Source organism: Neltuma alba, unplaced genomic scaffold (genome assembly GCF_004799145.2).
Source record: "Neltuma alba isolate B1F8T4 unplaced genomic scaffold, ASM479914v2 tig00011783_pilon, whole genome shotgun sequence".
NCBI lineage: Eukaryota > Viridiplantae > Streptophyta > Magnoliopsida > Fabales > Fabaceae > Neltuma > Neltuma alba.
Genome location: NW_021636406.1, coordinates 270,970 through 410,039, shown reverse-complemented (window position 1 = coordinate 410,039; position 139,070 = coordinate 270,970). Strand labels below are relative to the sequence as shown.

The 139,070-nt window shown below is 34.2% G+C and overlaps 13 protein-coding genes and 2 pseudogenes across 23 annotated transcripts; 6 read left to right on the top strand and 9 right to left on the bottom strand.

The window, feature by feature from the left end:
• Positions 1-4,918: 4,918 nt before the first annotated feature.
• Positions 4,919-9,509, bottom strand: LOC114717945 (auxin efflux carrier component 4-like; annotated as a pseudogene).
• A 13,736-nt stretch (positions 9,510-23,245) lies between these two features.
• LOC114717944 (probable methionine--tRNA ligase) lies at positions 23,246-30,939 on the top strand. The gene is made up of 17 exons (XM_028903182.1): positions 23,246-23,567; positions 24,014-24,158; positions 24,588-24,741; positions 24,920-25,075; positions 26,068-26,298; positions 26,397-26,540; positions 26,989-27,079; positions 27,233-27,339; positions 27,468-27,582; positions 28,011-28,138; positions 28,260-28,325; positions 28,514-28,642; positions 28,748-28,891; positions 28,975-29,095; positions 29,613-29,848; positions 29,951-30,046; positions 30,381-30,939. The coding sequence occupies exons 1-17, from the start codon at positions 23,456-23,458 to the stop codon at positions 30,609-30,611; spliced, it is 2,406 nt and encodes an 801-aa protein (XP_028759015.1). The 5' UTR covers positions 23,246-23,455; the 3' UTR covers positions 30,612-30,939.
• A 1,272-nt stretch (positions 30,940-32,211) lies between these two features.
• Positions 32,212-34,284, bottom strand: LOC114717929 (serine carboxypeptidase-like 50). Its single transcript, XM_028903163.1, has one exon. It carries the CDS (start codon positions 34,146-34,148, stop codon positions 32,817-32,819), a length of 1,332 nt encoding a protein of 443 aa, XP_028758996.1. The 5' UTR covers positions 34,149-34,284; the 3' UTR covers positions 32,212-32,816.
• Positions 34,285-37,675: 3,391 nt separating this feature from the next.
• On the top strand, positions 37,676-39,569 carry LOC114717961 (serine carboxypeptidase-like 50). 2 transcript variants are annotated; one of them, XR_003737766.1, is made up of 2 exons: positions 37,676-39,232; positions 39,384-39,569. XR_003737766.1 is itself a non-coding variant. In XM_028903215.1 (1 exon), exon 1 carries the CDS (start codon positions 37,720-37,722, stop codon positions 39,070-39,072), a length of 1,353 nt encoding a protein of 450 aa, XP_028759048.1. In that variant the 5' UTR covers positions 37,676-37,719; the 3' UTR covers positions 39,073-39,287. The 2 variants fall into 2 exon arrangements, 1 of the variants encoding a protein (XP_028759048.1); XM_028903215.1 differs by lacking the exon at positions 39,384-39,569 and having other exon boundaries at positions 37,676-39,287.
• A 1,341-nt stretch (positions 39,570-40,910) lies between these two features.
• Positions 40,911-42,408, bottom strand: LOC114717940 (serine carboxypeptidase-like 50). The gene has a single exon (XM_028903177.1). The coding sequence runs from the start codon at positions 42,331-42,333 to the stop codon at positions 40,981-40,983; it is 1,353 nt and encodes a 450-aa protein (XP_028759010.1). The 5' UTR covers positions 42,334-42,408; the 3' UTR covers positions 40,911-40,980.
• A 6,178-nt stretch (positions 42,409-48,586) lies between these two features.
• LOC114717972 (patatin-like protein 1) lies at positions 48,587-51,107 on the top strand (annotated as a pseudogene).
• Positions 51,108-51,793: 686 nt separating this feature from the next.
• On the bottom strand, positions 51,794-56,016 carry LOC114717941 (nudix hydrolase 25-like). 2 transcript variants are annotated; one of them, XM_028903178.1, is made up of 6 exons: positions 55,819-56,016; positions 55,026-55,076; positions 54,482-54,574; positions 54,044-54,138; positions 52,506-52,645; positions 51,794-52,124 (listed from the first exon to the last, which is right to left on the bottom strand). In XM_028903178.1, exons 1-6 carry the CDS (start codon positions 55,882-55,884, stop codon positions 52,036-52,038), a joined length of 534 nt encoding a protein of 177 aa, XP_028759011.1. In that variant the 5' UTR covers positions 55,885-56,016; the 3' UTR covers positions 51,794-52,035. The 2 variants fall into 2 exon arrangements, with proteins under 2 accessions (XP_028759011.1, XP_028759012.1); XM_028903179.1 differs by having other exon boundaries at positions 52,534-52,645; positions 55,819-56,004.
• A 2,180-nt stretch (positions 56,017-58,196) lies between these two features.
• LOC114717939 (cytochrome P450 734A1-like) lies at positions 58,197-62,326 on the bottom strand. Its single transcript, XM_028903176.1, has 5 exons — positions 62,043-62,326; positions 61,277-61,846; positions 60,743-60,987; positions 59,410-59,773; positions 58,197-58,819 (listed from the first exon to the last, which is right to left on the bottom strand). The coding sequence occupies exons 2-5, from the start codon at positions 61,757-61,759 to the stop codon at positions 58,400-58,402; spliced, it is 1,512 nt and encodes a 503-aa protein (XP_028759009.1). The 5' UTR covers positions 61,760-61,846; positions 62,043-62,326; the 3' UTR covers positions 58,197-58,399.
• A 1,285-nt stretch (positions 62,327-63,611) lies between these two features.
• Positions 63,612-79,077, top strand: LOC114717930 (uncharacterized). 3 transcript variants are annotated; one of them, XM_028903164.1, is made up of 26 exons: positions 63,612-63,965; positions 64,907-65,019; positions 65,104-65,230; positions 65,665-65,763; positions 65,848-65,916; positions 66,059-66,193; positions 66,267-66,335; positions 67,513-67,568; positions 67,762-67,921; positions 68,992-69,156; positions 70,561-70,645; positions 70,889-71,122; positions 71,242-71,336; positions 71,449-71,491; positions 73,188-73,339; positions 74,153-74,263; positions 75,066-75,134; positions 75,256-75,399; positions 75,661-75,735; positions 75,821-75,997; positions 76,162-76,247; positions 76,525-76,579; positions 77,635-77,760; positions 77,882-77,995; positions 78,642-78,758; positions 78,876-79,077. In XM_028903164.1, exons 1-26 carry the CDS (start codon positions 63,849-63,851, stop codon positions 78,939-78,941), a joined length of 2,859 nt encoding a protein of 952 aa, XP_028758997.1. In that variant the 5' UTR covers positions 63,612-63,848; the 3' UTR covers positions 78,942-79,077. The 3 variants fall into 3 exon arrangements, with proteins under 3 accessions (XP_028758997.1, XP_028758998.1, XP_028758999.1); XM_028903165.1 differs by having other exon boundaries at positions 63,852-63,965; positions 64,935-65,019; XM_028903166.1 differs by having other exon boundaries at positions 63,886-63,965; positions 64,935-65,019; positions 66,272-66,335.
• A 287-nt stretch (positions 79,078-79,364) lies between these two features.
• On the bottom strand, positions 79,365-85,439 carry LOC114717931 (2-dehydro-3-deoxyphosphooctonate aldolase). 3 transcript variants are annotated; one of them, XM_028903168.1, is made up of 15 exons: positions 85,390-85,439; positions 85,181-85,245; positions 84,970-85,067; positions 84,560-84,656; positions 83,905-83,970; positions 82,861-82,920; positions 82,666-82,740; positions 82,498-82,582; positions 82,150-82,208; positions 81,725-81,769; positions 81,050-81,148; positions 80,740-80,787; positions 80,557-80,604; positions 79,841-79,900; positions 79,365-79,486 (listed from the first exon to the last, which is right to left on the bottom strand). In XM_028903168.1, exons 2-14 carry the CDS (start codon positions 85,214-85,216, stop codon positions 79,844-79,846), a joined length of 873 nt encoding a protein of 290 aa, XP_028759001.1. In that variant the 5' UTR covers positions 85,217-85,245; positions 85,390-85,439; the 3' UTR covers positions 79,365-79,486; positions 79,841-79,843. The 3 variants fall into 3 exon arrangements, with proteins under 3 accessions (XP_028759001.1, XP_028759000.1, XP_028759002.1); XM_028903167.1 differs by having other exon boundaries at positions 79,373-79,666; XM_028903169.1 differs by lacking the exons at positions 79,365-79,486; positions 79,841-79,900 and adding an exon at positions 80,059-80,473.
• Positions 85,440-87,207: 1,768 nt separating this feature from the next.
• Positions 87,208-93,057, bottom strand: LOC114717934 (SEC12-like protein 2). The gene is made up of 10 exons (XM_028903171.1): positions 92,689-93,057; positions 92,156-92,250; positions 91,789-91,939; positions 90,294-90,385; positions 90,029-90,128; positions 88,713-88,788; positions 88,512-88,632; positions 88,279-88,395; positions 88,122-88,189; positions 87,208-87,551 (listed from the first exon to the last, which is right to left on the bottom strand). The coding sequence occupies exons 1-10, from the start codon at positions 92,968-92,970 to the stop codon at positions 87,439-87,441; spliced, it is 1,215 nt and encodes a 404-aa protein (XP_028759004.1). The 5' UTR covers positions 92,971-93,057; the 3' UTR covers positions 87,208-87,438.
• Positions 93,058-99,368: 6,311 nt separating this feature from the next.
• LOC114717932 (mitochondrial import inner membrane translocase subunit TIM17-2) lies at positions 99,369-100,411 on the top strand. The gene has a single exon (XM_028903170.1). The coding sequence runs from the start codon at positions 99,492-99,494 to the stop codon at positions 100,167-100,169; it is 678 nt and encodes a 225-aa protein (XP_028759003.1). The 5' UTR covers positions 99,369-99,491; the 3' UTR covers positions 100,170-100,411.
• Positions 100,412-105,553: 5,142 nt separating this feature from the next.
• LOC114717927 (protein ESMERALDA 1) lies at positions 105,554-112,760 on the top strand. 5 transcript variants are annotated; one of them, XM_028903160.1, is made up of 11 exons: positions 105,996-106,077; positions 106,537-106,740; positions 107,489-107,558; positions 108,235-108,302; positions 108,430-108,518; positions 109,157-109,354; positions 109,976-110,180; positions 110,281-110,448; positions 110,688-110,855; positions 110,936-111,126; positions 112,401-112,760. In XM_028903160.1, exons 2-11 carry the CDS (start codon positions 106,669-106,671, stop codon positions 112,561-112,563), a joined length of 1,392 nt encoding a protein of 463 aa, XP_028758993.1. In that variant the 5' UTR covers positions 105,996-106,077; positions 106,537-106,668; the 3' UTR covers positions 112,564-112,760. The 5 variants fall into 5 exon arrangements, with proteins under 5 accessions (XP_028758992.1, XP_028758990.1, XP_028758991.1 ...); XM_028903159.1 differs by lacking the exon at positions 106,537-106,740 and having other exon boundaries at positions 105,554-106,077; positions 109,289-109,354; XM_028903157.1 differs by lacking the exon at positions 106,537-106,740 and having other exon boundaries at positions 105,554-106,077.
• Positions 112,761-118,534: 5,774 nt separating this feature from the next.
• LOC114717971 (WUSCHEL-related homeobox 6-like) lies at positions 118,535-120,818 on the bottom strand. Its single transcript, XM_028903222.1, has 4 exons — positions 120,698-120,818; positions 120,175-120,525; positions 119,849-119,925; positions 118,535-118,951 (listed from the first exon to the last, which is right to left on the bottom strand). Exons 1-4 carry the CDS (start codon positions 120,816-120,818, stop codon positions 118,535-118,537), a joined length of 966 nt encoding a protein of 321 aa, XP_028759055.1.
• A 1,319-nt stretch (positions 120,819-122,137) lies between these two features.
• LOC114717951 (uncharacterized) lies at positions 122,138-127,770 on the bottom strand. The gene is made up of 7 exons (XM_028903198.1): positions 127,578-127,770; positions 126,297-126,572; positions 126,121-126,176; positions 125,930-126,008; positions 125,697-125,835; positions 123,643-123,756; positions 122,138-122,613 (listed from the first exon to the last, which is right to left on the bottom strand). Exons 2-7 carry the CDS (start codon positions 126,470-126,472, stop codon positions 122,422-122,424), a joined length of 756 nt encoding a protein of 251 aa, XP_028759031.1. The 5' UTR covers positions 126,473-126,572; positions 127,578-127,770; the 3' UTR covers positions 122,138-122,421.
• Positions 127,771-139,070: the final 11,300 nt, after the last annotated feature.

Here is a 139,070-nt window from a genome sequence, read left to right as displayed (position 1 = left end):
CAACTCTATTTGCTCATTTGTTTCAAACCCTACCCAACAAATAAAGCTATCTCCTATGTTGCAACTCGCGATTTTAGGTAAGTTTGTCCATGGATACGTGCGTGCAGTAGACTAATTAGGTACTATAAACATGTTAAGTGCTCTACTCTTAAAGAAAAGACAGGTACCTAAGTTACACCTTATAATTTTAATTAGAAAGTTAGTTAAAGTTGTCTATAGACTTGAGAATAAATTAATTAATTACGAGGACTAAGTTGACATTTGAAATTTTCCAACAGGGGAGCATGGAGATTTTTCGAGTAGCTAAAGATGAGGCTAGTTTTAATTTCACAAAGGTTTGTGATGTTGTCGCCACACGGGTTTAGGTATATGTCCTATTCATGGGAAATACTTCATGTCATTCGCTCTTTATATATCATCTCTATATCCAGTGAAATCACATGCTTCCTCTAGCTGGTCCTGAATATAGGGTTAGTGATGTGGTTTATTCTGATTCGCTCTAAATGTAATATCAATTCATTTTGTTTTTTAAACTCGTAATTTAGGAGTATTTTGCAAACTATTCATATTGATTGCACGTGTTAAAAATTTTTTCTATTGAGGAGTAGTTTTAACACAAATTAATAAAGAGGATATTTAAAAAAAAATTAACCCATATTTTTAACAAATAACTAACTTAATTAACTTTTTTAATTTGTATTTAGCTCTTATATTGAGCATTAGAGCTATAGAGTATTATTTATAACAAAACTAAGATGGTGCAAATCAAATCCAAAAATTCACATGATATTGTTAATTACTCCTCGTCAATAATATTCATATTATTTAGCACATTTTTCTTAAGGGTTTTAGTGTGTTTTTAGACTAGCTATTTACAAACCTCAAATGTTTAAGAAAATGTGCACAATTAGGTTGATATTGAAATGTATATTTTATATAGTGCAAGCGACGCATCTTGGCTTTGCTCATCAATTAATTATATTGTTGTGTATCTTTCGATGAAGATTTCATCCAAGATTACGTCTTGATTAATACCATACACGTGGCAAACTGGCAATGATATATATATATATATATATATATATATAGTCCTTAGTATTAGGATGGTCAGACAAATATAGTGCCTTACATTCTTATATAATTCATTATAATTATTTTGCTTTATTATGATTATACTTACTAGCCAAGTTAGGTCATACTTTAGTAAAGTAATGGATGATGTATTTGTGAGATTTATATAGTAACTTCCCCTCATAATATGTGAACAAGTTTAGGTGATCATCTTAAAAATGAGCACCTAAAATCTATCCTATCTAGACCATTCAGATGAGATCTAAATAGTTCATATTTAATTTTTTTATTTTTTGAATAGTTATTTTAATGAGTATAGAATCTAAAATAAAAATAATCAACTATTAATTTTTTTAAAAATAGTTTTTATTACATAAAGTTAATTAATTAAAAAGATTAAATCTAAACCATTCAGATCAGATCTTAATGACCCAAAAGAGATGAGTTTTAAAGATGAGCACTTAAACTAGTCTCACAATATGTGTTAATTTTACGCCATTTGTTATCAATCATTTTATTTGATTTTTGATTGTTTAATCGTGTCTTTGAGTCCACTTAATTTCATGAATCCCGACAAGGATTCTTAAGCAAATATTATTTTTTGGGGGTTCGAGGGCTTACTTTCTTAGTTCCTTAGGACAAATTGGCCGACATAGTTTTCCTTAAATCAATTAAACTAGACTAGAAACTAATTGATCAGTCACAAAATTGATCCAATTCAATTCTTAAAGTAGTGGTTATTCTAGGGAATATAATATCAGCGTTTTCCCTCAAAGAAAGGATAAGATGCTTTATCTCTTTTCTTTGATGTCTTGGAAAAAAGCATATATAAGGCATATCTTTAGTTTCTGATTTGATTAAGTTCTAATTAACAAGTCATCAGGGAGTTGATGCATACATATATATATTTATATATATATATGACAATATTTAAATGATGGAATGAGTAAGATCTTGGAGTCATATTCTTGAATAAATAAATGGTTGAAATTGTAAATAAAGAAATCGTAGGATGCTTTTCTTAATTACGAGAATAAAAGATCGAACTAAATCACTTAGTCTTTATATATTCTATATGTTGAAAGAGCTGGTTGGTGGACAGTTTCTCCTAAGCGTATCTATGTTGACATCTTTAAACTTGTTGCTTCAATTCAAGGCTACGTACGTTGTACTCCTCCGCTTCTTAATGGAAGACCAAATTGGGGAGATGTTAGTCGATCTATTTTACATATTTTTCAATTTTTTTATTAAATTAATTCTATTAATATTTTTTTCAATAATGATCAAGTAGGAGAGGAAGTGAGAGAATTAAAAAATATGTATAGGGTATTTTAAAAAAAACTTATCATATTAAATAATTTAACTGATATCTTTAATCTACTTAAATTAATTAATTAGATCTTACATTAAGGATTAGAAGGGTACATAATTAACATTTATTGACTCTTCTCTCTTTCTTAATTTCATCATTTTATTGGCTCAATTCTTGGTTCCCAAATCTCAACATGGGCTGACAATCTCGGGTCCCTCCCCCGCCCCCCAAACTCATAATTCTATTAATTAGCTGTGCAGTCCCTATTATTATTTTTTAATTATGGACAATTTCTTAAGAAAATTAATGGGACACACACACAGCTGTGGCAAGCAAAAGAAAGTGTGGTTGCTCAAGAACATCACAACGTTGAAGTTGTTATTGCTAAGTTAGATGAAGTTAAATAATCTACGTACAACACTAATCAAATGCTGAAAAAAATTGTATATACTTCTGAATTACTATGATAAACAACAACTAATTGGAAAAATTGGGGAAATTCTCATTGAAAATTTTATTTATTGGTGTGGAGGACCTAAATCAGAGTATCGGTACTTTCTTTATATAAAAATTTACCTAAATCAGAGTATCGGTACTTTCTTTATATAATAATTTATCACATTCTTCTCACCAACAAAATTTTTAACTGGGGACTGTTTTTCAGTTTTCCTAAAATAATTATTGTTAAATAAGGATAGAGAAAATATAATATAAAAATATCAAATTTTATCAAGGATTTACACTGATATGGATCAAGCCAGATAGGAATATACCAGTTAAAGTGAGATAGATCGAGAAAACTGCGAATAATTGGTGGTAGAATTTTATTGTCCCCTATGATAATAATTCAAATCAGTCTAGACCCCTCATAAATCCTCCAATTAAAGTGAAGTACGTGTAGATCCAGAAAACTGAGCACTCTAAACCAAAAAAAAAAAAAAATCTTGAAAGAGGTTTAAAGCTTGGTTCAGATTTTGTTTTTTTCAATTGTTAAAAGATTAACGTGACACATTGTGAGCTTTTTGAATTAATCTAGATGCTCAATATTAAGAGAAGAACCGCTTCCGAGTCTGCTCAGCTAGACAACTATGAATTATGGGGAAAGAACTACCCTAATTAATCAAACTCAACAATCCTCAAATTGAAACCGATAGAACAAAAATCAAACACTAATAATGCAAAGGCCAATTTCATTTTCAAGAAGCAAAGGTTTATACGTAGGCAGTACGTTCAAGATAGTGGTGGAGTCAAATATGATGAACAAATTATTAAAAGCAATGGGGTTATAGTGGGGATGGACGGGCGTCTCCATCAGGGATCTTTAACTCATCAGTTGACACAAAAGTGAGAAGAAGAAAAAAGTACATTAAAATGGTCACTACCTCACTCGAAACACGCAATGTCTCTTCCTAAAGCATCACTTCTCATCACTCTCATGTGTTACTTTGGTGGTTCCATATAAATATATATATATATATATATATTCATTCATCTGTTTACGTCACAATATATAGGTATAAAACTGATATATAACTCATGCACATGTACGCATATATATGGATTGACACAGGCAGCCCCCAGGACACTCTCTCATGTGACTTGTCTCTGTCCTTTCTCAGAACATCCATCCATCCTTTACTTTTCTATCACTCCCCCAGCACCTTTCTTTTCAATCACCATTCTTTATATATTCATCTCATTATCTTCAATTTTTTCCTTGTCCATCATATATACACATATTTGTACTTTAATTACTCTTTTGGTTCTTAATATAAGACCTATTTAACTAATTTGATTAGATTAAGAAAGTTAGGAAGTTAGTTAATTATAAGAAAAGTGACACATTTTTCCTAAAACGCTATAATCATCTTTCTTAATATCTTATCTCTCTTTTCTACTTGATTATGATTGAGGGGTATCTATAAGGGTGATTTAGAGAAAATTGATAAATATGAGAAATTGGTCTTATATTTAGGACCAAAATCAACTCAAGAATTGAGTCCTATATTAAGGATCAGAGGAGTATGTTCTATTCGTCCATTTTAAATAGTACTACTATATTGAACCCAAGTTTACCATCCATATCTCATAAAGATGTGTATTCAAGTCATGCTGATGATCATCACTAAAATTTTAGTTATTGTTCTATTGTGTTGGATTTAAAACTTAACCGTCCATATTAAATTTGAACAGTTAGAATTTAATGAGTATCACGTACATTAGTTTTGGTGCTCATTGCAGTGTGATACTAAACGTCTCTCTTAAAAAAAAAAATTTCCTTTGTAAGTTTTTTTTTATAGTTGCGTTATTAATTTATTCTATTAGGTGAAAGATGATGGAAAAAAAGGTTTCTTTTAAGATATTGAGTATAAAATAAACATAATTTTCATTAGGCCTTGCTACATAGATATAGGTTGGAAATCGAATTTCTAACAATTTACATCAACCAGAGTTGCTACAAAATCTACTACTTACTAATTTAATTTGGAATTACTAATTACGAGTAATTATATGGACGATTGGTGGCGCACACAATTTATTATAAACTATGATTTTTCGTCACAAAATCTCTCAAGAATGTGAAAATGTTACGTTATCAAAAGCAAGAAAGAAGACAAACGCAAATAATTGCAGAATTCCCGGACAATCAACGACAAATACCAATAACAATAATAAAATCAAAAGCTAACCAAACAAAATATATTTTCTCCCTTCTCTGCAAAATGAAGCATCCTTCAAGAACTTCAATTCCAATTCCCTTGTCTCCAGCAGCATCATAACCCAATTCTCAAACCTTCTTTCTTTGTCACTTCACCTTAATATATCAGACCCTCCATATATATTATATATATATATTTTACAGTTCAGATTCAACCTTCTTCCCTGTTTTCCTCTGTTTGTCCCCCTTGTGCTGGACTTTGGTCCCTTCCATCTTCAGCATCGTCTTGAAATTTAGATCGACTATACGCCGTCAATAGGGGCAAATGATAGCTTTCGAATTTCGCACCTACCAGACAAAATCTTCCTTCTTTCCCAAAAATCTTGCAATATTCGGATCTCCATGATTCAAATACCTGCACTATTTTTCAGCATTCAATCCGATTTCTTCTCATCTATCTCCATGCAAGCATTAGCATGCTACCTTTTTCAGTGAACCAACCAAACATTCTCAAGTAGATCCAAATTTATTAAAATTAAATAGATCAAAGTTAATCGTCAACAAAAATATACATTAAGCATGTCAGATTCAGGAAGTCAGTTCTCTTTGAAAAATTTGTATCCGACATACTTGTATATCTCTTGGTGATTAATTTGATCTATTTATTTTTTTCTGTAAACTTGATACACCTAAAAATTTTACGGGAAGTTATGGTGATGAAGATTGCGAGAGCGACCATTAATTTGAGCAGCGTCTACAAGCCCAGAAGAATGTAGTAGACCAGAGTAATTGGCAGTGCTATTAGCATTCCAAATATAACCCTGCACATTGATTTTAGGATTATTTAAAAACAAAGTCAATTAATGGAGTGAAATTAAAAATAAAAATGTTGATAATATATAAGAAGATTGGATTCCTTACGCTGTGCTGAGAATGGCTGGATGGACGTTGTACTCTTTGGCAAACACAAAGGGAACAATACCTTGTGGAAGTGCAGCCTATATATATTTTCCACCATTAAATTAAACATCCGTGAATCATCATTATATATTCATTTAATGCTGAGAGAATAAAAATTATTAAAGGCAAGTTAACTATAAAAAGGGTTTCAAGCATCTAACTCTTTTTTTACAGCAAACATTAAATCCTAAACCGAAAACGTTTATTGTAAAATTTTGTCCCAACTGAGAAAGAAGTAAATCAATGATAATTAATTAATTACCTGAACAATAGCTACACGGAGGAGATCACCACGGAGGCCGATGGCGATGGAGGCCGCTGCCATTACTGCCGGGCCAGTGAGGAAGCGGATAGCCATGGCAAAGGCAGCAACGGAGTTCCCACATGCAATGATTTTTGGTTGAAGAGCCATGAACAGACCTATACATGACTCAAACCCATTAAACAAATTCACAGCATATTATATATATTTTCAGAAAAAAGAAATAGAGATTCAAATTATTGCTTTACTTTAGGAGCGATGTGTGAACAAAATATCATTCTGTTAAGAAATTTCACAGAAGGGGACCAAGGACTTTTATTATTTTGCATCGCTTTCATATCTTTAATTGTAGGGAACACTGAAAATGAAATAATCTGGATTGTGGTGTGAGGCAAGGCAACAGGGAATGAAAACGAAAATGAAGGAAGGACCGGAGGAATATACTTGGGGGAAGGGGACGTTGAATAATTTGCTTAAAATTTGGGGTAGAAAAGGGAAAGTGACCAAACCGATGTCGTTTAATGCAGAAAAGGAAGTGAAAATGTCGTTTATTACGGACAGATATCAAGTTGGCGAAACGGCAGCCACTCACCCAAACTGAACATAGCCATTCCAAGACCGGCATCCGACAGGATTGAGATTGACTTCTCTATTATTTTCGGCATCTCCACATGCCACCTGCTTTTCACGATTCATCGTCACCATCAATCCAATATTACTATTGGTTTCATATCTCTAAACTTCATTCAAATTCCTATTTAATCTTAATCAGTTCATCCACCATTAACATCATGTCTGATTTAATTAAGGCCGGTTCACGGTTTAAATTCAGGTAGACTTTTTTTTTTTTTTTGAAAAAATGTATTCAGTTCTTTACCCAAAAAAAGAATAATACATAAGCGGCATTTATGGGCAAACAGATTATGTGGTGCTGAATTAAAAAGATTCGCATACTACTGTTCCTGCTTTTTTTTTTTAAATTAAAAAAACTTACCAGGAGTAGCTGGAAAAGTTTTCTTTTTTTATTGTTAAAAGAACATATGAATATGACTTGCGAATTATTCTTTTGAGGTGAACAAAAATAATTTTCTAAATGATTGGTGTTCAAACCTATATATTATTGTTTTAGTAAAATTAATGTGATTATTAATTCCATCAATAAATAATTTAATTTCTTTTTTGGGGAGTTTTGATGGATGAATGGAGTAAATTACCTGAAGGCAACGAGGGACCAGATCACGCCAAGGAGGCTGGAGTAAGTGTTGGGGTTGCGGATAAGCTTCCGCCACACCATGATCAGTATGAGACGCGTGATCACACTCGCCGGCGGCATTTGTTTTCCGATGCCGGCTCCATCGCTCCGCCGCCATTCGGTTGCAGCTCCGCTGTTGAACCCGATCCCAGCTTGTTCAGTCCGGTTGGAACCCTCTTTCTCTTCTTCCCTGCTGCTGCTGCTGCTGCTTCTGCTTCTTCTCCTCCCTTCCCCACTAACTTCAACTCTTCCCCTCCAAACTCTGCATCTGGAATATCTTCAATTGAACCAATAATAATAAGCACAATTAGCGAATCTCGCGACCATAAATTTTGGCGACTTAAATGTATATATGTATGAATCTGCTCAATACTCTGTACCCAGCAATCTGCTGCGTATTTAGTACCTTTGTTTAATTCCCCATTTTGATGAGGGTGACGTTCATCAGCCACCAGCATCCGAATTTCTTTGGCCCCCTGATCGGAGCGTCCAGATTGATCCTCGGAGCCACCGCCAAACACTTGCAGCCCGGCACCGCTCCCGCCGCGTTCTGAGACGGGGGAAGCGCTTGAGCTCCACACAAACATGTGAAGCTCTTTAGCATCATGACTTGATTTGGCACTGTTCGGAGCAGGAGCTTGATTTTGTTGTTTGAGACTTCTGGAGCTTAAGTTGGATGATGAGAATTCTGGATTTGGAGCTGGGTACGAAGATGGCTGTTGTACAGGATAAAATCCCATCCGAGGACAGTTCGTGGCCTGAGCTGCCATTGGAACTGTGCAGTTTTCTTCAAAGTTCGATGGTCTCGATGGTTGAACAGAGTGTAGCTCTGTCGAGCCATTAAAGTTTGAATGTCTTGGTCCCGTCGGGTGCCCCATCATTGAGTAGAAATCTGCGTGATTGAAATTGGACCCTCTCGGCGTCGGATTCCGCGAAGAGCTCAGGCTGTAAATCTCAGCACCGGTGAGGTTCGACGGTCGGGGAGTCATCATGAACGACCTCCTCGACGCGTTGGACTTTCTCACCGTCACGTGAAGCTTCCCGTCGTCTCCGAGTGCTGCGTCAGTCTCGAGGAAGTCACGGCCGTCGAGCGAGACCACATCAGAGTCGACCTTGAAGGACACGATGGACGCCGCAGTCTCCGGGAACTGCTCCATGATCAGCAGCTTGGCGCCGCGATACTCAAAGAGAAACAGCAAGAGCGTGTACCAGATGATGCACTGCAATACCACCACCTGAATCATGAGGCTGCCGGAGTAATCTCCGTACATGGCGATCAGTAGTGGAATCCCCATCACAAGAGTGTTGGGCAATGTGGATAGCGAGAAAATAGTGATCATCCAATCGAGACTTCCGGTCTTGGTGAAGTTTGTCCAGATACCTAGCGCGACCAGCATGATGACCTTCTGAAGTGTATCGGCGGCGATGAAGCGCATATTCATCTCGTACGGATTGTTGATTGAGATGAAATGGAATGAGAGAAGAGGGACCGCAAAGACCGCCACGAACCGGTTGATGCCGGAGCACTGGTCCGGCGAGAATATCTTCCACCATCGGACGGAGCCGTAGGCTAGAATCATGGCCACATACAGGGGCACCATGGCCGAAAGAACAGTGTACAGATCTTTCCAAGTAATCATTTTCCTAATTTACACAGTAACAACGCTAAAAATCGAAAAGTTATTCAACAAAGGAGATAGGTATACATATATGTGTGAGAGTATTAAGCTCTGGTTGAGGCTCAGGTCTGATGGCGGTGAGGGAGTGGCATGAGAGATAAAATAGGAAAGAGAAGCGAGGGTAAAATCGGAAGAAATAGAAATGAAACCGTTACATAACTAACTGAAGAAGGAGACTCTCTCACACATACACAAACACTTGTGCCTAGCTAGACTCCACTGCTGTGTTTCTTCTCCTGGTATTGGAAAGGAAGGGCTTTAGTGAGAGAAGGTGAGGGGTTAAGAGAGAGAAGAGAGTGGAATTTACGAAGTTGTAACTTTTGAAGAGTATATATAGGCCACATGCTTGAGTGAACATAGTAGTGGTTATATCCCTTTTTTTTTTAATTTTAGATTAAACTAAATTTGATTTACCCTTGCAAATAAAAAAATTTGCTTCGTTTTACTAGAAAAAATATATTTGTTTCCTTCTAAATTTAAAAACAAATTTCAGGAATTACTATTAAAGTAAAATATTCTAACCACCCTTCTGTTTTGTCCTAATTATACGGACATTTCTTTTATTTTAATAACATACATTTTAGTTTAAACCATTAACCCTTAAGAAATATTCTGAAAAGATTTTTTACGTATATTTTTTAATTAAAAAATATTAGAATAAAGCTTGTTTCCTACTTTACCCCTCATTATATTAAATATGTAGTTTATCTTTTAATATTAATGTTTATTAATAATCTATTTAATATTTTACTAAATTTAATAAATTAAGACATAACTTTATAATTTTATTGAAAATGCATATATACAATTACAAAACATTTTTTACTAATATATATTTAAAAAAATTACATCACGAGTAAGTTTAAATAAATAAACAAGATCTATTGTAAAATAAAAATTTGCATTTATAAAATTAATAAAATTTATAATATGGTAATCAATTCAGTAGTATAACAAAAAATATTAAAATATTTATTAAAATTATTTTTTAATTTCAAATAAAGATGTATAATATGTTATTAAATGATAATTATTAAGTAATATTTGTATTAAGAAGGGGTAATTTAGTCAAAATAATGGATCAATCATATGATTTAACGGTCAACTAAGGAATAGGTAGATGGGAGTTGAATCTCAAAACTAAAAAAGAGGTTTGTACAATATATATTTTGATTTTAAGCGAAGTTCGTATAAGTTTCTAAAATAAAAGGGAGGTCTTTGTAACTTAGGTTAAAGAGAGGGGAGTTGATGTATTTTACTCTTACTATTATTATGTATATAGATGGATGGAGCATTGATAAATATATTAATTGATGATTGGACCATCAAAAATTACTTTTTGGTAATAATATTAACACCTTTATCAACTGAATTTTTTTGAACAGTAACTGAATATTCAAAAGCACGATTTTGTGCACACCAATATTACACTATTTTTTGCCAAAATAAATATTACATCGTATAATTAATATAAGAACTAGTTTGGCGAGTAGTGGATTTAGCCTAAACTATAAAATCTCAATTCCCTGTATCTATCAAATTTCTTTTTTCTTAAATTATTCATGTTGGTTGTTAGGAGTCCCAACTAAAAAGCAGTTCTAATGCATATGATTAAATATGATACTTCTCCGGTCATAAATATAAGACTACAAAATGGGTCTTATATTTATGACCGGAGTAGTAGTTTATAAAAGTTAACATACATTTATTACAATTAATCAACATAACTAATTTTTTAATCATTCTAATTTAATCATCTAGCTCGACCGGAGGTATCAAACTTTAAGCAAGTTGAAATATATCATGTAAGTCAAGATAAAACTTCTATCACATACTTACTTTATGTATCATAAAATCATTTGTAAAACCATGATTTTCATCCAAACACCCCAACAATCAAACCAACAAGTATTTGTTTCAGACAAACAAACAATAAATACAAGTGGCACCAAAGTGCTATTTGTAATTATACTACCTCTCATACTTAATATAAAAGTTACTTAACTAATTTGAGTATATTAAAAAAATTAGTTAATTTAATTATTTGTAATAAATTATATGAGTAGATTTTCCTAGCTAAAATATCATTTTTAATCATAACTATTATTGGATGACAACCCCATGGGAATACTTTAAAAAATAACTTACAAATTTGGTAAACAAATTAAAATAAATTGAGGTATTATATTTAAGCTCAAATTAATCTCTAACTAGTTCTTATATCAGTACCCGAGTGTAGAGCATAGTAACTTATTTTGAGTGATTGGCGATGGAATGAACTGCGCATTTACACCGAAGCTAGAGTTTTACAAAAAAAAAAAAAAAAAAAAAAGAAAATAAAAGAGTTAGAGTATTGGAGCTAGAACGGCTAAAGATACAAGGGAGGACGGGGCCTGGGGGGACCGCGAATAACCACGTGGCACGGAGGTGATTAAGGGCACCCCAAGGATTGGGCTCTGATCAGACGGAACTAAACACGGAATTAAAGGTTCAAATGGGGCCATGTGGCTGGATTGGGTTTTTTGTTTTCCCCTCTCTGTACACTTTTTTTTTATTTTATTCTATAGAATGTACTCTTTTGATATGCTTATATAGTTATATGTGTATGTATATCTAAATTATATATAAAAAAAAACCTACTCCTCAGTTTTCACTCACCCACAAATTTATATTCGCTCATATAATCACCAACGTGTGTGTATTAATCAACGTTGTTGGTTGAGTGGCAAGAGTTTTTTTTTTTTTAAATATGGACGAAGAGATTTAATTATTTTGCACGGTCTTGAGTTTCAACTTTAAAACTCACACTAAAAATATTATTTTATTAAAATTTCGTACACCTCAAATCTCAAATAATCCGTAGTACTACTTCGGTCCTTAATATAAGATCCTGTTTGACTTTTATTTTAGTCCTAAATATAAGACCCCAATCCACTTTGTCTTTCATATTTATATTTTTTTATAAAATAGTCTTTCTAACAATAGTAATTTACCAATACACTTGATTAGTAAGGATATTTTAGGAAAGATAACACCTATTTAAGACAAATAACTAACTCAACTTATTTCTTAATCTTCTCAAATTAGTCAACTAGCTCTTATAATTAGGACCGGAAGTAGTAATTAAGAGTAGATAGTAAATGGTTTGTCAATTATCATAATATATCATACATGAGACAGCTCCTATAATATCCATATTTAATTTGAGGAAATGTGGATTTAGTATTTTTGACAAAATTTAAAGATAAGTCACATTTAGTTTAGTCAAACGCTAGCCTCTAGGATCAAATGTTCAAAATACTCTTAATTTATTAATCGTTACATAGCATTATTACAAACATTCCACCGTATCTGTTTTGTTTTTTTTTTTTTTTTTTAAAAGATGTGTACTATTGGATTTAAATATATTATCATGCAATTCAAACTTGCTTTCGAATTTTATCTTCTTCACGCTTATTAATATCGATTATGTGACTAATAATCATATGATCTCGTATTAGGTAACTGGATGATGGATTAAGAGGTGAAACTTCATCCCATAGTTAGGAATTTAATCATGAACAACTAGACATTAGTGTTTGTAATGCTTTAGAATCATAACTCAAAACATCTGATTAGCTGCTTGATATAATTATGAATTGATATAAAATTACAATTAGGCATAGCATATAATAAATCACAATTTTAATTTAATTTAATATTCACTCATTTTTAGTGTTTAAGGTGGAAAGGGGAAGTGGCCCAACTTTTGGAGGTTCCATTTCTTCAAAATAACATGTCCTAATTTCACTGTTGCTCAAACAATATGGCTGCCTACCAAACAAAAACAATTTTTTTTTGGGAGTAATTTCACCTTCCAATTTAGTTTCTCCCAGCCTGCCCATTGAAACCCTAATTTAGAGCTAGCTTGCCTTTCTCCCATTGAGGCGACACAGTACATGTAACAAGTAAAAGTATAAATGCGCATGTGTGTTTTTCATCCAAAGAACACGATGCAAAAGCCATGGATAATACGAAAAAGATTCTGAAGAACAACACAATCTCAGACAAGTGTATATTGTACATCAATTGTTCATGCGTAATCTATTATTATTAAATAAAAAAGCACATGAATTTAGTGGATGATGTGTGAGATACCATCCATATGTATGGTTAGGTCGAGTATAAGTAGCTCAATTTCTTCTAAATAACGTTAGGAGTTCTATTTCAACACAATAGTGCTTGTACTACTAGCAAGACAGTGAATTAGTGGTTGAGTTTGAAATTCAATCACACAAAAAGTTGTCATTAAGTGATTAAGTGACCGAGATTTTGTCACTAAATTTATTGTTTTTTTTTTACTACACATACCAAATACAACCTCCGATTCTTAATACGAGACCTAGTTGACTAACTTGTGTAGATTAAAGAAGTTTGATAAATTAGTTATTTGTAATAATTAAGTGTTGTCTTCCCTAAAGTACCTTAGCCAATTAATCATGTATTAGTTAAAACTATCAATTGATTGAATATTTAACATTGTGCAATTACTGCAATGACTACTTTTAAAAATAGATAAATACAAGAGGCAAAGTATATTAGAGTCTTATGTTTAGGACCAAGTTGAAAGTCAAACTTTCTCTTATATTAAAGATCAGAGGTAGTACTTATTATAAAAATATACTACCTCCGGTCTTTAATTTAAAAGTTAGTTTCACATTCAATTTGATTCTAAACATGAGATCCTAATCTACTTTGGCTCTCATTTAACCATTTTTTCTAAAATAGTCCTTATAATAGTTGCACATATAAAATGTTTCATCAAATGATAATTCTAATTATTACACATGATTAGCAAGGGTATTCTAGAAAAGATAATACCTATTTATTATAAATAACTAACTTACAACTAGCTCTTATATTAAAGACTGGAGGTAATATATACATATATGATATTTGAGTTTATTATTGAGTTGGGAGTTATTGTCAGTCTTGATTTTTCTTCTGTCATCCATTTCACTGATTAGTGATGAAATAAGTAGCTTTACAATTATCTGAGTCAAACATGTGGTGTCAATGATAGACAATGAATTACGGCAGAAGATTGAAATCTTGATGACAACTTTAGACTAAAATCTCAAAAGGATACTTATATAATGGTTCCAAAACCATTGAAAGAACAATGGAATAATATAAATGATTAATAAAAAGTAATTAACCTGAAATATCATGAAGACAAGAGATTGTTCAACGCAAGTCACATTCATATTTCACATAAACAGACCCACCATAACTGTGCCTAAAAGGTGTCGCAGTAGTGGTTTCGTATAAGCAAATCCTTACTATCTATATACATACTGTTCCGACACTTTTATTTTTCTTCTCTTTTGAATTTGTATCTTTGACCAACTGCTTCTATGTTGAAAAACACAATGCCTTATTAATTAAATTATATATTATTATGAGCTTAATTAAGAAGCCTGTTTATTTATGAAATTGTCTATATGATATGATGTGACTTGACTGTATCTTGAAACTTCAGTCAGAAAGCTTAGATTTTTTATGTTGATTTTTTGTCAGGAGTTAATATTTGCATTACAAATTGATACGCAGCTGTGTCACACAAATATATAGAACCCATCCCTTTTTTAAAACAGGAAAAAAAAAAGTATTTTAGAGGATCATTCTCCAACCAAAGAAAAGAGAATAATTGCTAGAAAAAGGAAAAACATATATATGTGAGTTATATATATGAGTTATTAATTAGTAGATATTTATACATTTAGTCGTATTCATATCAAAGAAAAAGAAGAGTAACTTTTGAAACTGAAGCAGATCCATCCTGTGAGATTTATGCTGCAATATTAATAAAAATAGTATTAAATTGAATCCGAATTAAAGCAAAAGAACCTTTGATTGGAACATTGGTTAGAATAACATTTGTCAAAGACCTAGCTACCTATCCTTTAAAAAGTTACTTAAGTAGACCTAATAAATTAATTTAAAAGAGACCTAACCATCATACACAAGTCATTCCTTCAGAGAATTAAGACTGCACAAAGTCAAATTCCTCCACTAAATCGAGAATAATTGAATAACATCTATCACTAACAGGTGTATTCATTAGATCAGTTATATTGTACTCCCTCCAGTCCAAGACTCCATCCAACATTATTTATAAGATGCTAATTTTTGAATTGGTTTAATACAAGTACTTTTTATAAAATTCAGTTTGGAATTGACTGAATATTAAATACATTTTTATCAATTTTATCCTGATTAGCCATGTTCTTTCTGATTACTGTCTTTTTTCCCATATATTGGAAAAAAACATTTTTTACGTATTTATTATGTTAACTAATTTTAACATATTTTTTAATTTATGCAATTTGGTTATGGAGATCTCATAAAAAGGACCGACGGGAGCATTAAAATTATTAATTGGGGGTGAGATTTGATTATAAATATAGTTTAATATATTTATTTTTTATATTTGTCATTTTTTCAAACTAATTTATCCAACTTTATAAAATAATATATAATCTAATACTATAATTAAACAATTTATCTTATTTTCTCAATCTATACCTGTAGTTAAATATACATATATTAAGGATCAAAGGAGTATTACTTAAATTTCAAACAGATTAATAAATTTTATACATTCCAATTATTATTAAAGAGTAGTGTGTCCGAAAATGGTCCCCTTGGAATAAAAGGACGGGGAAAAGCAGTTCAGGAAAGTAGAATAAACAAATTATATTGCATGAAAGACTGTTAACTAATAAATTGACCTTGATGATAAAGATAAAAATACAAAAAGGTCGCTGCTGATACGGATTATTTAATAACTTTTTGTCACCCGAATTTATATTTTAATTGTCGGTAACAATAGCATATCTATCAAAATGAATGGGAATGCATTAGAAAATGGCGAGAATAAATGTTTGTTATCTTCTTTTTTTAAGTTAAATTTTATATGTTAAAAGAATATTAAAAATTATCCGAATTTTAAATTACTGCAGATTCCATTTTTCTATCATATAGAGATGGAGGACTAAAAATGGCAAAAAACAAAAAAAAACAGATGGAGAAATACTAAAAAGCATCAAAACTCTCCTATATGTAAAGGATAAATCAACAGCATTAATTCGCTAGATAAACTTGCCTTCATTCGCGGTCAAAGACAAACATTACGCAGCAAAATCAAAAACATACCCAAAAAAAAAAAAACAATTCCTTAAAAGAGAGACATTATGCAGGAAGCTAAAATTATAACATGACTGATACATTATTTAGTGTCTGTCTCTTTCATTAATTAACCCAAAGTCATATATATGCAATTAACATGAAGTGGTTAGGTCGTCATCAATTGCAGAGATGCCAATACTCTCTCATGGTCTCAGGAGAAAACACAACCCGTTCATATAAAAACAAAGACGCAGACAAAATTTACTTAAATGGTAAATTAATTAGTACCACACATTGTATTGCACAGATATATATACATGTATAGATTCTCGTTTGAACAGTAGATTGAAAAAAGTGGCAAAACCCTCTTGGTAGTTTGAATGTTTTTAGAAGTACTTGTGTGTGTGAATACAAATGGGGTGGACATATATTACTGTTTATGCAAGTTTGAAGAATAAGGAATCATTTAGAAAGAAGGAGTTAGGATTATTATTAAGAGGGTCAAAGAAGGGGTTGGCAGACCGATCAGAGAGACATGTGAGTGAGGGATCCAGAAAAAGCAAATTATGAAAAGGTCTTCTCATTCACACACACACACAAATAATATAATGGTCCCCTGTACGTGGTTGATCAATGAGACCAGTAGTGCTTCAAAGTGCTATTACCTTTTATCTCTTCCTTTCCCCCTTTTCTCTTTTCTTTCTCTCTTTCTCCAAGTAACCAAAGTACTTCCATATAATACAACATGTGAGTCAAAATTTGTGAGACTTCTGTGTGTTGTCCCTCCCATCAATCCACCGTCCTCCATAAATGAACCGCCCATCGCATAAATTCCCAAATAGTGCAGGTCTGATTTACAATTCTAAACCTAAACCTCCCCACACTAATCCACAATTGCATATATTCTAACAAACATGGGCATAAAACCAATAAGCGTTGATCATAATGGAATAAATTATGACTTTTTAAGCACGTGATTTTCGGTTCGTGTATGTCTGAATAGAGAAAATATCTTTAGAAAAGTTACTTTAAAGATTCAATCGGAAAATACTCGAATTTGACCGCGGTAGTATTGGACAATATATATTGATGCTCCCTTGTTTTGTGTGTGTGTGTGTGTGTGTGTGTGTCTCAGACTCGCATGCACATGTGTGGGCGTCCGTGTGTAGGTGTTCAATTATATGTATGGCTTTGATGATGATGACTATATCTAACCAAATATAGGAACTTTTATTAATGTATTGTCAAGGAATGAGATTCATTCTGGGAAGTTGGTGCTAAAACGAATATATAATGGGCATTTGATTATTCAGTCCTTCCTAGCTAGATTCTTTCGTAAGTCATATTATCCTCAATATTACTTACTCATAAAAAAAAAAACCATCACGTATATATGTTATAAATTTTGGATACGAATGAGATCAAAAGATGGATTATAAGCACTTGAATAATTGAAGCATAAATCAGATCTATGTAAGGCTTATCACTGAAGGTCTGTTTACGTATGTTAGGTAAGAAATTAGGGTTTTCCTGGTAAATAGAAGTACTGACGATGAAAATTATGCAGGATACGGATCTATATCTGTCATTGATGTTATTAATTATCTTTGCAAACAGATATGCATGTGAAGAGAAGCTTTTGCAATGATAAATAGATATTGTGAGATTTTTCTTTCTTGTTTCTCATGAATAATGATTCAAAGCGTGGAAGGCTGGCTGTTCCTTCTGATAAGATCATTGATGTATTATTTAAAGTCACAAAAGAAAGAAAAAAAAGATTTTGCTTTTCAATGATTTGCAGTGTATATGCAGGAACTGGAAATAAAGACCCTTGAGTTATTGAGGAACTATATAGAAAGGAACACTCGCATGCCAACCCATTAACTCCTGCCTTTTCCCAATATAATAGTACAGTGGTAAAATAAAAAAGCCTTCTTCTTTGCTTCTTTTAATCTCTTTTTGAGATCAGAAATGAACTTCTGACTTTATGGATTCAGTACTATATGATCGAGTGCTTTTTTGCAGATTGAATTATTCAATGATCTATAGGATCCTAGCTAAACACATTGGAGGAGTCGCAGTGATAGATCCAAGGAGAGGGCGTGGGTCAATAAGTTATATATACAAGCCGGCATGGTAGGGCTTTTGAGTTATAATATACAGGACATTCAATTTGGTTCTAAATATAAGCTCTCATTGCACTTTGTCTCTCATATTTATTTATTTTTTTAAAAATAATCTTTGCAGTGGTCGCACATATTAAATATTTCATCAAAAAGTAGTTCTAGTTAATATACATAACTAGCAAGGATATTAAAAAAAAAAATAACACCTATTTATTATAACTAACTAACTTAAGGACCGGAGGTAGCATATCATCTATATAACTTTATGAACAGTGGCAATTGCAATGAAGTTATCATTTAGTGTTTACAATTATATTGTTGTGGGAATTGATTGTGAGTTTTTGATCTATTTGGCATTCAATAATGAATTCCCAGGTTATAGACATGTAAGTGAATTGGAGTTTTTTTATTTCAATCAAACTATATGCGTGATTTAATTTTAATTTTGAAGGGAAAATAAAATAAAAAGTTCAAATTCTGAAAATATATCTACATATATACAGGGGAATCAGTTGAACATAATATTGATTAATGATATTTCTTTTGATATTTCTTTAGGTCTAGAAAGATTTCACATAGCCCTACGAGATACTACCTCCTGTCCTACTTTTAAGATCCTGTTTGTAGTATATAAACGGGATCTTATAATTAAGGCCGGAGGTAGTGTTTGTGTATAAACCTTGATGATGAATTGTAATTCGAATGTTTTGGGAGTTGCAAACAAAGATCACATGGCTGTCTCTCAGTATTTTTTGGATCGACACACCAACATTCATTGGCCCAATTTTCAAAATCCTCACTTATATATTTATTATGTACAATGCACGTTATAATTCATTAATTAAACATTTGCCGAAAGTTGCTCTTCTAAAGGGATGCTGCGCAACTCAAAGCACCAATAATGTATTTTCATAGGATATATATGTACGTGGTTTTCATTTTAAAAGGGGTGGTTAGATTTTCCTTTTGGTTAGCTCTATTACGTTATTTATGGGATCAATACATTTATGTCCAATTTTATTTTTGATTCCTATAATTTTAAAATATTGATTTTGATCCGTATTTTTATAATTTTTAAAGTCCAGGTATTATTCCTATACTTTTAATGACTTTTGATTGAAACTCAGAATAATTTCTTCTAAAATTGATTTGAAATTACGAACATCAAAATTAATATTGGATCGAACTGTAAAGATCAACAATGATATTAGTCTTTTGTGTAATTTAGTCAAAAGAAATTTTAAAATAATTTTTTTAAAAATAGTCATTAACAATGCGTGTGTGTGCAAATTGAGCACATATATTTGCGCGTGCAACCAATTCGCCTCTCAATCATGTAGGGGCTAGACTAAGTTCCCTCCCGGCATCATAATTATAAATTATAAATTATAAATAACAGAACAAAGTCAGTTGAGTTGTGAGAATAATGTGAACTTTCACTCAAATATTTGGCTTGATTTTTATTTTTTCTTTTTTTTTCCCCTAAAAAACAAAAAGATACCTGCAGGATTAATAGGTAAGACTTATCAGTTTAGTTGATATGGGTCAACTTTTTTGCTTCAGCATAGGTATCTTTTTATTGAAGGCAATCTATTTGAGGCACCGTTGGGCACTAAATGCGGACATATCTCCCAACGAGAATTCAAATAGTGATTTATCATATTGTGAGGGACTAACCCCTTCCGTTAGACCTAATCCCTGTTAGTGATATGGGTTAACTTGTTTAGTCAAGTGATTAAACAAAATTTGTCCTAATTGATATATATATATATATATATATATATATATATATTGGAGTATTGGACGCTTTTCAACTGTCAAAGTGGGTCAAGCAGATCCATTTGGATGTAAGTGGGCTAAAATTTTATGAACTTTATCCACCAATGATGGGTCAGTAGGTTAACAGGCCCAAAAATGAGTGCCGAGACCCATGTGTTAAATGGAAAGTTTTCTTTTTTGACCCGAGTGTTAAATGGAAATTTACAAGTCCAGTGCTTTATTTATTGTTTTTTTTTTATGATAACACAGATCTAATATAGTCCATCCAATTTTCTGATTAGGCTTTAGCCTTCTTTTGTACCCAAAAAAAAAAAATCCATCCAACAATGCCATAATTAAATATGAATTGTGTATGAGATGTTAAAATGAATATGAATATCTTTCTCAATAGTCGAATTGAATCCTTGTAGAAAGTTCATATCATTGTTAAACTAGATATGTTTCAATATCATAAAATAGGGACACAGTAGCTATGAAAATGAATTGTTTATTAGGATTATAGAGGATTTATTATCATTATTTTTACGTTAATAATATAATACTATATTTATAGGCCCAAAAAGGGGTATTATTAGATTATTTCCTGTTACAATAGAAAAACATTATCTTAGTTTTAATATGTATCTCATATATCTCCAATATAGTAGTAATATATTGTGAGATCTCTATTAGTAGATAAAAACTAGAGTTGGCAAAAAAAAGAATAAAAATTAATATATATGCAGATATATAAAATACGTATACGTTAATTTTTAAATCCAGTAACTACTTCTTTTGAATAATAGATTTAAATTAAATAAAGTAGTTACCCGTTGCCAAAAAAAAAAAAAGAGGTTATCCAATTGGTTCTGGGAGCTCTAGAAGCACAAAGGAATTCAAATATATGTAAATATCTGGCCCCAAAAAAAAAAAAGGATTTTGAAACACACAACGAACCTCAAAACATTGGATAATAAACAAGATATGGAATAATCAAAGGATTTATTACCATTATTTTTTGGCAACGGGTAACTACTTTATTTAATTTTAATCTGTTATTCAAGAGAAGTAATTACTGGATTTAAAAATTAACGTATACGTATTTTATATATCTGCATATATATTAATTTTTATTCTTTTTTTTGCCAACTCTAACTTTTGTCTACAGGAAATAATCTAATAATGTCCCATTTTGGGCCTATAAATATATTTCGTGGTTTTAACGGTTTTTTTTGTTTTGGTAATAGTGGTTTCAATGGTTTTTGGTCCAAGAACAAAAAATATTTTGTGGTCATCTTGTTTCGGGTCAAAATTCATGTTGAATTAACTAAACAAAAAAAAAAACAAAAAATACTGCTTACATCCATACAAAATTAATAAAATATTACAATTTTCCAGACATGGAGGGAAATATTGACTAACCGATGGCAAATAAATAAAAAAATTGACTACCATTGAGTAAAATCACGCCGTAAATCCTAATTACCACAATCAATTAACGTATAAGCATACTAGAATTATATAAAATTAAGATGGGTGATTAATGTTAATTTACTATTTATTGATGCGATTACAGATGCCTTTTTTTACAAAGCAACTTCAATACTGGGAATTCGCATGAAAATAACTTTTTTAAATGATAAAAAAATTAAAAATAAATCTTTTTTTTTTTTGGGAAAATCAACAATCTTGTATAATAATGAAATTTATTATACTTCTATTAAATATGTTGATGATACTGACGTGTTGATCGATTATTTTTTGCTTTTTAACTATGTATTATTTTGAGGGTGAGAAAACTCTGTATGATTTTAGAAAAAATTAAAGTGAATTTTGCTACTTACAAGCGGCACAATTTGAGGCAGCTTATTTAATAATATAAATATATACCCGTGTATATAATATTTTAGGTTTAAGATGCACCCAACACCTTTAGGTATTTTTTTAAGTATACTTAGTGTTCTAAAATTATTTTCGATATAATTTTGTCCGTGAAATATTTAAAATAGTGCACCTACATCCAATGCTAACAGATCTGTTTTATTTGATCGTTAATTGATGAATCAGCTCTAATTTGACCAAAATAACACAACTGATATGGCCATTAAGAGGTGACATGTATTTCTTGCAGGCAATTCTTTTATTTTGTTAAATATTATCTCTGAAATATCCAGAATAGTTTTAATTTTGTTTCGTAAAACTTGTTCACCTTGAATATGCCGAGAGAGAATTTATCGAAAAGGGAAAATAAAGAAATGGCAGAGGCAAACCTTAGTTAAGGTTTCTTCTTTGGCTGACCAAGTTCATTGTGCTCTGAAGGTTGTTGCGGTGCTCAAAGAGATAGATTGAGGCAAGAGTCGATTTCTACTTTCTACGTTCGCTCTTTGCCTCCTTCTCGCTAAATTGAAAGTGGGCATTAGTATTAAAAGGGTTTTTTAAAGTAGAATTTGAGGCAGCTTATTTAATACAACCTTCGATCTTCATTATAAGAACCAGTTAACTAATTTGAGGAAATTAAGAAAGTAAGCTGAGTTAGTTATTTATCCTAAATAGATATTGTTTTTCCTAAAATATCCTTGCTAATCAAGTGTATTGATTAGAACTATCATTTTTAGAAGGGTTACTTTGAAAAAAAAATATAAATATGAAAGACAAAGTGGATTGAGGTTTTATATTTAAAATTAAAATAAAAGTCAAAGTCTTATATTAATAAGCGGAAGTAGTAATATAAATATATAGCCACGTATATAATATTTGTTCTAAACAAGTGTTTCTTTTTCTTTTTTTTTAAATAAAGTCAACAATTTATGTTTCTATTTTATACTTATTTCTGTCGAATCTATCTATGGCGTGGATAGCAAGCACTTGAGGGAACTTACCGCCGGCACGCGCGGTTCGATTGTGGGCTTCGGGGTGTTCCATTAGGGCAGAGTTCTTCAGCTGCCCCAGCGACTGCTATAAATCTTGTGAGGTATCCTTCAAACTTCGATTAAAGTCAGTTCCTTTTGAGTTTTGCTTCTGTCTACTGAAACTTAAATCTCAGTTTGATCAGAACCATTTAACCCACCAATCCTTTTATCTAATCATCGTGTGGCAATACATATAAGCTTACTATAACCCTCTCTGAGTATTTCAGCCGACGACGCTGTGGGATAATCTGACCTGACCCGTCTTATCTGCGAGTAAAGCTTTGAACGGGAAGCCTCATGGACAATCCGGAAACGCGGAAGCTTCCTATTCCGGGCAAGCGCAACATCCTCATTACCAGTGCCTTGCCTTACGTCAACAATGTTCCTCATCTGGGCAATATCATTGGATGTCAGTAGTCTATCTTATGCCTCGTCGCATAAAAAAACGTATTTTTATGATGAATTTTACCTGCTATTTTGTGTTCCATTGAGTTTGCACCAATTTCATGTTTTGGGGCGTGATGGCATCTGTGTTTCTTAAGAATCTCTCTTGATTAGATGCATGGCATTTCTTGTATGTCGAAGCTTTCTGTTAAGGGGCTATTTTTGCCTGATGTTACTGAAAATAATAAGAACCTGACAATTGCTGTCGCAAATAGATTGCTCCATTTTCCTACTGCTATTGAAAATGGAAGATATAGCATGTATATTTTCCATATAATTGAAGATATCGTTAGGTTTTAATTACTTTTCCTGATAATCTGCCTCTATTTATTTTGTGATAAAAAATTTATTTGGTCTTTCACTTGTGTTCATGCTGGAAATGAGCATAAATATTAATTTGATTTTGACCAGCCGTGTTGAGTGCGGATGTCTTTGCTCGATATTGTCGAATTCGGGGTTACAATGCCATTTACATCTGTGGGACTGATGAGTATGGAACAGCAACAGAGACTAAAGCCATGGAAGAGAAATGCTCCCCTAAAGAGATTTGTGACAAGTAATTATTTGCTTTGAAGTTATTTTATATTTATTTCCAGAATTCAACCTAAGTTCCTATTATTCCTATTACGTTTGGTTTCTGTGAGCTGGTCCCCTGGAGTTGTTATTGGTGGGGTTTACAAATTAGCCGAGTCAAGTGTTTAGTATTAGCTGTGAAGGTTTACTGGCCCTCAATTAATCTAGTCAATGACTCAAAGGAGCATTGCAAATATATACTTGAGTCTATCTAGATTATATTTTGCTAATAGCTTTGTTAATTTCAGATGATTCTGTTTGGAATCTGGTAAAGAACTAAGCTTTTTCGTTCCATCTGTTTGGTCTTTCTTTGAAGGCATCTTATGGTCATGGAGCATTTTATAGTTGCAGAGAATTCAGTAATAGCTTGAGCAAAATTTCAATGTTTTTTCATCTCTTTTCCTATTTTTAGATATCATGCTATTCATAAGGAGGTCTACGATTGGTTCAATATAAGTTTTGATGAATTTGGAAGGACATCAGCGCCCCAGCAAACTGAAGTTTGCCAAGCAATCTTTAAGAGGCTGTGGGATAATAACTGGCTCTCAGAGAACACAATGCAGCAGGTATTGAATTTTCTTTTATGGTAGCGTATCATGTGCATCTTATCATTTGATTTCTTGTCATTTGTAAGTTCTTTTCTCTTCTTGTCTGGTTCAAGATTCAAGTGTTATTTCCTGATGTAAAGATTTGAATAATGAGATGAGACTAGTTGCTTTACTTTATATGTCTTTCTTTTTGCAGCTTTATTGTGACACATGCCAAAGATTCTTAGCTGACCGGCTTGTGGAAGGTACTTGCCCAACTCCAGGATGTGAGTATGATTCTGCACGAGGTGATCAGTGTGAGAAGTGTGGGAAGCTTTTGAATCCAACTGAGTTGAAAAGCCCCAGGTGCAAGGTAGAACACCCCCCCCTTTTGTGGAGCACTTGTTCTCCATTAGGCTTTGATTTCATTTGACATTATATAATCTTTCTATTGCCTTTCTAACAGACTCCTGACTATCTTACCTTTGTGCCACTATCTGGATGCGACCAGTTGACCGTTCTACAAGAACCAATTGATTGGGCTGATTTTTTAAAGTGCTTGGTTGCATTCTGAAAGCAACTAATCAACTAATCCCCGTGACCAGAGAGTCATGCCCCTCCTTTTGAATCGACCAGTCGACTGAGTGTGGTGTCTAGTTGATTGGGTGGTACAATGTCTTTTGATAGCTATTTATAAATGGCTCTGTTAAGCTTGTCATTTTCTCCATCGGCTCCAATTTGTTTGGGATTCTTAATAGGCATCCTGGAATTCTGAAAGAGAAGGGAAAACAATAAATGATCTTGTATATTCATTTGTGCAGGCCCAAATCTCTGTCACCTCCTATTATTGTTATACTGTAAAATCTGGTCTTTGAGAGAGTTTTTGCTTGTGTGTCCTTATTCCTTCTCTAGGGAGAGAGTGAAATCTCAGGGATCGGGGTTCTCTTAGTAGATAGAGTAAAAGCTCAAGGAAAGGGGTGCCTTGCAGTGATAGCGGAAAAATCTCAAGAGTGAGCTTGGAGATTGGATGTAGGCTTAGAATGGAGTCGAATCTAGATGGGCTTCTTGTGTTTGATCTGTCTTACTCTCTGCTATTTATTTTCACTCTTATTTACATATTGCTGCCAATTCATTGATCTGTGCTGCATCTTTATTGATAGTCTTGCTAGGATTTAGTTTAATTTTTCATTGCAAAAATACAAGATTATTTACAGAACTGCATTCATATTTTGGTTATTTGGCATTTCTCCCAGAGTCTTGGTACATCCAATTCACCCTCCTCTTTGTCCCTCTGTCATTCTCAACAAAATCAAAACAACATTTGGGTTAGATTTTTACATAGTTTTGCTTGGATGTTGTTGCCAGGTTTGTCAAACTGCTCCGCACATTCGTGATACAAACCACTTGTTTCTTGAACTTCCTCTGTTGAAGGATAAATTGGAAAAATACATAAATGAGATGTCAGTGGTGGGGTTGTGGAGCCAGAATGCTGTCCAGACAACACATTCATGGCTTAGAGAAGGATTGAAGCCACGATGTATAACCAGAGACCTGAAGTGGGGAGTTCCAGTTCCCCATGAGAAATACAGTGACAAGGTCTTTTTTGTTCATCTTTTGGGTCATTTACCGGGTTTTAAAGCTTGCTTTGATTATACTTGATCTTTGACTCATTTTTTGATAATACATTTTTTCAGGTTTTCTATGTATGGTTTGATGCACCAATTGGATATGTCTCAATCACTTCATGTTACACGTCTGATTGGGAGAAATGGTGGAAGAACCCAGAGAATGTGGAGCTGTATCAGTTTATGGGTAAAGACAATGTGCCATTTCACACTGTAAGTGGTTTTTTTTATTTTTAAATTTTTTTATTTTTTGGGGTGGGTCAGAATCTAAGTAGTTTATTATTATTTTTTTAAATATTTAATTGAAGGTTTTTTCCCCTGCTATCAAGTGCTCTTTTTGTTTGCTAGGGGTTATATCTACGATGTATTCTGGAAGTGCATCTGTACGACTTTTTAGCATCTAGGCATAGCAGCTATTTTCTTGACGGAGTTTTGGGGACAATTAAGATTCACATGGATATGGAAACATGACATAATATGAAGTGTCTATATGTAATTTAAAGTGAAACGTTGCATCTAATACGGGCGCCCAGCCTGTGTTAGACACTAAAGATCTATGTTTGAGCTGCCTTTTCTTCCCAGGTGGATTTATAATTGATGTACTAAATTTGAGCATAATTTGGGAAAATAGTTGTAACGTGTAATAAATCTTGTTCTTCAGGTGATGTTCCCCTCTACTCTGCTTGGAACTGGTGAAAATTGGACTCTAATGAAGACTATTAGTGTTACTGAATACTTGAATTACGAAGCAGGTAAGCAGTCTGCCTTATGATAGCTTTTTCATTTAGTAGTTCAAGATGATGGATAACGATGAGTGGCTGAACGTCTTTAAAAGTGTTTATCATTCTGAGTCTTGTGATTTGATCCGTTTTGACAAACCGAATTCTCATTTTGACATTTTCCAGGGAAGTTTTCTAAAAGCAAAGGCATAGGTGTGTTTGGTAATGATGCTAAAGATACTAACATTCCAGCTGAAGTTTGGAGGTATTACTTGCTAACCAATAGGCCTGAGGTAATTCTATACTTGAAGCATACTATATTTGAAGTGTCCATCTTGAGAAACAAAAATTCTGTTATTCCTTCTCTCAATATTCTTGTCTGTACTATTCTAATCACATTGAATGTGATTATGCAAATCAGGTATCAGATACGTTATTTACGTGGTCTGATTTGCAAGCAAAACTAAACAGTGAGTTGCTGAGCAATCTGGGCAACTTCATCAACCGAGTTTTGAGTTTCGTTGCTAAGCCTCCAGGTTGGTTGAATTATTGGATCATTGGTCTTTGATATGTCAACTGATTAGCCCCTTTGATTGTTCGAAGTAAAATGCATGAAGACTATATATTTTGGAACAACTATCTAACATATGTCCTGATCACAGTAATGAGGAACTAGGAGGTTGTTTTATTGCTTTCATCATTTATCATTTCTGAAATATAGTTCTTCCCATTTTTCCATTGTTAAATAAGTAAAGGTTTTGTAATTTTTTATATTGTTTTAAACTGTGCTAATAATAACTTTTTGGAACTTTGTATTCTAGTAATGAAATTATTAGTCCATTCAATTGCATTATTATTGATACTTTCCTGTCTCTCCAGTCATTGTGTTTTTGGTTGGAGCAATGAATGTTTTGCTTTGTCCTTTTGGCCTTTCTGGTAATATTGAGTTCTTTGTCTTGTCTAGGTCAAGGATATGGTTCCGTTATCCCCAGCATTCCTGCTGATTTAAGGGCTGACTCCCATGAACCAACAAAAAAATTGGCCGATAAAGTTGCTGCTTATGTGGAGCAATATATAGAAGCAATGGAGAAGGTTGGTTATGCTCTTTTTGGTTGGTCATTATAATGTATAACTACCATCTCCATGTGTCAGATTCCTTTTTAATCCAATTTTTATTGTATTTTGATGACATCTCTTTTCAAAATCTACGAAGGTTAAACTAAAGCAAGGGTTGAAACTTGCGATGAGCATATCCGGTGAGGGTAATGGGTACTTGCAGGTAAATCTGGAATGTTATCCCCCTCCCTCCCTTCGTGCTTTTTTTATTATTGGTTTTTGTTGGACATCTAACCATTTTGAAATGTTATATTTCTTCATCCTTCTGCTTCTGTGGTTGTGCCTGCTTATTCTTGGTCGTTTGATTGATACCAGACCATCCTGTGACTTGTTTTCAAATAAATTTTGCAGGAAACTGAATTCTGGCGTCTTTACAAGGAAAACCAATCTCTTTGCTCCCTAGTTATGAAGACTGCAGTTGGGGTTGTATATCTTCTTGCATGTTTATTGGAACCTTTTATGCCATCTTTCACTCTTGAGGTAAATTAACTCCACTGTATGTCTTATTGCACTTTGAGTTTTTAATATAAAGCCAATTGCTTATTTGAAGACGTTCTCATTGTTACTCTTTGATGGGAATTGAAGGTATTTAAGCAGCTAAATTTGCCTCCTGTGGTCCATGATTCCCTTTGTGATGAAAAAGGGGACGTTGATAGGGTGAAAAGACCTTGGGAGATCATAAGCCATGGTCATAAAATCGGGACACCTCAGCCTTTATTCAAGGAGCTGGTATGTCACGCTCACTCAAATATGTGATGGGAGAATAGTCTTTTTGGACAAAATTTACTGATGTATTGAAACTTGTTTACCAGAAAGATGAAGAAGTGGAATTCTTCAGGACGAAGTTTGCTGGAAGTCAGGCTGATAGGATTGAGCGTGCAGAGGCTGAGGCTGGAAAGCTTGCTGATCAACTAAAGAAAACTAAAGTTTCAGGTCATATTTCATTTTCATGGTGGAAGAGCTATTCTTAATGGCCATAGGAGAGAGGCAATAAATGTTAAATACAGGAGGGATATCATCCTCTGAAAAATTGAAAATGGAAAGGAATGAGAACGAAGCAGGAATATGAAACTGTAAATTTTACTGAAGGGAAAAAGAAATGATGAGTATGTGTGGCCGTTTATGTTTTATTGTGTAACATAGGTAAAATATGTGAAACAGCCCAATGCAGATGCATTTCGAGGCATTAGAAACTTTAAATCTCTAGATAACTTGAAAACTTTTATAAGTTGTTGAAGAATTTAAACATGTGGGAATTGTCTAACATTGTATTGGTGCAAGCTAGAGGTATCACAGGCCTGCCCTTGATTATCGAGTGTTGCTTCTCTTGAATCCTTGTTTAAGCTTAAAAATGTTTGCAAATATCTTCTATCGTCTAGCATGTCATTCTTAAAAGCCAAAAAAAAATTGTGGAAGATTGCTTATGGAGTTCGGTTACTGTTTGTAACAGAGGGAAGTGGAAAGAAAAACCAATCAACTAAATCTTCAAAGGAAGGCAAAAACAAGGCTTCTGCTGAACCAGAAATTACCATAACAAGGCTTGACATTCGTGTTGGCCTCATACAAAATGCTAGAAAACATCCTGATGCAGACTCCCTATATGTTGAAGAGATTGATGTGGGTGAAGAGCAAACCAGAACTGTTGTCAGTGGGCTTGTCAAGTATATACCACTTGATGAAATGCAGGTATTTGTAAATGATAGAAACATATTGAATTCATAGAAAATTTAACTACTTTGGAAGGCACTTTTTGGTCTACCAGTTCATTCAGAATAAATGACATTGCAGAATCGGAAGGTGTGTGTCCTCTGCAACTTAAAGCCAGCAACCATGCGGGGCATTAAATCACAAGCAATGGTTCTTGCTGCTTCCAATGATACCAATGTAAGAAAGAACATGACGCCTTAACATATAGCATCAAGTACTGGATCTGTCTCTAGTGCTTTAAATTACTTGTGTAGTTTAACAAATGTTACGTCATCCATGATCACGAGTCAGGTCACCATCATCTACTGCCATTTCAGTTTGACCAGAAACACTGAAAAGCAGATAATTTCAAAATCTGATGGTTTTCCGAGCTTTAGTATACTAATTCACTTGATTTCTTGCCTAAGCATTCCTTTTCCTTCATTGTTCTGTAATATCTGTAAATGCCTTTTTCCATTTGTTTTTTTTTTCCCGGGCTCCAAAAACGTTCCTCATGTGGTTGTGCACTCAGGTTGAACTGGTTGAGCCACCTAGCTCTGCTAATGTAGGAGAGAGAGTGACGTTCCCCGGACACGAGGGTGTTCCTGATGAACTCTTGAACCCGAAGAAGAAGGTATGGGAAACATTGCAGGTGGATCTGCACACCAATGAGGAGTTAATTGCATGCTATAAAGATGTTCCACTCACCACATCGGCAGGCGTTTGCAAGGTTTCATCCATTGGAAATGGAATAATAAGGTAGACAAACAATCAAGAATTGGAGTGTCAGAACAAAGCATCAGAAAATGCCAAGAAAACCCATATGGAGTCTGGCTTACAAATTTTTTTGACTTTTCTATGTTTGGTTTTTAGGATAATTAATTTAATTGCAACTTCTACATTTGTAGATTCAGAAAAGAATAACACGATATAGATGTGTGGGGGATTCTCATTTTATATTTATAACTTTTTGTCCTTAAATTTTGTTTTAAATGCACTAGATCCACTTACTTATATGGATGTAGAGAATTTGGATTGATTATTGAGTGATACAACTCAGCTAGTGGTCTTTTGGTTTAGCGAGTTTTTAATGTGCATGAGCGTGAGTTCCCCAAGGAGGCTTTCTTGTCATATGCGTTACATTATTATTTTATGTTTCTGATATCAAAAGGGAAACCCAAGCACCAAAAATCAGACTAGCTAATCCACAAGGAAACGTTACATTATTTTTATTAAGTCCTTATTTTAGTTCTCTAAGGATTACTTCTATTTTTTCGGCGGTTAAAAGTAATTTTTTTTAAAGCCAGAATGCTAAAATATTGTTTTTCGGGCGACCATTATTTAATAAGATGATCCCAGATAATATTTTGAGGAGCAAGTGAGTTATGGTTTTAATTCTCTTTTAACACATTTATAAGTCGAAATTAATAAAAAAATTGGATTGTAAGACGTAAGTTTTGACCAGAGACTGGAAATTCTTTTTTTTTTTAACTGAAAGGACTGGAAATTCGACGACGAGAAATGAGCAATGTTTTCTCAACTATTAGCGCTGATTGATCTCGGGTGTTAGATCAATGCACCATGTTGTGCCACATGGACCAGTTGACTAACTGCTCGTATTTGGTGGTACCAAACTTGTGCTCGGTGTGTGAGTGTGATTGTGTTCAGACATGTTCGTGTGCTCTTCATTTGACTCATTTTTTTTCAAAAAAAAAAAGACCATAAAGTGACTCATATCATAACCTTCCTTTTTCTTATAACTTCAAATTTGTGGCTTAGTCCCAAAAAAAAAAGAATTGCATTATTTGGGCCACAAAATAGCAAAATATAAAGCCCAAAATGGGTCCAGTCCATCATCAACATGGCCCAATATCAAACTCAATCTTCAACCCTCAAGGCCTCAACCTCTATAAAATGCAGAGCTTCCAACACGGGGGGGCCGGTTCCGTTCGAGCTGCTGATCGCTGCAACGTGTTTTTGCTGGTAAGCCCCTGGGGCAAGCTTAGGATTAGGGTTTTTCTGGGCGATGTGAAGTTGGGGGAGATGGAGAGGGCTGAGGCATATAGGGGAGAGCAGTAATGGATTGTGGCTCTGAAATACCTGTAGGTACTCTACGGGGTGCCCTGCGATTTCAGCCCTTGACATTAATCAAAGATGGCTTCATAGTACGGTTTTGTGCTTTGTGGGTTGCAATTAGGGTTGAGTCTTTCTCAACTCTCATGCTTCTCACTTCCTCTCTTCACAAACCCGCCTCCAAACGCCATTACATTACAATTTCCTCCTCTCCTTCGTCTCAGATGATAACATCGCTGTCCTCCTATTCTCGTCCTTCTAATTTCCTTCAGTTTTTCGACCTCTTTTTGCTTTTTCTTCTTTAATTTGGACTTTTCTGTAAAGATAGGTTTACCAATTTGTTGCGATGAAGATTACTGGACGTGTACTATGTGGACTAATAGTTTTGATCTTTTGAAAAGATTCTAATGTCTTTAAATTTCTTTTTCCTCCTTGAAAGCAAGATCAGCAATTTTTCAAGTACTTCGCACTCTATGACCTTCTTGGATCTGGGAAGTGACCAAACCGATTTAACCCAGCAATACATATACACATGGACGCAAAAGTATGGGTTGAAAATGTTGTATGCATAATATAACCTTTACTCCTATGTCTAACTTTCTCGATAGATATTGAAGGAGAGTGTGGCTGCGGCAAACAAAGCTGAATTTATCCTTTCTCATGACCTATGAGTGCAACTCCAATATGATAAGTATCCTAACCTTATAATTCAATTTCACCAGTTTCAATGAAAGGATAACATTGGGAAAGCACGGATAACAGCACTGGTAGAATACCACATAACAGGGTGTGATGCGTAATTTATTTCAATTTTCTAGTGTTGAGTTCTTAAAGATATAAATTCTGGTGCGTTTTCGGGTGCTTCATAATTTCAAACTAAATCTCAAGATCTTAGCTAAACATTCTCCTGTTGATCATGCTCAAACAAATCCTTCTGCAATACCCAGTTTTCAATCATGACTTGAGAGTTCACGGCTTGATCAGCAGGCAAATAATGACCAGCTCCCAAAACCAAAACATTAGTGAGGCTCTGCCATTTTTGCACATACCCAGCAAGGTGGCCATTCACTTTCCATATCTTTCTATCTGCATTCAAATACTTCTCAATTCCCTCCCATTTCAGTGTCTTAACCCATGCTTCTACTTGAACCGGACCATCTCTCAGATCATGCTGGCCTTGATATAGAAGCACTCTGGTTTTTGTCACCAAGTATTCCACCATGTACTCTACACTTTTCATCACATCCTTCTGTAATGCAGCTTTTACGGTATCACTACATCCTTCAAAAACAAGAGACTCTCTCACCCCTAGTGCCTTCTTCACGTCGCTGGATTTCAAGAAATCAGTGACCAAGTTACTTTCATAAGGAGCTTTTCTTGTGAAGTCGAATGAAGTAGCCAACCCTGTCATGTTATGCAACAATCTGAAAACATTGTTTCTCGCATCTCTTGCTGCGCTCCAATTCCCCTGTTTGGTCAATCTGACGGCTTCAAATTGAGCCTTCTCCAAGTCATTCTTCTGCCTCTCGTTGATCAACCCTAAGAAATAAGCATTCACAGCATGAGTAGTAACTTGTGCCACTGGGTGAGTTAACCCGTCTCCAATCGCCACACCTGCTAAATTCACCCTCTGGGAAGCATTCAAACGTGAATTCCTTTGTAATATGTAATATCCAATTGCAGGAACATACTTCCCAGCATAGCTCTCGCCGGTTATATAGATTGGGCGATCCTTGAAAGCGGGGTTAAGCTGAATGAACTTGGCTATAGCAGTGAAGAGGTGTTTGGCCACAGAATTTTGGTCTCGGGGAATTTCCTCAGAGTTTGAGGCGATACTGAATCCAGTTCCGATTGGGTTATCGAGGAATAGAAGGCCAAAAATTCTGTTCCAAGAACCAGGATTGGAAATTAGATTCAAGGATTTGGTGACGCGCCATGGTCCAAGCTCGAAGAAGTTGCTGATCATGGAGGAGCAGCCAGGGCCGCCTTGGAGCCAGATGAGAAGTGGGGTCTGGGAGAGAGGCGGAGTGGAGTTCTGGGCTTCATAGAAAGCGTAGAAAATGGCGGATTTGGAGGTGGGGTTGACAGGGAGGTAGCCAGATTTTGTGGGCAAGGCTTGTTTTGGGAAGGAAGTAGTTGGATTTGAAGAAGAAGCAGGGTCATTGAGGAGTAGGAAGAAGATGAAGATGAGGAGTGTGACAGAGTTGGATCTCGCTGTTGAATCCATTTTTATTGAATTAAATTATTCGGTGAAGTTGCCTTTGGTCAGTGCCCAGTACATGTATTGTTATATTGAGTTATGGACATGAAAGGCTTCGGCATGTGGGCAGGGTCAAGACGATTAGACGAGCGAAAGAGGGTCAAAAAAAGTTGCTTGTTGACTTCTAGGGTCTCAAGTGTTTTTGGACCGACTAAGATCTCAAGTTTAATGTATGTAATTAGTAAGGCATTATTAATACTTGACCCAAGCTGGCAAATAATAATAATAATAACAACAACAATAACAACAAGAATAATACTTGGCCCAAAAAAAAAAAAAGAAAGAAAGAAATACGTTACTTGCAATTCACAAGATTGAGTATGAACTGCAGAAAACAAGCGGATGTGCTTGAGGGACCAATCCTAAATGCAGACGAGTTAGTCAAATTTGTGGAATATTTGACTCTTTTTGTTTTTGGGCCAACGTAGGATATTTGACTTGCTGAGTGGTGAATGTAGACATTTTCACTATTGGCATTTTCAAAACAAAATGACTAATAAGTTAAGGAGATGTTTGGATAAGAACAAAATCATGATTTCAGAAGTGTTTTTACAGTATATGAAATAAATATGTGGAGGAGTTTGTTTCGATTTACGAAAAAGTGCTTATAAAAAGTACTTTTAGAGTTACCCAAACACTCCCTTCAGGACATTTTGTCAACCAAAATATATTAGTTTAAAGACATTTTATCAAGGGAAAATTTCACTGTAGGACCGCACAAGACAATTAATCTCAAATAGCCCTCAAAACTTTCTGAAATCTCACTGCAGGACCAAGGGACCAATCTGATATTAATTCCACAAGCAAAATGACACCACTACCCTTAGCATCAGGTGAACCAGTCCACATGTGAACAGACTGATTCCACGTGTGAATATATGTATTTCTTCTGCAAATTGGCTAATTCCCCTTGCAAATGCGATCTCCCGCATTTGTTCTCTTACAGACACATGATTCAGGTGAACCAGTCCACATGTGAACGGACTGATTCCACGTGTGAATATATGTATTTATTCTGTAAATTGGCTAGTTCTCCTTGCAAATGCGCTCTCCCGCACTTGTTCCCTCACGGACCCATGCTTCAGCTGAACCAGTCCACATGTGAACGGACTGATTCCACGTGTGAATATATGTATTTCTTTTGCAAATTGACTAGTTCCCCTTGCAAATGCGCTCTCCCACACTTGTTCCCTCACGGACGCATGCATCAAGTGAACCAGTCCACATGTGAACGGACTGATTCCACGTGTGAATATATGTATTTATTCTGCAAATTGGCTAGTTCCCCTTGCAAATGCGCTCTCCTGCACTTGTTCCCTCAAGGAACTAAGTTTCTATTAGGGGCAGTGGCGTCATTTCATTTGTGGAATTAATATCAGATTGGCCCCTTGGTCCTGCAGTGAGATTTCAGAAAGTTTTGGAGGCTTTTTGAGATTAATTGTCTTCTGCGGTCCTACAGTGAAATTCTCCCTTTTATCAACCTAGAATAATCAGTTCAATTAAATAAAATGCTTTAAAGACATTGTAAAACGCACGACCCCTCTTTACCGCCGGACGAGCTCCGTTGCCTCCTCACTGTGAGCTCCGTCGCGTCTCCAGCATGAGGTCCGTATAGTGTTGGGTGTGGTGTTGAGTGACCTCGAGCCTGCTCCTCCATCGCTACTTCAAAGCTGTTCCCTTGTTTGATCTGTTGGTGAACTTCCCATGGGGTGTTCGTGTACCAGCGGAGCTGAAGTGTCGTGATAACGTGACGGCTAGGATAGCATTTCAGAAGATTCCGTTCCTGGTGATGGATAAGAGTGGAGTCAAGCACGTGGACGGTGGGATTCAAAGGGGAGAGGTAGTAAAAGAGCGGGCCCGGATTCGGCATCCTCGGGAAATGCTGACGTGGCAGAGGCCTGTCTCAAAGTGAAACGGCAATTGGAAGTTTTGCAGGCTGAGAATGGATTACTGAGGAATGCCATGGAAGATCTCCGAAGGGAAATATTCGGCTTCAGCTCTATTGGAGGATTAGATTTCGGCAAGTACAGAGAAGTTGAGAGGAATGGGATGAAATCTTCTAATGGCGAGATCGATCCACGTAACAAAGAAAAGGCCGGGTTTTGATAGTTTTACTCCAAAGTCGCCGGGCGCTGATGTTAGTGAAGAATCAAAGAAGGCTCTGAAGGGTGCTGCTGGTGCTTAAATTCGTCAACATCTGGGTCAAAGATCGTGTTTTCTTTCTTATTTTCTGGGCACAATCTTTAATGTTACCATGACATTGCTTTTCAAGTTTCGGATGACATGGGTATTATACTGTGTACCTTTTCCTGTGCTGATGAATTTTCTTATTTTTTTAATCATATTTTATTATTTATTAAAACTTATACTAATTTTGATAATTTTATAAACAAATTTATTTTTATTCAATCATAATCTAAACAACTTTTTATCTAATTCAACTTTTATAAGTTAATTTTTTTAAATTCCAATCCAAACACAATTCGCCTTACCCAATTTAACTTTTTATCCAATCTTATCTTTTTAAAAGTCAAATTAAAAATAAATTATTTTTTTTACCCTCAATCCGAACCAACCCTATGTGGCGTGTCCTTACTAAATAAAGAAATCAGGGAGTAACTGAAACTTTCCCGTAAGGAAGTCGATTTTATTCATTACCTATGCGGTGTCATTCCAATTTCCAGCAACAAGTGTCAAACCCCGTTATTCTGCCAAAAGCCTTATAGCTGAGTAACAATGACGCTCCCATGTAAGTGGCCTGTTGCGGGTTCGGTCGGGATTGTAATTTCAAGCAGTTAGCATCTATCTCTTTGATTAAAAAAAATTATTATATTTCTACCAAAAAACAATTATTATTCATTAGCTTTGAACTTTTTTTTAAAAAAAATTTTTTGGGTACTTGTTAATGCACCTAGTTTATTCCCTTATCCTATTCATAAAAGTTGTTTTGAAATTGTCGACAAAAATTAGTTCAGTTAGTAAGAGGTTGGCTAATAACTTACAAAGTCATGAGGTTGAATCCCGCTACTGATGTGAAGACCTTGTTGATAGACTAATTGTAAGATTGTAAGTACTTCTATAAGTGTTAATTCTGGTAAGTCTTCAGTACCAAACTTATCTAAATTTATTTAAATTTATTTTAAATAAAAATTTTGTTTTGAAGCTGTCAATTTATTATACTAATAGAATTAAAAGATTAATTATCGTAAAAAGTAAAAATAAGCCCTCAAAGAAAGGAGGCTTATTCGGTACTTGTTCAGTTGTTTGGAAGTGTGATTGAGATTTTTTAAAGCATTAATTCACACAGAAAAATTTCTCATATACTTATATTATATTTTGTAAATCGCCATTCAAAATTACCACGACGGATTCCGCAAATCCTAACAAATCTCCGGTAATCAAATTCACAAGTAGTTCAATATCTTCTTGCCTGGATCAGATGAATACGAAAAATGGATCCACGTTTCCTAGGGACTCCCCGTGGCTGGTCAAAAGTTGGTCAATCTCACTTTCGGGATCCAAATTCCTCGCCTCACCAATGGAGTCAACAAGAACCAATTCTCTTGTGATCTTCCTCCTCTCCACTCTTGCCTTCTGCTTAAATCACAACTATGTTTCTTCTTCTTCGTCCCCAGATCCATCCCCTTTGTTCCCCCAACAAACGCTACCCACAAAATCTGGCTACCTCCCTGTCAGCCATGCTTCCAATTCTGCCATTTTCTACACTTTCTACGAAGCTCAGCATCTCACTTCACCTCTATCCCAAACCCCACTTCTCATCTGGCTCCAAGGCGGCCCTGGCTGCTCCTCCATGATCGGTAACTTCTTCGAGCTCGGTCCATGGCGCGTCACCAAATCCCTAACTCTCAAACCCAATCCTGCCTCGTGGAACAGAATCTTCGGCCTACTTTTCCTCGATAACCCAATCGGTACTGGATTCAGTGTGGCCTCGGATCCTCAAGAAATCCCAAGAGACCAGAAATCTGTTGCCAAACACCTCTTTGCTGCCATTACTAAGTTCATTCAACTTGATCCTGTTTTCAAGTACCGACCAATTTATATAACCGGAGAAAGCTACGCTGGGAAGTATGTTCCTGCAATTGGGTATTACATACTACACAGGAATTCTCGATCGAATGTTTCACAGAGAGTGAATTTGGCAGGTGTGGCAATTGGGGATGGGCTGATTGATCCAGTGACACAAGTTGCTACCCATGCTAAGAATGCTTACTATATTGGATTGATCAATGAGAGGCAGAAGAATGAGGTGGAGAAGGCTCTGTCAGAGGCGATCAGATTGACCAAATTGGGGAATTGGAGTGCAGCAACAGATGCTAGAAGCAATGCTTTGAGTCTGTTGCAGAACATGACTGGTTTAGCTACTTTGTATGACTACACAAAGAAAGCTCCTTATGAGAGCAATTTGGTCACTGAGTTCTTGAAATCCAGTGAGGTGAAGAAGGCACTAGGGGTGAATGAATCTGCTGTGTTTGAAGGTTGTAGTGATGCTGTTCTAGCTATATTATATGAGGACTTAATGAAGAGTGTGAAGTATATGGTGGAGTACTTGGTGAAGAGGACTAGGGTGCTTCTATACCAAGGGCAATATGACTTGAAGTTAGGGGTGCCTCCCAGCGAGGCATGGGTGAAGACAATGAAATGGGAAGGGATTGAGAAGTATTTGAATGCAGAGAGAAAGATCTGGAAAGTGAATAAAGTTCCAGTAGGATATGTCCAACAATGGGGAAGCTTCACAAGTGTTGTGGTTTTGGGTGGTGGCCATCTTTTGCCAGCTGATCAACCTCTGAACTCTCAAATGATGATAGAAGACTGGGTTTTGGAGAGGAATATGTTTGAATATGAGAAACAAGGAATAGTTTCTGTGATTTAGTTTGACGCCTTGTAGATTTTGTCGTTGTCATTTTATTGTGCCTGAGATTGTGATTCTTTGAAGTTTCTGATATGATGTGCCCCTGCAGGGTTGGCTTAGCTCTGAATCCCTGGAGTTCGGCATAACTCAGTCTCTCTCTGAACTTTTAACTCGATTGAAAGTTAGTCCTGAATTTTTCTATCATTTATAATATGTCATAATCATCTATGACCCAATATGAGCCATCTATGTCGCGAAATTTAACTCCCTGGTGTTCCACACCCTTTAACCAGATGCTTCTCTACCTCCCCTCACTCTGTCTCCTGATGCAGATGCGTCCGATATCCACATTATGGTGGCCGCAGAGGTGAGGCGTGGCCAAGTCCATTTATATCGTCTCCGACGGAAGTCTATCGACGGCGAACGCTATAGTTTGGTCGACCTGTTCCTCGTCTCTGACATCACAGTGATGGTAACTCTCTTGATGGGGATAGTGAAGCTGCGAGTTGATGACCCAGTTCATAGTGAACGTCTGCTGTGACCACTGATGCTCCGTTTTTCGCAACTAGCTGGCCACCCTACCCTCCAACCTGCACAAACCAGAAAATCATATTCTCAACATTGACGGCGATTTCAAGTTCATTAGACGTTGGTGTATACGACATTATGACTTCAAAACATGTGCCTTTGCTTGGTCGACATTGATTACAGCCGCTGGCTATCATTTCAATGGAGTATTAATTATAAATGGACTTCATGCTAAGGATATGTCAATATTATTTTCTTATGCCAAATATTTTTTTTTGGAAATAATGAAAGTGTTTTTTTTTTCATTTCAATTTAGTCACCAGAACATTAATCATTTTAATGTGTCCCCCCCCCCCATTTTGATCTTAGTTACTTATGAATCTCTTGGATTTCTTTATAAATTCAGTAAATAAGTTTTGGGATGTTACTAAATATATTTAAAAAAAAGAGTATTAATTTTTTTCAACAGGGGGATTTTGAGAAAATATGTACATAGTAGATAATTTTAAATATTCCATATTTATATGTTGAAAATGTATTAAAAGAAGCAAATTAAGGCATCTATCAAAGCATACAAGCTAATATATGATAGTTCTAGCAAAATTCATATAATTTCGAAAGAATTAATATAGATTTTGTTATGAGCTGCAAAATAATTGGTAATAAAATTTATGACCCATAGATTTACATTAGAATTTTAGTTCATCAAAGAGTTTAAAATTGATAAACCAAAAGTTCACTAATCCAAACTAATTTATTGTTGGTATGAATTATTCAATCACCCTAAATGATATATATGATGTAACAAAATTATTAAGAATTATTTATTAATATTCCTTCAAAAATCATATGATTATTTGTGAATAACTAACATATTATATAATTTAATAACTTATATGTGCTGCTTGGTTAAAAAAATTGATTATAATAATGTCACTAATTATGACTTGAAGTGAATTTCTCCTCAAATTCATTCATAGGATAATAATAAATATCACTAGTTATTCATTCATTTTGAAATTACATTTAAAAGATCCTTTGGATACACACACTACTTCCGTTTCTTTTGCCTTGAAAAAGGTAAATGCAATACCTTTTATCTAACTTGTGTGTCGCGTGTCCTAAGTAGAGGGGGAAATCAGGGAAAAACTGAAATTTTCAAGTAAGCAAGTCGACTTTATTTATTAGCTATGCGGTGTCATTCCAACAATGAAGGGTCAAAACCTCGCGATTCCATTTCACCAGCTTTACAACAACAGAACAACTATGGCTAAAGCACTAATACCAATATACCAATCACCACAGAACACAACATAATGCTGAAGTTATTTCAACTTTTGAGTCGGGCATGATAGGAGCAAAGCTCCTCTATTCAGGTGTCACATGATTTCAAACTAAATCTCAAAAACTTAGAGGCACATTCTCCTGTTGATCATTGTTCTCAAACAAATCCTTCTGCAAAACCCAGTTCTCAATCATGGCTTGAGAGTTCACAGATTGATCAGCAGGCAAAAGATGGCCAGCTCCTAAAACAACAACATTAGTTAGGCTCTGCCATTTTTGAACATACCCAGCAATCTCACCATTCACTTTCCAGATCTTCCTATCCGCATTCAAATACTTCTCAATCCCTTCCCATTTCATTCTCTTCACCCATGCTTCCACTTGAACCACACCATCTCTCAGATCATACTGGCCTTGGTACAAAAGCACTCTGGTTTTTGTCACCAAGTATTCCACCATGTACTTCACACTCTTCATAATATCTTCTTTCATTGCAATTCCTACAGTATCACTACATCCTTCAAACACAATAGATTCATTCACCCCCAACGCCTTCTTCACCTCGCTGGATTTCAAGAACTCAGCTACCAAATCATCCTCATATGGAGCTTTCCTTGTGTAGTCATATAAAGTAGCCAACCCTGTCATGTTTTGTAACAGTCTCAAAGCATTGCTTCTGGCATCTGTTGCTGCACTCCAATTCCCTAATTTGGTCAATCTGACGGCTTCCAATTGAGCCTCCTCCAATTCATTCTTCTGCCTCTCATTGATCAGCCCCACATAGTAAGCATTCAGAGCATGAGTGGCAACTTGTACTATAGGATGTGTTAACCCATCCCCAATAGCCACACCTGCCAAATTCACTCTCTGTGAAACATTCAATCGAGAATTCCTGTGTAATATGTAATACCCAATCGCAGGAACATACTTCCCAGCATAACTTTCGCCGGTTATATAAATTGGGCGATACTTGAAAGCAGGGTTAAGCTGAATGAACTTGGTTATGGCAGCGAAGAGGTGCTTGGCTACGGATTTCTGGTCTCTGGGGATTTCCTCGGGGTTTGAAGCGACACTGAATCCGGCTCCGACTGGGCTATCGAGGAAAAGGAGGCCGAAGATTCTGTTCCAAGAGCCAGGATTGGGGGCGAGATTGAGGGATTTGGTGACGCGCCACGGACCAAGCTCGAAGAAGTTGCCAATCATGGAGGAACAGCCAGGGCCGCCTTGGAGCCATATGAGAACTGGGGTTTGGGAGAGAGATGTAGTGAGGTTCTGGGCTTCATAGAAAGCATAGAAAATGGCGGATTTGGAGGTGGAGTTAACAGGGAGGTAGCCCGATTTTGTGGGCAAGGCTTGTTTTGGGAAGGAAGTGGTGGGATTGGAAGAAGCAGAGACATTGAGGAGGAAGAAGAAGAGGATGGGAAGGAGGAAGACTGCTGTGGAGGATTTGGAACTTGCAGTTGACTCCATCTGTGAGAAGTGTACAGAGCAACACACCTCAGGCTGAGCTACACGGAGCGGATTAAATTACTGAGGAACGTTGGATTTGATGGCCGCGTGAATAAAATGGGAATTCCAACGCAAATTTCCAGATTTTGGTTTATTAAAATTGGATCCAATGAATCCAAGCCGATGAACTTTTAAAATTTTGTGAGGAAGATTTTTGGGAAAATGACAGAAAAAGGACGGTTGAAATTTAAAATGACAAAATGGGTATACAAATAACTGAAATGACCAAATGGGTATGGGGTATCAATCTGGAATTTTGTCAATTCGGAAAGACTAAAATACCCTCAACCTCTCTGAAGATATGAACTGCAAAGAAAACAATAATATACCAGAAGAGAGAGAGGCTGAGAAGACGAAGCTAGAGCAAGGATGGAAATCTGGAAAGAGGGAAAAGGTAAGCAATTTTTCCGTTAAAACGCTAGTATCACCCGATTTCTTTGTTGCTGCATGCTCGAATGGGGATGGGTCTGTGAGTGTAGAGGGTTTGGATGAATAATTTGACCAGGACGAGAGAGTGACGCGTAGGAAATGGAAAAATGGTAACAAACAGTAAGCATGAGGTGGTCAGTGTTGTTAAATTCATTACTGAAATTGTAAAATCCTATATTTAAGTTGTTAATGGAGTAAGTGGGTGTGTGTATTTTTTGGATGTTTCGAAAGATAAATGAAATTGATTATTGGGTAACTAAAATATTGATTTATGCTTCTTTGTTGCAGGTTAGCAGGCTTTGATGACATCTGACATTGGGTCTAACATTGAGGAGTAATTTTTTTGGTGTAAATAGAATAACTTTTGAACCCTTAATTTTTTGGGAGAATAGTTGATAGAGAGGTTATCCTTTTTGTAAATGATGTTAACTGGGTAGGATATGTTTGTAATCTGAATGACAAGGAAACATTAGGTGGTGGTTTAATCTTAATGTTAACTTGTCATTTGAATACAAGTTATGTAACTTCTGTCATAGGCGTACTGGTTTTTGGTAAATATTATCACTTCAGTAGTCAATTCCATTATACATGTAGTAAAGTCTGAATGTTAATATAAACATATCATGATGTTCTTCAGGTGTACTTGTATGCTATTTTGTCAACACATTTTTACCATTTGCTTAATTCCTCCAAGGGAGATAGTGGAAGTTGCCAATGGGCATGACCGGAGTGGTTAATTTGATTACAAATGTTGTTATTCACATTACAAATGTTGTTATTATCATTATCGGGGTAGTAAAATTGGTTGAAAATAGATGTTATTTGAGTTTGAAAGAAATGAGTTAACAAATGGCAATAGCGAGATAGTAACTCTTATTGCAAAAGTTGTAATTCACGTTACAAATATTATCATTATCATTATTAGGGTAGTAAAATTGGCTCCAAATACATGTTAAATTCATTTCACATTAACCAGTTGCAAATGACAATAGCGAAATTGTAACTCTCATTACGAAAGTTGTAATTCACATTACAAATTTTGTCATTATCATTATCAGGAGTGTGAAATTAGCTCCAAATATATATTACTTGGGTTTGAAATAAACGAGTTGCAAATAACAATAGCAAGATGATAACTCTCATTACAAAAATTGTAATTCATATTATAAATGTTGTCATTATCATTATCGGAGTAGTGAAATTGGCTCCAAATACATGTTACTTTAGTTTAAAATAAACGAGTTGCAAATGGTAATACGGAAGTGGTCACTTGCATTACGAATGTTGTTAATCCCATTACGTGTGTAGTGAAATTTGGGTCCAAATAGATGTAATTTGGGGTACAAATAATTGAGTTGCAAATGCCATGACAGAAGTTACAACTTTCATTATGCATGCTGTAATTATTATTACTTGTTTAGTGAAATTATTCCAAAAAAGATTTAAATTAAGCCAACAAATATCATAACTTACAACCTACAACCATAAGTCAAGTATTTTGACAATATCTGAACACTACTTTCACAAATACTATATGTTTAATTTACGTAATCTTTACTACTACCACAGATGCTGTCTTTTGGTCAGTGTGGTGGCTTCATTTGATGAAAACAAGCTCAATGCTTTGTCATGTCTTGAATTAAGGTCATGATTCACTAGCCACCACACGAATGCATAATTCAGTAACTTGAAACTGATTTTTCAGCTCCTACTTTGAGCTCATAGGCTGTAAAACAATCTGATTCAAACAGCACAATCATAATTCAGCACTTAGAGACATAAATCATTATGTCCACATCAATTTTTAATCTCTAGATCTTCAATCCTCAAACCAACAGTTTTTTAAAAAAAAAAGAAGAAGAAAGGAAAATCAGTTTTATGCCTCGATACTTTAATTTCACAAGCATCAATTCACAAGCAATAACCCATATACTATATATATACAAATATTTTACAAGTATTGAATCAGCTTTTAACCTTCAAAACATTTCAACTAGCAATAATATATAATCTGTAAATTATTTTCACTTTCAGAACATGCTAATATATAATTCAGATTCATTAAACAGTCTCTGAACACTATTATATCAGCTTCTAAATTTCCAAAACTTGAATCCCGCAACCTCAAGCATTAATAGCCCCAGCAGCAATGAACACACACACATGCTTGTAAGATGACATGCCATAGCCATTCACTACCCCGATAATGATAATAACAACATTTGTAATGTGAGTAACAACATTTGTAATCAAATTAACCACTCCGGTCATGCCCATTGGCAACTTCCGCCATCTCCCTTGGAGGAATTAAGGAAATGGTAAAAATATGTTGACAAAATAGCATACAAGTACACCTGAAGAACATCATGATATGTTTATATTAACATTCAGACTTTACTACATGTATAATGGAATTGACTACTGAAGTGATAATATTTACCAAAAACCAGTACGCCTATGACAGAAGTTACATAACTTGTATTCAAATGACAAGTTAACATTAAGATTAAACCACCACCTAATGTTTCCTTGTCATTCAGATTACAAACATATCCTACCCAGTTAACATCATTTACAAAAAGGATAACCTCTCTATCAACTATTCTCCCAAAAAATTAAGGGTTCAAAAGTTATTCTATTTACACCAAAAAAATTGCTCCTCAATGTTAGACCCAATGTCAGATGTCATCAAAGCCTGCTAACCTGCAACAAAGAAGCATAAATCAATATTTTAGTTACCCAATAATCAATTTCATTTATCTTTCGAAACACCCAAAAAATACACACACCCACTTACTCCATTGACAACTTAAATATAGGATTTTACAATTTCAGTAATGAATTTAACAACACTGACCACCTCATGCTTACTGTTTGTCACCATTTTTTCATTTCCGACGCGTCACTCTCTCGTCCTGGTCAAATTATTCATCCAAACCCTCTACACTCACAGACCCATCCCCATTCGAGCATGCAGCAACAAAGAAATCGGGTGATACTAGCGTTTTAACGGAAAAATTGCTTACCTTTTCCCTCTTTTCCAGATTTCCATCCTTGCTCTAGCTTCGTCTTCTCAGCCTTTCTCTCTTCTGGTATATTATTGTTTTCTTTGCAGTTCATATCTTCAGAGAAGTTGAGGGTATTTTAGTCTTTCTACCGAATTGACAAAATTCCAGATTGATACCCCATACCCATTTGGTCATTTCAGTTATTTGTATACCCATTTTGTCATTTCAAATTTCAACCGTCCTTTTTCTGTCATTTTCCCAAGATTTTTTTTATTCCTATTTATTTAAAGTCGTTTATTTAATTTGTTCTGTAATACCCTTAGATATTAAATTTATTCCTTGTCAAATCTGTGGATATAAAATAATTGATGAGGCGGGATGCGACGCCTTTAGGGGTTGACGCATGGAGTTACTCTATTTGGCACTTGTCGTCGGATGTAACAACCAATATTTTAAAAGCAGGAAGTCGAACCAGAAAAATAAAAAGGTTACGATTTAATTGGTTAGACCGACTAGACCGTCCAGTCAGACCGGTGGCCCAATAATTAATTCAAAATAATATTATATATAATTAATATATATGAAAATATTAAATTATTAAATAATTTAGAAATACATTTAAATAATCTAAAATTGTAGTGAAATCATTGAAAATAGACTAAAACCTTATATATTTAAATTTATGTATGTTTAAAATATTTAAAATTATTAATTCATTCAAATCAAAACATTGTTTTAAAGACTAAACCAGATATCAAAACAAAAATGCTAACGACTCATAGTTTTAACACCACAATATATGAAATTTCTAATAAAATAATACTATATAATTATAAATAGTCTAAAAATATATTAGGATATTTGAGGGGGGTCAATTTTTTTTAATTTTTTTAGTTTTTCTTTTCCAGTCAGGCTAAAAAACCTCCAGTTTTCTGAAAACCATTTCAGTTCCTGGTCCAACTCTGGGTTCTAGCTTAATGACGGCTCAACTATGGTCCAATCCGGATCAATTATATGAACTGTTTTTTGGTCCACACCAAGTTGTTGACGAGTTCGGTTGACGGTTTAACTAATCAGACCGTTAATAACCCAAGGCCAAGGCACTGGAAAATCTGATTCCTGATTTGTAAATCTAGGCGGTCCAGGGGAATTATGATTATGATTCGAAGGTGATAGGCGCATTCCCAACTACATGTAATTATTACTTCCTCTCATCTTATATAATAGGTACTCCTTGATATATAAAAATTAAAAGTTAAATACTTAATTTAAAGATATTAAGAATATATAGTGTATAAAGAGATATGTTGTGTATATTTATTACTTCCAATGTTGGGTAGAAAGAGACTTTTTTTTTTTTTAAATATACAAACTTATTAGAAAATTTTTTTTGGTGAACCAAGCTTATTAGAAATTTAGTTTATTCTTCTTGACTATATTGTCAGCTCATGTTATTTAAAAAAGTATTTGGATGAAAATCAAATTATAATTTTAAAAGTAATTTTATGGTATACGAAGTAAATATATGGAGGAATTTGTCTCAATTTGTGTAAAAGTGTTTTTCAAAAAACACTTCTGGGGATATCCAAACACCCGCTAAAAATAAGTTATCTGTTGTATATATTTCATTTAAGAAAAAATAATTATAAAAGGATAAGCTTCCCGTGGTGGCATTAGTTATTTGTAATAAATAAGTACTCCTCCAGTTCTAAATATAAGACCCTTATACTTTTAGTATAAATGTCTTATATTTAGGCCCGGAGGAGTATTGTTTTTCATAAAATACCCTTATTAATTATATGCATTGAGACTACCTTTTCATGAAGTACTTTTGATATGTGCGATGTCAAAAAAGTACATTTAATTAATATGTGTAATCACCAAATGAACTATTTTAGAAAATAAATAAATAAATATGTGAGAGGAAATAGATTGAGATTTTATATTTAGAACTAAATTAAATCTTCAACTAATTCTTATATTAAAGATAGGAAGTAGTATAAAATATTTTTTTTGAGAGTATTCTGATCTTATTTACAAGATTCACTCAAAAGATCAATGTCTAAAATTTTAACCAATTTTTTTATTAATTACATATAGTATCACTATATTAATATTTCTATGTACTTATTTTTTTCTTCCCATTATCTTCTCTCTTCCATAAATAATAATTTTAAAAAAAAACAAGATACATTTTTATATATTTATTGTATTTAACTAATTTTAACTATTTTTTTTATTTATGGAATTCTGTTAAGACTAGAGAAAGTTATGCAAATGAGATTGAATCCAACCTATTCAATAACTAAACAACTCAGGCATGCTCTCATTTCATGAGAGGTTAATATGCCAACCATTACCCTTGGATTTGTTGATGATTTAAATCTAACTAATTATACAGTTATAATGATTGAGCCAGGGGACATCAATTTTTTATTAAATTAAATTCATTATCAAGGTGAGTTAATTTTGTTAGTAATAAAGACTACCATATTTTCAGAGTGATCCACCTTCCTTGTATCATACCATATCCATGCAATATTACAAGCACCAATATTAAGAGAATATTCATGTTATAATTATATATGGTGATGAATAAAAGAAGACAACTAGCTACTTTAGCAGCATTAACTACGTTAATTAACGAAGAGGTATTGATCACATGGGACAACAATAAGCAGCTTACGTGCACACACATCAATTATGAAGATTGTGCTACATGTTAATTAAAAACTCTATATAAGGCTCCAAGAATAATAGTCCGTAGCTCAAAAGCCATGGAACTGCACTTTAGCAAGTTCATGGCAACCTCAAAGCAAGGAGAACATGTTATAGTGCTCAGCATTGATGGTGGGGGCGTCCGAGGAATCATTCCTGGCATTATCCTTGCCTTCCTCGAATCACAGCTTCAAGTTTTTAACAATATGGAATGGAATTCAACCTATATATTCTCTGTAGTTTTCAGTGTTTTCTTAGTACTATCTCTCTTGTTTTTAATATAAGAGCTAGGTACTAATTGACTTAAATTAAGAATATTAGTTAAGTTAATTATTTGTAACATATGTATGTAAAATACTTTTTTTAATCATATAAATTTGAACTGCCTTTGATAGAAATCTCACAATATGTCCTTTGGAGAAACAATTATGAAAGATTTGAAATACAAAGGGCAACAAGCTTTTACATTTATGACCAAAGTAAATTTCTTGTCTAATTGCTATATTTAGGATTGGAGGGAGTATTATTTATTTTTAGGTGTTATACATTTATGATCCTTTGAAATGATGTAAGAGCTACTTAATGAATTTAAGTAGATTAAGAAAATTAAATAAATTAACTAATTATAAACAATGTGATTTGATCTCTCTAAAGTATCCCTATGTAACATTAGATTATGTATCACCTTATAAGCTAAGTAAATGCTACATCTAGTCCTAATTATAAGATCTAGTTTATAGTTTACAAACAAGGTCTTATAAATAGGACCGGAGATAGTAATTTGGAAAAAAATAATTACAGAAGACAAAGTAAATTAAAGTTTTATATTTAAGATCAAATCTACAATCCCAACTAACTCTTATATTAAGGACAGAAAATACTATGTATGTGTATGCTTTTCAATCTTAATGTCCTCATGGCTAAATTTTGGCTTTTTCCGTGGTGAAACTCATTTGATACGTTTGTCCACTCACGAGATCATGCACCTATTAGAAAGAATTTAACTTGAGCCCATGAGATTTGGACGCATATAAAGATTGTTTATTTTAAAGTATATGTGTCTGTATTATGTGGTGCAGAAGCTGGATGAAGAAGACGCAAGATTGGCAGATTATTTTGATGTAATAGCAGGAACAAGTACAGGAGGATTAATGACTGCAATGCTCACTGTTCCAAATGAAAACAAGAGGCCTTAATTACAACTCAATTCCTTGATCTTTAAATTATCTTTTTATAAATTTGATTCAGTTTTTAAAATTTAACTTGACACAATTCAGACTCTCAAGTTTTAACCATTTAATCTGTTAATTAGTCTCTGCACTTTGTGACATGATTATAGTTCAATCCATGAAGGACTATATAATTTTCTAAAATGTAAAAACCAAGCGATTAAATGGCTGATACTTGAAGGATTGAGTTGTAATTAAGGAAAAAAAATATAAGGACTAAATGATTAGTTTTTCTAATTAAATTAAATTACACACAATCTCCTAAATTTTAAGCACATAAACACACGCAAAATGTTTAGTGATGTCATGCGGGTGAAGGAGGGGAAAATGCTAGCAGTACCAAAGTACGACGGGAAGTAATTGCGTAATCTTATTAAGGAACAGCTTGGGAAACACCAGATTGAACCAAACATTGACCAATGTTGTCATCCCTACCTTCGACCTCAAACGCCTTCAACCCACTGTTTTCTCCACTTTTAAGGTTCATCTCCTTCTCTCCATCTGTTGCTGGTTTACCTAAAATTGTTTCAACTATGGGCTGTGACATGAATGTACATGTGTTGTTGGACAATAAGACAGCAAACGAAGAAGCCAGGAGTGAATGCATTGCTCTCTGATATAGATGCATTTCAACTTGAGCAGCACCAAGTATCTGCCTGCTCATTATTTCACCACCCAAAATGACAAGCGCCAAGGTCAGGAGTTCAACCTCATTGATGTTGGTGTTGCTGCAAATAACCCTGTATGTTTTCTTCCTTCCAACGCTATCACTATCATTTTATTTTCGAGAGAATTACTGTGCAGTTCTATATAAGCAATCTAATCACCAAAATATTTTAGAACAAGTAAGTAGCATGCAATAACAAGATCCTGTGCAAGAAATGACAACAGATTGTTAAATATTGACAACTTAAAAGAACTTTTGTGATTAACCATTTATACGTAAAACTAATTCATTTTGTCCTTTCCAATTTGAGTCAAGCTTCTCTCTAGCTTTGTTTGTCACGGCGTGTCTCTGTCCAGGTGCATGCAAAGCAAGCTAGGATCTTTTCACCTGTGAGGAGCGTTTCTTTGGAGAGAACCCTAAATTATTGCAGTAATTTTTAAATCTTACAGATTCCTTCCTGGATAACATGCATTAATTACTTTTACCCTGTGCTCTCAACGTCTTTAAAAAGATTGGTTATGTAGGTGGGAGGGAGAGAGACGGATGATTAGAATGTCGGCTTTAATTTAGTTGGGCTGTCAACTTTCTGGTGCGAGTGAAGCTTTTTCTTTTTTCTTTTTAATTTATAATTTGGTTATGTAGGTGGAGCTTACAGTGAACAGTCTTCATCGAGACAGAAGATGAGAGGAGTTATGCTAATAGTTAGGGAGGACGTTGTCGAACATTGGAATGGGTCTTCACATCCTTCAGTAGAGGAGTTGGTGGGAATGCCATTCCGGTGGTGCTGGTTTTCTTCTTAACGAGAGGGGTGAGAGCTGGGCAAATGGTGGAAGATGCCATAAACGGACGCGCGTCGGCTACTTGAATAGATCTTCACATCCTTTGACAGAGAAGTTCATCGGCTACAGGTTAAGATCAATGAAATATTTTACCCAATCTTTTGTCTTCTTCCTCTTTATTGCTCTCTCTCCTCTGTACATTAATAGCATACACACACTTTAGGTCCCAAAGATGAAGTTTGAAGGAGTTGGCGGAGAAAATAAAATATCTTCTAATATTGCATTCGATTAAGAGGGCAGAAGTAGCAGAGGATAGAACTTGAATGGGGGAGAGAGAGATTTTCTAGAAAAAAGAGTAGGAGAGGGAGATGATGAGGTGGAGGGTGACATGGAAGAGAGGAAGGGAGAGTCCCATGTGGCGTGCCACACAAGCAATCTAGTCAAATTAACAGCCAAAATTGAGTGGATTAACTGTCAGGGCAATATTGCTACGTTTTTGTAACTTCCGAGACAGACGTTGAGACTTTAAAAACTTCTAGACATCCATAGCTCCTAGCTGCATACTTTCGGAGTAAATTTGCACATTATCCCTATTCTAAATTACCGTTACTTTACTGACCATTTCTATACACATTCACAATCATCGTTGCATCAAATTTTGAAACAAAACCATGTAATTCTGGGCATATATTTTAATTATTACAAGGCAACCACCTAAAGAGAAGTTCTAACTGGCAACTATTATCCATTTACAAAGAACAGCGTGTGCCGAAATCAGTTAAGGAAATGCATAAAACTACAATGCAAACTCATATATTCACCACTTTGTCGATTTACATTTGCCTGACATTGAGTTCCCTTGAAAGTATGGCATGAAGGTTCTTATAACTTCTTCGTAAGTTGGTCTCTTGTAGTCCACTGCCTGTAATCAGTTATAGCAATCAGTTCTTCGCAGAGATAAAATGATCAAATTTAGGCTTCAATACACTTTTTCCCCCTTGCCCCCCCCCCCAAAAAAAAGAAAAGTTTCAATATGTTCGCTTCAGTTCAAAAGCAAGCAATGTTGACTAGCCTTCGTGTTTTCTAAAATGCCTCAATGTTGCCTGTCATGTAATGTGAAAGTAGGCAAACGATTAAGTCTGATAATAATAAGTTTTTGTTGATGGAATAAGTGACAGGAGCACAATTGAATCATTTCAGAAAATCAGAGGGCAATATATCTGGTTATGGACTAACAGGGTCAAATTGAAACTTGGGAAAGACTAAGGGGATTAAAAGTGTATTTAATTAAGCCTAAACTCACTATCTGTAAACAAGATTCTGAAACTAGCCTGCTCAATAACTTCTTCAGGGTGAGCCCATTTCCATTCAGCAAATTCTGGGTCCGCTTCTCCAGTTGCCAAATTGATTTCACTGTCATCTTTTGTTAACCGCATAAGGAACCTATTGAATGTTCAAATCCAAGGTTATAAAAAGCACAGTTTTGAAAAAGTAACCATGTAAATTTGGTCATAGAGTTCAAACATGAGCAAGAAATACCAGCTAAATAAAATAATGGCAGAGTCTTTACTTACAGTTTAAACATCAATATGAAAATATAGGCTTAGTTTTTTGTTTTGGCCATGCAAAATACAGGCATAGTTAAAAGTATATTCAAAGAAGAGCTTATTTTGTTTTACAACAGCTGAGTAGTATGCTGGGGAAACCGGACTTGGTAAGCATGACAAACCCTGATGTTTATCCTTCAGGAAGGCATAATGTCACATAAATTTCATAGATACATCTTGTATTTATCATTAAATTATATTATTAATGCAAATTAAACCACAACGAAATTTCACCGTAAGACTGAAACTCCACAAATTCCCTCTCCACATAAGAACGATCAATCACATCGTTGATTAGTAAACATTCTTATTTTAACTTTGACTGAATAGACTAAACATACTTAGACATCCAACCAAGTCAAGCAAATATTTTAGACAACCTCATTCAAACATGTGATCAAACATTTCTAATCAAAGTAAACAGTGAATCTTATATAGCCATACGAATAAAAAGGTTATGTTCCACTGTTAGAGTCATTAATTCATTATTTACCTCAACTTCTGTAAATGACGTGGGGTTGCGGGTAGATCATGCATGCAATTAACATAGAAGACAAAATTGATAAATAAAAGTCAACTTATGCGTATTCCTACAAAAGCCCTCTCAGAGAATATGGGAATCAACCTTAGAAGAGAATACTGAATGAGCTCAGTATTCTGAAACCCAAATTAACTACATACTAAAGATCCAAAAGCACCCTAGGGTAGAGCTGCAAGCCTTGATGTATATTTGTTGAGGCTTATGGGCATATTATGCCTGGTTCTAATGAGAAAAGTTAGCTCACAGGCTGTTCCACAGTTCAACAACTTCACCTCAGGCATGCATCAATTCATATACACTCACTAATCAGATGTGTATTACAGGGATGAGCTGAGCAGGGAATATTGGCTAGACCCATTTTAATAGCACTACTGATACGTAAACCCATATATGAATGCTAAGTTATTTACTTATACTAAACCTCCTTTAATTTGAGCCAAAATGAAGATATCAACCAAGAAGCAAGATATCCAATAGCAGCAAGGATTGTGACTTCAGGGTTCACCAAGGGGAAGGCCATCAACTACACTGCATAGCTTTAAGGTCCCATATATGATCATCATCACATGAATAGGTAAAATTTTATCCACGGAATTAACAGATTCAAAAGTAAGAATCTCTATGGATTGTCAAGTATTATGGGTCTCCCCCACCCCACCCCCCCCCCCCAAAAAAAAAGAATAAAAAACACACCATTTTTGTGCCTGCCCATGCCAGTCACCTCCCCACAGACGATTAACTTTGGCCTTCACATGAGGAGGGAAGTCATAAGTCAACCATCTTGGAACCTGCAAAGCACAATCTCTTATCAACCTCCACTTGATTATCAGAAAATGATGGCAAGAGTTTCCAATAGAATCCACCGTTTTTATATAAAGTATATTTGCTTTTCCTCAATCACAGTCAGGCAGGTTGTTTCCATTTATTTCTTATCTGATATTGTTTCTCTTCATCTTTTTTATTTTTTAATTTTTAATTGTGAATTGTATAGGAATTTCCATAAATATCAGGATTTTGTGAAATGGTGCTTGTCTGTATTACTCTTAGATGTAAGCATGCACAATCATTGTTGTTTGCAGAATATACTAAAGCAAACCAAAACCGACTGATAAGAGCCAGATTAGCACAAACCTCAGCAATTATTTCAGCAGATACTATTCCTGTTTCTTCTCGAAGTTCTCTAATGGCAGCAGATTTTGGTTCTTCACCATCCTCAATCCCACCCTGATATTCAAGATCACAGAGGAAAAGAATAAATTTTAGCTGAAAATTTTGAACTAGTAACAAAAGATTACCAAAATATGGCAAAGAGTCTGTCTGATATTCAAACAAAAGAAACACATCAAGTGCAATGCTGTATATTAAGCCTGCCAGAAGTGAGGTTGTCCAATCTTGGAAGGTCAAAATAGACCCCAGTATATAATGAAAAGAGCGTTTTCTATCATTGATGCTAAATAGTAATGAATTATCCCTTTTTTTTTTCTTTTGGCCAGAATGAGTTGTCCATTAAATCAACAGGAAAATCCATATTACATCTTATGCAATAAGATCCAACCAATATCCCCGACAAACAAATTATGAACTATGTAATACCTTCACTTCTCTAATTCTATGTTTTGGCTACAGGTTATGACTCATTTGAATTCACCGTAAAGGAGGGGGGAAAAAATCTCACCTGAGGCATTTGCCATGCTCCAGGTACATTCAATTTGGAAGCCACAAAAACCTGAGCCAAAAAGAAAACCAGGGTTATACAGAGCTACTCATAAAACAGGATGAACAATGAAAGAATAGGATTCATATTCTTCAAATTAAATTGGATACATTAATATAAATTCTAAACGACAGATATGGTATCTCATGTTCAAATTATCAGTTTGCTTAAAAGATTGGAAACATTGTATCTCAAACAATGAAAACAAAAAGTAGATCAGTAGAACATCCATTATAAGCTGTAGTTAGTTCATTCTGGCCAGATTTAAAGTGAAATCAGCAGAAGATTTTTCAATCTGGGACAAAAAAAAATTTAGAAAAACAACGGCTCGTAAATTTCCTGGCAATTTTCATGTAAGCAATCACGAGAAAGGGAAGGGAAAAAAATAGTAACATATCATACCAATTTCCCAAATCTAGCACTGAAATTACGGAGCTAGTGTTTGTTTCAGTTACTGATCAAATCACCAAATTACTTAAAGAAATAAATCAACATGAGAAACTGAAAGAACTCAGAGATAAAATTTGAAGCTTTTTTATTTATTAACTTGCCGGTTAAAACTTTTCAATTTAGCAGAGGATATAAAAATGAGAAAACAAGGGGGGGGGGACATAACAGTGATCCCAAACCAACGAATGGCAATAGCAACAAAAACCCAGTACATTTATGTGGCAAACAGTTAACAAAAAAAAAGTGCATTTAAAGTCGCTAGTTCTATAGCTTAAGCAAGAAACGGCAGAGACAGAGAGGAAACCTGGAAATCGGAGTTGATCAGACAGACTCCAACGTTGGGACGGTAACCTTTGGGAAGGCCTTCCATGGTTGTTTCTTGAGAGAGAACCGAGATTCAGGTGGGGAAAAAGTAAAATAAAAACAGTGGTGTTGTGTTGATGATGATGATGGGATCGGTGTGAGTGAGATAGAAGAAAGTGAAGAAAACAAATTGGGTTGTTTGTCAATTTGAGTTGTGATGCGCTGTGAGCTCACGAGCTGTGGGGTGGGGGCGTGTGCGCGTTAATTTGATGTGTGGGAATGAGCGACGGACGCTGACTCTGACAAAAAAAGAAAAAAAGTGACTCTCACACGCGCACACAAGAGCGTGGAGTTTCCTGCACTTTTGTCCTACGCACCCCGCCCACCAATTTTCTTCCTGGCTTTGAAGAGTGGAGATCCAGTGTGGCTCGCCTACGGTTGCTACTGTGAGCCTCTCCTGGTATTTTTTTCCTTTCCCGTTCTAAAAATCAACACCAAATGGCTGAAATCACGAGGAAAGGTAGGCAACCAAGCAATGAATTAAATTATTACCTTTGATATTTAATTCAAGTCTCGGTTAACTAATTTAAAAATATTTAAAAAGTTAAAAATTACTTAATCATAATATATATTACATGATTTTTTTTAAATACTTATATGTATCATTATATTATATATCAATTTATAAATTAAGCAAGTTATTTAAAAAATGATAAATATAAATATTTTAAAGTATTTTTTTTAGTTTCTCCCATCTTTTTAAATTAATTGGTTAGGCCTTATATTAAAAATATGAAATATGATACAGTACTTCATATCAAAACTTAAAATGTCAATGATTAGGTGGAAATGAGTATTGTTTTGGTCTAACCCTTGGCCCACAATAAAGTCAAAATTTAATTGTAAAATTAAAGTCCAATCTTTTCACCTAATGTGATTGTTGGGTTATTCAAGAAAATTAAAAATAATTTGATTAAGATTAGATTTATGATCTTCCATTATTAGAAAAGTTTTAATATGAGGTTATTGGCGACAGCTGAGAAGCATCAAGCACGTAGCTTGAGGCTTGAAAGGTAAATATAAACAAGGGAAAGATGAGGGCGCATGGTGATAAGATGAGACGGAGCGCAGAGGAACGAAAAGAGAGTGGGGCGCAAGATAGCAAAAGCTACGCCGATGGTGGCGCGGTGAATGAGGTGAACACGCGGAGAGACAGGAGGGGGAAACGCAACAAGCAACAAAAGAATCAAAAAGTGGTGGGCCCCACCACCAACGGCGTTGACTTTCAGTGGCTCGCCTTATATTAAGGAATTGTTGGATCAAGTGATCAATCCATCATTTCTTTTTCTTTTCTTTTCTTGTTTTGCCCGTTGCATTTCAGGTTTTTGTTTTTTGAAAAAAAGAGAGAAGGGAATATAATAAAGGCAAAAAGATCCCCACTTGCGTTATCCACTGGTCAGAAGTCCTTTGCTTTTCTTCACCCAAAAAAAAAAAGAAAAAGAAAAAAGAAGTCCTTTGCTTTTTGAAACCATCCACAGTATCTTTTCTTCCACTTCTCGCAAATATTAGTTTTATCATAATATTGGAAACAAAAGATCATCTCCTTCTAATCAAATTTAATACAAACATAAAAATTAAGATATTTAACATTGTCAATATTATCAGTTAATTCAAATTTAAGTGTTTGTCTTAGCTTATTTTAACTGATTTTATAGCGTACAAGGTAAATATATTAGATAAATTGTAAGGTTTAAAAGTGACTTTTGTAAGTGATCCTAAATATGCATAACTATTAAAAAATTAACATTGATAATCAGCGTTTTGAATATACAGAGTAACGTTAAGCTGAACAAAATTTCAAATATCCATACCTCCTTTACAAATATTTTCAGCGCAAAAATGACTCTTAAGCTAGTTTGATTGATTTTTACATGACAAACAAAGTTCTCCTAATATAATTGTTTTATTCACTAAAGTCAAATTTGAGACATTACTTCAAAGGAAATCTATTTTATTTTACTTAATCTTCTTATCTTTAATTATCACGACTCAGTCCCTTTCACATAAGAGTTAAGTTACACAAATATTTCTTATTTTAAATTACATAAAACTAATTTTATTATTGTACCGTGATTCATGTGTCATAATGAATTTTTCTAAATTTTATTCTTCACAAATTTATATTATTATAAAAAAAAACAATTTTTATTTACATGTTTTTAGCTTATTTTATCATTTCTTTGACTGATTTTTCACTAAATCAATTTTGCAAATGTTTTGAACATGTCCAGTTTGCTAGTACAACGATCAAATCAGTCTGTCTAGTCAAGTGTTGTGGAGAATGATGCCAACCAGGCAACCAACCAAACCTTCATCACATCACATGAAAATGATGCTACGTCAGTTCACAAAACTACTATTAGCTTCACCGCAAATTTACATGTTCAGCTTCCCAAATTACAAGAGACTTTAAAAATATCTAAAACGATCTTTCCTTCCAAATGGCCAAAAAAAAAAAAAGACTCACACATACAAACAAACCAGAAAACACGGTAGAGAACAATCCAAGGGCATGACATATATCAGCATGAAATCCTCGTGAAGAGGATTTGTGCACCATGTTGTGGCTTCAAAGTAATGAACAATATAGGAGAATGGCAATAGGTTGGAGACACAGCAAAACTGTAATTGCGAATGATCATTGCAAGAGCAATCTTTGCCTCAACCATTGCTAAATTTTGACCTACGCAAGTTCGAGGGCCGAGTCCAAAAGGAAAGAACGCGGCTATATGTCTTCGAGGTTCACTAAACCTGTCCGGATTGAACTCATGGCAATCTTCTCCCCAAACCTCTCTGTCATGGTGGATTGCAGCCAATACCAAGTGGAGTTGAGTCTTGGCAGGAACACTAAGATTACCTACCATAACCCTTTTAGATGTTTGTCTCATTAACATCACACCAGGAGGGTACAACCTAAGTGTTTCATTAATTATCATCCCAACCTGTTGCGAAATGTCAACAAACAATGGTCAATGTTGATCAATACAGATATTTGTTTCAATCACACTGATTAATGATGAATTAATCGTAAGTACAACCACTTTTGTCCCCTAAATATGATTTTAATACTTACAAGTTTAATTTTGTTCCATGTTCATGCTTTCAGAGGTGGTAGAAACAATGTTGAACTTTCAGACATACAAAAAGCATCTTGAGTAAGCCAAATGAAGTCATATTTATAGCAGCAAAATGGGATTTTAGTAGCAGACCTAAGAACTCAATAGTTGTTCATTTATTTATACAATCTAAGAGAATTTTACTACAGCACCACTTTTGCAGCTATAACATTGATTGATCACAATTGTATGATTGAAATTCATTTGCTGTTATTTTTTCCTTTTCCCCTTAACATGGCTAATTTTTCTGAATTTCTGCAGATTACTCATGAAGCTATAATATACATATATATCAGTGATTATTTAGATATTTTGACAAATAACCGTGTACAACAATCTGCATTCTAAACCTTATACGAATTCAGAGCAGCATTCTAACCAAAAGTAGATCTTAGAAAATGAATTTTTGAGCTTACAATCTTAAGGTCATTTAATTTGTCTGCAGGTGGAAACTGGCTTTGCCCGACAACATGAAGAATTTCTTCTCGTGCCTTACTTTGCCATTCTTGATGTTTAGCAAGGAGAAGAAGTGCCCAAGTCATCAAACTAGCAGTAGTATCCTTTCCAGCAAAGTAGAAGGTTTTACATTCATCAATGATTTCTTCTATTGTCAGTCTCTCTTCTTCACCAGCCTCATTCTTGTATGTATGCATCAGTGAACTTAACAGATTTCTTGGATTTCCTCTTTGTTTGGCCTTAGCTTCAATCAGCTTCTGAATTGATTCGCGAGTTTCTTTTTCTAGTCTCATCCTGTCTCTGTTCTTCTTAGTTGGCAGATATCTGTACTTTTGTTAAAAGTTCAAACAGAAATGGCTAGAACTCAATTTGCAAGTCAAGAAGGTAAAACATCTCCAGTACAGTTAAAATTTTATAGAACAAGTAACAGAACCAAATTCAACAAAAGGTAGCTCTTACACTGACTGAAAATTACCACCTCTGATCTTAATATAAAAGCTAGTTGACTAATTTGAGCAATTAAGAAAACTAGTTAAGTTGGTTATTTGTAATAAATAGTATTGTTTGTCCTAAAATATCCTTGCTAACTAAGTGTATTAGCTGGAACTATCATTATTACAAGGACTATCTTTGAAAAAAATAGATAAATATGAGAAACAAAATGATTGGAATCTTATATTTAAAGTCAAATTGATACGAGTCAGTTGAAAATAGTAATAATGTGTCCTATTTGTTTTGCCAGCTGTCTAACTAACTGAAAGTAAAGGGATTAGTTATAAATCTCCCTTAATTGTAATCATCCAAATTCAGTTAGATAATAATACACACGAGTTCTCTCTCTCTCTCTCCTCTGCTGTGTACCAAACGAGGTCTTATATTAAGGACTAGAGGTAGTATAAATGAATATCACCAACACTTTCTTTTGTTTATTCAAAATGGATCAAAATTTGGTACTCAAAATATAAAGGACAGACTTGAATTATCCATTCTGACATAACTTAAGAGTATGGTACTTTAAACCAAAAGTGTTGGACATCGTGACATAACAATGACAATATTTGAAATGTTAATTGTAATTCAAAGTGTTGCGTCGCGTTTAATACATGTGTCTTAAATTTGTATGAAGCTTCAAGGGGTATGTATGAGCTTCATATGGATAAAGCCTGTGTTGGTGAGCCTAATTATCAGCCATTAGCATGATAGTTTAAACTGAAGCAATCCAGTTAAATTCTGTATATTTTCTTTAAAAGCTGCCTTTGTTCTAATGAACAAAAGAAGAGCCAACATGGTTACCTAAATCCGGGAATATAGACACTCCTGATTGCTTGGGAGAAAAGATGCATTTGTTGTTCTTGTAAGTTGAAAATACGCTTGCCTTCTTCATAGCTGCTGCCAAATGCAGTCCTCGATATAACCTCTGCAGAAACATTGTGCATCTCTTTGTGCACATCTATCTCGAATTCTTCTCTTCCTCCCCCTATCTCCTCCCACTTCTCTAGCGTCCTTTGAACACTTGCTGCAATATCTGGCACCCACCCCTGCAAAAATTGTCACGCAAGAAATAGTTGATGACATTGGTTTTTGTATTCCAAGCAAGTTAACATAGCTTTTTTTCGTTGATACAAAGGCAAGAAGAAGCTTGAAAAAGGAAAAAGAAAACCTTAAAGAACAAACTAAACTATGATATACTCTCTTATGGAGATTTATCCTGGCGACACACATAAAAAATACTCAGTGCTCAAATGCAAAGTAAAGTGTTGCATCATCATGTCATCATAAATACATTAAAAACATCTTAATAATAACAAAAAGCAGAACAATAGTCACCTTGATAAGCTCCAGGTTAAATGCTTGATTGATGATCCTCCTATGAAGTGCCCATTGATCACCTTCCAAGCCCACAAGTCCTTGTCCAAAAAGAAGCTTAGACTGAGGATTATAGGGCAACTTACAAAAGTCTCCACTCTTACTCATCAACACTTCCTTAACCATATCCGGGTCGGTTATTGCCAGTCGGGGCTTTGACCCGAACCAGTAGAGGAAGGTTTTCCCATACATGGTTGACCACTTATGGTAAAATGGCAGCACCCGTTTTAGGATATCATGGTGAAAAGGGATTGGCTCGGACTGAGTTTCTGCATACAGCCGTCGGATATCCCCTGAGTTCCCGACGATCGGACGGTAGCCAGGCCCTCTGATCCCCTGTTTGCGAAAATCACTCTGGATTTTCCATGGGACCCAGAAAATCGAGTCCAAAATTTTCACTAAGCAGGTGAAAAGGACAATCAAAGTAATGAAGAGAACAATCATGGATGATTGTTAAATCATGAAACTAAGGAATCCAAAAGCTCAGGTTCTGACGTTCTTCTCTTGCAGTATCTTATTCTATCCAGAGAGCTGCACAAAAGAATTTAAAGAATTCACATACGAGTCATTCATTTCTCACTTTGTCTCACAAGTGAAGCTTCCAGAGAACCAGAACTGAATGAGTAATGAATAATATAAAAGTAAAACAAAGTAAAGGTCAAAACTTTCAAACAGGCAGAGGGAAGATAACACTGCATGGATTAAAACCAAAGGCGTTGACTTTCACCTTGAGAAAGATGAAGCTAGTCTTCTTCTGGGCAGCTATTCCCTCCAAGACAGCGAAACTTACTAAATATTTAGTGATCGCTGATTTTCGAACAAGAAACAGGACAAGAAACAGGGGGCATGCGATCACAGGATTTGTGAAGGGCATCAGCACAAATACTACTAAAATATTCGTCTTCAATATTTATCTGGGGAATGGGACTGAGGTCTTGGACTGATGAAAATGATTTTTCTTGAAAAACCAGGATAAAACACTTGTTGGTCCTTCCATACTTGTCCGAGAAAATTTGCATAAAAATATGCCTAATGTGTGTTGTGATTGATTCTCCAACAATGGAGTGAAGGGCATTTTGCGATTTTAGCCTTGGCAGTGGCACTTAGAGGGTTTTTGCAGGAAGGTCAAATTAGATTTAACGCCAGCGAAAAAAAAAAAGGGAAAAAAAAGAAAAAGAGGTGATCTTTGGCCAACAAAAGGAAAAAAGAAAAATGTCTCCACATCTCCTTAGTCATTTACTATTTTCATTTAGGACTAAAATATATATTTAGTCTTTTAATTTTGTATAAGATTTTAATTTGATTTCTTAATTTTAAAAAGTATATATTTGGTCATTTAATCCTAAAATCATTAGGCTTTAATGAATTTTTTATAACAATCATGGATGTTTTAAAAATTATTAATATTTAAAAATATTTTATTAATATTTAAGATCTTAATTTCATTATTTTTTTAAAAAAATTTAGAGTTAAAAGATTAAAAACATACTTTTTAAAATTAAGAGACCAAATTAAAATATTATATAAAATTAAAAGATTAAATATATATTTTAGTTTTCATTTAATGATAATTTTAAGGGGATAATAAATGCTTAGGAAATTCCGTTCTCATTTATAGTCTACCATCAAAGATTCCTTTTCCAATAACAGAGCTAAGCATTTAGAAATCTTGTGGGCTGTCTAGTCACAGGGCCTGAGGGTTCGATATCGTTGACCTTATTGGTAATGAGTTCTGACAACATATGTTTTCGCAATAAACATGTACGGTGCCTAATCTAAAATTTTATTTGATTTTTATTTTCATTTTAAATATAAAATCTCAATTTATTTTATTTTTCATATTTATATATATTTTTCAAAATAATCCTTCTAATAATGATAGTTCTAATCAATATACTTAATTAGTAAAAATATTTTAGGAAAGATAACATATATTTATTACAAATAACTAATTTAACTTCTTTTATTAATTTTCTTAAATTAATCAACTGACTCTTATAATTAAAATCAGAGATAACATCATAATAAAAATTACATTATAAAAAATATTTTATATTTAGGACAGAACTACGTTCATGTCTTGTACGGTTGTACTTACATTTAATCTGCATTGAATGATTCTTTTTTTTTTTTTTTCTTCCTTTTATCGCCATGAATATTTTTTTCTTTTGTTTTTTTGTGTCCCTGTTGAAAGTCACACCAAAACGGGGAAGTTTCAAATGAAATGAATCTGGAACTGGAATGGCCAGAGAAGAAAGCAAAAAGGTGAGAAAGAATGGAAAGTAACAAGAGACGGCCACTCCAAGGAAACAGTGCGTGTCTGTGTGTCCGTCATATAGTTGGTACGCGCGCGCACACACACCAATTTTAGTTACACCAACCACAAAAATCTTAAAATGAAAATTCTTGTAGCTTCTTTTCCTTTTGGTATATAATAACTTCCGCTTTGAATGAGAATTGATTCCTCTCGCCAACAAAAGAGGAGTTCGCTATAGAGCTTTTGCTTGAACGAGGCGATTGTCCCCTCTGCGAAATGGACGACCAAGTTGTCCAGCGCGTCTTCCATGAAGGAGGCCGCGACTACTATCAACAACAGCCTTCTACATCCTCATCTTCCTCCTCCATCCTTCAATCTCTCCCTCTCCATGTGGTATGCATTCTTTAAATTCACAAAAAATTTTCTTCCTATTCCTTCTCCCACTCATCACTGCCCTAATTATCAACTCTCGCAAATTGGATGAACGAAATTTTAGAGTTTGAACATTGGAATTCATGCCTGTAACTTAAATTTTAGAACTTGCTTAATTGTTGCAGAATTATATGCTTATAGCATGTGCATTAGTTGTAATTGAATCTCATCATCAAATGTGTCCTTCAACTTATTGTTAATAATCCATTTGTTTAGAATTTCATCTCTTCTGTGTGTATATGGATGATCTTATGCTTCATCAACCGCGTGAAAAGTGTTTTTTTTTTTTAACCCATTTGCAATTTCGCACAATCAGTTGCAAATATCAATGTTCGTGTTTTCTTGCCTGAGCGCTGATTCTTTGTTATATCCTAGTATTATGGGCTAACTGACTTATGAGAGAGATGCTACAACAGTATTTAGATTACAGCCGCATCATGTTAATATCTTAATGTCCATTTGCTGGTGGGACTGTAGAACTGTAGAAGAGAAAATGCAAGTAATTATTTAATGTAGTTGTCAATTCTCACGAACCTATGTCTTCTTTCATTTGCCTCTGGTTCCAAAATACCTAGTTGATTGTTAGTGTCAAATTGGATGGATGACTGGATGAAATTGTTGAATTTATAGGTTGTGCGTGTTTATCAAATTTTGGTATTATTATTTATGATTTTACATCAATTAACACGTCTTATGACTAAATAGTAACATTGGCCTGCTTGTAATTGTCATTTCATCACAATTCATAATTATCTTGTAAGTAAGAGAGAGTCGCTGACCTTTTAGTTTCAGCTTTTTTTGGGGCTATTAGTATTAATGTATTTTAATCTTTAATTGCCAATTTCTCATGATCCGAGAAATCTATCAAATGCATGACTACATTTTTGATAAACATTTTGCAGTCTTTTGATCATGGCTATTATTTGTTAGTAAAATCTATCCAAGAACTTCGAGAGAAAAAAGAGGGTCTTGTAACAGTTGGCATTGGTGGTCCTAGTGGTTCTGGTAAAACAAGGTAGTAATCTATGTTTTTGCTTCTTCTTAATTGTTATTGTGCTATATTAAGCTAAGCACGAATTTTGTGTCATGGTTCCCAAAGCTTAGCAGAGAAGGTGGCATCTGTTATTGGTTGCACTGTTATATCGATGGAGAATTATCGCAATGGCATTGATGAAGGGAATGATTTGGATTCTATAGACTTTGATGCCTTGGTCAAGAATCTTGAGGTTTGCATTTGTCTCTCTTCTTCAACACTGTAAAAAATTATGGTTTAGCCTTTTTGAATAACCGTGGTTCAGTAAATCCTCTGGTTTTATACTTTTCTTATTGTTCTTCTCAATGTTAACTCTTTAAATTATCAAAATAGTGTCTTCCTGAATTTTGGCTAGTATTAATACACACTAATGAAAATGGGGGAGGGGAAAAGGAAAGAAATACAAAGAGTAAAAATGGTAGCTGCTGAAGCCATACAAGTTATTGTCTGCTCCTGTTCTTTTTTATGGTGAAGATTCCATAGTATGGGCGAATCTAATATTTACTTTCTGGAACTAACTTATGGCTCTAACAAGAAAGCAAATGATTCGTACATGTAGTTATGTTTAAAGAAGCTACACAAACTCATATGTATACTAAATTGACATTCCTTATATGTTGCAATTAGGATTTGACCAAAGGAAATGATACACGGATTCCTGTGTTTGACTATCAACAAAAGAGACATGTTGGATATAAAGCAATAAAGAGTGCTTCGTCAGGGGTGGTAGGCCAGGCTGATTATGGTTTTGATTTTTGAGGGCAATTCTTGATTTTGCGAGGTTCACTTGTTTTTTGTTTATGGCTTCAGGTAGTAGTTGATGGCACATATGCTCTACATGCAAAACTGCGGTCTTTGCTAGATATTCGAGTTGCTGTGGTACTTACTCCTTTCTTTCCTTATTATCAGTTTTACAAGTTATGGTCACTAAATTGTTTTATGTTATTCTTATAAACCTTTGTTTAGATAGTTGGTTAGAAGATTTCAGTATTATGATTAATTTATATTTTCAACAAATCAGGTTGGTGGTGTTCATTTTAGCTTGCTTTCTAAAGTTCGCTATGATATTGGAGATTCTTGTTCGCTGGATTACCTTATTGACAGTATTTTCCCATTGTTTCGGAAGCACATTGAACCAGATCTTCATCATGCGCAGGTTGGTCTCTTTTCTTGTTCTTACGACCAAATTTCAATTCTCAGACTTTTTCCTTTTCTCCTTTTTATGGCAGATCAGAATTAATAACAGCTTCGTTTCATCATTTAGAGAAGCCATCTACAAGGTGAAATGCAGAAGCGAGGTGTGTCTAACATCCATAAATCACTACCATTATTTGCCTCTTATTTTATGTTGATACACCTCTATAATTATTTTTTATTGAGGAAATTAGCATACTTTATCGGTTTTCCTTTTCTTTTATACTTGTTTGTGTATCTTTTCTTCCTTCGTCCACTGGAGGTCAATTGACTTCTTAGATTTCATATCTCTTTGAGGCAGTTTGTACTTTTGGAACAAATGATATAACCTGTGTTGGAAGTGTAATTCATGTTGTAGAAGGGATGTATAACTTCAGAGTATAATACTCACTGGTACATCACCTAAGGAAAGTGGACCAGCCATTTATACGGAAACCTACAAGATTGCTGGTTATGGGTTATTTTGCACTTTAGATTGAAGGGCTAAATTGAAAGCATTTTAGATGTACTGCTATTGACTCGCACTTTAGATTGTTCATTCCAAGCTACCAATCTGTCAGTTGTTAGGCTTGGTATTAATTTTTGGTTGAAGATAGAATGGAAGGGCAGCATTGAAAGCATTTTAGTGATTGAAGGGCTAAATTGAAAGGAAAATCTGAGGAAGACAAAATGGAAAATGTTACTATTTCTAAGGGGCCAAGATATGATTTTCATCTCTTTTATATCTTTATTTCATCATTTTTTATCAGACCTAGAGTTTCAGAAGTATGATATGTAGAAGGTGAAATTGAAAATGCACTTGCTCTGCAGGGCATTAGGTTTAATGGAAAAAAGATGAAGAAAAATGAAATGAGAGATGGGTCCCCCAGCATGGTAAAGAATAGAGGCTCCCTATTTCTATGGTTTTCCTCTCTTTTGTTTCTTCGTCTCATCATTTGTGATTAGATCTAATGTTTCAGAAGTCAAATTTCATTAGTTATGTGGATTCTTTCTTTTGTCATTGGTGTTTTCCTATATTTTGTGAAGATATTAGTTGTGTTTGGGCCGCTTAGCATCCATTGATCAGTATAGCCTGTGGACCTTTGCCACAGGATCTTGTGTAGATTAATAGAATGATTGTTACATGCGACATAGCATCTTCTTTGTTATGCACATTATTTGTGCTATACAGTAAGCAGGGTGATATTCAACTGCACACAATTTGAATTTGTCCAAGTGTGAAGATTAGCACTATAATATGGAATTTCTAGCTACTTACGAAGTTCTATTTTTTTCTGACAGTCTCCTGATGGACATTTGGGTTCTTCCTTTCAACAAGATGAAGCACAAACAGACAAGTGAGTGGCTGCTATTCTACCCATCTTAATTCATTTTTCATGAGAATTATTATTTAGAATGCAAAATATATTTATCAGAAACTATATTTTCAGTTTAGTTGAGATATGCGCTTGCACATGTATATTATTTGCCAATAGCTATTCATTAATATTTTGAATTCTAAATAACTGTACTAAAAACTTGTGCTTCCAGTTGTATAGAGATGTATCTTAGACCTCCTTCAGCTAGTGAAGAAGCAACAATCAATGATTGGATCAAGGTGCGGCAATCTGGAATTAGATATTATCTTTCCCTTGGTGATCAGAGGATTGTTGACAAAAATTTCATTATCAGACCAAAGGCTGAGTTTGAGGTGTGAATTAGTTCGAAGTGTTCTTCATTTACTCTTTGGTTTTTCTTTTCATGATGACATTATATCAAACAGCATGGGTTAGGATGTAAGTCTTGTTTTCAGAATTTAGTTAAAGGATATATTACTAAAGGTCTGAGAAAAAATGCGAAGAGGCTGTGGAATTTGACCAATATATTGCAACAGAGTCCATAATCTCATACTTTTTTGCATTATAAAATCACTGGCTTTTGGATGCATTTTCACTTGCATTTGGCCCTGAGGACATGCCTTATCCTTCAAAAATTGTGTTCCTCACCAAGAACCTGCAGCAAAAATAGTTTATATCTGTTTCCTATTCTATAAAATACGTTTGAGGTTAACAGCGGTACATCTAAATATTGCAAATAAAATTGCTTTTTTACTATGAAGAGAATTTATTTTTGTCAATAAAGCAGCTTTCTTGGAAATATCTGTTCTCCCTCACAAGCCTTATTGGAAAAATATAATAAGCTGCAACCAACCTTCTATTCGTCTTCCTTCTGCTGTCATAATTCTTAAGTGAGGTGTGTCACAGTTTATGGTGTAACCAAGAAAAATTTATTGTGAAATAAACAAATGCTTTAACTGTCAGTATTACATAACTGTTGAAATTAAAGTAACTGTGGTTGCTTCTGCTTCATATAACCAAGAAGTAGGTTAGCTCTGTCCCTGTTGATTTCACTCTTCCAAAACTTTTCGGAAGTCATCCTTTGATGAAACGTTTCTTTCAAGGGCAAAAAGCTTTTCAAATATATGCTTTTGGAGGGTTTTTGTTTTTGTCACAGTCAGAATATTTAATGGGCTTTTCTTGAAACATTTATTCGCCTAGCAGCCTGCAATTTTGAGCTCAAAGGAATGGCATCTCTGGTTTTTTGGATACTGCATCTCTTTTCCTTTTCTGTTTTATATGTCTTTATCACAGAAACTGAAATCACACATTGCAGACAGGTGTTTTTCTTGTTGTATGTAGGTGAAAATATTGTGATTCTAGAAGCTTAAGATTTCTGCTCCTGCTTTGAATTTAAAGCACCAGCTTTATGTTGTTGAAACAGGTTGGGCGAATGACATTAGGGGGGCTGCTTGCTCTGGGTTACTCTGTTGTCGTTAGCTATAAGCGTGCATCTACAACAGTCACTAATGGCAATGTTTCTGTGTCTTTTGAAACCATTGATGCTCTGGGTGAGACGTACATGGTGCTGAGGGGAACAAATAGGAAAGTATGAATTATTTTCTTGCCTCTTTAGTTTATTTTTCTTTTCAGTATCAGAATGAACCTTCTAAAGCACATCAAGTCCTTACTTTTTAGTGATTTTGCTTGCTTGTTTTGTGTTAATTTAATGAATAAGATTATGCTTATATTGTACTCATATCTGGTTGCCAACTGTAATATGTCAAAACTGTTAGTTCTTCACTTTGTCTTTGAAAAATACAATTGATAACTTTTATGATTCATTAAGAAAATCACGTGATATGGGAAAAAATATATATATTAATATATCTGTGTGTAATTGACAATTGGTGAGGTTAGACACACTTATACCTCTTGATATCCATCTGGAGGAATTGATTTACGGTTATAGAACTATCGAATTCGAAATAACTACATGTTGATTTTACTTGCCACTGACAACAATAATTATGTAGTTGAGTAGTCGATAGTATCTTTATTTTTGAAATTCTATAGCATGTTAATTATATGATATTTGATGAGGTGCCAAACTATGCTGGATTAACATTCAATTTTGAGGTTGATATTCATTAATAGACTCATGCTTCAGAGAATTATTCAATAATTTGAGACTTATTTTGATTAATATTGGTGTCAGTTGATACCTCCTTAGATATTCATGTGCTTCAAGGACCGTTTTGACTAAAAACCTTAACTAGTGGAATGAAAATCTTCTAATGTCTAATATGCTCCTTACATGGAAGGCCCTTGGGCTCAACATTTGGACAAATTACAAGCCCATGAGGTGCTGAAACTTAAATTTTAACTAAGAGAATTGGGACGGCAAGGATCAAATTCATAATCATTTGGTCGTAGAGGCCGCACACTTATATAGTGATATTCTGAAAATAAAGTGTCTCCTATGATTGTGAACATTTTGTTTTCAGCATTGGCTGTTCCTTGGCTGTTTTAGGTTGTCTAACAAATAGGTCTTTAGTTTTTAATTGAGTAGTATCAATCTTGCCACATAAGCATAAATCATGATCTGCAATTTGAGTATCACCAGTTAAGAGTAAAATACTTTTTGGTAAGAATCATGTGGCATCTGGTACTATTGATAAATCCAGATTTGAATTGGGTTAAATCCCAAATTGGGTTATACCATAGCTTTTTCCATTCACAAGGCTTCCAGTGTAACTGAAGGTAAATTTCCTTTATGAGGATTTGGTCCGAAATTTCTATGATTTTGGTTATGTCAACTGGATCGCAAAAAGACTAGGCTCGATGAGTTTGAATTGGTACTCCTTCCACTGTGTATTATATTACTATTGATCGCAAAAACATGAATAGGTTGTTTTCATATTGTGTGCTAGCACTTGGGTGATCATATTCCTTTTATATTGGCAATATTTTAACCTACTCATCAGAAAGAAGGGATTTTTTCTTCTTGCAGACAGTTGGAACAGAAGCATTAAAGATGGGGGTGTGTGGCCCTTGGATCACCAAGTCATACCTGGAAATGATTCTTGAGAGAAAAGGCAGGGTTTTATAATCTATTCATGTTTATGATAATATATTTCCTGTATTTATTTTTTAATGTGTTGGGGATCACTTGGAGTTTGTGTTGTGAGAGCAACTGCGGTCAGTTATCTGCTGTTCTTATATTGTTTATCATCAATCGATTATTTTAATCAACAAGAAAATGAAAGCACAGTTTTCCGTTGTTGCTCTTGTTTAACATCAATTTTTGTAGCAGTTATGTCTCCTCAATTTGCATGCAGGTGTACCTCGTCTCAGTACACCACCACTTGTGTCTAATACACCTGGGTCTGGTAATCAAGAAAGAGAAATTGTTGCACCAAAGCCAATTCGAGTTACCCCTGACCTTGTAACTGGAATTGAGGAATTGTCGCAGCCATGGACTCGATCCCCGAGAAAGTCCAAAATGGAACCTGTCATAGCAACTTGGCGTTTTATATCTTCAGATTCATCTAGCACTGACAACACAGCACTAGGTATTTTTCTTTAAATCGGCGAATATATCCTAAACTTTTCCTTCTATTTTGTTGAATAAAGTTCTGCACATCTACACAAGACTTTTTATACTGAGACTTCTGTCATGAAGCAACCACAGATCCTTCATCTTTCAGGGATACTATGAGGCTTGCTCCAATGCCTGATTCCTATGACCTGGATAGGGGATTGCTTTTGGCCGTTCAAGCAATACAGGTGAGGAATAAAATTGTTTCCAAGCATCACATTTTGAAGATGAGTGTTCAATAAAACAATTCGCATTTATGGGTTTGATTGAATCCGTTCTCCCTAATTGTTGCTGTTCCAGGCTTTGTTGGAGAAGAAAGGAGTTCCAGTCATAGTTGGAATTGGTAATACAAGATGTTTTCTGATACCTGTCTCTGCATGTGTGTGCATAACTAATCTGCCCTTACACACATATGCATATTTTTCTGGATATATGTGGCTATCTTCCTCTCACAGTGGAGGGGTTGGGTGTTGGATGTGGTGCATTTATGGTAGTTCCACACACATGATGAACATTTCTCTTATTCTTTTTGTTGTATTGAATTATGATGCAGAAACATGTTTCATTTGGCAATAACATATGATGTGCAACTAGTTATCTGCTAAGAGTTAAAAGCTACCAACAACTAAAGAACATGCAATCTAAGGAAAAATGTGGATAAAGTGGGGACTGTCAAAATAGACAGGTCATATCATATAAGTCTTTCAAGCCTTTTTGGTGAAGTCATGCAAGTTTTAAATAAAATGAATACTTAATAAACGAATAGTCTAAGGCCAGGTTAGGATTATGGGATATTGGGTGAGCTCTTGAGAATCAAACTCTCTTATTGCAGCAGATGCCTTATATATATTTAATCTAGGAAAGTTACCAGTTGTTTATATTAAACTCCAGCTGCCCAGAATGCATGCTTGGTGCAAGTTGAAATATAGACTAGATGCTGAGAAGGTTCAGATATGAAGATGATAATTTTCTTAATTTTTATAGAAATGATAATTTTAGTGTTGAAGTCATGAATTTTCATGTTCGTGAACTGTTCTATGTTGCATACTAGTTCTCATCCATTCTCTTCCGCTTTTAGTGCTCAAATTGTTGAGATATAGACTAGATGCTGAGAAGGTTCAGATATGAAGATGATAATTTTCTTAATTTTTTATAGAAATGATTATTTTAGTATTAAAGTCATGAATTTTCATGTGCGTGAACTGTTCTATGTTGCATACTAGTTCTCATCTATTATCTTCCACTTTTAGTGCCCCAATTTTTTCGATCTGAGAATATTCTTTTAGTTACAGGGTGTTCAATGAATAGTGGAAAAATAAATTGTTTCCATTTTCTTTGCTCATAATTAATTAATTATAGTGTTACTGTGATGTGAAACAAGGAGGGAAGGGGAAAGGAGAGAAAAAAGGAGGAGGAGGGACAGCAAGAAAGGAGGGATGTATAATCTATAGATGAATTGTTTGAATTGAGGTAGAAGAAACAGACGAATATATATATATATATATATATATATATAAACTCAGAATACTCAAACATTTATTCAATTCATCACTCTTAAATGGCTGATTAATAGAGTCCTAACTCTAACCTAATCCTAGTTAAAATATATTATCCTAGAAGATATGATAATATTTTATTGACATAAAATATCATCTAAGTCCTAGATAAAATAAAATAAAATAATGCAAAATAATTTAAATCCTAATACAAAAAATGTAAAAGATAATTCTTAGAAACAAATAATCCTAATGAGAAAATAATCTAAAATTACCCATATTCCATCATATTGTCTTCTTTTTTTTTTTTTTGGTAATTTTGTTTTCCAACTGAAAAGTATAGATTTTATGAATAACGGATAGTTAACTCATTGCATTCTCACATATACATACACAGGAGTGGGCGTGCTCTGTAATTTTATCTATTTTCTTCTTAGTTTCCAAATTAACAATAGTTGTGAGATCAAATTTGTGAAGAATCCATCTGCTGTAGTTCAGCAAAAAGATTAACCTAGGCGATTGTGTATGCTGATATTGCTGCAGGAGGTCCAAGTGGGTCTGGAAAGACTAGTTTGGCCCATAAAATGGCAAATATCATTGGTTGTGAGGTAGTTTCTCTGGAAAGCTATTATAAACGAGTAAAGGATTTTAAATACGATAACTTCAGCTCACTTGATCTGGCTTTGTTATCAAAGGTAAGGGCATTAAGTTGACTATATTAAGTTTATTGCATCACTCCATTTTTTTATGGCTGATGAATATTGTACCTTCATATCTACATTTTGTGAACTCCATGAGCAATAAAACATTTCCCTATGTTGGTTCATTTTCTTTTTAAAAGTAGACAGTTCCGGTCGTTTGTTCCTTTCTGGGATTCCAAAGGTGTGATTGGTTAAGAACTTTTTAGTGCATCACTTGCATGGCCATGCAAAAATGAGTGTCTTCACAGACAAACCTCCTCCAGTTCATTCTCCTGCCTCAATTATTTGGAGCAAAGACATGCTGGTCTATAAGAAGCATTGCCCAGAAAATTATGTCTGTTTTTGTGGCTAGGGTGGTCCTTGCAGACATTTAAGAAGTGTAGATGCTCTTTCTATTCTCCAAAACTCAAACATGATTTTGTGTTGCTATTTGGTAACACACATGTTAATGTTGATCTTTTTAACTATGAGTTGATTGCTTCTGAACACTTTTAATTAGTTTTGGCTACAGATTTTGTGGATAAAATGGTGTTATTGTTTGCTTGTCTCTTGAAACAGTTATAATTATCATTTCATTACATGGCAGTCATGTTTTTCATTACTTAAGGCTTTTTGTTACTCAAATGGTGTTATGGCTTGGCCCAAAAAATGTTACGGTTATTACTTTTAGCTTTAAATTATGAAATAGTCTGCAGATACTGAGTTGATATTTAAAGTTTGCAGCCATATTACTTCTCAATGCTTTCCTTTAATTTAACTCATGATTTTGTTAGCAACTTATCGTTCATATTATTGAGTTCCTTCCAGAATATTGATGACATACGAAATGTTCGGAGAACAAAAGTTCCTATATTTGACCTGGAAAGTGGTGCTCGGAGTGGCTTCAAGGAACTTGAAGTTTCTGAAGATTGTGGAGTGGTTAGTCATAATAAATTGTACTCCTCCGGTCCTAAATGTAAGACTCATTTTGTAATATAAATGGATCTTACATTTAGGACTGGAGGAGTATATGTTTTCTGCATTACAGCCTTTGCTTTTAATCTATGAAGTAGATAGGGACAAAGATTGTCCTGTCCTGTATACATGAAAACCTGCTGTGGCATATTTCAGTCGTCAGTGTCAATTAGAGTGTCTGATATGCTCCACACACACACACACACACAAAAGTCCTTTCTTAAAGCAACCTGAAACTAGTTAGTTCAATTCTATATCAGTTATATATTGAATTTTGTCGATACACGCATGCACCTGTGGCTGTGCCTCTATACATATGGAAGTTGATTTTGAGCGTTGTGCTGTTCTAGAAATGGACACAGTAATGGGCTGGTGCAGTAACTGGGCTAGCCCTTTCTGGCAATATGCACTATCTCCCCATGGTTACCATGGCTACTCTAGAGTTAAAAAATGGTAGCAGAATGTAACTGTCATAACTTGCAAGCTTTCCTATAATGAACTCTACTTACTGGAAGGCATGAACACCCTTGGTCTGGTTTAGGGAGCCCGTGCTGGAATTGATCATTACGCATTTAGAAGTCTGTTTACACTCCATAGTAATTTCTTTCCGTTTCTGGTTTCTTTAGAACCCACGACCATCAGAAAAGTGCAGCATAGATATGGATAGAATAATAAATCCCTAACTTGAATATCTGATGTATTCTAGTTTGTATGTCTTTACCAATTATTCTTGTGGATTCCTTAGAGTGGTGTTTGTCTTGACCAGATTATATTTGAAGGGGTTTATGCTTTGCATCCTGATATCCGAAAATCTCTTGACCTGTGGATTGCTGTGGTAAGAATGGGTTTCCTTAACCTCTGAATGCTCTGTCTTTTTGAAATACTAATTCAGTTTTGTCAATTCAAGGAAGCCTGTGAAATAAGTTATTTCCTCTTTGCTCGTTTGTTTGAAACAGGTAGGAGGTGTTCATTCACATTTGATATCTCGAGTTCAAAGGGATAAGGGTAGAGTGGGATATTTTATGTCCCAAAATGAGATTATGATGACAGTATTTCCCATGTTCCAGCAGCACATTGAACCACATCTTGTCCATGCACATGTCAGTGGATAGTATGCTTTCTGTTTATTATTTCTTTAGAATATAAGTGTTGATACTTTTTTGCTCATGTCCATTATCCCTTGATTTAATCTTTTAATTTTTCCCGCCACCGTAATCCCTTTTATTGTGATAGTGTCTTTAACCTTTGTAGATGATGTTTTCTTTTTTCATAAACTGATGTGTTGGACATAATTTCTTTTTACTATTAAGTTTGTTTTTTAAAACCTGTGGAAGCCACGTTTATTGTTTCTCTCTCTGCAGCTTAAGATAAGAAATGACTTTGACCCTGTTCTTTCCCCTGAGAGTTCATTGTTTGTATTGAAAAGTAATAAAAAGGTAAGAGCTTGATCTGTATTTTTAAGTTGTATTAAATACAGAAATTTTTTTCATTATAGTTACTGAGCATCACAATTGAAAACAGGTTGCTTATCAAGATATTCTTATGATTCTTGATCCAGCAAAATTTTGCAGTTCTGTTCAGAAGTTCATTGATATATATTTAAAGCTTCCCGGGATCCCCTCTAATGGACAGTTGACCGAGGGTGATTGTATAAGGGTCAGAATATGTGAAGGAAAATTTGCTTTGTTGATACGTGAGGTTGGAACCAGCCCCCTACACCCCAAAAAAAATTCCCTATTTACCATCTCCATAAGTTCCTTACTGATACCAGCACATGTTTACAGTTATATTTATCACCTCCCAATGCATCTTTCCGCTTATGCTTGATTAGTAATTTTATCCTATTATCTTGCATTTGTCAGCCTATTAGAGAAGGAAACTTCATCATTCAACCGAAAGTGGATTTTGATATTGGCATTAGTACGGTTGCAGGTCTTCTCAATCTGGGGTAAGCCCACATTTTAACTTTTAAGAAATAGGCAACCCTCTCCTAGAATCTGATTAGAAGATCATGCAGAATTTCTGAATATTGAGATTAGACTCAATTTTTTATTGCTGCTATACAATAATATTTATTGATATCCAATTGAATGGACATTTAAGTAACGAATTTGACCATAGCAAGATGTCCGGCTACTGATATTTGCAAATCCATTCTGTCAGAGTTACGGTACTCCTGAATTATGGTTGAGGTAATAGTCTGCACCTTTTTTTTTTCCTTTCAGGTATCAGGCAGTAGCTTATATTGAAGCATCTGCGTTCATTTACCAGGATGGAAAGGTAACCTAATTTATTCTATAATCCTTATTTGACTGAGAATATGCCTATTTGAGTAGAAATTACATGCCTGACATAAATTTTGTTCCAGTTCTCCCTCCCTCTCCTCCTCTCCAAATCTGAGCTTGACTAATTTCAATGCTGAGATCCAAACACTCTTTTGCAACTGGATCTTTGCTTTGTTGTCTATTGTCATATAAACTCTCGAATTGTCAACCACATCTAATAGCACTCTTAATGACACATCAAAAGTGAAGCCCTGCGTATTTGAGTACTCTCTTTCAAATTTTGCAATCAGTTATACAACTCAAGAGATATCGATATTTAGTTATTTTTAGCTGGAGTCTGTGAGGGGAACAAAATTCTTGTATTTGTCATCAGTAAGGCAGCATAAGAGATATCTGTAGTCAATTATCCTTAACCGGCGTCTGAGAAGAAAATTTTCACATGCTAGGCCTTAATCTTCAACGTAAAGCTAAATGCTTGAATAATACTTGAATACCAGCAAGGTCAGGCACAGTTGGCGGGTAGCTGGGCCTCTTAAGCAGTGTTTTCAAGGGTTTGATCCCTATTTATGTGTATGAAAAATACTTTGTTGGAAGAGGCAAAACACACTTTTTACATCTCAAAAAAGATTCGTCTTTAGCTATCAATTAAGGGTGGTGTACCCCCAAAAAAAAAAAAAAACTTAAATATTCTTAACGCACATTTAATACTTGATGTGAGAATGGTGTTGGCAAAAACATGGACACGTCGTATGTGTCATATGTTCATTCATGGTGAATCAGTCAAATTAGGTGTACTTGCTATATGCCAAGCATGTATTTGCTGATGAGCAAACATTAGCCTACAAATACAAATTAATCGTTGGTTGGCAATGATGCTGCATCACTTCCTGCCTTATCTTTCTTGCGATCCCTGACGTTTGTATTTTATTTACTTGGGCTATTTTAACAGTATCAAGCATGAGGATAACTAGTTGGCTAAAGGATTTCTGTCCATTTCCTAATCAATCAAGTTATAAACTCTTTTAAAAGATTGTCCTTTCCTGCTTTCAGATTCTGATTGAGGTTGACCATCTACAAGATGTCTCCGGTCCATACATTCAGATTAAGGGTGTTGATAAGGATGCTGTTGCAGCAGCTGGTTCAATGCTTAAATTGGATGGTTCATATACTACTAAAGTATTGACTTTTTAGCTGTTTCCCCATTTAAATTGTTTTGTTTTCTGTTGGACTTCAGCTAAGTAGCATAGCTGCTTAACTATTTCTCTATTGTAGTTGACATATCGTTATTTTTTTTTAGAGTTATCTTCAAATAATTTTGGAAAACCTACCTGCACTGGAAAGAACTTTTGGTGGCATCCACTCTCAGCAATCTGCGAGGATGCAAGAAATTGTTGAGTTTATTCAATCTCAGGTATCTCTTGCTCTTTGGATGGTTATTTTATCTGGCTTTCAGGACTTCATAATGTTATTCCTACTTAAAATGTGCAAACACTTGAAACAGAGATTGCCATTGTGATACTTCAGAGTTGAATGAAACTTTAACACCGCATGCGAAAGCATGATATCCAACTCAGCTGATTAGTTATTGGACTAGATGTTTTACTAGAAGATGCTAGAGCCTCTTTAAATCATAAATTATTTTATTCTAATTTTTCATTTGATACAAAACTATAAAGAATTATGATATCCAGCTTAGTCTCCAAATAAGATATACTATATGATTTAATGGTATCGACATAGATTGCGGGGTTTACAATGTATGAAACTAACTCCTCAAATTCTTTATATGCTAATATAACAACCACACTGAGAAACTTGTATTCTTTACCTTGGGGTTGCACTACAACTCCACAAGATCTCATTCACCTAGAAGACTTTCTAAATTCTAAATATATCTTCACTCTATCTAAGAGCTCAAATAAGAATCAACCAGACTCTTAATTGGCTGTGCGTACAGAACTTTGTTTGTATTTGTGAGTGGAAGCCTGGAATTTGAGACAAATATGTATACATGTATTTGCACATATAGTTAGTTATAAACACACTCGAATGAACAGGGAAGCAGCTTAGCATCAGAATGCTCACCAAGAAGAGTGGCGTCCCCAATGGAAGGGATTATCGAGGAGATGCAATCCAGGATTAGAAGGCTAGAACGGTGGCTTGCTGTAAATACGGTATTCTCAACACCCCCTCCCCCCCAAAAAAAAAAAAATTGCATGCTGATTCTGAATTCACCATGACTTCCTCATTTTTACTCCTCTTTTTTTTTTTTTTTTTTGTGGTTTGAGAAGGTTTTATGGACATTTCTGATGTCTGCTCTCGTGGGTTATTCACTATATCAAAGGAAGCGTCAATGATACTCTCAAAATACAATACGGGGCTCAAAAGTCTTAGAAGTGACAAGTTCATTTTTTTCTTGGCTCGACAGAAGTGGCAAGTTCATAGAAGCTAACAAGTCACTAATCCCTTGCCACAGATTTTGTAAGACTTTCCCAATTTAGTTAGGAGAAGGAGTTACATGGTGTTAAAAGGGCATTGTAAATTGAGTACTTTATACCTGTTATTGTGTTGCTATGGCCCTCAATTTTAATGCTTGCAGCGAGCATGTCATTAGAGTAGTCCAATTTCACTATGAGAAGCACACCCTAATCTCGTTACAATGGTATCCGTCACAACAGCCCAAAAAAAGTATAATGCATTAATGTTTTATAGTAATAATTGTTTGTTGTTATTTAATTCATAGACGGGGGATATTTTTAAACTAAAATCATTTCTTTGAATTATTTTATTTTATTTTGTGTGACAGAAAATCAAATAATAGAAAATCACTGTATAACAGACTTGCAGCATTGAGGACAGTGGGCAGATGCCAACTTCACATATCAAATAGAGATGCATTGCCCTGAAGGAAGCAATGATGGACCATCAAATATCAAATAATATTTTCAATACATAACAATTCCACAATAAAAAATGAACACGATTCAAGGTGTCGAATTGAACCCTTGAAACTTGAAAAGAACAGAATTAGTAACAATACTCCGTAAACCATATTCAGCATGACTGGAAACGCCATTGTTACCTGCAATTGAAATTTACATCAGAGAATAGTCAACTAGGGTTTTTGCATTGACCCAAAGAAATTTACGCCATTAATTATAATTTGAATTTCATCGTACAAATGAATAGAAAATTAGAAGTGATGATAAACATAAGCTATTATCAGCTAATAGATAGAAAATGAAGCATTGTGTACCTTTTATTCACGGTATGGCGTGAGATCAATGTTGAATTTTTGTTTCCCTTTGCTTACCCTCTAAAACACAGCAAAGAATAAACTAATCAAATATATGGATTCAAAATTACAAATATTAACAATAAAAATAGTCACTCCATATTCGATAACACCTCCATCGGATATGAACAGCGGAATATAAGATTGGTGTAATTAATAGAACGTCCAGTTCATAGGACTTAATAGCAATTGTTCTTCTAATTAATCAGGAAAAATATTCATTCATCAAAAACAGGGCAGGCAAGATATCTGCACGGTCACAAATTTCAAAGAAAGCATAGCTGAAATCTAATCATTTTGACAAGTTTCTAACCCATAACGAAGTGATTTATGTAAATGATTGTTAAAATTGACTGATTTCACATATAATTCAATCATCCAATAGAAAGCAGGGCAAGCAAGATACGCCATCACAGACCAAACCTTAATTTTGGAAGTCCAACCATTTGATGAATTTATAATATTTTTTCAAAATTGCTATCCTTACACTCCCTCACATCTCTCTGCTCCTTTCTTTCTCTAGACACCGTTTTTTCTCCCTTTTTCCCCATTTCTCTCTCCTATTTGAGTTCATGAATTGCACATCATCTACTGCTGTAAAGATTAGCACTATAATAATAATTACCATAAAATCATTACTTTTCATAATAAACTATTAAATTTCAACTGAGACTTACAGAGATAGCTACAAGTTCTTCCAGCAGCTCCTCCAAATGGCGCAAAGGCTGTCATATGAGGGGGTTTCAAAACGATTCATCAAAGGTACCCTTTCAAATATAAACGTATAGAGCAAGCAAACAGAAATGAACACTGAGGGATTGTTTATGAATATAAATTATTATGATAAGAACAAAACTCACCCACTGTGTTGGACCATCAACAGGTGCATTCAGGGGATCATCATGTACCTAAAGACCAGAGGGGGGGAAAAAAAAAGAATCTCAATGGCAGACAAACTAAATTTGTCAGATAACCCTGAAATACTCCATTTATACAATGAGTTAGTAGACAACAGTGTTAGACAATATCAAAGCAGTGTCTCCATCATATCAAAGCTTTGTAAACTAAAACAGAAAAGCAAGAGGAGTCTCAAACCAGATATTTTGGGTAAAAAATTATTTTATGGTACAACTAATAATATCAGCATTGACTTTAGCATATTCTCTGTACCTCCATGAAAATCCCGTCCACTCCAACAGCAACTGCCGTCCTTCCAATGCATGGTATCAATTCTCGAAGGCCTCCACTTGCAACCCCTCCACCTTCCAACTGCATAAAGAATCAGAATTATTATCACTTTTTTTTGGGGGGGGGGGGGGATCTTTTTAATACACAAAGAAGCACGAATATAATCACCGATAAAGATATGAAAGAATCTTTTTAAAAGTTAGGCAAGAGCAAGAAAATGGATATCAGATCTGGATGAAAAATACCCATAGGTCAAGAAAGGCCAGTTGGACAATTGATACACATACTTGAGAAAGTGTCCTTGCACCGTGCCAAAATGACTTACTGGATTGGACAACAAAGACAGTAAGAGAAAATACTCAAGATTCCAAATGATATTGGTCCAGCAGCTAATGGAAGTAGCGCAAGGATTTTTGACATCATGAATCTAGCGAAACCAAAATTATGCTTTCCCTCAAATGTATGACATGCTATGAAAAGGTTTATTCAAATCAGAAAAAAAGATGCAATATACATTTATCTCTATCCTAAGTAATTGTCAAAAGCACCACATGCTAGAACAATCTGCTGCATAATATACTATATGTGAAAAATAATAAGAGGCAGAACCATATTCCGTACAAAACAAACGAGGGCATTATGATATGCTAAGTATACCTTTTTCCCAGCAGGCTGTTGTAATGAATGTGTGATATCAGCTACCTGCCGTAAAAAATATTTAAATGATTAGTTTAATGAGAAGAGTTGATCAAACAGTATGAAGTCCTCTAAAAAAAAATAGAGGAAGGCCGAAGACAACACTTAATGAAGTCATCGAACAAGATCTTTCAATTAACAATATATCCAAAGATTTGGTTTTGGATAAGGCTCAATGACATCGTGCAGTCCATGTAGCGGACCCCATCTAGTGGGATAAGGCTTTGTTGTTGTTGATTAGTTTAATGAGAAATAGAATGGTTTATGAACATAATGGGGACTGTTACATTGATATTTGATCAATTAGCTAGGATCAAGGGATCATTTGAACAATTTATCCCGAATTTCATATTCTAAAGAGAACCATAATAGAATTATTTTCTTACAACAGGACAATTGGCTTCTCTCATCCACTCCAGGTTTCGTGGATCAACAATCAAATCATCTACAACAACAAAGCAAAGGATTAATATAGTTTGGTTTTTTAACATAATCAACCAATAACTCTAACTTGCTTAAGATAAAACTAAATTTCGAGTATGTAATCATGGTTGCACAAGAAACAGCAGGGAGAAGGGCAGGTGACTCAGAATAAAATTGAATTTGAAAAGCACAAGACTATAATGAAACCACGATAAATCAGCAAACAAAGAATAGTTTATTGTTATGCAAGATTAGGGCAGTTCAAAACTTTGGCATATTATGAAGAGCTCGAACAGATGCTATAAACTTACTGTAACCAAACATAGTTCCTCTCTCACAAACCATCACATTTGGATTTCCAGCCAATCTAATTTTCTCAGCTGAATTTGTCATGACCTGCATATTTGATATTTATGAAGTATATGTAGAGACAAGCAACAATTAGAATTTGAACACATCAGATTGGACAATATACTTACAGAAGGAGCACAGAACTGGCCTTTCTTGATGTTGACAATTTTTCCAGTTTTGGCTGCTGCCACTAGAAGATCTGTCTGTCATAAGAGGGAAAATAAAAGAAATAAGTTAAATTGGGATGTCTATCCACCAAAAAGTTCAGTTAGTTCTACAGGTACTGGTAATTGAACCCGGGGGGGGGGGGGGAGTTATTTTACTTGACGACATAAGAATGCTGGTATCTGAATAACATCTGCAACCCTGCCAACTGGTTCACACTAGCAAAATAGAAGATAATGTGTAACAGTTAGTTCAGAAATTAGGAGTCTAAACTTCATTAAAATGCACCTTTAATAAGAACATATCAGAATCATCCATTCAATAACTTCAGTAAATTAAAGTGCTGATGTATTATGAATTTAACAATAAAAAATTGAAAGCCAATTTAACTCACAACTATGGAGGGGTACAAGTCAGACAGAAAGGGAAAGATAGCAAGGTCAAATCAAGCTTTAATGGTCTGGAACCAATTAATACTCTAACACAGTTTTTTGTAAAGTTATATCCCCAGATAGATCAATTTCTTTGGTCTCCCACAAACATGCAATACACAGGGGCACTCAACAGCGAAAAGAATCATTGATAATAAGGATGGACAACCAGCTGGAGTCCGCTAAAATAACATCTGTTAATTAGAAACCCTAAAGGTCTAAGGTCTACAATCAGAAAATACTGGCCTAATTTTTTTTCCTTGTTCATCCAAGTCGTTATGTCTTGCATTTGGGTAAGCACCGCTTGAATTGTCATTGAGCTTTTTCTCGCCTTTTAGCAATGATAATAATTGAACTGCATTCCGGTGGCCTAAACAAATTAAAGCCAGAACAGTTTTAGCCATAGATCATGACCATCTATGATGTTTTGAATTTTTCTAGTGTTATTGAAAGATGTAGCTGATTTACAAATTTGCAATTTCTGGCAATTTTGTAAAGACCTAAATGTATAAACCCTAAACTCCCAAATTAAAAAATCATGAATTCAACTCTGACGTTATATATCAATCCATGCATCATGATTGGCATCACCGACACTGCATGAGACACTAAATCAAAATAGCAGATAATTTGAATGACCTTCATCACAATAGAGATATAGAACAAAAGACTTGATCCAAGCAAAAAAAGCTAGAAATTTGAAATCTATTCCAAGCATTTAAATGGGCAGAAATTCATACGGTTGAAATTAGATATAAGCACATGCATTACCTGGATAGCCTCATGCACATCTGTCACAATAGGCATGTCATAGGCTATTTTGACCTTCTCAAGTATCTGTAGAAAATAATGAGAAATGTAGACAATCAAATTTTTGGGTTAGCTAGGCAATAAAACATAGCAAAATTGGTGCACTAAGCATGAGCTACAATTGGCATTTTTCAACATCAAATTCTGTGGTTTTGACAAATTTACTATCATGATGCAATTGTCATGTCAAAGGAAAAATGCTGCTCTAGTTGAGTCACAATACCTCTGCTAGTAGATATTCATAATTCCTTTTTATGTAAATATTTTATCATACTCATTATTAAAAATGAAGAATCATCCAAAAGTAACAATGGCCCAGAATGTAGTTAACAATGCAAGAGGTGACATCTGACCCAGGTCAGCATTCCCGTGGAATAACTTTCAGAGCCCTACAAGGGGCCGAGATATGATTACCCAGGTCATGCCACAGGGTCTGCTCATGCAACATCCAGCCAAAATCATCTGGCACAAATATAAATAATTGCTTCCTTTTTTAAGCATCTATAACTAACGCTTTTTTTGTTAAAACTCCAGAATCACTAGAGATATAGAAGCATCCTATTTCCTCAAGAAACAAGAAAAGAGCGGTGCAATTAAAAGCAGTAGGTTTCTGAACCTTCAATCCTTCAATCATGCCCGGGCCGCGAAATGATTTGGATGATGTCCGATTGGCTTTGTCAAAGCTTGACTTGAAAACCAATGGTATTCCAACCCTGGCAATTATATACTCGAGATCATGTTAGACACCGACACATACAAAAGTATACCTTTTGCTCACTGCACTTTATATGTTACTCTATTTCATAAAAATTAATTTTTACATAACTCAAATAGCAGGCTGAAAGAAGCAGATAGGGGATTCCAAATAAATTCAGGCTATACAAGTTGAAGCGAAGAGTAAACTCATCCAGCTTATGGAACAGACAAATATCAGTATAGCGGTGCCAGATAAAGAGAACAAGAAAAAGAAATATGTTGCCAGCAGCCTACGAAGAAGTTAGTTGTAGGAAACAAGGAATAACGTACTTTGATGTGATACTCTTTATGTGCTTAGCCATCCGTAGAACGTGCTCCTCAGATTCAATCACATTTGGACCCGCTAGCAAGAAGAATGGATTTGCTGACTGGGGTAACCGAAGAAAACAAATTCAACAATAAAAAATCCATTATTAACATAACTCCCAAATTGCTTAATGAAATATTACAGAGGGTAAAAATGAAGCAGATCGCTTCAAACCTTAAGCTGGTTAAACAGAACTGAAGATGGATCCATTTTCACAGTCGAAAGAAACACAAAAGGAACTGCAAGAAACAACAAAGCGCTAAGGAAATTCAGAAAATGTTGTTGCCAAGGTTTCCCAGCCTTAAAGTAAGCTACATTCTAAAAATAACAGGGGCGAGAGAGAGCGAGAGAGAGAGAGAGAGAGAGCTCAGCGGGTTTCCAACATTTTCTCAGAATCCAAGGACAAGAAGCAAATTGGCTTAGTACCGACCGTGACGGATAGAGAGCGTGAAGGAAGTCTTGCACGATCAGCGAGAGTGGTTATCTTCCCTGACCAGAAGCAGCAGCATCTATGGCGTCGTCTCGCACAAAGTGGAATTTCACGAAATTCATTTTTTTTTTCCTTTTTTCTTAATACTATTTATATTAGTGATTACTATTTCCGTTGCAAAAAAAAAATATATATATATATATATATATATATATTAGTGAGTATTTCTGTAGTGAAATCCGTAATCAACTAATCATCAATTATCGCTTATTATCAACCATCAAGATGATCATGGTTAGTAGTATTTTGGATTGATTACCATGGTTATTCTGGCAATAATACCATTGCAAAATAATTATAAAATAATTTTCTTAAATTGTTTGACAACAATCTTTCTTGTTAAATTGTACCTTCATTCTCCCATTTAAGTTTTCTTATCAAGAATTCAAGTCCTCACAATATATTAAATTTTTTTAACTTTATTTCAATCAAAATATACACTTTCTAAGCTGACCAAACACAATGTAAACTAATTCTTTAAAATAAATATATTTTAAAAATATATTAATTCTGAATATAGCAAATATAGTAATTAAGAAAAAAGATTACTTTTTCTTTATATTTTTGTAAATTAGTATAAAAGAATACAGCCAAACTATCATCCTTTTCCATTAATAAATATTGAAAAAAATACTTTACGCATGTGATAAAGGTGATTGTACATATTTAAGTTAAATACATTTTCTGTGTTTAATACTATCCCTGATCTTTAATATAAGACTTGATTAACTAATTTGAAGGTATTAAAAAATAGTTAAGTTAGTTATTTATAAAAAAACAGGTACTATCTTTCATAAATTATCCTTCGTAATCATATGTATTAACTAAAAATATTATTTAATAAAACATTTAATATGTACAATTATTACAATAACTACTTTAAAAAAATAGATAAATATTAAAAATAAAATAGATTGAAGTCTTATAATTAAAACTAAATTAAATATCTAGTGAGTTTTTATATTAAAAAAAATAGAGGAAGTGCATATGAAAATTGAAATGCCTTTGAACTATGTCTTTGCCGAGGCAGGTAGGAAATTAGGTAAACAATTCTTACACATTTGTTCGACCACTACCTCTTTTAAAAGGTGATGAATGATAAAAGGAAGTTGGGGTATTTGGATAGCACCAGAAATGCTTCTAAAAAATATTTTTTCGCAAATCGAAATAAACTCCTCCATATATTTAGTTTCTATACCGTAAAAATATTTTTAAAACCATGATTTTGATTCTATTCAAGCATCCCAAATTAGACTTCATTTCAGGGTAATTTTGATTTGATTAATGGACCATTGTGTTTCATTTAAAAAAAAAAAAAACTTTTTCGCAAGAAGGCAACAACTTCTCATGCATGCACAGAAATAGCTCTTTACCCTGAAAAAAGTGGGAAAAAAAAAAACTACCACGGTTAAGGGACCTTTCCATTAGGAAATTGTGGTCCCAACCTTCTCATGCAACAATTGAAGTTCGACATGGCACCACGGTTAAGAAGAGAAATAAATAACTGACCCAAAAAAAAAAGAGCCTAACAAACAGATACCACGTTCATGTAAATTCAAAATAAAACTTTTCTCCAATTAAAACTCTACTTTTAAAGAATCTCACCGCTATTACAAACAAGCCCTAAGTGGTAAGAATAAGACGTAAACAATGATCAAGAATTTAAAATTTCTTAATGTAGTAAAGTAAATAAAAAAATCACAACTTACGATTAAAATTATCACTGAAATTTTCAAAATTTTTATTAATTCTTATGGAAATTACAATTTAGTCTTACTGAATTTAACAATTGTGAGTGATAATTCTGATAATATTATTACCTATCAACAAGGGAGTTATGTTATACATCACTGAACATGTGAACTTAAAAAGACATCTACAGCCCCCACAATCGAAGTTTATGCTGTTACCACTTACAAAACTTTTTAGCTAACATTGCACATCAATTTTGAAGAAAATATAACTTTAACTTGTCAATGTCTTGAAGTTTCAGGAAGTAGGCAGCTGCTATTGCAAGTATGATGAAGAGTACAGCAATCCATAAGCTCAATCCTTCTGAAAAGAGATTAACATACGTATTAATAGTGATCATGGAAGTCTCAACAGCCGAAGATCTAACACTTTCCAACAACCTTCAGAGAAGTTATGCTTCAAGAGAAACCATTAAAGTTCTATTTGGTGTGAAGCATTGAAAATGAAAAGTAAGAATTAGAATTGGGATTGAGAAAACATATTAGAAAGTGTTTAGTATGAAGGATTACCTATTAATTGGGATTGAGCAAACTGATATAGGTAGGATTGGAGAATACCACATAGAGAGGTGGTATTCCCCAATCCTAAGTAACAAGCAATCACTCATACTAAACACTCTGTTAATAGATCTTCTCAATTCTAATCCCAATCCTTACCTCTTATTCCCATTGCTTCATACCAAATGGGATTTAAAAGTTCAGCACATTAAGTTGTGCAGCAAATGGTGCGTTGGATACGGTATTCTAAACTAATATTTGGTTTCATGAAAGATTAAACAAAACGGAATACCCATTTACAGTGATCGTATAACAAAAAAACCAGGGACTTGTTGATTCAGTTATCAAGCTAGTTTAGTTTTAAATACGCACATACCATTTTTCTGCTTCTCCTCAATTACAGTAACCCTTGCACTTGAATCAAAAGATACAGAAGCCAACACCCTGTACACAAGATTCAAAACCATCACTAACTTTCGATATCCAAGCTTCAAGTTCCTGGCAAAAACAGTAACAATGTACTGGCTTCAAACCTTGAATCATGAGAGAAAGCTAACGCAGTTACTATGCCAAGGTGAGCCCTTTTAATCATTGACAGAATCCGCATATTTGTCGAATTTACAATCACAATGTCTCCTGAAGGTGTTCCACTGCATGTCAACCCAGCAAAACAGAATAGATAAGTTCTTGAGAAGTCTCACCCTTGACGTCAGGAAGATGCATCTATCTTCATTGATCACTAGAGAAGAAGTATCAGATTACTTACCATGCAACTAACTTTCCATCAGTTGAGACATTGAACGCAGAGATTGCATCACGAATAATATGCTTTGAGCCAATCCTTGCCCCAGTCTTTGCATCCCATGTCAGTATGCTTCCACCTTTGTCTGTATCCAGCAATAAAATACTTGTCAATTAAATAAAATATAATTACCCTCAGAATACTTCTAATCCAGTGAGAATATACCTGTCATGGCAGCAATATACAAGACCTGGGTCCTATCATTAATTTGAGAAAATCTGCAAGAGCTAAATACTTCACCCTGCATTGTAGTTAACAAAATATGATTGGTCTACAAATAGTGAAAGAGATGATCAGGATAAATGATTAGTGAAGGAAAAAGGTTATACAAAAGATTAGCAAAAGCACTATATTGTCTTATAGTCAATGAATGCAGTTCAGAACACTCCCCAGTTGAGCAGTGTAACACAGCGGGAAAAAAATTGAAACCTTCAACTAGTCCATTTTGGCTAGATCTTGAAGATTAGAACTATCATTTATATCCAGATACATGGAGGATATTCCATAATACTTCTTTAACAGTTTGGCTACAATTAGGATACATATACGTGTGGCATGAGATGAAAAAAAAGCTTCAAAGAATATAATTTCTTTGTTTCATCCGATCCTTTATTGTTTTCCATTTAACTAATTTGGCCTCCTACATATTGGACAGAGCTTAACCAGCTAGACTATTAATGACTTTGGATAATATAGCATGTTGTAAAGTTTATATTTTATCTTGATATCAATGATTTGCATAATCGCTCGCTTTACCATCGGATACCAATTCCTCTTTTTTTCTCAAAGTTGCTTTATATGATCTTAAGCTCCTTTTAGTCCAATCCAATATATATATATATATATATGAGCAACATCAATCCAGAATTAAGGAATGTGAAGAGAAAGAACAGACAAATGCACCCAATCATTAAATAAATACTTCTAACGCATTTACAAATTGACCACCATCATTTAAAGGTCCAGATCAAAAGAAGATTTACAATAGAATCCCAAGGAGTAAGGTTATTTGAAAGAAACCCAAAAGGAAATCAGAAATCCCTCACTATCTCTCTCTAAGCTGAGGAGTATATGTCAATCAGACTAGTTTGTTAGAATGCTTTTGATCAAAGCATCAGTTGTTTGTTAATGTGTAGATGTACAAATCACCTCCATCTGATGCAATAGCCAGAAAAAGACAACTACGAAAGATCACCTTCTTCTAATTTACCTTGCAAAGCTATCTCCCAATCAATTAGTAGAAACTTGATAGCAATGATGCTCCATAGGAAACATGATGAGAAAACTATAAAGAAATTAACATTACTAGCAATAACTATAAAGCTTTACATTCTATTAATTATTTAATTTATAGATTCCATATTTCATAACTTATTCACTGCCAATAATAGTGTACAGTTCATAGTATATCCAATGTCACTCACGTTAGTTTAAACTTTACAGTCAACTTAACATTCTCTCTGTAAGTGACAATTGCTCACATTTTTACTTGATATGGAAGTTAGAACCATTGAGGAGGAAACATCCCAAACTCTGCACGGCCCACCACTTCCCAGAGAGACGAGCAGTTTACCGTCAGAGCTGCAAGACAATGAAAACAGACTATAAGGGAAATCCTCATCAAAAATAAAATGGGTAAACACTAAACAGAACTTCTCTTTTCTTTCTTTCAAAAACATTTTCCTTTTTTCTTTTGTAGTATTCAATTAAAAACTAAAATCTCCATAATATTGCTAAACAACAAACCTGAAATGTAAGTCTTTTACTGTCGAATAAGCTTTAGTCTCATTGAGAATAATTTCCATACTAGGCCACTTGAAAACCCTCAGATTGCCGTCCTGCACCACACCAAAATCAGAAAATCAAATAGCATCCCGCTCCTTTATCAAAATCAGAACATTCTTGCTCATATGGCATCTAAAGATAAGGAAGCACCCTGAAACCACAAGCATTCAGCTCCAACTAAGGGCTTCTTTGAAATGGTTTAAAAGCGGTTTTCCAATCATAATTTACAAAATATGAGGTGAATATACAAGAGAAGTTTTGTCCCAACTTACGTAAAATATGCTTATAAGCACTTAAATATGCATATCCAAACGAGCTATAAATCTTCCACATCCCAAATCAATACAAAACTTTCATGTTGTTACAAAGTTCTACCCTCCTGTGTTCTATTTCGACCAATTCCAAACAAAATTACAAAGTCATTCTTATACATTTTGTAATAAATTTAAACTTGTTTAACGATTCATAGAAATGAGAGAATATAATACTACTTTTTTTTTTTTTTTTCAATACAAGATATTGATATCGCAAATGTTAGCAAAGCCTTTTTAACCAGGTGGTCAAGGCTCAAGAGCTTTGTATGAACTTCATTCTCCTAATTAAACTCAATTTTAGGCATGGGACATGGTAGACATGTGCCATATACTCTATACCTAATAGGTTTGCATGTCAAACAATATAGAAAACCATCATAGCCTTCTCTTAGCTCTAAGCTTGTGAGACAAAATCTTTCTCCACATATATATTGCTATACTAAAGAAGAAAACACAAAGCATACGGTTCCTATGCATCCATTTTGGTTGGATTTTCAATGAATACACTTCTGTTTAATCTTGAACGCATGCTTCCAACTCGCGAATTGCTAAGCATATCATCATGAGATTCACCAATAAGTGGCAAATAATTCATAATATAAAACATGACATCCATATCTTCATAGTATAAATAAAATACTCGAGACTGTAAATCTAACATCAGAGTTAGAAACATGACATATGGATTGACAATTTATCAAGTAAGGTAGAAGTCATCCAAACTTCTTCAAAAATCTACAATAAACATTAAATTAATTTTTCCTTTCCATCTTTCTTTGTTCTTTTTCCTTTTCTTTTTATTCTCTTTCTTTTTTTCCTTTCTTTTGTGGTGGAGGGGGAGAAATGTTGAAGAATTTTATCCACTTCCTTTTTAGATGACGACACCACATTGGCATTGCTTCGTCTTGGGGGAAATATTGATTAAAATTTCTAGCATTAAATGCCATTATTAATTGACTGTGAAGAGTATGGATCTACACACCATGATAAATTTGCACATTGAATAGAATAAGAATAGCAGTAAAGGGATATTAGTTGAGATGCTTCAGCACAGCCTCTATTTCTTTCATGCTACACAAGATTTTCTTGGTTATAAGCAGTATCATTATCATAATAAAAATGTTACTAATTACTTTACCTACCTCCCCACCAACAGCTAGCATAGTGCCATCATTGTCAAATGCCAGGGCTAACTGCTGCCCAACATCCTCCAACTCACTGAGTACTTTATCAGAAACCTTCAGACCTAACTTATGACTTTCAGCACTCTTGTTTTGGTTCCATTCAAACCATCTGCATGAACAATTCAGAATTTCATGTTACAATGTTTCAAAGGTGGAGATAATGAAGCTCCACTGATGTAGTACAAGTTAGTATCTTGCCTAGTGTGTATTAAGATTAAACTTCCAGTTGTACCACAACAACTCCTCAATGTATTATGATACAAACAAATACCTTTAAGAAAGGAAACAACCTAAGGAAACAAGGAAAAAATGAGAAGCAAAATACCTGCAACTCTTTGGCATGGCACAAATAAGGCCATCTCCACCGGGGTGAAGTGCCATTCTATAAGGCAACTCAGAATCAGTCCCAAGTCTGCCCACCTGTAATATTGATGAAATTACGCAAACAATGGCGGAATAAGACAAATAAGAGCTACACATTTTAATGATATCTTTCTACAATTTTAAATTTTAATTACAAAAATTACTAAACCATTTGATGTTGAATAATTTTCTTAAACAGTTCACATCAAAATGCAGTAAAACGTAAGAATCCAAGCACTCTAGACAACTCGATTTTACAATACACGGGCGGGGAGAAAAAGAAAAGAAAAGCAGCCCAATCAGCTTTCACGACCACACTGCTAAGACGAGCCTAAATTCATGTAGTTGTGATAAAAACACGCATGAATCAGTTTTGCACCTCAGAACAAAAATTGGAGATTACTCAAATCTGATTCCTCTAGTTTCAAATCCTAAAACAATGGCTAAATCAAATCCATGAGAATTTAGGATCAAGAAAGCAAGAGCGAAACATACTAGCTGATCAGACAGAGAATTAGATGCGACATCAAAATGTGCAAGCAACACAGCATTGGGGATGCCGCTGCTGCCTTCACCACCACCACCAGTGATCGCAAGGCAATGCTCGCCGAACTGCTCGGGTGGCTGAGGCGGGGAGCTGTCGGTGTTGTCAGAGGCTTCACCAATGGTTTGATTCGCCACTGATTTGATAACATTTGGTGGGATCCATGCGACTGAATAGGAAGGAACGCCGTACTTCTTTAAGTTTGGAGGATCTGCTCCAGCACTTCCCACCATCGGGTTTCTCGGAGCTATGCACTTCTGACTCTGGGCGTCTGGCTTCCCCCTCCGGTGCGCTTATCGTCTGCTGCAGTGCTGCCCTCCGCTACCTTTATACGGCACCGTTTGCAGCAGAATCAGAAGGGAGCAACAATACATTAGAATCCTCACCATTTTACAAAGCCAGGAGTCATTAATATTTTTCAATAAAAAATAAATTATTTAAAAGAAAACTTTGAAAAAAATATTATATGTAAAAAGTATAATACTACCTCAGGTCCTTAATATAAAACCCTCTTTGACCTTTATTTTAATCCTAAATATAAAACCTCAATCCACTTTATCTTTTATATTTATACATTTTTTTCTAAAGTAGCCTTTTTAACAATGATAGTTCCAGTCAATACACTTGATTAGCAAGGATATTCTAGGAAAGACAACACCTATTTAAGACAAATAACTAAGTCAACTTACTTCCTTAATCTCTTCAAATTAGTCAACTGGTTCTTATAATTAGAACCGGAGGTAGTAATAATTTTTCAAAAAAAACTAGTCATAACTTTAAAAGCTATTTAATCTTAAACTTTGAGATGGTTCATAGTTTTTTGTCATAATTTTCTCTTTTTCTTATATATTTATTTAATTAATGGTCAAATATATATATTTAATTGATTTTAAAAAAAAAACATTTTGACCGCAGGTGGTCCCCAAACAAGCATCAACAAGCATTTTCTCCTCTCTTTCTCGCTCTCTTTTAATATTTTGAGAATGTTTAGGTGAAAACAAAACTATAATTTTAAAAATAATTTTATGATATATAAAATAAATATATAAGAGAGTTTATTTAGATTTATTAAAAAAATAATTTTCAACTAATCCGAGCATTTTTTTTGCCTTTATCCATTTATCACATCTTTTTTTTATTTTTTACCTGACATTTATCACATCCCGCTTCTGACTGTTCTTACTTCTTTCGCATACAAGTGTCCGCCTGATTTTAGCATAATCCCGTTGGGCGGTAAACGAATCCTGTACGGTCCGCCCCCTCAATGTTCCTCTGGGTTCATCTAACTTCCGACAGGTAAGTTTAACAGTGTGCTTCTTGAACAATGGAAATTTTCAATGCCCTGCGTGCTATAGATTTGGTCTCGTGGTGACGTTAATTTAGGGTGTGTTTGGATGAAACCAAACCGTGGTTTGAAAAAGTGATTCTGGAGAATAGATTCTGGGAAGAATAAATGTTATGAAAAAGTGATTTTGAGAAGTGAGAGTGTTTGGATAGTTGCTATCAGAAGCACTTTTTATATATACAAATTACTAAAAAAAAGACATAAGTTAATATGATAATTACAGAAAAAATAGATTTTATGATATATTTTAATTTGAAGGAATAAAATTGTTAATAATATATTTTTTATTAACATAATTAACAATACATAAGATAATATAATTAATAAATAATTAATATGTATATATATTTTTAAAATATAAGATTAAATATGTTTATAAAAAAATATGTTTATAAAAAAAATAACAAAATTCATATCCTATAAGCTCTCACACTCTCCCTTTTTTCTCCAAAAGCAAAAAATTTCTGCTTTTTCCAAAACTATAGTTCTGGAGCCAAAACCATGGTTTTGGTCCAAAACCACGGTTTATCCAAAACCAGTGGGTGTTTGGATGACTTATCACCCAAACCATGGTTTGGGGTGTCACCCAAACGGAGCCTTAATGTTTCAAAGTTCTCATCTCTTTTACGAAGGAGAACTCTTGGGCAAGACTTGTATGGCAACCATATGACTGGCTCAAGTTTGAGAGTAGTGTTTCGCCTCCAAATTGCTGACCTCCATTTGGATTTTTTTTTGGGTTACTGTTTACTTTTTTGTTCTTATAGGGATGGACCGGCCTGTCAATTTGGTAAATTCGGACATTGCCTAGATTGTCTATATTTGACATGTCTAGCTGCCACTAACGGGAGTTGGGCATAATGGAAAGGACTAGTCCCTCACAATATGACGAACTAAGGTTTAAATCCCCGCTAGGAGAGGTGTCCACATTCAGTGACTAATAGTGTCTCGAATAAGATTGCCTTTAATAGGAGGATACCTATGTTTTAGGGGAAAAAAAAAAGACATGCCTAGTTGCCTTTGTAATTTTAAAAAAAATAAATTGACCTTTTATTAAAAAAAAATATTGGCATTACTTGTGCAACGTGGCATTTTATTTATGCAAGAAGCATCCCAGCAAATGAATACCCATAAATCTCCTTCACTTCACTCCAATGTGTGACCAGGACTAGGGGTGTTTTGAATCATAGCTGCTGTAAATAAATCGACACAATCGTTGTAAATAAATCGGCACATCATTTGAATGAAAAAGACATAATGCGTTATGAATCTGAAGTATTAAAGGTATTTTATGTGGATGTCCATCTCCCATGTCTCTTCCTCTCCATTTGGATGTGAAGAAAAGGAAAGAGAAGTTGAGATGGAAGAAAATAAAAGAAAAGGAGATAGAGTGAAGAGAAAAGAAAATTGGGAAGAAAATATTATTAGCCTTTTGTTTCGATGAACAATAAAATCAGAGAAGAGAAAATAAATAAATATCTTAATCACTAAAATACCTCTATTTCTATTGGAATTATAAAGTGTACCAAAAGAAGTCTTGCATTGTTCGAGATTGATAAAATATTAATACTCCTAGTCCTTAATATAAGACCTATTTAACTAATTTGATTAGATTAAAAAAGTTAGGTAAGTTATTTAATTATAAGAAATGTGACATGTTTTTTCCTAAAATATCATCATTATCTTTTTTAATATCCTTCCTCCCTCTTTTACTTAATTATGCTTGAGGGAGTATCAATAGAGATAATTTAGGAGAAATTGATAAATATGAGAAATAAGTCTTATATTTAGAACCAAAATCAATTCAAAAATTAAGTCTTATATTAAGGACCGGAGGAGTATATACCAAAATGTGAGTTTGGGCTAATAAAAGAGCTTAAAAGAGTTTTTAAGACTAATCATTAGAGAGTTTAATTGTTTTAATTAGCCAATTTCATTTTTTTCATTAACCTCATTGAATCACAACAAATCACCATGATTATCAACAACAATGATAAAATTTTATCCCATTAGATTGGATTGACTATAGGGGATCGTATGGCATCATTAAGTTTATCAACGACCAATCTTTAGATAGATTGTTAACCGAAAAATATCACTAAACAACTTCATTGAATATCTTTTTAGTTTTCTTTACCTCTTTTCAAAGAACCTATTGTCTAATCAACTCTCTTCAGCAACGTATCAAACGGCGTTCTTTGAATTTGTTGCTCCTCTTTTTTGGCGATGCGAACCTCCCATTTTCTTTTACTAAAATCGAACCCATACTCATCATCTTCTCCATTCTCATCATTCTTCTACCTCATCATCCTCTTCTTCTCCTCTCCTTCTTTCGACAATGCAAACCTCCTTATCCTCTTATGCTAAAACTGAACCCATATCCAACCATGCAAAACTATTAGGTAATGTTGAACTAGAGATGATAGCGTTCTTATCAACCACAGTGGGTGTTGCTATCTCTATACAACATCATCAATCAAAGATGTGAGTCTTCCATCACGAGTTTGAAGTCGATCCATCTCTTTAATTTTATCATGATCAAGTCTAATCTAGTTCAACGAGTGTTAGCCATGTATTTCTGATGTGATTTATGGCCCCCCTCATTATTGTTGATGGTTGATGGTTGATGGTCGCTAATAGTGGCTTTTTGTGAAGGCTTATGATGATTTGTAGGAGGCTGTGACTTGTTTAAGTCGAGGTTAGGATTTTTAGGGAAGGACATATAGGTCATTTCATATTAAAACTTAGCATATTGACCAAAAATTAGGTCATACTTCCATCTCACACGAAACACACTTTCACTTCTATTTCCACCTTTATTTTCACTTTTGAATTTCATTTCCACTATAAACTCCTTTATTTGCTGTTAAAAATAAGGAGAAAAAAACCAGACCAGATCAGCTAGTTCAACCAAAAAAATTAGTAAACTGGTCGCCAGTTTGGTCTGGTTTGGAGAAAAAACTGGAGCCACTGTGAACCAGTAGGGAACCGGTCCAACCGGTAAAAACCAATGTTAAACAGATAATAATCGGTTGGGCGGTTCACCCGGTTTATTTTTTTTGGTTGCCCAACACACACAAAATGACATCGTTTAGCATTAATGGGAAAAAAACTCTTTCTCCCTCCCTCATTCAGCCCGCCGTCTCGAGCCTTCAATCCTCCTCCCCTATTTCTGAAAATCAAAATCCTCTCCGCCCCCTTCAAATCACCGAGATCTCTTCCACTTTCTTCCAATCCCAGACTCTTGCCGTGAACCCCAACAAAATCCATAGTGTCGCCTGATCACTGACAGGGGCACTCCCTCCTTTGTGGCTCTGTTTGCCACTCACATTGCTTCGCCTTTGCCGTTCACCTTCGCAGCTCACATCGTTAGTCCCAAGTCTCTATAATCCATCCTCTCCTCGCTGACATCCTGCTTCACCCTTATCGTTCACGAACGTCTTGCTTCACCTTCGGTTCAGGCATTGAGTTGTAGCCTTGTGGGTAAGCTCAATAGGGGTGTTCATTAAGCCTGCTAGGCCGATATGCCTGTTCGAGCCCGCAAAAAAATAGCCCTGTCCAACCCGGTAAAAAAACAGCCCATGGAAAAATGGGCATTTTTGGGCTAGGCATATTATAGGCAGGGTTGGGCTACGAGCATAGTATGCTGCCCTGCCCATTTGGCCCTGCCCGTGATATATATATTTATAATTCTTTTTTTTTGTCAGAAATACTTATAATGATATATAATATATATAATAATATATATTATTCTCCCCTCTTCCATTTGCCATAGATACATTTAGTGATATGCGTAACTCTTCCTTCTTATTATCTTTTTAATTTTTTTCTAATTTGGTTTAGTATCTTTTAGTTTGTTTTTATTGTTGGTTGTTTTGCAAAGATACAAAAGCAAGCTCACTTTAGTGTTATATTAAAAGAGATATCAATTTAAGACAAATCAAAGTTATTGATTTGTTGAATTTATTGTTTATTCAAGTATTTATTTCTTTATAGTTGTTATAACATACTCTTACTTTAACTAAAAAAAATTTCACCAAGGTATCACTATTTGGGTTTAGAAGCCCGCCCTGCCCAGCCCGTTATTGCCCAGCCTGAAAATGGTTAAAGCTTCTGTGGGCAGGGCAGGGCAACGGGCCACAAAATGCAGCCCGCTCATTTTTCGGGCCGAGCATCGGGCAGGAGGCATGCCTGCCCAACCCAGCTTATGAACACCCCTAAAGCTCAACACCTTTTTTTTTTTTTAGCTGGGTTGTTTTTTTAAGATCAAAGAGCTGCTTCTCTCTGGGCTATTGTGAGATTTGAGAAGGGAGGAGAGTGTTGTTGCTAAAATAATCAAATAAATTAAGATTGTTGTTGCTGAAATAAATCAAGAGTGTTGTTCCTAAAACAAATCAAATAATATAGCTATTGATTGACTTAATCCTTTAGATTAATTTTGTATAGAGGAGAAGGTATCATTCTGCATTATAATTTTGATTATACTGTGAGCTTACATTATGTAGATTTTACTTTTTTTGATTATGCTGTTGATTCCTTTATATTATGCTATTGATTTGATTCCTTTAGATTAATTTTGTAAGGAGGAGAAGGCCACGGTATTCATCCCAAGGGTTATGCTTTTGTAGGGTCTTATATTTCCTTCGGTGATTATTGCTTATGAATTTTGTTTCATTTGAATGTTGTGAATTAAATTTTATTACTCCTCCGGTCCTTAATATAGGACCCAATTCTTGAGTTGGTTTTGGTCCTAAATAGAAGACTCATTTCTCATATTATCATTTTTCTCTAAATTACCCCTATAGATACTCCCTCAACTATAATCAAGTAGAAGAGGGAGATAGGGTATTAAGAAAGATGATTATGGTATTTTAGGAAAAATGTGTCACTTTTCTTATAATTAACTAACTTACCTAACTTCCTTAATCTAATCAAATTAGTTGAATGGGTCTTATATTAAGAACCGGAGGAGTATTTTATTATGACCAATTTGATCTCAATTCAACCACAATCTGACCAGTGACTCATGACTCATTATCTTGACTGGTTTAATTACCGATCGAGTTTTTTGCTTCTAGGTTAAAAAGAACTCTTTTATTGTACCAAACGGGCATCAGCCGGGGACATGCAACAAAAAATAGGCCGTTTGGCCAGTTTGCCTGTTTGGCGCGCCCGCTTGTGGCGTGGCGGTCAATTAACCTAGTAGGCTAATGTGCATATGCCCCACGCCAACATTGCTTCCTCCCTTTCTCGCGCTCCTCTCTTCTCTTCTCTTCTCTTCTCATAAACACGGAAAAGGAGGCAGGCGATCACATTCCATAGCAATCACTCTCCTCTTCCTATAATTTTCTGTTCGATTTCCCTTTTTCTTCTTTATCGACTGAAACCCTCAATTGCTTCATCTTCCATCCCATGGGAACCCCAGAGACTTCTCGCGAACCCTGCCCCGATCGCATTCTCGATGACATCGGCGGCGCATTTGGCATGGGAGCTGTTGGCGGCTCCGCCTTCCATTTCCTCAAAGGTCTCTACAACTCTCCCAAGGGTTCTCGGCTTGTCGGCGGCTCGCAAGCTGTTCGCCTTAACGCACCTCGTGTTGGCGGCAGTTTCGCTGTGTGGGGTGGCTTGTTTTCCACGTTCGACTGTACCATGGTTTACTTGCGTCAGAAGGAGGATCCGTGGAACTCCATCATCGCCGGGGCTGCCACTGGCGGCTTCCTCTCCATGCGCCAAGGGCTTGGAGCTTCGGCTCGATCTGCGGCTTTTGGTGGCGTCTTGTTGGCTATGATTGAAGGAGCAGGGATCATGCTCAACAAGTTCCTCAGTGCACAGCAACAGATGCCTATAATAATCGATGAACCCATGCCTGCTGGATACCCTGTTAATGGATTACCTGGCCAAAGCTTGCCTCAAGGGGTAATGCAGCCCTCAAATGTGCCTTCTGATTCGGGTTCGGATTCGGGCAAATCTTGGCTTGGCGGGTGGTTTGGTGGAGACAAAAAGGATGAGCCTCCTACGCGTGGAGGAAGCGAGACCAAAGTCTTGGAGAGTTTTGACGCGCCGCCAGTGCCGAACTTTGAATACAAGTGAGGTGGTTATTCAGGCAGTGTTTGGTGGTTAGTGAGTATTTAGGAGTAACTGCATATGTTGCAGGTGTTTCGTTTTGAACTTTGCCCAGGAATTTGATTGTGGTCACTTAAATCTACGGCTTTGTAATATAGTGGTAATTTTGGAACTCTGTGTGTGTTAGGCTCCACATTTTTGTCCAAAATTGATTATTTCCCAATTGAAATTTTGGCATGCTTCCAGTTATATATCATCATTTGATCGCAGATCATCTTTTCCTGGAAAAACTATATGCTTGCAGGTTTATAAGTAGTTCAGTGTCAATATGTGAAATTGTTGGTGTTGTTTTCTGTAACCCCCAGTACCAGTAGGAGGGACGGGGCAGGGCATTTGTTTTGGGTACGAAATGTCACGGGTTGACAACCTGACATCCTTATCCCTAAGTATTACTTATGACGCTCTCCGGAAAAATGGTGGTTCAATAAGAGATTCTTTTCCCTTTCTGGAAGATACTGGAGTGCATGATTGAAATTGATCAGCTGAAATTGATTATTGGTAAGAGTACATGTGACCTTCCGGCAAACTTGTTGGAGGCTAATGCTTGGTATATATATCCTTGCATGCTGTAAATGTATTGCTTTTTTGAAGTCTTCTGCGTTTAATGTGTTGTATGTTTAAATAATTACAAATGTATTATTTGGTGGGTATTACAAGGCCACAGCCATTTGCCTGAGAAACATCGACAAATCCTCTGATATTGCCATCAGCATTATCTAGCTAAGCACTGATCACTGACGATTATTAGATTTTTTAATGATTTAGTCAGTTAATTAGGTCAGTGCAGGTACATGTCTAAATCACTTATACTTTACATCCTAGATCCTAATAATAATAAGTGATGATTGGCTTTGGACCTAGTATATCTCTAGGAGGAGCAAGCAAGAACTTCGGCGTTAACCTTGCGTCTCTAGTTGTCTTTTAGGTTTACTTGTAATGTAATTCTTTCTCAATTCTAACATGTGACGTAAAGTGATCATAAGCCGTTGTTATGTAATGTTTTCAAGCAGCTAAAAGTTGATGTGTGCTGAAGAGAGAGCATAAGTATGTGGATTAGGGGTTTCATCATGGATTTTGCTGCCGCAGTTTTCATTTTTCTGAGCGGTTCCTCTATTCTTTTATTTACTTCATCATATGGCCTCTAATATCTATTCTCTTTAACTTAGATGTTGGGATTTAATTCTTTAGATGCTCAATTGATGGTGGGATCTAATATCTATTCTCAGAGTTATCTTGTTTTACCATTCGCTTAAGATTCTCTTGTGCAGAAATGTTTGAAGGAAAGAAGTAAAAGATGCATCTACATGGAAACATGCTAGTTTATAGAAGACTTTATTTCTGAATTTATATCTTGTTATTTTATACGTCATCGCATCTTACTTTATATACTCCTCCGGTCCTTAATATAGGATCCAATTGTTGAGTTGATCTTGATCCTAAATATGATATCCATTTCTTATATTTATCAATTTTTTCTAGATTACCCCTACAGATACTCTCTTAACCATAATCAAGTAGAAGAGGGAGAGGAGGTATTAAGAAAGATGATTATGGTGTTTTAGGAAAAATGTGTTACATTTTTTATAATTAACTAACTTACTTAACTTTCTTAATCTAATCAAATTTGTTAAATGAGTTTTATATTAAAGACCGGTAGAGTATATCCACTTGACTTCTCTGATTTCTTACCCTTGATTGTGTTTCTGTGGGTTTCGCCGCCTACAAATGGATGGCCTTCAATTATTTGCAGTTGCAGGGTGGCGGGTCTTATATTTGTTCTTTCCTTCAAAGACTCCACTTATATTGCAGCAATACACTTCTAGGTGCAAGGGTCGACTCTCAGGTTGAGTTATACTCTTGCTTTTCTTCTCATTACTCTGCATGCTTCAAGTTATTATTTTGACAAAGCATTAACCTTCTAGTGCTACTTAGTATTGGGAATTAAGAATTATATAGTAGTGGAGGATTTGAAATCATCTGTATTTGTTTCGTTCAACTTCGTTATTTAACCCGAAACGTCCATGTCTTTTTAGGGGTGCAACTATGTGTGCCGCTAGTCGTAGGGAATGTTTGTTTCTTATTTGAGGGAACAATCCTTGAGGATCCATGAGATGTGATGTTGACAATAAAATGTCACGTTTCTAAGCATTATGAATTATCAATCTTATCCAACGAGAATAAATGAGGAAAAGTGTAGGAAACCAAAAGAGTACTTAAGAATTTAGGCTTTTGTTTATATTTTATTGTCTGTTTTTCATTTGGTTAACAGCAGTTGGCCTTTTTCACTCTAAGTCAAATGATAATCCGACTCTCTTTTCTTTTCGGTGTTATTTTTTAAGATCTTCCTGAAAAACTCATCCGTTTGTAGGTTATTAATTATAGTTATTTTTTCCCTTTATGGTTTTCTTTATTTATGCTGATAAGAGTGATCACGTCTTAAAGTTTGATTATGGTCAGAATGATTTACCCCTGATTCATCCAAAAGAGAGCCGACAAGACCATATAAAATCGTATAGCTAAATGATAACCAGCATTATATTGCAAAGGAAGCTAATTATTTTTCGTTAATCATATTAAAATAAATTTTGTACCTATTTCTAAGAAATAACTTATATTTAAAAGTAGTTAGCACAAAAAAAATTTATAATTTTCAAAAGTAAACTATAAGTTGTTTCTTGTATTTATTTTGTGCGAATTATGTACGAGTGTTCCGTGTAAATGTCGATGTTTCTTTTAGTTTCTTTCCGGGGAGATTAATCGTTGAATGTAGAGATCGATTTGAAGGATGTTGTACTACCTCTGGTCAATAAGTAATATAAGAGTTATTTTTTACTTTTGATTTGATCATAGATATAAGACTCCAATCCTCTTTACTTTTTATATTTATTTACTTCTTTGGTCCTTAATATAAGATCTATTTAACTTATTTGATTAGATTAAGGAAGTTAGGTAAGTTAGTTAATTATAAGAAATATGACATGTTTTTCTTAAAACACTATAATCATCTTTCTTAATATCTTTTTTCCCTCTTCTACTTGATTATGGTTGAGGAAATATTTATAAGGGTAATTTAAAGACTATAATCAAGTAAAAAAAAGAATGGAGAGTATTAAGGAAGATGATTATAGTGTTTTAAAAAAAATATATCATATTTTTATAATTAACTAACTTATCTAATTTTTTTAATCTAATAAAATTAGTTAAATAGATTTTATATTAAAAATAAGAGGAGTATTAAATTATTTGAAGTTTAAAAGGGTCATCTGGAGACCTTCGCCTTCCCTCAGAAAGCAGGCGGATGAGTTTGATGCTAGTGGAGACTTTGGCTATGGTTTCTGAAATAGTCTGATGGTAGGATCCCACTTCTTTGCCGTTTTGATTCTCTTTTACGGTTGGTTTGTTATCTGAACTTTATGTTCTTCCTGTACTTCTCCCCTTTTGCAGTTAACATTTCATCTTTCTGCTGGGAAAAAAAATATTTACATGTCACTGCCTCGTATCTTTAATATAAAAACTGATAAATCTTTGTAATAGTTAAATATATTAAAAAATTTATTGAATTATGGTTTTAATAATACATATGATTAGTAAAAATATTTTTTAAAAAATAATACATATTTTATTACAAATAACTAAGTTAACTAGTTTTCTTAATCTATTTAAATTAATCAACTAGCTTTTATATTAAAGATTCGGGGTAACACATAGATATATGATACTCCTTTTATTCCTTAATATAAAACCTAATTAATTAATTTAAGCTAAATTAATAAAGTCAAATAAATTAGTTAATTATAATAAATATGATATGATTTTTTAAAATATCAGATTATCTCTTAGTCTATGAGTTAAGTAAATTAATTGAAAGAAAAATATTTATTTCAATTCTTATTATAAATCTCAAATAATTAATTTATATATAAGAAAAAATTAATTAAAAGTAATAAATATACTACAAATATATATTAATTATGAACAAACAAGGGGTTGGTGAAGAAGGGGAATGTGTACTTTAGTTTATTTGAAATAAATTTATGTTGGGTTAAATACGTGAAAAAAATTTTATTTCGTGAAGAAATGATTGCAAACACCCTAGAAATCAAAATGACGGTGAAGTCAGATCCTGCGCCGCCTCTGGAGGGTGGCTTTCGCTGTCTGTCTCCTTCTTCCTTCCATTTTTTGTGCCCTCGGAAGATTTCTCCAGAAGCGGTCATTTTCACTGCTTCATCGGCCTGTGAATTTGAAGTTATTTTCAGGTAAATATGAACACGTTGAAAACTTGCCGCCATACAAGCTTTTCATCTTGATGTGGTTCATCCGTAACCGATGATTCCTTGGGTGAAAACGACAGCGTTAGGTGAAGTCTCTGTTTCACCATGTAAAACACATAACTGGTTTGGATTGACTTATTTACTCATGTTTCATGTGAATGTGAATTGAGACAAAATTTTGACCACGTATTTATTTTATATTCTGTAAATTATGATTAAAAAACTATTTAAGACTCATTTAAAATGACATATAAATAGTTTTTTAATTATGATTTATAAAATACGATGTGAGTATATGAGATGAGTTTTATTTTAATTCACATAAAACGTATTTATAAATGTTTTTGAACATGATTTCAACTAGACACTTATAAGCCATTACAAATGACCCTAAACTCTAGTATGAATTTGAGTAAAAATTTTAAAATAAAGGAAAAAGGTTGCAAAATTAACAAGAAAACTAGCAAATTGGGCAGCATTGTACATTGCATATTTCTTAACAAAACATGTCTTTAATATAGTTTTAAAAAAAATAATTATTACTCCTCCGGTTTTTAATATAGGACCAATTGTTAAGTTAGTTTTGGTCCTAAATATAAGACCCATTTCTCATATTTATCAATTTTCTCTAAATTACCTCTATGGATACTCCTTCAACTATAATTAAGTAGAAGAAAGAGATGGGGTATTAAGAAAGATGATTATAGTGTTTTAGGAAAAATGTGTTACTTTTTTTTATAATTAACTAACTTATTTAACTTTTTTAATCTAATTAAATTAGTTAAATAGATTTTATATTAAAGATAGTATTTCTGGTTCTAAGATCTTATTTGAAAATTATAAATGAGTTCTTATCATGCCCAGCCGCACAGGTATTATAATTGTTGCTCCTTCTAGTGGTGAATTCCACGTAGGACCCAGAAAAACCTGCCAAGCTAGCCAACTGGCGAACCGAACCCATTTCCGTCTCCGTCATGGGCCAAAGCACGTGCACGCTCTTCTCCTCCAGCTCGCTCTCTCTTACTCTCTGTCCTAGCGCAAAGTTTTCTCTCCTTCCTCGTCATTCATCCCAATTGCCCCCTACACAAGTTGCCATTTTGTCTGTCTGGTTGTCTCCTTCTCACTCCCTCTGGATTTTTCTTAAATCTTCAGAGAGGTTCTGAGCGATGATGGATGCGTCTTCGTACATGCACTTGTTGTGAGTTCCTGTGATGTAGATAGTTTGATCCCAAATGCACCCCCTCAATCGGCTACCCAGCAGTGGCCACTCCACTCCGTCGTCGCCTCAGTCGCCGCTCCGGTCTCCCAGGCTACGTCGCGGTCAGTCCAAGGCCCGACGGTTCTCTCCCGTTCAGCCGGCTGGTAGGACCGCTGCCCAGCGACTCTCTTGGCTCTTTCTTTCCTTCCTACTTCGGCGCCAGGGCCTCTTCCTTTTTGCTCCTCTTATTTACATCTCCGGCATGCTCCTCTACATGGGCACAGCCTCGTTCGACGTCGTTCCGGTCATCAAGCACCGCCCTGCTCCTGGGTCTGTGTACCGGAGCCCACAGCTGTATGCGAAGCTACGCCTTGAGATGGATGCCGATAATTCCTCCGTTGATGCGGTTGGTATTGTGGCAGATTTGCTTGGTTGCATTTCTCTTGTCAAATGGCTCTGAATTCTAACTCAGAAGTAGTATTTGTTTTGATACTTCAATTTTTGAATTTCGATCACTTTCTGTAGTCCAATTTGGGTTTCTTTTCTTTGTTTCCTTTACTCTGGTTTCTTTTGAATTCTGAAGATTCATGGGGCTTTCTTGTGATTCTGTCGATCTACTGATTCGGATCTCATTACATGTATTGCATTGTCCCAGCTTGTTCGGAAAGTTTATGAATTAAGAACCGAAAGGCTTGGAATATACTCTAGTTTTGCATCTTTTTTTTATTTCAAATGTTTGTATTTAAACTTAGCTTTAATCTTGCGATGCATCTGGACTTTTACATAATGTTGATGTATTTTTTATTCGACTCTTGCTGACTTACTTGAGGAAGAGCAATTTTTTACCTCTTTGATGCATTTCTAGACAACTTCGTTCAGTCTGAATCCATTTGCTAGACATCTGACGGAAGCAAAATGACCAGTTGATTTGACCGTTGAGCTTGAGCTGGATAATAACATATTTCTGATTGAGGAAAATGATGTCATCTCACTTCCAATGGAAAAAGTGATTTACAAAAGTGAAATGGATTACTGTGAGGTGTTGCAGCTCTTGCTACTCGTATTTGGTGTAATGGGGATCCAAATTAACAAGTGACAATTATTTTTGGTATTGTGTATTGTCCAGCTTGTTGTTTGGAGAAGTGGCACATCAAAAAGATTGTACAGTTTAGTTGAGAAGTGGCAATATTCTGGTTGCTGCTTTGTCGCGAGCTTACTTGCTAATCCCTTTGCCCTTCTAACGAGGATTCCCTTGAGGCATGGAGAGTTGATGTCATTGTAATATTAGTGAAATGAAGAAACAGAATCTCTCTTTGATAATAAGAACATCTTGAAAGTTCAGGATATCTCTGTTTAGCTGTTAAGAACGCAGGACCTATATTTTCACTTCGAAAATGTTTCATGTGTGATATCACACATTTTCACTGCGTTGGTTTACGTACTTAAAGTTGATTCACACTTCTGACATCTGAAAATTCAGGACTACATTGTTTATGTGCTCATGTAAGGGTACTATGATTTTTGGTAACTGTCATCCTCTGGCTACATAGGTTTTATCATCTGTTCGACTTTCTTTTCTTACTCTCTTAGATCTATATCCTACATATAATATAAAATCTCTTGGAAGTCGTACTATTCATAAAATATGAATAGTACAACTCATCTCAGATTGCATGAAAAGCATGGGCCCACAATCTAATTTTCAGTTAAATTCATATTTATTACTGTTGTTAATACTCTTCATGCTTCTGAGCACCACTTTGCTTTCCTGTCATATTTGTCATGTTTCTTGACATAGGTAGTTTAATTTATTTCAGATATCAACAATATGGAAGAATTCCTACAAAGGTGGTTTGTGGAAACCATGTGTCAGCAAATCTTCAGAAGGTACAGTATAATATAATTTGAATTGATACGCAGCTGGACTTTGTGGCATACTAGTGTCAGCAACTGTTTTCTTGTCTGGAAATGGTGGGGGCTTGGGGACATATGCTGTTTCTTGTTAGCTTTGTTGCTTTGTCTTAGTCAAACAAGATGCAGTGATTACACAAATACGGCTTCAAATAAAATCTAAGCTTGTCTGTTTATTTTATCTTGGAGTGCATGAAGCAGCTTCGTGTTGCTAATTCTCTTGTTGCATTCCTCTCTTGCTTCTTTTTGCATGGAAGGTAGTATTACACTGGGTGCCTTTTAGCATTTTTCCTTTTTCCTGATGGCCCTGTGCTCGAGAAACATGATACTTGTGCCCCGTTGGACGACAAGGGGAGTATGATGCAACAAACAAATAAGGAGCTGATGATTTTAGCATTCATTGTCTTTGATGACTTAGAATCCTATTCTACTCCATTTTATCTTTTTAGGCTATCTTGATTTTTATCTGCACCAGTTTCCTCTTGCTAATTGGATCATCAATTATTTCATACTGTGGATTGCTTTTGAATAATACACCCCTCATAGATCAAGTTTTAGTATTTATGTTTTTAATATTAGAAAGTATGAGTATATACTCTGCCAACATTTGGTGGTTTTTGAACTTGGTTTACATTTCCCATATCGTTGATAGGCCTCCCAGAATCAAATGGTATCATATATATAGAGGCCAATGGTGGCTTGAATCAACAAAGGACATCGGTCAGTTTCATTTTTCTGTGCGTCTCTTGTTTCATACATAAATAGTTACTGTAGTTTGCCCTGAAGATTGCTTGAGATAGCACTACTCTTGACTGTTATTTTCATGAATGTTGTCAATGCTTCATAGATATGCAATGCTGTTGCAGTGGCTGGCTATCTGAATGCTACACTTCTGATCCCAAACTTCCACTATCACAGCATATGGAAAGATCCTAGGTTTGTCTTCTTTTCCATCTTTCAATTTTGTTTTATTTTTGGACTAGAAAGTCTAGAAATTGACGCTGGCATAGCTATTCACCAATATTACTTTTGAAAACAATGGTTTTTTGTGTGTTATACTATTGTCATTTTGGTTTGCTTATTAATCTTGAATTGGTCGTTCTAGTTTACAAAATGAAGTTGGTTGGACAAGAATGACTTAGATTGAGGTTGGAATGTAGGATCCTTCTTATTTTGGACTGCATTTACTTTACTCTTCATTTCACCTTTCCTTTTTTATTTTTGTTGTCACTTTTATAAAATTGGATTGGATCATTTTGTTACTCCAATGTTCAGTACCATTGATCTTTCTCTCGTTCTCTTTGTTATTTTTTCCAACTAAAGCTGAGATAAATTCTTCTTTTTTTGAATGCAGACTTGATTTCTCTTTTAGAAACAATAAGTTTCACCATTGATGTTGAAGGTTTTAGTGGTATATGCACTTGGCAGCATTTTCCCTTTGGTTTCGGTTGTATATGCATTTGCTTAATTAGCAGCTCATATTGTATTTAAATAACAATTCCTTTATATTAATGCTGATAGTTACCAAAGTTTTCCCCTCAAGCAGAATAAACTGATTATGTTTGTGTGTTCAGCAAATTTAGGGACATTTATGATGAAGAATACTTTGTCAATACCTTGAAAAATGATGTTCGGGTGATCAATAAGATTCCTGAGTACCTGATGGAAAGATTTGGCAGCAACCTCTCAAACATTTACAATTTCAGGATAAAGGCGTGGTCTTCTATCGGGTACTACAGAGACACAGTACTCCCAAAGTTACTTGAAGAAAAGTGAGTATAGGATCACTGTGTGAAGAATCTCTAATTATAGCTTATAGTAGCATGACCTGTAACTGTCAAATGATGCAAATGGCCAATGCTTCTTTTTGGTTAGCCTTTAGAAAAAAATATTAACATTTCTTTGCCTTCTAACTGAATAAACTTTGGAAAAGTAGGTAATAGGTAATTTTACATTGGAAAGTAGAAGAATTATCAAAAGATATCTTTACATTATGGCGTGTTATAATTTATGTTTAGAGGTTATGTAAAAGACCATTTCAACTTAGAAACTTGAGCTGTTAAGTGAAGGACTGTGAATAGCTTTATTATATCCTCTAACACTGCCCCTCAGCAAAAGCCCTTTGGACTTGAGGTGTTGACAAACTATTGAGCCGCCACATTTGTGTTGAAACATAATTTGTTTTAAACAAAGTGAGGCGAATGAGGGGCAACAAGGTTTGAACTCTTGGTCACTTGGTCTTGGAGGATTTGATACCATGCAAAGCTGGTTTCAATTTAAAAGCTTAAATGGTGAAATGAGTTCCCACGAATAGCTTGATAAACTTTAAAATTCAAAGAGGGGAAACTATTATGGCCGGTGTTTTTAAGAAGTTTCTCTATTAAACCATGCAGGGTCATAAGGATTTCTCCTTTTGCAAATAGATTGTCATTTGATGCTCCTCCAGCTGTCCAGCGACTTAGATGCTTAGCAAATTATGAGGCTTTACGGTTTTCTAGTCCTATATTAACTCTAGGCGAATCTTTGGTCACAAGGATGAGAGAACGCAGTGGAGCAAATGGTGGCAAATATGTCTCCATACATCTTCGTTTTGAAGAGGTTAGATTTAAGCAGATATGAATATTTTGTTTCTCTAATTGTGAAACATTGTATCTTAAATTTTTATTGCAACTGTTGGCCCATGTATTATCATGTGCAGGATATGGTTGCTTTCTCATGTTGTGTTTTTGATGGGGGGAAGCAAGAAAAAAATGACATGGATGCAGCAAGAGAAAGAGGTTGGAAAGGGAAATTTACAAAACCTGGACGAGTTATACGTCCCGGAGTTAACAGGATTAATGGGAAGTGTCCCCTCACTCCTTTAGAGGTGATAGTCTTCTTGAATCTCTTTTGGTCTTCATCTGCAAGATTAGAAGGAATATTTAAGTGACTCTTCATCGTGGAAGTTTTTAGTTTTGCTAGGATTTTCAAAGCTTAGTGGAAGTCTCTTTTTTGTTTCATCACTGTCATGTCCCTAGTCCCTACTGTTCTTGTCCTGATGGCAAATTATAATTATTTTTCCCTTGAACTTTGCCATTCAAAATTATCGTTGATGTGTTTCTCCAGGTGGGATTGATGCTTAGGGGCATGGGTTTCTCTAAGAACACATCTATCTTTTTGGCATCTGGAAAGATATATAATGCTGAGAAAAATATGGCTCCGCTACTGGAAATGTTTCCCAATTTGCAGACAAAGGAAACCTTGGCATCTGAAGAGGAGCTTGCTCCATTTAAGGTACACTTTTCTACTTTGGCGCAGCTTCCCACATTCAGTTGATTAACGGCTGTGATTTTGACTTGAGTTGCTTCTTCTAGAACTATTCTTCCAGGATGGCTGCTATAGACTACACTGTTTGTCTTCATAGTGAGGTGTTTGTCACCACTCAAGGTGGTAACTTTCCTCATTTTCTAGTGGGCCACCGAAGATACTTATATGGTGGACATGCTAAGACAATTAAGCCTGATAAGCGCAAGTTAGCATTATTTTTTGATAATCCCAATATTGGGTATGTATCATGTTACTTCACTGTTATTTCTCTTTTGTTCAGTTTTATGCAGCAGGAATAGTTGATACATGAGACTACAAATTTAGCTTTTTTATTTTCTTTGAACATAATCAACAACAGTAATAAACAGAGATTGCATGAAGCATTAATATTTCACTTACTAGAGGCATGCTTATTGAACTCAAGGAAACATACATGATACATCATAGCTTAGGTTGTGACATCCGCCATAAAGTTAGCACATTCATTTCCTTCCCTATGCAAAGGATTGAATGATAAAACCCAATCAATCCCTTGCTAGTAACTACTTGGCTTCCTCTATACCCTTTTTGGTCCCATTTGTAAGTCATTTTCAACATTTTTCTCCAGAATTAAAGAAAACCTTGAAACTCTGTCTTAAAAGGTTTCCTACTTTCCTACATCAACATTGCATAAAGATTGAAAAACCAAAGAAAATTGTAACAAATAATCAATGTGGTGCCTTATATTAAGGACCATAATACCCTCTTTTCAAGTGTCTTATAAATAAGACCGGAGGGAGTAAATTTCTATATAATGATGTCGAGATTTATCAGAATTGGTAATAGTGTTTATAGCTTCTGCAGTCACTTAACACATTCACACGTCTTCAACATTGGTTCCAGCAAAGTTCCAGACTATTCCCTCAATTCATGCTACAGTTGATGGACAATGAAGAATTCTGCATCCAATGCCTCCCCACGAGGCTGATTCTGCAATCTTCACAGAAGCATGCTGTGAATGGTCATTATTTCTGAAGCTGACAATAGGATAAGATGGATTTGAAACACGATAATTCAATTAAAATAGTTTTTTTTTTGGGGTGGGGAGAAGGATTAGAGGCATCCTGTATGCTTATTGAACTTGAGGAAGCATACGCTTCCAAAACCTCTGAAGAGTTTGACCACTGAGGGACCATGCCTATCTAGGCCATCAACAAATATCCCACATAGAAAATATTGGTCCACACAAAGAATAACAAGGGGACACATGGGGAGCTGAGATAGCCTCATCTGTACAAAATTATGAATGCAAGAGTCTTGTCAATAGCAATAAATTTTATTGATCGGAGTGTATTTAAGTTTGCCTAGTTTTTTTATCACTTTCAGGACAGCACCTCATGCTAATTAAAATAGTCAAAGAAATGATTCTGATGAATTCCAGTTTGTTAATGTTCTTATGAAAAGATAACAGTTGTTTAATCCTTGTAGAAACTAGAAATTCTGAAGAGTTCCTTCTCTATGATTAATTTCCAGATGGAAGACTCTCAAACGTCAACTGCTGAGCATGAGGTCGCATAGTGATTCCAAGGGGTTTGAGCTAAAAAGACCTAATGATTCAATATATAGCTTTCCATGCCCACACTGCATGTGCCGTGCAAATAGAACTGATCAGTCTAGATCTTCAAGAGCAAATTGAATTGGAAACTTGATGGCTACCTCTTCGCCATAACCTTGTCAGAATGCGTTGTTGACGAGCATCTTTTTCTGGTGCTATGGTTATTTCAATTTTTATATCTTCCCTTCCCCTCTGGTGAGAGGGTAAACAGAATTTTCAGGTGACCAGAGGATTTTGTTGACGGTCGCATGGGTCTAATTATTGCTTGGGATTGGATTTGAAGGAAGTGGCATCATTTTTTTTATGTGATGCCGACTATCAACAGATTGGAACTTGTTCCTTCGCAGGAAGCACTCCCACAACATTTGATTGAAGATTGTTTCATGTTTGAATGAATCAGCAGCTACTGTATCTAACAAGCTGTGAAATGACAAACGTACTTCACACCCTGATTGTACATTAGTTGGAGTTAGCCCCGGATAGTTTCGTTTACATTGCTTTTATTTTCAAATTGATTTTTAGTTTGTTTTTCAATTGATTTCAAAATTAGGGTTTCATTGTCCGATGTATAAACTTTGTATCTCAGCTCCATTTGTTATTCTTTTACATTGTTTCCCCATTATTTTAGTGAAGAAATAGTTAAATGTAATTAATTCATTTGTCTTGCGTTACAAGCAAATGCATAAGCTCTATAGATTTCTAGATTTATGGTTGGACGTGACACCTGAGGGTTCTTATCTTGAGTTCAGAATCTGGAAATACATCTTATTTCTCACATAAATACATCTTATTTCTTATAAAGCCTAATTTTTATGTATTTTATCCTATATTAATCTAAAATTTAAATGATAATTTTGAGTTTAAATGGATTTTTATGTATTATCGGATTGATTGGTTGATTTTTGGATTTTTCATAAAAATGGAGATTTTGGATTAAAAATATAAATATTTTGTGGTTTCCTATTTTCAGCTTAGAATTAATATTTTCTATTTTTTTGAAAACATGTCTCATGGTTTTGGGAAGATTGATTTTTGGAAAGTTTTGTGATTTCTTGTCTAATTTTTATGCATATCTAATATTTAATTTTAATATAGATTATATTCTATTAAGATATAATATACATTAATAGATGCACTTAAATTCTTGTAGGACAAGAAAGAGTATATAAGAAATCCAACAGTCTAAGATTATTTCTTAGAATTCAAGCACAATCCAAAAGCTAATATCAAATGGCTAAATTAACTACTAATGGGCTTAAGCCTTAGATCTAAAAGAATTTTCTTTTCTTCCCATTAAAATATTCCTCTCATTCCTCTCACCAGGGAACGAAAAATCTCTTCCTTCACCAATCCCTCTAGACACGCTTTGCCTCATATTTTCCACCATTCCATAGTCACCAAAAAGGAACAACACGTTCTTTGATTCCGCATCATCCTCTCTCACCATCATCAATTCACATCCTCTGCTTTCTTACTACACGTACAAAAAGTCATTATTCATTATCATCCATTCAACTAATTCCCTTCCTCAGACACACACCTACACCACCCTTCATCATTCACAAGTCATCATGACCGTGAGTTTCATGGAGCTTGGAGGGAAGATCATTTTGATGGCAGCTTGAGCTTGTTTGGGAGACAACTTGGGAGGAGCATAGAGAAGACTTGAGCCTTGGACTAACACTTGAATACTACAAGGAAATGATATTCCGTTTATCTTTTTAATTCAAGGACTTGAGATTATTTTATTTTTGTGAGACAAGTTAGTTCTAGATTGTTATTTTTATTCTTAGATTAGATTGATATTTGAATTTTATTTGTATTGAAATACTTGTTGGAATTTGTGTCTATGAACCTTTGCATTGTTAATTTAATTTATAATTGAGTTTTCATTATGGATTTAATTATTAATGTGGTTTGAATTGCAAATTTGGGTTCTTTTACCTCTTGATTGTTTAATTGAGTTGGTAAATTATCTAGTTCTTTGATTAGATAATTTTAAGCATAATTTTCAGAATTAATTAGAATTATTTTCATTGGTTTTAATGAGTTTAATTAACCAACCTTATATCGTTATGGGTTCTCTAATGGTTTAAGGGTTTTTGAAATTGAGGATTCCTTTTGTTTCAAGTAGGTAATTAGACTTATTAATTCCACTCTCTTATCACTTTTCTTGGGTTTAATTAATTGATTTAGGTTATGAAGGTTAAATCCATGCGACTCATAAGTAGTTTCCTCTACCGTACCTGAAGAGAAACCTCTCACTTTTACTTGTTAATTTTCCCTCTCTAGTTAATTTTCTTTATTTATCATTTTAATTTTTCCTTCTGGAAAAAAAATCCTCCTAAAAATTGCATTTGCAGTCATCTAGTTTAATTTAATTTTCATATAGATTTTTAGGACATTTGCATTTTGCATTTAGAATTAAAATTTTGCATTTTAGTTTAGGTCCATTTTACTATATTTTTCACCTAAATTTTTACTTAAAGAAACCCATAACTTACTCCTTAAAAGTAATAACCTAGGTTGATCTTAAACTACAAATTAATTGGGACTTAGATTAATTGAGTGCTTCAACAACAAAGGCACCATCACATAGTCAATTGGTTTAGGTAATATGTTAAATTATTGTTTTCCCTCCAAAATAACATGGAAAGCATTTTTTTAAAAATGCACAGGTACTGTTTTGTTGTTTAAACAATAGAAATAAGCTGATTTCATGGAACGTATACAATGTGTTGTTATATGCATACCAATGTCTTAATCAGGTGGATATTACATGGTTATATGTATTCGAGTCATTACTTGTGTGGCTTACAAAATAGCAATTCATTTTGTTTTCTGGGAATATTGTCACTTTTTTGGCTTTGGCGGACGGTAACTTTGAACCAGAAAATTTTCTTTAGGTTGTTTTAGAAATGCACCCAACATTCTTGTTTTAGGTTGACATTTCTCCTATTCAGTTAGTCCCCTCCTTTTAAATGTTTATGTTTTGAAGTATTATGATAAAAAAAAAAATATATCACGTAAGGTTAAACCCAATAAAGAACTACTCCTCCGGTCCTTAATATAGGACCCAATTGTTGAGTTGGTTTTGGTTCTAAATATCAGATCTATTTCTCATATTTATCAATTTTCTCTAAATTACCTCTATGGATACTCCCTCAATTATAATCAAATAGAAGAGGGAGATAGGGTATTAAGAAAGATGATTATGATGTTTTAGGAAAAATGTGTCACTTTTCTTATAATTAACCAACTTATCTAACTTTCTTAATCTAATCAAATTAGTTAAATGGGTCTTATATTAAAGATCAGAGGAGTATTATAAAATTGTTGTCATAATGAATAATACTTTGAAGATACAAATATTAAGAAATACCACATCCTCCTTTAACAAGAATACCATATCCTTTTTTATCATCACAAGGCTTTGTGATCACACTACGTACTCATTGTATATGTGTTTGTCATCGCACTACGTAGCTCAAGAAGTGGAAGTGGGCAAGCGGCTAAAATGGTATAGTGAGTCCCTAAATTTGTAGAAAATGAATTATTCTAATACTCAACTTTTCAGGTCAAACTCTTTCTCAGCACTTCACCATCCTTTTCACAGCTCTTTGCTATCATTAACTTCGCAGCTTCTCAGCATTCCTATTCACATTCATCCCTTACCGTACGTATCGTGCGTTCACAGCTCATCCGTGTTACTATTCATCACACTCATTAGTGTACTGCGTAGAACGTTTCACCTTTTATTTCTTATATTTCTCACATTTTATTTAGCTCCTTATATAGCTGAGTTTTGTTTTCAGTGTGTCCTTATAATCTATAGTTTCTCAGTGATGTATATGACTCCTTCACATCAAGTTTTATTTCTTCCATGCTCAGATTTTCAACTCTCATCCCAAATCACATTTGTTTGATTAGAAGTCAGATTTAATTCTTGTATTAGGTATATATAGCTGCAATCAACGAGGAGACGAAGCCCGTATATAGTTAGTTGGTGATGAGGCTGCTTGGAATTGTGATTCATCCGCTCGGGGGTATGATTGATATATAAGTCCCTCCCCGTTAATTAATTTTGCTTTTTTTTTTTCTCTAATAGAACAAAATATATAAGGAGTTTATTTATTTGTATGCGACTTGAAGATAAGGGAAACGATCTACTACTCATAACTCAAGTTTGAAACGGATTATGTATATAACAGACAAAATTTATAAAAATGCATATCTTCAAGTGTTCAACGATTTGAAGATTTGAGAAATTATATGCCTGCTTCAATAATTTTTTTCTTGGTGAATTGCCTGCTTAAATATTTGTAAGCCAAATTCCGAAAGGATTGTCTATAAAACACATATCGATTGAATCAAAAAAAAAAAAAAAGGATGTGAATTTTAGAGAGAGCCACTGGGTCAATGGTGCGCACCAAGATAAAAAGTTGAGCAGAGGTTTATATGTAATAATTATGAATGTTTATTAATTAGTCTGAGGATGTCGTCCTGTGTCGGCGCCATATCTGAGTGTTGGTACACTCATTTTGCTGTCCTGCATTGACTCTCTCTGCTTGAGGCATTGTTTGCAGATGTTTCAGCGATGAGATGAGAAAAGTTTCCTGTTCCTGCCATTCTCAGCTTTGCAAAATCGTACGCAGATCTTATCCCTTTCAATATTCAATCATTTTTCAGCTTCATTAAAGCCTTCCATTTTCCTCATTTTGTCGGTCTGCTTAAAGTCTTAAACAACAACTTACGGTTACTTTTCCATGAATTAATTAACAGTTCATATAATTTTTAGTTCCTTAGATTTGCATGAATTATTGATTTTACTCCATTAAGTTCTAAATCATGAGTTTTGGCCCTTCAATGAGCAAAATGGTACAAGTTTTTATTAAATTATAGGAACTAACATAGATGGAGAGAAATTAGCAACAAAACCTATAATTTGAAATTTAAAGGACCAAAACCAAAATGAGGATAAATTTAAGAAATCAAAAATTGTATTAACCCATTAATTAAGTAAGCTATTCTATTATTTTAGAAGATTTGCCTAGCTAGGAGATTTTGGTCTATGCGAGATAGGGGTGGTAATACGGGCTAACCCGTGGGTTGCAGGTTGACCTGTGACAGTTTAAGGTTAGACGGTGCGGGTTAAAAAGTCTTGTGTAATGGGAGGTTAGCTTTTAGCCAACCCTAACCCACCATGGTGAGTTGACGGCTTGGCCTGCCAACCCGCCAACTATTATTTTCTTCTTCTTTTTTTTTAATTTTTTTTAATTTTTTAAATATTTTTCCTTATACAATATAAAAAATATAATAAAATTTTTATCTTTCCTTCAAATACTTAATTAAAAACACCAAATAAATAAATAAATGGTATAAGTATTTTTTTATTTTTTAGATAAAATATAAAATATAATTAATAATATACATATAATGATTAATAAAATTTAAAAAATACAAAAAAAAAATAAATACAGATTAGCCCGCCAATCAGGTTGTGGATTAATGGTACGGTTGAAAAGCTTTGTTTACTAGTAATTAACTTTTAGCCAACCCTAACCTATCATTTTTAGTAGCTTGATGGGTTCAACTTATATTAGCTTTAGAACTCATTCTTTCTCTTTCATCCTCTTTAACAGAATTTGGCATGTCTATGAATAGGAAAAGCTGTCATAATTTTGCTTCTTTTCAGTATCTAAAATATCAGCTATTTAAATAGTAACTGGATGCACCACGCACGCATGATACTAAGTTAATGAGTCGCACTCCTCAAACTTGTACATAATACATCTTGATATATACGCAATTATAATTTTATATATGATCCTTTTTATCTTAAATTTAATTAATATATATATATGCATCCTAGAGCATCTAATTAAACCCATAAATATTACATTGGCAAGTAATATTAATATAGGGATACACCTACGCAGCATTCTTAAAAAAATTGATACTTTCGAACTCGAAGATGTGAACCTGATAGACTAAAACATGTCTCATAGCACGCAACATTTGGATATAACAACTATATGCCAACTATATTCCTTCAGTTTCGTAAGGGAAGGAACTCAAAAAACTGATTGGAAGTGATTTCAGAGTCCATGGAAGCATTGAAGGAACAGAATTTCTCTTTCCTTCTTTCAGTGACACAAAGGCCCTCATCTTCATCTGATCGCTCAAGAGGAAACAGCTCAAGGGTTCTGTCATCTGCAACTTCTTCTTCTTCTTCAGCAGAACGATCATAATTTGTAGGGTTTGAATTTTGTGTATGATGAGTTGTAGTTGAAGTGGTAATGCTTTTGATGAGATGCTTGGAATTTGAAAGGAAGCAAGACATATCTCCAATTTGGCACTTAGCTTCTTGGCTTTTCTCTCTCTTGATTCTCAAAATCCGTGTCTCTCTCTCCTCCCTTTGAGTCCTTCTATAAGCTCCTCTTTCTGCTCTATTCAGCGGATCAGAGACCTGCAAATTTCAGATGGTGTTGAGATTCATAATATGAATTGTAGCTAATAGTGGTGTGGGACTATTTTTGGGTTGAAGGATTAAATCTTGATTATTAGTACTAACAAGTAACAACATAAAAAATTAATTAAAATCTTAATAGATTGGGAATATTTAAGACTGATATTATACTGCTTAATCTATTCAGTCCAACGATTTGTATATGAAATAGCTTAGATAGATATATAATGACAAATGAAAATTAATCTTCTGCATCTTAAAATATATTGGAAAGTGATATGAAGTATGCAAGGTTGAAATCTCTTCAATTTATGCTTCTCTAACTGCACAATCTGCAATAATCAAAGAATGTATTTGTTATTTAAACCGTATTGTTAGTTTCTAAACAAATTTATAAAATCTCATGTTTGCTTTGGAAAAAAAGAACATCAAAGGTGTATCTATTGAATATTTTGAACTAACTAATAATCATAAATAAACGCGTATGCAAAGTGTAAACATGTGTATAATACATTTTTTTGACAAGAAAGGGAGGATTCACTTACATATAATTTACATGTGTCATAAATAATACCCATGTGGTTTAACTCTTAATTTATGCATGATAGATGGAGACCAAACCTAGTTTACCCAGAATCTCTTTTACTGTATTTCTTGCTTTTTCATATTCCTAAAATGTGCTTTGTGGCCTGACATTTTTCATTGACTTTGGGAAGCAAATAATTGGATGCTATTATTATCGTCCTTTAGAATCGATTTTAGGGCATCTCTCTCTCTCTCTCTATATATATATATTTTTTGCCAACCTATATATATGTTTGTATATATATGAGTAATATATGGCTATCTATATATGTACCAAACACAAAGCCAAAAGATAATATGTACAGTACAGACCTCTGCAAGTGCACTGCAGTTTGAAGAAGATGACCACTTCTTTGTCTCTTTAACTTCATAACTTGTCCCTCTCAATCCTGAACACAATGTCCAGACAAATCAAATCTCTACTTCAAATCTTTCCTCCCACAAAATCTAATCATTAAAATATTTATATGTAACACTATAATATCTCTCTCTCTCCGTATAAAGTTGCAGCATCAGGGTTTCAGTGAACTGATATCTTAAACTTACACTACTCATCAACTTTAACGCAATCTTGTAAACTAAACTCATCACTAGGACAATTAAAAGCTTATGTATATATGCCTAACTAACTGTTATACCTTGAAGAACGTGTAGGGGTGATAGGTTTTGTGAGGTTAATCCCATAGCGCACATATGATGATCTTTTTCTTGCAGAGCAGAAGGAGAAGAAGGGGGAGGAGAGATTTCCATGTCGGCGCAACGACGACGTTTCTGGCGCTCTCTTGCTTTGTGGTTCTGGAACCAGTAGAAGACATTCTTGGCTTCGATCTTGCCAAAACGACGTAGCTGCGAAGCTATTACCTGGATTTGTTGAGCCGTTGGCGTCTTAGTTCCTTGTCTGTAAACTTGCTCAAGGTATAGCAGTTGCGCAGGTGTTGGACTCCACCTTGATGAGCTGCTTGTAATACCTGCTTCTTCTCCAACGTAACCTGTAATTAATTACGTGGTTGGATCGACAAGAACCAAAAGAGAAATGAAATGAGAAAGATCAATACATACTATTAACGTAAGAAAGAGTCCATAAAAAGAAGTTAGGAATTTAAGAAAGAAAAAGTGAGGTTTTACCGAGATGGTAAATATTGAAGGAGAAAAGATTGGTACAGTGGGCACAGAGAGAATAAGGATTATTTGGAGTTATTTCTGGAGCTGATGATGGAGAAATAATGGTGGGATTTGGAGTGCAGTAAGAGTGAAGCTTGAATGCACCGAGTGAATCAGACATACTGAAAAATATGATCAGCACTTTCAAGCTTTGATTATATAGTTGAGGAAAATGGGTCAGTGAATCAGAGGTTTGGGGTTTGAAGCTTGAGGAGGAAGTAGTGTGTAATAGAGAGAGGCTTATGGTAAGGAGGAACAAGCCACATGCGTACATATATATATATATATATAGAGAGAGAGAGAGAGAGAGAGAGAGAGTTAATTGATTAGTTGACTATTGTATCCCATTAAAAATCAGCGGGAGAGAAGTATAGGTGATGAATTTTGTGTTTGGAGAAGTCGTTATATTTTACTTAAAATAGATGCATCGTCTTAACCTGGATAGGTTCCATATATCAAGTATGTGCGTATGTGTATACAAAATTTTAGGAGGAAGATCGAATCAGTAATAGACATGTGAAATATATATACCGGCCTACATGTAGAGAAAGAAAGAAAACAGAAAAAAAAAGAAGGTATAATTGTATTTTTTAATTTTTGTCCAATAAAAAAGAACGTATTTTTCTGAGATCAACGAATGCAGCAAAAGCTACTTAAATATTGTTCATTAACAGTGCCTTCAGCATCGTATATCAAGGCTTTCACAGTTCGTTTTCTTCATTGAAAGCTACTCTCTCCAGATATGACACCTCACACTAATAGGAGCTGGGTCTAGCAGAAGGAGTTAGTCCCTCACAATGTGGCAAACTAAAGTTTAAATCCGTGCTCGGAGAAGTGCTCACATTTAATGCTTGACAATGCCTCAAATAGGATTACTTCTAATAGAATGATACATATATTTTAGCCAAAAAAAATGACACCTAACTCTCTCTCTCTATATATATTATACATTGACACAGTACAATATTACTATATATGCACACTAGACACTGCGTGTGGTGAATAGCTTGATAGCGACTTCTAACGGCAAAAGCTTTTGAATGAAGGGAATCAAAAAGCTGATAACTGGTACATAGCCCTATAAAGAGTTTAGAGTCATGCGTGAAGATCACTAGCTTAACGCTGTTTTCGTCTCTATATGATTATTAGTTGGTTTAACAACAAACTTAATTCACTAGCTCCTTCATTCATACTGTTACTAACACAATGCATTTGATTCTACAAGGATTTGAAGCCTTGTGATTAAAAAGTTGTTTTTAAAGTCCTAAAACATTAGAATTGTATTGTGTTTCTCCCTTCTTCCTCATCGTTTCATATCATACTTTTCTTTTAACTGTTTTGAACAACTAACTTTCTTGTCTGGATGTTTCAAATAAATAAAGAATAGTGTCCAGCACAAACTATCCCAGTGATAACGTGAAAAAGAATATCACAAGAATATAAACATCCATGAAAGTATCATAAATTTAAAAATAATTAAAACATATAATTTAAACTTGTCCCTTTAAGGGAGAAGATTCGATAGTCTCAAAAGTTACAATACAACATCATAAACTCATCAATAAGATTACAATAAAGGATAACAAAACTACATCTGATCGTTGATGAATGTGGAGGATCTAATAATCTAATACAAATGCCCTTTCTAATCCAAGCGCATCATAACGGTTATATCGACAAATATTGTTGATGAATGTTTCATAAGCTGCATGATTGGCAGCTTTCTATTCCAGAAGCTTGTTGCAGGTACCTACACCCAGAGCTGCAGCAAGATGCCAAGCAGCATGAAGGTATGGAGTTTCGGGATATAGATCGTCGGCTATGAAAAGCACACCACCCAGCAACGATGACATCTTATGCACATTGTGGGCTATCCTCAGGTCCGGATCTTTCACTGCCCTTTTAGCAAATGCTACCTGCATAAAATTCATTCTCTTTATAGAGTAACAAGGCCTATATATATATATATATATATATATATATATATATCAGGAATACTCTATTCTTCTCTAGATGGAAAGACACAGACAGATGGACGTCTTTTCATTTTTATCCTTCACAAAACACTTGATTCAGTTTATTCCTTCAATCATTAAAATACTTCCAATATTGTCCTACCATCCTATTTTCATTTAAAAACTAACAGGTTTATTTATATATATAGTGGAATAATATCATCTTTGCCTCCTCTTGTTTTTCGACATACCTCAGGGAAAGAGGGGAGAGAATGGGTGATGGAGTGATGATGAAGTGATGAAACGTGGAGCTTTTTTGGGACCTAGTCAGCAGCATCTTTTGCCGTATAGGATTATGGGGTGATGACTCAAAGGTGAGCTAGTTATGTTAAGGATTGATTTATTAAATGAGAAAAGATTAAGGACTGAGTTATAACCGAGTTAAAAGCTGAGAGACTGAGTCATGACTAAGTTAAAAGTTAGAGGACAAAAAAATTAATTTTCTCTAAAATTTTCATACAACTCTATCCTCTTGTTCAAAGAGAGGGTCGGGCTGCCAAGTTGGCCCTAGGGCCAACCCCAATCAAGCCACAAATTTGTTGGCCCTGTTTATATTAAGCTCAATATGACCAAGTTCCCGGCCCCATCTAGACCCCCAGCAAAAATCAAACGACAGTGATTAGAAGTTTCAACCCCAGAAAAAAAAACCCAAAAAGAAAAGGCAAAATCTTGAAACCAAGTGCAACTTGATTCTAGCTTGAAATGTCATACGTGATTAGCAGTTAAATCATAATCAAGTTTGTATTTGGATTGGACTGTAATTAGATCATGTAATTTGGACCAGACCATTAAAAGGTCCAAAATTCAGGTCAGAGGTTTCACTAGGCCTTTATGTTCTTTTAGAGCAACCAGTGTTGTATTACTTGTAAAAGGTAATGGAACCAAATTGTCATAAATCAAGATCAAAGGAAGGGATAAGAAATGAATTACCTCCATCATCCCAGTGTGAACAAGTGAAACCATCAATGGTTGAACAGGAAGAAAAACAGCAGTTGCCGCCATCAGCATCTTTGGATTCTCATTTCTCAGGGCCCTTGACAGACACTGTAGAAAGATTTCATTGTCAAAAGTGATTCAGTGACTGGGCAACCTGAAGTAATCTTCAATTTGGCAATCTAAAATACTGCAAAAGGGGTTGTGGTGATGAAAATGTCGGGAAGGCATTTCAGATTGTGTCATATGCATGCCCACATCAGAAATAAAGGTGTATAGAAAATATTTATTGACTGATGTCATAATAATCATTATATTTGCCACGCCTGCACAACAATATGAAATAATAATTAAATATGCTGAATGCAATACATGCACAAGAACATGCTTCAACATTCAAGAGGAAATAAAAGTAACTTTGCCAACAGGCATCCCCTAGTGGCACTGGAACTGTTTCTGAAGACATCCCAGGTTAAGATGGAAATCCCAAAAGTAAAACCAGAAGTTAAAAGTGATCTTTTACGTGTATAAGCAGCATAACAAAAGAGAAAAAGACAAGAATGCCTTGTAATGACACCATGTTAAATTATTGTCTCACAAATGATTAGTTAGCGGAAAAAAATAGAGCAAGTCCTCTCTTAAATTATAGGAGTAAACCATGTTGGTCAGGATCGCTAGTTAGATTCTGAGGTCTTATGACACCACCTCCCAAAACCCAGGATTGTGGAAGGACTATGATCAAACTTGTAAGATTCTTGGATCAAGCAATGCTACTTTTATTTTGGCATTTTATGAGTTGGGTTTGCATATGATTTATTTTCCTTTACTTTTGCAAATTTTGACTTGTATTCTTGAGGTATGATGAGATTTTCTTAGTTTTATGCTTATCTAAAAAATCTGCAAATATGTTCATATTTTTTTCCCTCGAGCAGTAGGGTCTCACCATCATTGATCTGATCCTACAATTCAATCTTTTATGCTTCAGCTGATCTGATTTACCATCTCAATCTTAACAACCTTGAGAGCACCTTTCCTTTCCTCATCACGACAAAAACAACTCAGGCCTGTGGTGGCTCTCATGGCTCATTAAGTTAAACATGAACAACAAAGTCTTATAGCAGATATATTTCTTTCCTAAGTTAATGGGTTAGAAATGTAAGTACATAAATTATTGCTTATAAGCGGTGAAATGGATAAGCTGTCAAGTATCACATGATAAGTTCTTAAAACCAAAAGTTGAAACAAGCCAACCAAGAATATCTTAATTGCATTGTTAAGATCGAGTGATTAATGATATGAAGATAAAGATAAATTTTACATTTCTGTGTTAGTCATTTAAACTTAAAGATTATTATTCAACCTCCCAGTAGTTAGCTTAGCCTAGTATTCACTTAACCAATTTGTGCCTTTGTGGCGTTTTTTGTCCCAGTTTTAATGAAAATAATCAAGCAGATTAATGATCAGTATTAACCACTGCCCGATGAAGAGATTAATAGACAATGGCTGCTAGGTTGATTATCCTATTTTCGATAGATCCTTCATATAATCCTTACTCAGAATACAGCACAGAAAATATCAAGAAATATGACATTGGCCAAAAAAAAGCTGGAAAAAAAAAACTTGGTGCCATTTAGATAGGGCTTTCCGCATGATGGAAATGGTGAAAAAAATTAACAATCAAGGATGAATTGCTTCTTTAAAAGTTATAGAAAGAAACTGACTTTCTGAGTTAAAAGTGAGTCCCCCTTAAATTGAGAAGCAAGTGAATTAATTCGCTAAACATAGCTATATTTGAAAATCAAATCTAACAGCACCTCTGAACAGTGTCCAGAAAAGAGACTATACTATGGGCTACTAAAACCTTTTTAGTGAACTTCCATATATCACTTGCATAATCCTAATTCACATTTATGCAGAGGAACACACACACAAACACACACATATATATAAGATGGAGAAAACACGACATTGTCCAGCTTCAGGTTTTTGCATGTTCGAGGCAATAAAAATGTAGCGAAACGGCATTTCTCAGCTATATATGTGTGACTTACAACGGTTGCTGTTGCTATCATTGTGTAGTCAACCCATCTCAAGAATTTTCTCAACTTTCCCCTTGAACAATGGTACATGCTTGAGGCCACTCCAACTCCAATCAATGAATTAGCATACATTTTGGAATTAAGATTCCTCCTACATTTGGAGATACATAATGACTAATTACTCATAAGATATGTAAGATGATTTCCAAGTCTAGAAGGACAATAAGCTTAGAGGAGAATACTACCTAGGGGCATTAAATCCTAGAGCTATAAAAGGAAGTGAAGTGACCACGTTAGCAACTCTTTCAGCAAGATGATTATCACCTGATGAAAGGAATCAACATTGGAACAAACACATCATTTATTATTGAGATTGGAAAGGTTTCTGGACAAAAATTACAGAAACTCAAACCACAAGAAAATATCTCAGTAGTACCATTGGTGCAACAGTTGATGGGTCTCAAGCAAGCTGGTCTTTGCTGCCACGCCTGTCTGGAGAACACATAGGTAGGTAGCACGTTATTTTGCATGTTTTGCAAAGCTTGACTGCCACAAATATTGACTATCACTTAAAATGGTAATTTGTTAAATGATTGGTAATATTCCACTCACTGCAATGACAGAAGATGATTTGAACCAAAAAATGAAGCTCCATAAGCTGATGACTGAAATTTCCCATTTTGATCAGTCTCTGTCAATGAAAATGGAGAATGAGGATCCACATGGACCCCATGCACACCATGTAGAGCTCGAGCTCTATTATATTTCAATGCAGTCGTAGGGCACATATGCACACCTACAATAATGCAGGTTAATTTCTGCACCAGCAAGAATTTGCTGGTACAAGTTTGATGTTGGAAGGAGATTGCTGGATGCAAGCCAATAGCTCTGCAGTAGAACAAAATATCATCATTAGTATTTACAATGTCCTATGGTTTCTAGAAAACCCAATCTTAAAGTTATGAACAAAAGGCACACAACTAACAATTTATAGATAATGTATATTTCAAATCATTAGACCTATCCAAAACTAGGTCGACTTAGTCTAGCCCAAAAAGTGCCATGACTTATTTAGAAAACGTAATTTGTGATTCATAGGGTGAATGGGCTAGCATTTATTTATTGATTTTCTCATGTAACTAACTGAAATTTGGAAAACCCACTCCCCCTCCCTCTCTTTTAATCTAGTTTCAACGAAAGGGCCTGGTCCAGAATCTCCAAATGAGCATTATCCATGGGAAGTTGAAGCTCATAAGTACTTATAAAAGCCAGAAACGAAACTGAAACTAGTGACATGATGTAAGCATAGGGAATAAGACAATTAGATCGATACCGTTCAGACTTCTTTTTTTTTTTTTTTGGGTGACAGTGCAACACAATCAGGTAGGGACTATATATACGAAGTTATTGCAATAATTTAGCTCTTCGAGCATATTCATTAAACATAAGCAGTTTAAAACACACTAAAACACCAATTTGAAACTACTGAAAGATGTTGCGAGCTAAACAATTATTCCTGCTTAATGCATCTTATATTCTCAACAACCAAGTCACGCTATATCGGGTTACTATCCTACACCCCGTCTATAGTAGTCAACATTACCCCAAAAAGGGAAAACAACATTCTTGAGCCAGACAATAATCTAGGTTATTTTACAACTTAAGAGTCCCAAATTCCCCCCGCCCCCCAATAGGGATAAGCAGGAAAATTTATCTATATGCAGATAGAGCAGCATCACATTGACAATTTATACAGTCATTCGTCTATTAACATATAAAACCGAACTCTCCAAGGAAATCAATCGATATCAATCTAAAGCCAGAGAATTTACAAGTGTCATCAGGAAGCAGTGGTGGGTGAGGGAGTGAGAAAGAGAAGGAAAGAGAGAGAACCTGAACGGAAATGGAGGAGCAATTAAGGTGAGAAGGGAAGAGAGAGGAGCTTGCTTAAATAGAAGAATCGATGATACGATGAGAAGGTGGTGGTTGATTCAGTTACGAAAGGAACTATTTCTGAATTTTTGGACGGAAACAAAAACGAACCGAATATTGAGAAGGGAAGATGCGAATCGGCCACGAATCTTCCACCATCACCACGCGCATATTCGCAGCCCTCTGGCCCAACCCCTGCTCCGTCACCATATTGGTTTATTTATTACTATTTTTTTATTTTTTTAGTTGAATAATTTGAATAAATTAAAAAAAATTTATCACGTTAATTATTTATAATAAATTATTTTTTTATGAAATATTTTATTTGTATAATTATTATAAAAACTACTTCGAAAAAAATCAATAAATAAGAGACAAAATGAATTAGAATCTTATATTTAGAACCAAATTAAATATCACACTAGTTCTTATATTAAAGATCGAATGTACCATTAGTACATTCATGTAATTTACTACTCCAAATTCTAATCCAAAAATACCTATTTAAAAAATTAATTATTCAATAATTTCCGGATTAAAGTTATATATTTTTAGAAACAAAAAGCATCGTTACTCTGAATGTCTCGTGTTTTATTAAAATCATTTACTTAAATGAGCTATACCGCGTTCATGTTATTTGTGACGTCTCATTTATATGGATTAGTAAGTTATTATGGTTAACAATTTTTCAACCGTAAAAGAGACAGAAGTATTAAAAAGCTTTTGTTTTACAAAATATATAATATACAATTTTTTTTGGGTAGACAGGCATAATCTTATTTATAAGTAAAGGATGTCTGAAATTTTAAACAATTATTATCATTTTTAAGCACAATTTATACGTTGTTATGTCACTGCAATAGTTAAACAACTGTCTCTCACCTCTTTTTCTCGCTCATTTTCTATTCTCCCACTCAATCTCTCCATAAATAAAGATAATTTTAGAAAAATATTTTTTGTACATATTTATCACCTTTTAATTAACTTTTTAATTTACATAAATTGGTTCATTGTATCATATATACATATATACTTGTATACATATATATAAGGCTACAACAAGTATAATGTTAATGAGAAGGACTAAGTTTTCCACATCAAAATATTTTCTTTATTTTCCCATGCTAAAAGATACTTAAATACTTAATGGCACAAAGGCTTTGTCTCAGCCCAGTTCAAGAAGGCACAAAGCCTGTGTTTGTGTCCCGCGCCAAATACATTCGAAAAAAGTGTTTGCATTGGGCCTACTTTAAGATGCCCGCGGCATCTGTTTGAGTCTGTTCAAGAAGGATGATACCAGGGAAGTTGGATCTATTAAAGGAAACTAATATCTTTAGCAAATTACGATTTAAATTCCTATTGCCAACATAAATTTATCTAATGGTAAGAAGTTTGCTCATAATTTATAAAATCATAAGTTTAAATCCTGCTACCAATATGATGATCTTATTAGTAGATGATTTGTAAGTACTAAATGAGTCTGGAGCCATGTACTGACCCTGGTAAGCCCGAAGGCTAATTCATCTAAATTTTTTTGTTAAAAAAAAAATTCCCATTGGGAGAAATATCCATATTTAATATCTGACAGTGGCTCGAATATGATTTGTCTTCAATAAAAAGAGACTTGTAGCGTGGCCAAAAAAGCCGTGAACGATGATGCAAAAACTGCTGTAAAACTTCTTACACTGGTTATAATTTAAACGGGCGTGGAAAGACAAATAAAATTAAGGAATTTGTTTTACTTACTTTATACATGGTCTGCACCAGTTGAAAGAACACATATGTAACAGTCCTCACCTATAGGATTACCAGAGATGATTTTAGAACTTGGTTTCGGGGAGTTGCAGGATATTGTGATACTGTAACACACTTCAAACAGAACTTAGAGATCATTTATCTGATTTTGACCAAAAAACAAATTAGAAAAAAGAGATTATTTATGTGATTGGGGAATCTGCCACGGCAATTTATCTTCCATGTCTATAAAGAAGCAAACTATTCGGCCTCCCTTCTCGTCCAAAAAGCGTTGACACTTCACTTGGATCTTCTCCAAAGGTCCGTTTGGATCAGCGATTGAAAAAGCAGCTTATTGAAAAAGTAGCTTATGGAAAAGTGAAATTGGGTAAAAGTTAAATTGGATAAGCTGAATTGTGTTTGAATTGGAGTTTAGAAAAGTTAGCTTGTAAAAGTGAGATTGGTAAAAGATTGTTTGAATTATGATTGAGTAAAAGTAAGTTTGGTTGTAAAATGACCAAAATAGATATGAGTTTTAATAAATAACAAAACATGATTAAAAAATGATTTCACATAATATAATGAAATTAAAATAATTTAATATGAAGAAGTCATAAAAAATATTTTACATATAAAGTGAAACGTGAAAGAATAAAAGTATATTTTTAGGAGCATATTTAAAAATAAAAGTATACTTCTAACTTATTTATTACTTTCAACTAATTTTAACTGATTTTTACAAATTAGTTATTTGAGGCTTATAATAAGAACCAAATGAGGTAATAAATTTCTTAACTTTTTCTCTCTCCATATTTCAAAAGTCATAAGCTATAAGCTATAAGCTATAAGCCATAAGCTGTTAATTTTAGCTTATAGCTTATTGCAGCTTTTTATACAGAAGCCCGATTGCAAAAAAAGCCAAACCAAACACTCAAAATTTTCCAATCGGACTTATAGTGAAAATAAGCTGCTTATAAGTGATGCCAAACAGGCACTTAACTTTGCAACATCCAATTTCCCCCTTTTTAGCAGTAATTAGTTTAATTAATTGAGGTTAGATCATGGCTTTAATGGGTATGATCATTGGGTTGTCTGAGGTTTAGGAAATAACTGAGATAGTGTTAATTTGTTAGAAAATAGGATTCTTTCTTTCTTTTAAAAAAAAATCAAAGGGCAGGTACTAATAGCTTAATATTACAATCATGCCACTAGCAAAAATAGGATTCTTTCTCTTCAACCGCTTAGTATCGCATTTAATTTGATTAAGGTATACAATGCATGTGCATGTGTGCGAGGGCAGATACACCGGACACAATTTCAAGCCATTATCTGATTTTATAACACAGAAAGGTACGACGTCCAAGGACTTTAGAAAACCTTACTAAAGTAAAGAATTATAAGAAGGTTCCAGGAATCAAGGTCAAGATCATGTGACTACACCCATAAGATTAGGAACAACCCACCAACGTTCTCTCTCTCTCTCTCTCTCTCTCTCTGAGTAGCTCTTCTTAACGCTCTCATCAGAATTATCCAAAACACTCTCATGCTTCTTCTTCATCATCTCCAGTGAACAGCAATGATAGGTTTTGCAGCAGAAAGGGAAAGAGCAAGAGAAAGAAGGATTTCTATAAGTAATTACAAAGCTGCAATTTTCTTCTTGTGGCTCATCCTACTTTGTTCTCTTCTGAGTTTCTTCTTCTCCTCCATTCACAATGAACAACGCAGTAGCCCCACCAGCATCAGAAGCAGAAGCAGAAGCAGAATCAGCCATTATTCAACAAGACGACCATCATCAGAACGACGTAGTTTCATCAGCAGAGCTTTCTTTCACCATGCACCTTCCTCAAGCCCCCCAACTGATCAAGCTCATCTTTCTGGAGCTAAAACCACCAGCGTCAATGGCGGTTCAGAAACCATCTATGAAGATAGCAAAAGAGTCATTCACACTGGTCCAAATCCTCTTCATAATTAGTACAGGAAGGCTTTCGCATTCAAGTAGCACTGCAGATTAATTATATATCAGTGTAAGAACTATATTTTTCCCTTACATATTGTGGATTCATTAGGAAGAAGGAAAAATGAGAGAGAAATGAGGAGGAAGCTGAGGTACTAGCTAGATATAGGGCTAATGCTGATCTCCTTTTTTCTTTAGCAGAAACTATGATGATTTCTCTTCCTTTCTGTGCCAAATCTTCTGTTCAAATCTGAAAAAATCGTGCTTCAGTTTATTTCCAAGTACCTGTATGTAGTATTCTATTTCATCAGCTTTTTTCTTATTTTCTTGTTCTTCTTCTTCTTCCAGTCTTCGGACATGTTTTACGGCCATGCGCCTGCTCTTTATTTACTACCAGGGTACAACGCATTCATTATTCATATACTTTCTGGTTGAACCGTGCCAAAGATTTTCTCATAGAAATAAAGTCTTCTGCATGTTAAAATATATTCAACTTTTAAAAAAAGATGCTACATATTATAATTATTTTAAAGGATGCTAGTTATTATTATCAAGTTTTACTACAGTATAACTGTGTGATGTGAGATTAGATTAATTAGAGTGACTTCATTTCAAAGATATTGATTATATATACTACTTGCGATCCTTAATATAAGATCCTGTTTGATTTTTATTTTGATCCTAAATATAAAACTCCAATCCACTTTGTTTCTCATGTTTATACATTTTTTTTTCAAAGTAACCCTTTTAATAATGATAGTTCTAGTCAATACACTTTATTAGTAAGGATATTTTAGAAAAAACAACACATATTTAGGACAAATAACTAATTCAACTTATATTTTTAATCTCCTCAAATTAGTTAACTGGTTTTTATAATTAGTATCGTAGTAGTATAAATCAGATATATAAAGATATTTAATTCACTGCTTCTCATGGTCTGTTATGCCTTGGCTTCTGCAGTCTGCAAAAACCCAGAAAAGGAGAAAAGATTAAAAAAGGGTCAAATAAAGAACGTATTTATTACGTGTCCAAATTCAGAGTACGTAGCCCTCTATTTATGGTGTTACCTACAAACATGTACAAACTCGCAGTGTAAACAAGACATTGCAACTGTTCCTTTTCAGGTGCATGGCAGTGGATTGGCTCATGAATAATGATAGAAAGTTTAAATTTAGAAGAAGAAATTACTGTAAAGTCTTGAGGAAAAAAAATATAATTATGAAAAAATTATCAGTTTACAAATTAGCAACATGAAGCTTGTGTTATTATTTTTTGTAATGGAACTTATTTAGCAATTAAACCCAATCATACTCAAATTTGACCTGATGGATAATGTGCAAAATAATCTTCCGGTTCTAAATATAAAATCCATTTAATTACACTACAAAATAGATCTTATATTTAGGACTGGATGAGTAATAAATAAACTACTATTTTTCCCACAATAATTAAAAAAGACTACTACACTATATACATTCTGCGGTTAGATATATATGTATATGCGAAATATAACAATTACAAACCCACCCATGAAAACTTTTAATTAGTAATTATGAATAGTTTTATCTATGATACATGATGAAAATTTACTTCGATTCTTTTTTGCTGGAAATATTTACCTATGTGTATATATGGTCAACGGTATAGAGCCCAGAAAAGAATATAAAACAAAGTGACAGCAAAACAATGAAGGGATAAAGCCCTAGTAAAAGAAATGCGATTCCTATTTTAAAAAATCTTGAGGAATATGTAGAAATCAACAAAGAGGGATTCAACTTATAATCATGAAGTGGATTCAACTGAAGACGGATAATTATAACGTGAAGTTGTTCGAGGAAAAAGTTGTCCAACATCTCAAATTTTCAAAAGTTAAGAAGTAATTAAAAAGATCATGAATTTGGATTCTCCCCTTATACTCAATTTCATTTGTCAATTTAATTATTCATTTTATTTAATACCCATATATTTATTACCATCACTCAAATGCTTTTGAAAACAACATTATAATTTATATTGTAATATTTTTCTATGGAAGTAATCAAATGAATAACATTTTTAATTCCAAATTTAGTATTCTTAGATGAAGAATTGAATGATCGGACGAGATTGAGTATGAACAGAATTATGAGAGAAAGTATAGACAGAATTCAAATCCAAAAGACCACCTTCTTGATCAAGTAAATAAAAGTAAATTTATCATATTTAATTTTATAGAATATTATTCATAACAAAATTACTTATATTATAAGAAAATTATTTTTTCAAAACAAATTATTTTATAAAATAACTTCTAATTTTTATGTGGTTATCATTCATGTGAACTTAAGTTGGTAACACTAATTTTTAGCTTTATTAATAACAAAGCACTCTTCTCATGAAAAAATCACAAATCAGATGTAATTTTTTTATTCATACTATTAAATTCTCCAAGACAACTAAACAATAACAAACACATCCCACCACATATGAATTTTACTATATTATTAAAAAATAATAAAAGATATAAGCAAATGTCTAAGGTGTTAAAATAAAATGTACTTTTGTTACATTAACAATTTTATATTTTCTCGACTAATGTATAAATTTAAGAAACTTTTATATGGTGATGGCAAAAAAAAAAAACATTTTTATATGCTACTCCATGAGTGCAAGAGATTGAGGTTAATCAATTTTGCATAACTGTATCAAAATAAACAAAAAAAAAATCATTTTTTAAAGCAAACCACATGTTTTGCTTTTAGTTTTACTGTTGTGCTTATGATCAAGCATTAATTGTTGGGCAGGAAAATGTGTACCGAGATTGATTATTCCTAGAAGTCTTCTTTGAATATAATTTTTTTATTATATTTGTTCTCAAACATGATGCCCTGTCAAACTCACTCATGGTTTAGGGTACAGTGCCCTTAAATTATTTATTTCAATATTGAATTAATGACAGAAATTGTTGCATCACCCTTCCAACACATCATAAATGCGATGGTTTGTCAACGAAAAGACAAAATTGACCTTCTCTCAGATAAAATTACTTCCAAAACCTTCGATTTATTTTAAGAAATTTTTACTGCTGTTTTTACAATCAAAATTATTGTACATTAACTTTTTAAAAAATATGCATATTTAATGAACTCAGTTTTTTACCAGCAAAATGAACTCATTTATAACTACCTTAATTTTTTAAATTATAAAATATATTTTTTTAAAGAAAATATGATAATAGGTCTCCTAAAATTTAAAAATTACTTTGACAATTAAAAGTGATTATAATTTATTTTGAATATTTTAAGATCAGGTCCTTAAATATAATTTTTCAATCTTTCAATTCATTTTGCACTAAATATCTCACATGCATGCAGATCAAATACCCGTACTCTTATAAATATTAGATTAGATTATGTGGATGTATATAATTTCTCCCCACTTTTGGCCTTTGATATATATATATATATATATATATATGTATATATGTATATATAGAGCTGGAACCTAGCATAATAACATAACTCCAATAGTTAATATAAAACCTAATTGATTAATTTGGAAAGATAAATAAAGTTAGTTATTTGTAACAAAAAGATATTATCTTTTATAAAATACCTTTTATTAACCATAGTTGTTTGACTCAGCCATTTTTTGAACATATGCAACCACAATAGGAATTATTTTAGGGCAAAATGAACAAATATTAAAGATAAAGTGGATTGAAATTTTATGTTTAATAAAAACTATATCTGATCCTTAACATAAAATCTAACTAACTAATTTGGAGATATTAAAAAATTTAATTAAATTAGTTACTCCCTCTGTTCCTTATTATAAGAGACAAATAACTAAATTACATTGATCAAAAAAACAGTTAAAATTAGTTGAGGACAATTAATGTGTAAAAAGTATAATATTTTTTCCAACAATGCCCCCATTAATAAGGAGAGAGAGTATGAGAGAGAATAATTAAATTATTAAAAGAAAGAGAAGTGGAAGGGAGAGAGAGTATGAGTTGGAGACAAAATAAATAGGGGTAAAATAAGAAATCAATATAAAAAACTAGAGACAACTTTTAAGTGTCTCTTATATATAGGAACATGTCATAAGTATCAAATGTCTCTTATAATAAGAAACGGAGGGAGTATTATAGTATGTTGTCTTCTCCCTTATGTACAATACTACAGAGATTACTTGAGGGAAAAATAAATAAATATTGAAGATAAAATAGATTGAGGTCTTCTATTTAGAACCAAGTTGAATATCAAACTAACTCTTATATTAAGGACTAATAATTGTTAGCAGTTTTTATTTCATAACTCAAATATTACGACATACTGTGTATTCACGTGAGTTAATTTTGTAATTTATGTTATGTAATTATTGGCTGAAGTTGGAAGCCTATATAAATAAAAGGTTGTCTAGTACATTTTCAATATCTACGTGAGCAAGAATTATTCCTTCTTTCTCTTCGGTTTCTCTCGTATCTTACTCATCTTTTTCATCCTAATATCATTTCTTTATAATAATTATCATTTTTACAATTAGCATCATTATATTATACTTTTGAACAAAATTTAAAAATTCATAAAAGTCGAATGGTTTAATTATATACCTTTTCCTACATATATGCCTGTGAACCGGAAGAAATCATCTTACCTGCAGACCCAACGATGTACCCTAAAGATTTAGATCATTAATTAATACTCCCAATGTCCCCAATGGACAAAACAAAAGTTCATACATATCTCGCAAGAAGCCATAGAAACTTCCTTGGAATGTGTTATATATTTCAATCGAATCCCAGAAAACCACACATATACACCTAAAGAAGAAGCTAGCTAGGTAGCTAACTGGAGAAGAGAGGAAATAGAATTAATATATACTAATGTTTGATCATTTCGAAAGATTCGGCCTGTTCAAGAAAGAGACCAAGATGTGTTTGATTTTATTTTTTTGAGTATTTCATGATGAGGGAAATGGAGTTCCCCATGAAATGAAGTGAATGTTTGCTTGCTTCCATTAAGAACCACACTCAATTAATTATGTGTTCATCAGAAACTCATCACTCTTCAACTACCACCCTGCCAAACTCTGCTCTCTGTCCGCTTGTTATTTTTCTCTGGGTTAGGCATCATTTTGTGGTGAAAGCATGGGCACAAGGAACTGTGCGTATTTAAAAGTTTTTTAAGGTTAATATCATCTAGAAGTATTAAAGGGGAGCAATACCGTCTTTTCTATTAAAAGACGTTGATATTAGTTTTTTAATGTTTAAGGTGAGGATTGTTTGTTCTTTCGACACTTCTAGGGTGAAGTTAAACAACAACAAAAATCTGAATACTCATATTTTTTATAAATACTTTCAAAACAAAAGCAACCCTTATCCCTTTTTTTTTCTCCTTTTGTTATATTTAATTACTTTTTCCAATGCTAAATATAGGATAATTTTTAGAAATTTTGTTTGGTGCAGGATATAGAGTAACATGTAATACATAGTCCCTTCTATTCATAATATAAGTCATTTTAACTGATTCATCAAAACCGAAAAATGAGAGTTAAATTATTAAATTTGTTTCAAATTGATTTTTTTTAAATTTTACCCATATTAAATGAACTTGTGAAGAAGAAAAAAAATACAAGGAATTATATTTAGAATTGAAGAAAGTACTTAATTACTCTTCAAGTGACTTATATTTTGAACCAAGCTATTATTCTAAAAGTCACCTGTATTATGGAGCGGAGGGATACAATAATTTTTCTCATCCTACCATTTCCTCATTCATCGTCATGATGAGAAATTTAGAAGTTCGATTACATGTTATTGGGTTGTTTTAATTTTAAGACAGCAATTAACTGTAATCTTTTATCGTATTGAAGGATAAAATTGAAACGAATGAGAATTTTTGATAAGATGAATGGTATAAATTAATATATCATTTTGTCCAAAAAAATAAATTAAGTTATCATTTTTTAAGAAGTAGAATATGTATTAATTATCTTTACTCCCAAATAAGAGTATTGTTGAATGTTGAACATCTTCATAAATTATTAAGCTCAATATTTAAAATTTCATACAGTACAGTAACACAACAAAAATGTATCTAGTTGTATTATATAATTGAAATTAAAAACCTAGCATAGAAGACAATAATACAACTTGAGCACGTTGCGAGTGAGAGCATCTCAAAAGCTTTAAAAACCATTTCATATTTCCATTGCTCGTGTTGCATGGAAAAATATATTATTTTCGTACATATTTTTTCTTTGGGATATGTTGTGTGCTTATATAATAATTAGGCCCACCATTTTTTTAAAAATAAATCAATAATTTTATCATTACCAAATAGAAAGCTTTATACTGTACTTGCATACAATAATAAGAAAGGTAATTAAAACTACTCTTCCCATTTTAAATATAAATGTAAGACCTATTTTATAGAGTAATTTATATTATAAATAGGTATTGAAGTACTGCATATAGGATCTAATAAGTACTATGTTTTACGTTAATTGATAATTAAAGTCATGATAGAAATAACTCGAAATCAAAGCTACTTCTACAAAAAATATCAACTGCAAAAAAAAAAAAAAAACAGAAGCCCTTGATTATTTACTGCGGGTCCTACTGATATACCTTGACAAATGGCGATAATATCCTTTACTCTTCAGATATTATATATGTTTTTTTCTGGATATAAAAGTCTTCAGATATTATGTCTAGGGACGATAAGGGCAAGGGACTTGATATTTTGCCTATCTGATTTTATTTGGGGAAAAAAAAATTCTATGACTTGTTTGGATTTGGCCTGAATCCTTTACACGCATAATATGAAGGCACATGGTGCATTTTATTTTTTCTTGGGTGAACAAAACGAAAACACAGAACTAATTGCTAACTTTACGTATGAACTCTACCCGATCCAGATCTTCTTGCAGCTCGTGCCAAATTCTGTTCGGGGGTTTTAAACCAGTGAATCAGTCCTACACATTGCTGCAGACTCAGTTCTGCCATTCTATCCGTGCGGCGCTTACACTAAGTATGTGGTTAACTTCCACTTGCCATTCAGAGACACGTAAAACTAAATGTGAGCACCTCTCTTGATAAGGATCCGAACTTTAATTCGTTATGCTGTGAGAGATTAGTTAGTTTTCTTTTGTCAAACCCAATCTCATATGCATCTTTTGTTTTTTTTTTTTATGCAAAAATTTTAGGTAAGGATTTGAACTCAACCTAAACCAAGGACAAGACACTTAAGTGGCTCTTCCCAGATGATACTAATATTAGGCAAGACAAATCTATGTTATAATCTCAGGCATTAAGCTAGGCATCCCCACTTTAAGATGTCTATCCAAGTGCCATGATGAGAAATTGAACCTCCTCCTCTTGAGTGAGAGGGTACAGTTCTTACCGTAGAATTTATAGAAAATGATAACCTCGGTACATCTGAAAACAGGAGTTCATAGAAAATGGTAAACCTGCTGCATCTGAAAACAACAAAAGGAGGAAAAGAGTAATGAGCTGCATATCTAATTACAGGATATGGATCCATAATTGCCTATCGGGACTACTGTATTGCTAATCTCCCGGTCATAATGATTAATGGGCTTTTTAAGTTTGGAAAAATATCAAACAGATGTTCCTACCAGTTCCATGATCCAGATTAATACCCCATATGTTTTGGTTGGAAAAAAACAAGATCACCTCTCCAATTATCATTGATTGAGTGTTTGAAATAGCTTTTCAAAAGTAATTTTATAAAGTTCAAAATGAACATATAAGAATA

What these genes read in the sequence shown, in the direction of transcription:
- LOC114717944 (XM_028903182.1), top strand. Translation starts at nt 23,456, where the DNA reads ATGGACAATCCGGAAACGCGGAAGCTTCCTATTCCGGGCAAGCGCAAC. An exon ending in TCTGGGCAATATCATTGGAT is followed by an intron (nt 23,568 to 24,013) that starts GTCAGTAGTCTA and finishes GATTTTGACCAG; the next exon opens with CCGTGTTGAGTGCGGATGTC. An exon ending in CCTAAAGAGATTTGTGACAA is followed by an intron (nt 24,159 to 24,587) that starts GTAATTATTTGC and finishes TCCTATTTTTAG; the next exon opens with ATATCATGCTATTCATAAGG.
- LOC114717929 (XM_028903163.1), bottom strand. Translation starts at nt 34,148, where the DNA reads ATGGATTCAACAGCGAGATCCAACTCTGTCACACTCCTCATCTTCATC.
- LOC114717961 (XM_028903215.1), top strand. Translation starts at nt 37,720, where the DNA reads ATGGAGTCAACAAGAACCAATTCTCTTGTGATCTTCCTCCTCTCCACT.
- LOC114717940 (XM_028903177.1), bottom strand. Translation starts at nt 42,333, where the DNA reads ATGGAGTCAACTGCAAGTTCCAAATCCTCCACAGCAGTCTTCCTCCTT.
- LOC114717941 (XM_028903178.1), bottom strand. Translation starts at nt 55,884, where the DNA reads ATGGAAGGCCTTCCCAAAGGTTACCGTCCCAACGTTGGAGTCTGTCTG. An exon ending in GAGCATGGCAAATGCCTCAG is followed by an intron (nt 54,575 to 55,025) that starts GTGAGATTTTTT and finishes CTTGAATATCAG; the next exon opens with GGTGGGATTGAGGATGGTGA. An exon ending in CTGCTGAAATAATTGCTGAG is followed by an intron (nt 54,139 to 54,481) that starts GTTTGTGCTAAT and finishes TGTGCTTTGCAG; the next exon opens with GTTCCAAGATGGTTGACTTA.
- LOC114717939 (XM_028903176.1), bottom strand. Translation starts at nt 61,759, where the DNA reads ATGATTGTTCTCTTCATTACTTTGATTGTCCTTTTCACCTGCTTAGTG. An exon ending in TTAACCTGGAGCTTATCAAG is followed by an intron (nt 60,988 to 61,276) that starts GTGACTATTGTT and finishes CAATTTTTGCAG; the next exon opens with GGGTGGGTGCCAGATATTGC. An exon ending in AATTAAATGACCTTAAGATT is followed by an intron (nt 58,820 to 59,409) that starts GTAAGCTCAAAA and finishes ATTTCGCAACAG; the next exon opens with GTTGGGATGATAATTAATGA.
- LOC114717930 (XM_028903164.1), top strand. Translation starts at nt 63,849, where the DNA reads ATGGACGACCAAGTTGTCCAGCGCGTCTTCCATGAAGGAGGCCGCGAC. An exon ending in CAGATCTTCATCATGCGCAG is followed by an intron (nt 66,194 to 66,266) that starts GTTGGTCTCTTT and finishes TTTTTATGGCAG; the next exon opens with ATCAGAATTAATAACAGCTT. An exon ending in TCATTTACCAGGATGGAAAG is followed by an intron (nt 76,580 to 77,634) that starts GTAACCTAATTT and finishes TCCTGCTTTCAG; the next exon opens with ATTCTGATTGAGGTTGACCA.
- LOC114717931 (XM_028903168.1), bottom strand. Translation starts at nt 85,216, where the DNA reads ATGGATCCATCTTCAGTTCTGTTTAACCAGCTTAAG. An exon ending in ATAAAGAGTATCACATCAAA is followed by an intron (nt 84,657 to 84,969) that starts GTACGTTATTCC and finishes TATAATTGCCAG; the next exon opens with GGTTGGAATACCATTGGTTT. An exon ending in TTGATGGTCCAACACAGTGG is followed by an intron (nt 80,605 to 80,739) that starts GTGAGTTTTGTT and finishes CTCATATGACAG; the next exon opens with CCTTTGCGCCATTTGGAGGA.
- LOC114717934 (XM_028903171.1), bottom strand. Translation starts at nt 92,970, where the DNA reads ATGGTGGGAAGTGCTGGAGCAGATCCTCCAAACTTAAAGAAGTACGGC. An exon ending in GCCATGCCAAAGAGTTGCAG is followed by an intron (nt 91,940 to 92,155) that starts GTATTTTGCTTC and finishes TTGTTCATGCAG; the next exon opens with ATGGTTTGAATGGAACCAAA. An exon ending in GTATATTGCTGCCATGACAG is followed by an intron (nt 88,633 to 88,712) that starts GTATATTCTCAC and finishes TGCTGGATACAG; the next exon opens with ACAAAGGTGGAAGCATACTG.
- LOC114717932 (XM_028903170.1), top strand. Translation starts at nt 99,492, where the DNA reads ATGGGAACCCCAGAGACTTCTCGCGAACCCTGCCCCGATCGCATTCTC.
- LOC114717927 (XM_028903157.1), top strand. Translation starts at nt 105,706, where the DNA reads ATGCACCCCCTCAATCGGCTACCCAGCAGTGGCCACTCCACTCCGTCG. An exon ending in ATAATTCCTCCGTTGATGCG is followed by an intron (nt 106,078 to 107,488) that starts GTTGGTATTGTG and finishes AATTTATTTCAG; the next exon opens with ATATCAACAATATGGAAGAA. An exon ending in TACATCTTCGTTTTGAAGAG is followed by an intron (nt 110,181 to 110,280) that starts GTTAGATTTAAG and finishes TATCATGTGCAG; the next exon opens with GATATGGTTGCTTTCTCATG.
- LOC114717971 (XM_028903222.1), bottom strand. Translation starts at nt 120,818, where the DNA reads ATGTCTGATTCACTCGGTGCATTCAAGCTTCACTCTTACTGCACTCCA. An exon ending in TTATTCTCTCTGTGCCCACT is followed by an intron (nt 120,526 to 120,697) that starts GTACCAATCTTT and finishes AATTAATTACAG; the next exon opens with GTTACGTTGGAGAAGAAGCA. An exon ending in ACCCCTACACGTTCTTCAAG is followed by an intron (nt 119,926 to 120,174) that starts GTATAACAGTTA and finishes CATTGTGTTCAG; the next exon opens with GATTGAGAGGGACAAGTTAT.
- LOC114717951 (XM_028903198.1), bottom strand. Translation starts at nt 126,472, where the DNA reads ATGTGCCCTACGACTGCATTGAAATATAATAGAGCTCGAGCTCTACAT. An exon ending in TGATAGCAACAGCAACCGTT is followed by an intron (nt 123,757 to 125,696) that starts GTAAGTCACACA and finishes ATCTTTCTACAG; the next exon opens with TGTCTGTCAAGGGCCCTGAG. An exon ending in TTCACACTGGGATGATGGAG is followed by an intron (nt 122,614 to 123,642) that starts GTAATTCATTTC and finishes AATTTTATGCAG; the next exon opens with GTAGCATTTGCTAAAAGGGC.